Source organism: Coturnix japonica, chromosome 9, assembly GCF_001577835.2.
Source record: "Coturnix japonica isolate 7356 chromosome 9, Coturnix japonica 2.1, whole genome shotgun sequence".
In the NCBI taxonomy this organism is placed as follows: Eukaryota; Metazoa; Chordata; class Aves; order Galliformes; family Phasianidae; genus Coturnix; species Coturnix japonica.
In genome coordinates this window covers 3806895-3930941 of record NC_029524.1, presented here as the reverse complement: position 1 = coordinate 3930941, position 124047 = coordinate 3806895, and the positions used below count along the sequence as shown (strand labels likewise).

The following is a 124047-nucleotide window of genomic DNA, read 5'->3' as shown; positions in this document are numbered from 1 at the left end:
AGACCCTGCCAGCAGTATATTGAGTTGCTGTTTCCTTATCTTTGGCTTGGTGAAATGTCCTGTTTTCATGTTGTCTTAAGAAAATAATTGAACCGTGGCAAATTGAGGGCTATCAAAAATTACAAAATCTAGACGGACAGAAAAACAACATCAGTGAAGAAACGGAATCCAAGGAACCACATGTGGGTGAGAGGCATGTGAAGAAACTCTTGGCAAGGCCATCGGAACAACTCGGGGGCCTGATCTTCTCAGAAAGCCATCTGAGAGACTCGAGACCCGCTTCATCTTCAGCTTGATTGTACACAACATCCACATGCGGAGCTGCACACTAAAAGAAGAGTCATAGCAAGACTGAAAACGAGGAAGTTTGGTACTTCAATTTTGCAGGAAACCCTAACGTCACTCCCTATTGTTTTGTACTTCAGCATAAAACACTGATGTGAGCCTGATAAATTCAGGGCTTCACAGCTTGTTATCTTTCCATTTACAGGAGAAATGGCAGAGCAGGAGCACGTGATGTCAGCTGGGCAACTGTGAGACCACTTCAGTTCCTCCAGGCGCTTTGAAGAAAGTGAACCGAGTGCCAGTGTTTGGCCAGGGATCATGTAATTGAGACTGTGTCTCGAGCAATGTCAGCTCTAGGACACGATAAGCATTGCTCAAGTGCCTGTCGCTGGAACACCCCAGCCAAGATAGCTTTTCTACTTTCTACCATTCTGATAAAACAAATATTTCCATTGACTGAGTGCTGTTTTTCCACTGCGGCCCTTTCTCCCTCCTCCTGCTATTGTCTGGGCATCTCCCATGCCCCCCAGAACAACAGCCTAAGCCCATTTCAGTATGGCAGCAAAGCAGCAGCGCTTCATAGCACTTTATGTGTGCACAGGGAATGCAGGCTAGCCGGTGAGGGGCAGCCATGTTACCTGGATCTTCCTCTTCCAGCTCCCACAAATGGTGTCCTTTTCCTCAGCAGCTAAATAAATCCAACACAATTCCAAGATCTTTACCCATCACATAAAAGGAAGATGTTTACTGAGGCGATAAACAACCAACCCAATGCCTCCATCAGGTAGGACTGATCAGAAGGATAAGAAACCACAGAACCACAGGCTTGTTGAGATTGTCAAGGGCCTCTGGAAGTACTCTGAAATGCCTAAATATTACAACTAGAGCAGAACACAGCATAAATACCCAGCTAAAGCAGGCTTGAGATACTTAGAAATGCATGACAGCACAAACAGCTTGCTGTTTGTTTCGGTAGGAGAACTGGTGTCACTGTGGTTGTTGCACAGGGTGAGAAATCATACAGGAGCAGATGCAGATACACTCTTACAGCCCCCATATTTGGGCTGTTAGGAATATGGTTTAAGAGCCATCGTGGTTTAGGAGCTAGTAGCTCAGGGCTCCTCCAGCAGCATGCTGCATGGTTCTCCCACAAGGAGAGCCCACAGGACTCTTTGGAAGCACTTTCCTGGTTTAACAGACATGGGACGAGCAGCACGCTGAATCCAGTCTGCACGCTAGCAGATGGGAAGAGAAAGAAGCAAGCTGGAGAAGTCTGCCTGGGAGAGCATAAGCCCAGAGAATCAGCTGCTCCAGCCTCTCTGCACACCACTTGTCCAGCCATATATTGTGCATTCAGCTCTTAAAAACCACACACAGATATCACTGGGAATCCACATCGTCCACAGCACCCAGCACGTGATTGATGCTGCATTTTGCTGCAGGTGAAGGGCTGAGACCTGCCCGCAGGGATCCTCCTCAGCCCTTTGCTGTCTGCAGCTTCCAGATGGAATTGCTGTCTGCCTCGTGTGCAGCCCCTTCCCACCCACACACATTCCTTTCCAGCAATGCTGCTTTCTTTGGCTTATCATTCTTATCTTTTTCTCAAACTGACTTAATTGGTGCCTTTAACTCTTGATGTTACTTGCTGGTCCCTCTGATATCCCTCGTTTACTCCAAGAGCAGTCATAGCCTAAAGCATTACATTTCAAACTAGCATCCAAACTGAGGAAGGTCTTAGCAGTTGCAGTGTGATCCATAAGCTCACCCACACCCCATAACCCACAAAGCACGACAAGGTGGGCTGCACTTTACCAGCTGCAGAGCTGTCCAAGTCCAAGCAACACACAGCCAAGGTTCTTTCAGGAAGCACAAGTGTGGTCTTAATAAGCTTCTGTAAGACAAGGAAGCTGTATCCCCATAGCAGTCTGCTTCCACCCTCTGTGCTCTCAGCGTGGTTAGCTCAGCTCACCATGTACCCACTCTAGTTGTACAAAAGCAGCTCACCTGCCCCTGGAACAACCAGTTGTGACATGGCCACACCATGGTCCAAACCCCCGCACAAAGCAGGCGGGTGGTGCTTTTAACACATTAATATCTTCTACCAGGGGAAATGCTGGAGTATTTTTAGCATGGCTCCAGTGTTCATCTCTGCACTGTTTTGGCCTTTTTTGGAATTTTTTAACTCTGGAAACAAATACAGTCCCCTTTACAATAATGAAACAACACCTACTTTCTTTTATTGTTCAATACAAAGAGGACTATAGGCTGTACTCCTGAAGGCAATAAGGGAGAAATATCAAACAGTTGCTTCTGACACAGCTTTCCCCCTTTGTAACACCAGGCAGCTCACTTACTGCTTCCCTCAGCTCACCTGTCCCACTTACGCATTGTCTTCACTGCAAAGTTCCAACCTGAGTTGTCGCTCATCCCTTGTTTGATGTGATGCATGTGGGCTCAGTAAGAGGTCAGAGCAGCACCCTTGCTAACTGCATCCCATGCAGCTGCCCTGCACACACACCACAAAATGCATTTCCCAAGGCAGGTTGGAGGGGAAAAAATCATCTGATGATGGTACATTTGGTTTCACCCCATGCAAATCCCATCACAGCACGGTGCCCTCTGCCATGCTGTGCTGTGGGGAGAGCCCAACGACGCAGAGCCAGGGAGCAAGGAGGAGATGGAGTCTTAGCAAAACACAACAACAAGTGACACAAGGCAAGTCTGAAGACTGAAAGGGGATTGCATGCAGTGAGGGAGGGCTGCTCCCCCTCTCTTCTTTCCATTCCATTTCACGTTGTAGCTTCTTCCTCCTCTGGTCCCTGTGGGAAACAGGGCTCCTGGGACAGGAACAGTGAGTGGAAGAGGCTCCTGTGGCCATCAAAGGAGGAAGAAGTCCATCAGCTGCTACCAGCTAAGGGAGAGGAGAACAAGTTGTGTCTGTACCAGCAGTTCTTCTCTTCCTCCTCTTCAGAGCCCGTGGCCACTGCTTCTGGAGTGGGGGAGGAGATGGGGCACAGGGCAGCGGTGCTCATCTCTCAGGCAGCAGCACAAAGAAGATGGCCTTGAGGAAGTGCCCAAAGCTGCAGACGGCGGCCACGAGCCAGTGGGAGCGGAGACTGGGGTCGGTGCTCACCACGCACTTGGTGATGTCTGCCTGAGGAGGGGGAGCAGAGGTCAGCAGCCATGCCCAGACCCACCCAGCCACTGCGTACCTCAAAACAAGCCACTCCTGGGGAAAGGAATGCTACAGGAGGATCATCGAGATCAAGCATTTCTATTTTCAACAGCAAAATAAAAGAAACTTTCCTCCCTTTCCCAGGAGAAGCCTTGGCAACAACAGCCTTCCCATCCCTTTCTGCAAAGCACGATGCTTCCCTGAGGTTGTCCTGTTTAATATCAGCTCAAGTTGCTTGCACTTTTTCCTCTTGCCTTAATGTTTCATTTGGAACTCGTTCAAGGAAGTAAACCCATGATTTAAATCACCAGCAATGCAAGCTTTGTTTGTGGAAATGTGTCTGCTGGCTGCGGTGCTGCCTGGCACATGGGCCAGAGGTATGGAGTGCTGGGCTGTCAGGTATCGACAGGAATGGCAGCCAGCGATGAACAGAAATAACAATGCAGTGAATCCATGGAGACTTGATCTCGGCTGGGACTGGGAGGAGAGAGCGGAAAATATCTGGAGGGTAAAGCAAGTAGGACAGAAGTGGAGAGAAAATGGTATCTTCTGGGAGGGGTAAGCAAATATGCATTTGCTTACCTGCAATTTTGACTGCAGATTTGGTGCTCTGGTTAAACATCAGCCAAGCAACCAATAATTAGAAGAAAACAAGCGGGTGGACACAAGGGACAAAGTAGTGAGTGAATAAAGCTGCATTGACTGATGCCAAGATCACCTACAGGTGGAAGGTCTGATAACAGCAGCCCCATGAAGCCTGAAGGCTGGCATGCTGCTCTCGGGTCTCTGAGCTCATACACACCCAGTGAGCATAGATGGCATAGGTAGGGAGGAGTGGATGGCAGCAGAAAGCCAAATCAGTGCACAGGGAGCTCCTGGGGTGAACAGGAAGGTGTGGATACACTGCAACTGCAAACGTCTTGACACTCAGTGCCAGCAGAGCCCATGGCTCACTATGAACCACGTGGCTCCTGCCTTCAGAGCCCCATGGCAAACAGTGCTGGTTGCACGCACCTGGTGAGTGGCAGCTGCAGAGATGGATTCAGATGAGCATCACCTGCTCTGTGCTGATGTAAAGAGCTCTTTATGGCCAGCTGAGAGGAGCCGTGCTCAGCAGCACCTTGAGACTGGTACTGTGCTCTCTTAGATAAACACAACTGCTCAACTGTTTAATTGCCTTGGTTATTGTAATCCAAACAAAGCATGCCAGATAAGGCACTGAAACTGAAAATTTCAAAGCCGCTTAATTAAACAGGCCTTTGTGAGGCACTGATAAGCTGCTACAGTGACAGTTTGATCTTTGCCTGTTATGTATTCATTGAGCAAGTTCAGGTCTCGAGCTCTTCCTTGGAGCAAACATCCATAGCAGCTGCTAAAAAACCTTTCTAGTCCCCCACAAAGCCACTGCTGAGGCTGCAAACACCCCTCATGGAGAGATGGCACCCCCAAGAGTTAATTGGACCATATCAGTTAGAGACTTTCTCTACCCCATACAATATGGGACTGGGGGTCATAATAGACCATATGGGCCCCTACTGCCGAGCAGAGGCTCTCCCAGCACAGCCTGGAGCACAGAGGTTCCTCTTGGCAGCCCAAGCAGGTGTATGACGAGGCCATGTGCACAGACAAAAGGCCAGGCCAAGACAAACCAGCAGCAGTGAGGTCAGGCAGCAGATGAAAGGGGCTCCAGCACAGAGCCACTTCGTCTGGCCCTTCTGGGAACAGGGCAGGGAAATGTCACACTGCAGTGCGTAGATGAGAGGAACAGCATACAGGGAAACACAGCACAAAGGCACAGGGATAAGGAGACTTCCCCTCAGCTGAAGGAGCCGCTTGTTTCTGGAGGGAAGCTATCTCCATGGTGCAGCCCAGAGCTGCTGATAAGCGTGCTTACAACAGGAGGCAATCAGCAGCAGCCAGCAGCTTTCGCAGACCTCTTGTCTGATCAGGGGCTTCCCTTTCCTAGGGCCGGATCCTGAGAGCAAGCAGCATGGCTTCAGCAGCAGCAGGGCAAATGGAATGGCACACAAGTAGAAATGGCCACACCAGGAGCAGACAAGGACAGGGCTTCTCTTCTCCTCGGCTGCTGAGAGCCCATTCTGGGCAGGGGATGGGCTCTGTGGCTTGCTTGCTATGCAACAGCCTTTCCAAAAATATCCATTTGGAACTATCCAACTCTTTGTTTTGAAGTCTAACAACACACCACAAAAATTAAAACAAGATGTTAACTTATCTGAACAGACGTGGTTTACCAGAACAAGGAAGAAACTTAGTTGGGAAACTAGAATGGGACACATTCCTATGCAACATTCCCATTTTAAGGACACTTCTTTCCTCCCCCAAGGAAGAACTGTTTCAGAGAACACATTTCAACCAGCCCCACAGGTGCTCAGAGTAAACCTCACTGATGGGCTGAGGTGGGGATTTTAGGTACAGGGACGGTGCATCTTGTTGAGTTCTTTCCCAGGGCATCCTCTCCAGTACCTCAGCACAATTATTTGTGCAGAACATGAAACAAATTGGGGCATTCAATACAACAGTTACTCTTCAGCCCAGACAATCAGTCCACTGGCCCTAAGGTTTCAGCTCCATAAAGGACAAGGATGACCAAAGGTGGCAACGACACTTAAGTGGAAAGGGATCCAAAATCAGGACATTGCCACCTTTCCAGCTGCCCCCCATCATGCACATCACCCTGCTTCTGACCCTGCCATATCTCAGCCATCAGCTTGAGCTCCTTGGGAGGTCACTGGTGAGGTGTCTGGCTATTCCACAACACCTAAATAAAGCTCTAACTCCAAACTGTTCTCCACAGGAGCACTGTATTTCCCACAGGCTATAGAGGGAATCAAAGGAATCAGACACTGGGTGATGGCTCCTGTTTACAGTCTGTTACTAAACTGTCTGCCTGCTCCAGGGAAATTCAAGACAGGAACAGAAGAGGCACCAGGGGGTGAGGATTGAATCAATGCACAGGAAGCTGAGGACCAGAACAGCTGACACTGAGGACAGGGCGAAGAGATAGCAGCAGAGCTATGGGAGCCTAATGCAGGAACAATCACATTCAATGTTATTCCACATCAAGGTGCATTAACTGTGCTGTTTCCTGGTCTGCCATGGGGAAGCAAGCGAGACCAGCCAGCATCTCTTACCCAGCCTCCTCGCCGCTTCAGCCACGTCACCAAGGTCTTGCGAACAAACTCTCCCAGGCAGTCCACGATGGTGTGGACCATGGCTGGCTGTGCGTGCCGCACGCAGTCCACTGCCAGCCCTGCTGCCACAGCGTAGAGAGACACCACCTTGCCCCATGTTATGCCTGGGGAAAGAAGAGAGGGAGCTTACAGTTACATGGATCAAAAGGCAAAACCCTCCTCTAACACAGGTGCCCACCCTGTAAGCATCTAATCTCCCTAAAGCAGAGCTTCCTGTGCGGCTGGCCTGCCCACAGCAAGAGCTCCACGGATGCTGTCCCAGCAGCAGTCATCTCCCTGCAGTGCTGGCAATCCATGCCCGGGCTGTGCTCTGGGCACCAGCCAGCTCCTGGGTATCCCCATACTGAGCCAACAGCACAGGGTGTAAATCCTCCACACTCAGGCATCACAGCTGGCAATCTCTGATCAGGCTTTTAGCAGGAGCAGCGACCTGGGAATGCAACCCTCTGCATGCACACAGCACTGGAGTATGTGGATTTCCTTTGGCTATGCTGGAAAGATTGCTTTATAGAGAAACTATTCAAATATCAGCCACAGGAATGGTTTGTTAGTCTGACAAATATCCATCTGCTGTTCCAAAAAGGCAGTTTTTCCACTCATGACTGACGCAACATCAGAATCTACAAAAGATCATTTTGGTAGGCACTGTAGCAGCAATAATAACCCACAGCAGCGTCCTGTGATGCTCCGTTCTCCATAGGCACTGTCCCCAGGATCATAGGATGTTACTGATGAAGTGGCTGTTATTTTCCTGGAGGTGTTCAGAGCCATGGAGATGTGGCACTGAGGGACATGGTCAGTAGACATGGTGGGATGGGCTGGGGTTGGACTTGAGGATCTTAGAGATCTTTTCCAACCCCTGTGATTCTATCATTCTGCGGTCCTAAAACACACAGCAAAGCAGTTTGCCGTATGGATATGTTGGTCCAGCTCCAAGGAAGGATGGAGTGAAAGCTCCTTCAATTCTTGCCTTCTCTACTGATTGATGGTGCTTCTTGCAGGCTGTTGCATTTTAGACATTTCAGGGGGTAAAGCCCTCCCCAGCACAGGGACAGAGCTCTCCCCTTCATACACACAACACAAACAGGCAGCAATGCTTGTCGAAGTGATGGATGTGAAGGGCTCAGTGGTCACTTCCCATTCCTTCTTCTTTACAGAGGGCTCTACAAGGGTCAAATCAATTCCTGAGGCTGCTCTTCCTGCTCCTGGCAAACCTGAGCTGCAGAGATAGGGGAGTAGGAAATCCCCTCCCTCCCGATTCCTCCATGCCAAAGCTCCTATCACTGCTGCTGGAGGCAGGGTGGCAGCAGCTGAATGCATCTGCACCAGCTGGAAGTAATTGGTCCTGAAGAGCGATTAAAGCTGAAAATTCCTTACAGTTTCTGCCCATGGAGATGGAACAGAAGAAAATACAACAAGCCACTTAGAAGGTGATTTTAAAAGTAAAAAATACAAGTTGCAGCCTCAAGGCCAGCCTTGGAGCTGGAGGTATGTAAACACTGCGAGCCCAAGGGAAAAATGAATTAGCAGGAAAAAGCTGCTCTTGAATGCATTCCCACTGCATGTCAGCAAGCCCAGGGGAGTGTGTGGCTGCGCAGCCCCCAGCACTATGCTGCCCAAACACTCAAACTGCCCTCATCCCACTCAGCATCCGTCTGACCTGCCAGTCAGACCTCAGAGAAACATAATCTAGTGCTACATTTCAGCAGCTTGGAGGATGAGCCAGGCTCAGTGTGCTCTCCTCTGGTGGAGAAAAAGGTGCCAAAAGGGATGTGCTCAAGGCAGGGAGCTCATCAAGCCTGCAGGGTGAGGTGGCTGTGAGGTGCATTGCTAGCAACATTCCAGGTGCAAGGAGGTATGTTCTTTTGGTAACCTCATGCATCCCTAGTCCTTTTAGCACAGGGCTCACTGCAGCCCAAGCACTGTTAATTAAGAGCTTACCAGAACCCAAAACTATAAAACCAGGATAGTCACAGAACCATAGAATCACTGAGGTTGGAAAAGATCTCTAAGGTCATCTGGTCCAACCACCAACCCATCCCCATCATGCCCACTGACTATGTCCCTTGACACCCACAGTGGTTCCAAGCAGGGGGCCAACTGTCCTCTCCAGCAAGACAGGGTCAAACTCTCACATTCCATTGCTGGACAAGCACTGTGAGCGACTGATGGGCTCCTCAGATTGCCTTGGCACTGCAGTGTCAGTCTGGAGCTGTTTTCTCAATAAACTGGACAGTGAAAAACAGGGTCAGATGCTTTAGCCATTGGTAATTGGTTTGAAAATTCAGGCTGCATTCAAGCTCTCCTGTCTCCTTCACCCATTAAGAGCCTCCTTCCTCTGAACTATGCAAAAAAAATGAGGACTAAGCGTCTGGCTGTTACTGCCAGTGCTGGTCTGCTGGATTTAGCATTAAATGCTGAGTCTTGAGACTGCTGCTAGGATTCGGGAATGTTAAAATCAGCAACTCTTCCCCCTCTGCTACTTGCAGCCTTCTAGCAAGAGAAGATACAGTAGTGAATTGCTAAAAGGCACTGAAGCACTGCCTCACCTTACACCCACAGGCTGTCCTGCTGGTTGGAATGAGGCAGAGATGGGAAAGAAATCAGAGTACGCAGAGCAGCGTAAGGTTGGAACCCATGCCCGTGCACAACCATCTGCTGGAGGTTAATGCAGCACTGAGTCCCCAGCACTCACAGCAGAGCTTTAGTCTGGGCTCCTGCAACATCCCCACTGCCACCCTCAAAAGGCTGAGTCTGCAGCCTTATCACCTCAAAACCCCCAGGTTTGGGGCCAAGAGATACAACTTCCAGCTTTACTTTCAACAGCAAATAAAAGAAGACCACAACATTTAAGACCATTCAAGCTTCTCACTCGACTCCTGAGCTTGGAAGTGAAGAACAATGAGTGCATTTCTTGACAAATGCACAGTCAGTGCGTGAGCTGAGGCTCCCAGCAGCCAGCAGGGCTTTCTCCCAGCACACAGCATGCTGCTCTGCCTGGAGCCATCCAGCTTTCTGTTTAATTCCCCATGTCACTTGAGATGTGGGCTGGTTCAGATGCAGTCAGCTGTGCTTAGCTAAGAAGATAACCTACTTGCCTGTGCTGCAAATACCCACGCCTGCAAACCTGACCTCAGTTTTTCTGTAAGCCTCAGTGCAAATGAAGCTCAGCTCTGAAATGACAAGACTGTCCTTTGACATGGCCACACTCAGACATGCCTGCTATGTTACTAAGCTCAGAGGAGAGTGGTCCTGCCTCTGAGCACAAGGCAGCAGCTGGAAGCAGCAGGCTCCATTGCAGCCCTGGCTGTCGCTGGGGGAAAGGAAGCCAGGAAGAGGGAACTCCCTTGTGATGAGTTAGCTCTGGCTCCCAGCACCAGCAGCATGAGCTGGAACAAGGGAGGCTCCCGTGTAATGAACCTGCTCTGGTTGCCAGCGGTGAGCAAAGGAGCTTGGAATGAGCGACCTCCCTGTACGATGCAGTAACACCACCTCCTACAGAGGCCGGGCAGGAGATGGCTTCTAGAACCGGCGAGAAATGCCAGGAGGATGCACAGAATGAGGCACTTCCCTGCCAGAAGGACAGAGCACAAACCATTACAGAAGGGCATGCTGCCAAACTGCCCACGGCTCTTTCCGAAACCTGGCCCCACCTTGCAGCCATCCCATAACAGCGGCCCCATCCTGTTCCTGCCCGCCCAGCCCTGTCTGGGCGCGGTACCTGCAGTGAAGATCTGTGCAGCCACGGCCAGGAAAGCATCCGTCACCACCGTCTCCGAGTGCAGAGAGATGTTCAGCTGGCGAGCGATGTTGCGGTAGACGTTGGGGCGAATGTATTCCAACTCATCCCCTGCAAGCAAGAACTTGGGGTCAGCATGCTGGAATCACAGCTGGGGCCATCCCTCCACCTGGCTGCCTGGCTCCCCAGCAAAGCTCCTGGCACACAGGTTGTTCTTTCTCCTCCAGGTTGGTTTTTCCCCAGCTGGGACACAGCTGGAGGTGTCAGGTTAGCTTGAAGATCAAGATGGAAAGAGCACAGAGAGCATCCTTCTAGCAGGTTTGTGCTGGAGCATCAGCAGCACAGCTTTCCTCTGCAGTCTAACAAGCCATCCTGACCATTATAATCATTAACCACTATCTCTAATTGTTTTACCTCTCATGGATATTTAACAAGATGCTGTAGGAGCGTTACACAATGTGAGCATGGCATGGAATCAAAGCCTTGTGTGCACAGAGGTTCTCATTTGGCCATCTAGATGAACACTCATCCTTCTTCCTGCATAGGAGCACCCAGGGGAAGAGGAGAGCTGTCACAGCCCCTAGACATCCATAGGGTCACTTGAGCACCCTGACTTGAGTGAGATCCATAAGGACCATTGAGTCAATGTCACTGCAGGGCCGAGGTGGCTTGTCCCAATTACAGCACCCAGAGGATGGCATTAAATGGCAACTAGGAACAAAGGCATGATCCCATCAGGGGTTTATTAAGCAGCAGCTGCTTAACTTGTATTCATAAAACTACTCCCCAGCACTCAGCACAACATGAGCAGAGCCCAGCTTCACAGGAGGCCACAGACCAACTCTTCTGGCCCTTTGTGCCCAGGGCATTGTTCTACACAGGCCGACGAAAGAGGAAACCCTGAGCCTGCATGGCCAGGGCTGATAAGAGGCACCATTCCTTACATCCTCAACAGCTGCTCTGGCCCCACAGGGAGCACACAGCCTTGTCCCCAGCCCAGAGAGGTGGCTGGGACATGATTTGGGCTGGGCTCAATGCCTGCATCCTGTGGTTCAGATACACCAGACCTACACGGCATGTGGTAGGTTGGTCTGAGATCTCTTGGCCATATAATTGGGTTTTACCATCTCTGACTATCCTAATAGGAAGGACAGCTCCCCCTTCTTGCTGCATGGGAGCCAAGCAAACCATGGCTCTCTCCAAGCAGATTTGCTCAGAGAAGCACAGAGTTCCCACGACTGCCAGCCAAACCTCTCCATCTGGAGGAGAATCAGTGGTAGCAGAGTCACCCAGGAGACGCCTCCAGACACGGGCTGCCACCTGCTCACCCTTCAGTGTCCTCCTGGCCTCCCACAGAAGATCTGGCTCAACCTCAGCCCAGGAAAAAACTGGGGGAGACAGAGAGGCAGCCAGGCTGACAGATGGGCAAAAACAATAGAAGATTCAGCATAGGAGAAAAAACATGTAAAAGAAGAGGAATTTAATAAAAAACAGACAAAAGAAAACAACGTATGCCTTAAAAATAAATTTGGGATATCATCCAAAAGAACTAGAAAGAGGAGAAAGTGGGGGAACCAGTCTGGCCCTGAGTTGGTTGGGCTCAGTTAAAGGTTGCTTCACCAGACTTATTTGAACTTTGGTATAATTAAATCAGATGCAATTGCAAATGGTAGATTCCAAGCCAGATGCAAACCGATATTCCAACCTGCAGGCAAAGAGGGATGTTGGAAGCAGCCTTCTAGTACCAGAGTGCTGGGATCTAGAGATGAGTGCTTGATTTGAGCGTGCAGGTTGAAGCCTAAAGCAGAGGGCAGGCAATGGGCAGCAGCCAGAGCTGCTCCCACAGCCACATCAAGTGCACAGCTGAATGCTCTGCCAGGGCAGCTGCTGGATGTCCACAAGTGCCGTGATTTTAGAAGTCACCACCCACTCTGTGCTGCTGGGCACAGACAGCCATCCTTTTTGTCCTGCATCACAAGGCTTAGTTTGGTGCAGAGGTCCTTATATCAATGATTGGCCACACCTGTATCTCATGCCCAAGCATGGAAGACTCTACAGCTGCCCCAGTGACCCAAAGCAAGAAAAGGTCTTGCTAAATGATTAAGGTAGGCAAAGGTGAAGAGAGCACACAAACAAACTGCCACTGAGGAGCAGCTATTACAAAACCTGATACACACGTCTAAGCGATTACCCCTAATTAAACATCCCTGCAGCTGGGTGAGCAGCCACCTCTGTGAGCTGCTGATGAAGCCCAGGTGTGGAGCTGCCAAGATCCCAGCAGTGCCTGGAGAACCACCACAAGCCCTGTTCAAAATGCCAAGCTGAGAAAAACTATGGGGAGAAACAAAACTCTTATGAAGATGCAATTTTACACAGTTAAACCTCATTCGCTGTTAGGTCTCAGAACCATGGAGCTGAGCAATGACCTAAGGGATGGTGGACATGCAAACCAAGGAGCTGCCCGGGGGAGATTTCCAAGACCAGACAACATGCAGGGACTCACCCAGGCGCAGCAGGATGGCAGACACCTCAGCCAGCTTCCCACCAGGCACCGGGGTATTGTGCTCAGGTTTGCTCCAGCTGATGCCTGCACGGATCAGCCTCGAGTTGATGTAGTCCCTGCAGAGAGCCTTGGCTTGGGACACAAGCTCCTTGTCGGTGGGAGACCGGTCGAACACCTCCATCACCTCTGCAGCAAAGACGGAGGAGCGGCGCAGCACTTCCATCTTTGCAGCAAAGCCACCCAGCTCCTGGCTGAGCTGAGCCTTAGGGAAGCAGTGATCTGCAGGGCTCCGTCACAGCTCCCAGGAGCTGCTCTCCCAAGGACGGATTTTCATTTTACCTGTTGAATAAGAGCAACTCCAAGTTCTCCAGAACTCCAAACCAGAAGCCCGGGTATCACACCTTACAGTTACACTGATGGTGGTAGTATCATATTTGCAAGAGTGGCTGCATCCTCTATCCCCCAGCTGCTCTGACCCCACCAGCAGTACAGCCCACAGCAGTGCCATTCACATTCAGCAGCCCCAGAATCACACTGCAGACAGACTGGATGGTCAGACACGGAAACAATTAATAGGACGTGCAGACAACCTCATCTTGTTTCAATTAAACTGGAAAAAAAAAAACCCTGAATCTCAAATACCAGCTGCAACAACCTCAGCCAGACGCAGACATTCCAGCACAGTGGGGCATGGATCTGTGTGGATGAATGGCACTAATGGGCAGCACAGGAACAGAGGGGCAGGAGCATTTGAGATGTCCCACCAGCCCTTGGCTGTGGTGGAAGAACTGATCCTTATCATGTTCTCAGAACGGGTTTTGGTTCTGCAGCTTCTTCTGTTTTTATAGCAACATACGCACTGCTACTCAAAATGCTTCAGCAACAGCAAAAAAAAAAGGAAAGCAGATGCTAAAGAAAAGTTCCCAGGTGTGAATGTCTAAAGAGAAAACCCAGAACTTCTTCAGCCACCTGAGTTTATCTTAGTCTTTCTAACCCAGTGTTGCTTTGGGAAGCAGACTCAGACCTAAGGCTCTGCCCAGGTGTCAGCCAATGCATTTCTCAGTCCTCATAGTTGGACAGCTGCTTACATTAATGAATCTCAGACTAAACAAAGCCAGTTACTTTTGCTCTTCCCAATGAGAAATATATTTACCCATCATGTTGCGCTCTGGTCCCTCTCGGTGGCTCCTGAAGGGATGTTTGGGGCTCCTCCGGCAGAGCTGGGTCAATGCATGTAGGGTTCCACGGCCCCCCGCTGAGCCCCCATCCCCATCTCCCTCAGCCCCACATCCCGCTGACAGCCCTGGGGCTCACCGCGCTGCTTTTAAGGGACCCAGAGGCAGAGGAAGGCTTCTAGCTTTAGCCTTGTAAGGAAGATGAAATAACCAGGAGGTGGGGTTGCGGGAGCCGGAGAGCTGCGCTTCCTCCTCCCCTTTCTCTGCTCTTAAGGAGGTTCGCTGCAGTGCGATGCCGGGACCACAATGCTGGAGTGAGCAGGGAGTGCTGGAATGGGAGGGGGAGGTCATGTTGCAGCCATCCCCCATTCATGGATTCCTATAACAGAATCACTAAGGTTGGAGAAGACCCCTAACATGGAACCTCGTGCCACCGTGCCCACTGCTCTTATCTCTCAGCGCCACATCTCCACACCTCCAGGGATGGTGACCCCCACCTCCCTGTGCAGCTGTGCAGAGTCTCACTGCTCTGAGCAGACAGAAGAAGAATGTGTAGGTTAGTGAGTGAGCTGCATCCTTTCCAACAGGAGCTGCCCATCCCTCACCCATTCCTTCCCTGCAGAATGCAGTCTGTGGTCTCCCGAACAACCACATTTCTGCCTTTGCAATTCTAATGGCCAAACAATCATTAAAAATATTGCCTAAGCCACAGCAGCTGACAGCTTGGAACAGAAGTTCTATTTAAACCGCTCCTATTCAGTAGAGCTCTGAAACAAAGATGAGGGCTTAAATATCAGTATTGCTTAACTAATGATCGTGTTTGTCAGAATTCTGGCAGGCACGCAGGTGCCACAGATCCTCCCTGCTCTCCTGGGTGCCAATCCCACCCCACATGTTCCCTGCCCGCTGTCACACCAAAAGATGCCTCTCTAGGTGGTAGTACATGAAAGCTCAGCACACAGCACCGAGCCGGCCATGCAGGAACAATGCTGCAGCCCAAGGAGCTGCTGGTGTCTGCTGAGCTCCTTTTTCCACAGCACGTTTAGGCTACAACATTTAGAGGCTAAACCTATAGTGGGAAATCCCTTGTGGCTGCTCTGGTAGAGCACCAGCACCATAATGGACCTCAACCTTCCACCTGACCCTCCTACATCATCTCAGCCATTCCGCCTTTCCCCTCTGCCTTTCCTGCCCCATTTAGGCAGCAGTTCTTGGGTTGTGTTGGGAAGGGATCCCTTATTGCTGCAAGAGTGCCCACAGGGTCACACTATAGCTTCAGAACCAGGAGGATCAGCAAGATGAGAAGAAACAGCCCTTTTCATTCAGAAACATTGTGCCAGCTGCAACAGGAAAACAATACATGGAAGTAGCAACATAATGGCACCCACGCAGAACACAGAGGGTTTTTGAACTTTCCCCTCAATTCTGAAGCGCTCTGTTCAGAGCCTCATGGAACCCAGGCAGGTATTTGCATTACTCTGTGTAATGGATTGCCCTGAGCAGCATCTTGCAGTGCTGTGTGTCCTATAGCAGAACAAAGGGGCTGTGTCGTATGGAATGTTACCTTCCACAGCCTCCAGACGGTTCACCTTCAAAGACACAGGTCTGGTGGTTTACACTCATCAGGATTAGTAAGCAATCCACTACTTAGGGATCTGACAGCTTATCATTAACACCAATGTTCTCTTCTCTTAGCTGTCATGCTCATCACTGGTGTTTGTAGGCACAACTCTCCTGTTATAAATACGCCTATATACATACGTATTGATACATATATACAAAGATATGCTGTACTCCAGGAGTGGGGTACAACCCCACTGATGGGAAACTGGCATGAACTTCCTGCTACTAAGCAGTGCTATGAGCTGAATCCTCATCATCTCCCCCCTTATTCTCGAATCTGATTTCCTAAGATCACAACCATTGCCACTCAGGTATCAAGCCATAGCAAAAGAGCAGCTCCTAGCTGTGCTTCAAAAGACACAAACAACCTATTTACGTACTATACCACTAAAACAGAAAAAGCAGAAAGCACTGGATGAAGTCAACATCCCCAAGAGAGCAAAGCGGACTCTCCCCTCTCAGTCTCTAAGGTACAAGGGCAGAGGATGAGCCTTGGCCTCACTGCAGCGACCAGTCGCTGCCCAGGATGGGAAGCAGGTCCCACCTCCATGCAGGGATGCTCTCAAGTGCAGACAGGCAAAGGCAGGTGAGCGCCTCTGCCTGCACTGACCCTGATATCTCAGGAGCCCAGATGGGTGCCACAGTGGCTCAGCAGCATTTATGAGCTCTGACGCATTGATGTGCAGCCTGGAGACACGTGCTGGGGCACAGCCATGTCCTACACAGGCAAATGGATTGCTGGAGCTGGCAGCAAGGAGGGAGTCTGCTCTGCACGCATCTGCATGCCCTAAACATGCCCCAGAGTATTTCTGCACGCTCAAGACGCAGCTCTGCTTTTAACTTAAGCCCTTGCTGACTTTTGGAAAGACACAGCCTCTAAAGCTGGGCAGGGAAGCAGAAGGAAACCCTTTCAGCTTTGCCATCAGACAAGTGTCCATGAAGCTGCAGCCCTACTGTCGCCTCTGCATACACAAGTGCAGCTGCAGTGATTTGGAACTGCCCAGTGCATTGCACAAGGCAGATGGATGCTGCCAGGAGGTAATCACCAGAGCCTTGTGCAAGAACAGAGACAGCTCACCAAGTACAGCTTTCCCAGTGCTCCAATGATTACAGCTTTCACAAGTTGTGATGGGAGAGACTTAATGAACAAAAACAAAGAAAAGAGACTGTAAGAAACTTCTTGTACCTGAGACTGAGCCATCCTGATCAGCTTTGGAGAACAGCCAGGACAGTCACCCCTCCTTCTACCAGAAGGGCGAGTGCCCAAAGCAAGGTTAGCTTACATCTGTTGGCTTTGAACTCCAGCATTTTCCTTACTTGGACTTGGAAAGCTTTGAGCTGGAGCATTTACCTGATTCTGAAAGTCAAGGAGGGAAACTTGAAGATAATTTTGAGAGTCCCAGCACTACTTTCAGTGGCCTCCACAGCATGAAAGCAAGAGCTTCTGCTGTTCCTGAGCCACCCCCCTGAGTGCTGCCATGGATCAGCTCCCATCACTGTGTGTTGGAATGCCAGCAAACTGCTGGCCAGGTGCTCAGAGTCACTGCTAATGATGCTCAGGGTGGGCCCACTTCAGACAAAGCAATTGGAGTCAATTTTAATCGTATTTCAGAATCAGCAAGCAGGAAATCTCGTTTGAGGTCACTGATTTTAATCTGTTTTTGCATTCATTTCTCGGGCAGGGTGAGCCTCAGCAACTCGCAGGAATTAAGACCTGTTTGCTTGCAAGTAAGCACAGCTCAGTGCTACGTTTCCCCTCTTGGCTATACAAAGGAGGAAAATGATGTACTAAAGCAATTCTATAGCAGAAACAATTGAGAAATCTGAATGTATCATGGGTGCTAAGCATGCCATGTTCTGCTTAGGTTATTCATGCTTTGTGTCACTTGGTGTATCCCCACACCCCACCAAAGAGTGATCCAAATGCAATTAGAGATAAAGAGAAACAAATGATGTCTTGACGTGCTAAATTAAAAGAGCAAACATGAAAAGGCTGTTAGAATTCACGAAGCACCTGAGACAAAACAAAGCAAAGGAAAAAGAACACGTTTGATGCAGCTACTGAACTGAGTCAACTGCTGAAATGAATAAGCAGCTTCTGACACCAATGGCCTTTTCCATGGTCCCAGAACCACAGCCAGCTCAAACCTGAAGTCTGCAGTACACGAGGTCAATCAGTTAAACCAGAATTAGGGGAAGCATTTCCAAGGAATGAAGAAGAAATACGTAAAACTGCAGTTCTGGGGGAGGGAGGTACCTTGTTGATGTCACTGCTTTCTGCTAAAGTGAGCAGAGGGACCTTCAGGCCCCAAAATACTTCAGGATAGAACTATAGAATCACTAAGGTTGGAAAAGACCACCAAGATCACCAAGTCCCATCACCAACCCATCAGCCATGCCCAAGAAGCTGCAAGTGAATGGTTGTTTGTACTGCAGGAGGGGCAGTGTTGCTTAACATCATCCCTCATGGTGAAGAGGATTTGAAAGCAGCCAGGACAGTCAGGTCACACATTGAATTGTATCAGAGAGCAGCAAGCTGTGTGTACCTGCCCCAAGAGGGAGCACAGCCAGTTGCGTGGCTTCCCACTGCTCTCAGCGGCCGCCGCAGACAGGCTGACAGGCTCTGTGCAGCCCTGCATGCTTCCTGTTGAACATCTGTGGTTTAAGGGACAGAGGTGCCCCTCTACCAGCAGTGACAACACAGGGTTGATGTTCGGTGTGAGTCATTCAACAGGCAGAGCTTCTTGATTTTAAAGAAGTGGGAAATGTTTACCTTCAGTTTGGAGAGAGAAAACAGCTTCGTGCGGACCTGCACAGCATCCGTACAAGCTTCTCTTGCACGTTCCTAAGGCACCTCTATATCCAAGGTCTGGTTTCTTGTGTCCTGATAACCACAGAGCAGGACAGAACCAACACACTGCCACGTTTCTTGCCAGCACTGCCACATGCCCAGTGTTTTTAATAGGAGAAATATATGCTTGGGATTGAAGAATTTCATTTCTAGAAGGAGCAATGAGAGAGATCAGGCCACTGCAGTGTGAGACCTATTCACTAATTTGCCTGAATTATCACTTAGTCTTGCAGAAATTAATGTCATAGTGCTGCCAATGGTTCTTCTGGTCCAGCAAAGGACAGAGTTTCAACGTTGGCATCAAGCCCCACATCAGAAAGATGCATAAAGGAGTAAGTAGCTTTGCAGCTTCTTATCACACAAGACACAAAAGCCTTCCCCAAATCCTCATCTGAGAAACGATGTCCTGAAACGATTCATTCTGTGCATCTTTCTGTTTAAAAATGTGTCTGGATAAATACAAGAGGAATCTTTCCTTAACAAAGCATGGACTGCTGGGTTTCCCTTGCACAAAGGGTCTCGGATATGCACCACGAGAGCTCTTTTCTCAGAGTGTGTATCTCCAAGTAATCACTTCCACGTAGCGTGATATTTTAGTCTAATGGCATGAAAAGCATGAAGGTCTCACAGAGGAAACCCTGAACTCGGAAGAGGTCAGAAGCATCTCAGGAGAATGAGTGAGGCTGTCATCTGGACTGCAAAGATTTCTGAGTATAGTGTGGTTCAATCACAATTAGAGCTGAGCACTCTGCCCCTGGCTGGCCCATCTGCACAGCCAATGGCAGGCAATTATAGCACATTCCTTTCCTGATTCTGCATGTTGCCATCTCTTTCTTCTCATTTCCCGCAGTGAACAGCTCCAAATGGATTCCTCCACACCCTCCAGTTTAGATGCAGGTAGGGAGTGAAAGCAGGATGCCACGCTGTTGATTCCAGCAGAGCACTTTGTTCTATTTCAAAGACTAGACGTGCTAATTTCCATAGCTGTGCTGTGGCTCCAGACAAGGCTGTCTCTCTGAGTGCTCAGTGAGTGCCAGCTCTATCCCCAGGTGCTGGCTGATGTGCAGCTCACCCTCATCACCGGCTCCTGTCATTCACCCTGTTTAAGCAGGGGCACCCTGGGGTCTCCTGTTATCAGGGCAGTGAGAAGAGACCAGCTGGGAAGGCAAAGTATCCCTGCAGATCCATCAGCTGTATCCATTCCTGCCTAAGCAGAGCACAGACGTCTGCGAGGGTTTAAGATTCAGCTTCATCAGCTGTTTTCTGCTGCTGCACAGGAACATGGTTTGGAAGAACAAGCGCTCTGTGCTCTCAGCTTGGAAGGAGCCTGGCTTAATTTGAGGATTAGTCACTGGGAGGGAAAAGATGCTGAGCCAACCCAGGAGTCAGCTCCACACGGAGCTTCACAGCTGCAAGAGCCACTCCTGCTTATTCCACTTCAGCAGCAGAATTGGGAGATAAAGGCCCTTTTCTTTGCTGAACACTCAAAAGAGTCTTAAGAGCCATGATATCAGCAGGGAAAGAGAGTCTCGCAACACTGAGCCTTGTAGTTATAGTCTGCAGGCAGGAACAAGAGTGCTGGAGCTCTAGCAGCCTGATGCAGCTTCTATACACCTAAAGGCTCTGGAAGGGGAACCATAGGAGCAAATGGGCTTCTGCAGCACTCAGTGTGTTCTTTTTGGCAGGGACAGGTTCCCTTTAAAGCTGATCCTTGTAGGAGATGCAAGGACAAGGTTTAAGGCCCGGAGCAGCTTATGGCTGCCATCACACAGCGGTGACTTCATGCCTACCAGGTGGAGTGCAGCCCATCAGCCCAATGCCTTGCACCGAAGGGACGAGCACTTCGGTTTGGAGCTCTGTCTCCCACTACTGTGGGCAGCTCATCGCACGGCTGTGCTCAATGCTCCAGCTGCCATTGGGGCCGAGCTGTTACCGTGCATCCCCACGGGGCCGCGCGGGGCTCAGCGCTGCGATCCGCGGTTGCCACCTGGTGGCAGCGACAAAACAACCCAAAGCGGGTCCGTGTTCATAGACCCACCCGGCAGCCCTGACCGCTCCCGGAGGCGGCCATTAGCCGGGCAGGGCCGTTCATTATGGCTTACCCTAAAGGCAGCCGTCACAAGCACCGACCCCCATCACCGACCCCTATCGCCGCTCCCCGACACCCGCCGCACGTGGGAGCTGTAGCCCGCACCTCCCCTTCCCTCGGCCCCTCCTTCCGCCCCGCGCACAGCCCGCCGGGACATGCAGTCCGTAGGGGCGGCCCCATTGTATCTCTGGGCGGGGCTAGAACTACATCTCCCAGCAGGCATCGCGGCGCGGCCTCCCCTCCCGCTTCCTCCCGGCGGCGCGGCCGAGCTCGGTGTCCCGGGGCGGCTGTTGTCGGCATGGCGGCGCACGGCGCTGCGCGGGGGGAACCAGGGCCGTAGGTGGGGGCTGGGGGAAGGGGGGACAACAAGGGGCGGAGCGGGGATGGCGGGGCGAGACGGGACCGGGCAGAGCCGCCGTGTTGTCTCCCGCAGCTGAACGCCGAGGAGCGCGGCCCCACGGATCCAGCATGGCGCACCTGAGGGACTTCGGCAGCCAGGTAAGGGCCGCCCCGTGCACAGCTCCCATCTCCCCGCTGCACATCGATCCCCGCTTTGTTTGCTGCTGGCTGCTGCCCACGGCCTTCATATGGGGCCGCTCTGCTGCACGGCAAACCGCAATGGACACCGGGCTCTGTAGCCTCAGTGCTGCCGGTCGGTGTCACCGTCGTAAGGTCTCCTCCATCCCGTGTGATGCCGTGTGAGGCCTCAGGGGCTGTAGGTACATCCCGCTGTTGTGATGGCACGAGGTGATGTCATGACTCAGGGCTAAAAGCTGGAGCACAGAATGGTATCAGCTCGGATCGGCTTTCTTCTGGGCTTGGCTGTGGGTATGTGTGATGGTTGGCAGGTGTCAGTGCATTGTGCTGATCCCTAGGGAGAAATCTGGGTGCTTTTCTTTATATAGAGTCATAGAGGAGACACTTGATGGCCATCTGCTCTAACACCCTGCACCGAGCAGGGACACATACAGCTCCATCAGGTGCTCAGAGCCCCGTCCATCCTGACCTTGGGTGTTTGCAGACATGGGGCACCACCACCAATCTGGGCAACCTGTGCCAACGCTTCACCACCCCTACTGTAAAAAACTTCATTATCAATATCCAGCTTGAGTCTTTCCTCTTAGTTTGGGACCGCTTTCCCTCATCCTATCACAGCAGGCAGAGTCTGTGTCCTTCCTTCTTACAGCCCTGCTTCAGGTACTGAAAGGCCACTCTCAGGTCCCCCCAGAGCCATAGCATCACAGAATGGCCTGGGTTAAAAAGGACCATAATGATCATCCAGTTTCAACCTCCCTTCCACAGGCAGAGTCACCAACCACCAGACCAGGCTGACCAGAGTATTTTATGCTTCTAGGTGTACTTCAGTGGTTTGAGGTGATGCTTCCTCCAAACCTTTCCTGGTTTAAAATTGATTTGCAGTGCATCTTTGCTTTGCATGCTGCCTTTCACACACACCGTTTCCTCAAAGTACTGGTGGAATTGAATGCAAATTTAGTGCCTGAATGAGTCACGCTGCAGGGAGAGAAACGAAGGAATGAAGAAGGATACTGCCTGCTCAAGGCAGGGAGCTGAGCTCTGTTGGTGCAGTGTCTTGCTCTGAGTAGAGCTTTGTTTTTAGGCAGCATTCAATAATAGAAGCTATCAAAGTTCTGGTTATCTAATCTGTACATTAGGCAGATGTCAGGTGTTTTATCAGAGTTTGTCATACTGTGATAACTCCAGTGCTAAAATAGGAAAGCAGTATGTGTTATCTATCCCTTCCTTGAGTCTCTTCTGGAATCCTCGGTGGCACCTCATAATCTGTTTAATTGAGGCTTCTTGGAAGAGCAGCAGGAATTGGCCTGAAGTTCTGTGTAGCAATTAGATCGGTGCAATGGGAAAGGCATTACATCAAATGTGTGATGATGATGGAAGGGCTGGCACAACAGAGAGGTGCTACAAAGGAAAGAAAGAAGATTGCTCACCTGGATCAGAAGAGTCTCAGTTTGCAGAGGAAAGCTTCACCAAGGAGAGACCTCCAGAAAAAGATCCTTCCCCAGAGGCAGTCAGCCCTTAAATGGGGTCTAAGAGAGATGCAGCCAGGCTGTACCCCTTCTAGTCTCACTGCTGCATTGCCTTCACCTGTGCATCCAGGGCTGGCCAGGTCCTTTGCCCAGGTGCTCAATCAATGGTTCAGGCTGGGACTCGACAGTTTCCATACATTCTGTTAGCCAAGTTTTAAGCAGTGGTGAGGAGGTGCTGTAAAAATAAAGAGACATACGACTTGGATTGGAATGTAAGGGCCTTCACTTGTCTCTGGTTCCTTATCTATTGCCCATGTGCCGGATTACCTTAGGCAGATCCCTAAGCTGCTTTATCTCAGTGCCTCTGCCTAGGCCAGCTAGGTACTCTCTTCTCTTGGTTGACCTTTGCTGTGTACATACAGCACAGTGGGCCTTTGTTGGGTGCTCTACCCTCTCGATGATGTATTTGCACTGCAGTCTTTAAAGCTCTGAATCCAGCTGTGTTCCCAGTTCTGTTGTTCCTGTAGGCAGCCTTGTTCTTGTCATGGTCTGTCTCCTCTACCACCCTTGCCTGAGCTGCTTTGTTCCTCAGAAAGCATGATACAGCTACCTCAAAGTATAGACGCTTCTTCAGGAAGCTGCCTGTGATGACAGAGCCTGCAACACAAACTGCTGGCTGTCCCAAAAGCTGCCTGCAGCAGCCAGTGCTCTTCTGTTTGATGTCCCATTGGAGAGTTACATCCCCAATTCCTTGATGTGCTGCACAGGGCTGAGAAGGAAGCAGTAGCTCATACCTTGTCCTTTCTTTTCTCATAGAAAAATGATCCAGGTAGGAGGACAGGGGGGTTTCCTTGCAGGCTTGCTGCCCAGAGATGGTTCTTTTTCTCTCCTTAGTGGCTGTTGGGATGAGTGGTGTTTCTCCAGCACTGCAGGTGAGGCCTGGGCCACTTTGCTGCCCCATCCTGCTGAAGTGGCCAACAGGTGGGAACTGCATGTAGCCAGGCTGTTCATTCTGTACCACAGCTGTTGTTCTTGTGCTGGTTCCTGGCACTTCTCATGCTCAGATCTTCCTTCCCTTCACTCTCTCCAATCTGTGTTATGTATCTCCAGCTCATATCCTCACTGCCTATCCCCTCCAGTCTGTTCCCAGTGCATTTGTTCAAATACAGCCTGTTTGGGTGTTGCCATGGATGCAGAAGGATATTTGGTTATCTATCTGTATCTTGGACTGGATTGCACATGGAAATCCTGTTGAGTGAGCTGACTGTGAAGCTTACTCCCTACAGCAACATGCTGGGTGCAGAAGGCAGGCAACGTGTAATGACTGCTTGGTTAATCAGTAAGCAGCACCCAGGGATGCTGCTAAACCTGGTGTTAGATGCACAAACACCCTGCCTTGTGCTCAGATAAAATCTGCCCAGCTCAAGGTCCTCGCATGGGAGTGGTCCCTCTGGGTGACATGTGAGGTGAGACTGAGAAGTTCTGGGTGTGGAGAACTCCCTGTAACCACTGTTTGCTTCCTGTAGGTCAAGCTGTATTTTCCATATATATATATTTTTTTCTCTTTTGTTTAAACTAGACCTTATTTTTTAAGGTAGAAAAATGAATCACAAAGAGCCCTTTAATAGCATGAAGCAGAGCAGGCCCTCCTGGTGTGCAGCTGAACTGAATGAAAGAGCATCAGAGCATGATTCTTCCTCCTTCTCTTGTGCTTGTTGTTGTTGTTCCTCCCTCTGTTGCTCTGACCTTCTGAGAGATGCGAGGCTCCATCAGGGCTGGGTCTGCCTGAAATCCAGGCTACGGTAAAGGCAGCTGATGGCAATTGGTGTTTGCATTGCTGGAGTGTGTTGCCCTCCAAACAAGTAGGGAAGGTGAAAATCGGTTCAAATCAGTCAAATATTTGAATGTGAGAAGGGAAACATCTTTGTGAACTTCTGATTGCCTCTGACTTGTGCCCATTTTCTCATCCCAGCCTTCAGAGTCTGGTTGTGATACACCTCACCTTCCTTTCATTCAGGTATGGATGCATCCTTGCTCATGAAGCTCATTTGGCCCCAGTTTGGTGCCTGTAATTGAGCTGCATGCCACATCAGTCTGGTCCCAAAGGAGCTGCTGCCTTAGGAATGGATCCTGCTGACATTCTCCTTTCTGGCCTCTCTCTTGTTCCTCCCCAGCTGTGATCTGCAGGGGGCACAGACCCCATGTAAAAGTCTGCTTCAGCTCTTATCTTAGACATGTTCTGTGATACGTTTTTGAGCCCATGGAGACCATGGAGGGCCTGTGGGCTTCAGGTGAATTCAACAACACAGCAGATGTGTAGATAGAAGATGCAAGGCAAACAGTTCTGATATGCACGGTGCTCTGCAGGCTGCTGTGGGACTTGCTGACTTTTGCCTTATTTCCTTTCTCCTTTAGCACTCCAGGGTGGATCCTGAGGAACTGTTCACCAAGCTGGAGCGGATTGGCAAAGGATCATTCGGTGAAGTGTATAAAGGGATCGACAACCGCACCAAGGAGGTGGTTGCTATCAAGATTATTGATCTGGAGGAGGCTGAGGATGAAATCGAGGACATTCAGCAGGAGATTACGGTGCTCAGCCAGTGTGACAGTCCCTACATCACCCGGTATTATGGCTCCTACTTGAAGGTAGGACAAGGCCATGGTAATTCTCTTGCCAGCAGTTTGGGGACTGGGTTGGGCTTCTGCAGGACCCGCAGCTGGTGATGGCAAACAGCACTCAGGTCCCAGTCCACGGGCATCGAGTCAGTGTGGCAGCAGGAGCAGCAGTGGCTCTGCCCACTGTGTGTGTGTAGTTTTCATATGAGGCTGGTCTTCAAGACACTTGCATGTGGAAATGAGGTTCCTGGTGCGGCCCCAAGAGCAGGGTACTTGAGTGAAGAGCAAACTCCTCACTGAAAAGGCAGATCCCTCCTCTATCTGAGCATCCTCAAAAGGAAATTTGTGGAATGCTTTATGGAAATACCACAGTTCTAAGGTAGTAGCACTGAGGGCTTTATGTTTGTAGAAGGATCCAAGCTATCTCTGAAAAGAATAGGAGCCTGTCTTGATCTTGTGATTGTGATATTTCCACCGGAGCACTGGATGCTTCCAGTGGATGGCTTGAAACCTTCAAGCCTGTTTCATTTCCACTGCAAGCTAGCAGGCAGGTGTGGGGCAGCACTTACACATATCAAGGTCTGGAGCTTTCTTACCACACTCCCTACCTTATAAGGGAACAGGAGCAGGGAAGGAAGTACTGAAGGGTTGAAGAAATAATGAAAAGAACAGGGTCTGAGTCTTTGAAGGAGTGGTGCAGCAACGAGGTGATGTTGTTCCCCCTGAAAACAGGTTCAGGAACCCCCAGTAGAAGTTCCTAATGGTGATGGCAGCTGCTGGAGGCATGTTTAACACTGGCTGTATGGCACAGCAGTCCTTGAGCTCTTTGGATCCCGATTATTCCTTGCATATTTTTCACAGTCGATAATGCATTTTCTCAGCATTCTGCCAAAACCACCATGAAAGCTGTAGTTTTGTGGACCAGCTGTTTATCTCCTCAGTCTGGAAATATCTTCTCTAGGGAGAAAGTAAGTGCCTTGCTGACCATACCCTTCAAACTGGAATCCTGTTAGTGTGATCAAAGGCTGCAAAGCTCCCCTGTCATTGGCAAAATGTGCTAGATCTGTTGGAGTGATGCTGAATGGCTCCAGCCTGACAATATGCTTATCTCCCTGCAGTCTGGTGCCTGTAGTGTTACTAAGCTTGCTTAAGCAGAACTGAAGACAAAGAAATGCTGGGGGCAGGAGCAGGTCCTCTTTTGCCTCTTGAGAGCCACGGCAGGCAACATTCCTTGTGTTGTGTACAGGGGCTGTTTACCTCAAGTGTTCTGCTTGTCTGCCTGGTCTTAATGCTGTCTTTGCTCTTGGACTGTGCTGTTACTTGCAGGGCACCAAGCTGTGGATAATCATGGAGTACCTGGGAGGAGGTTCAGCCTTGGATTTGGTAAGTGTGTGGTAAGCTCTGGGCCCTGACATATCTTGGCTGAAGTTTTGATTTGTGAAATGCCCATAAGGCAGATGCTGGCTTGATGTGTGACGTCTTTTTGACAGCCCTGTGCCTGAAGGGTAGGCAGTGCAGGGCGGATGTGCTGGTTATGCATATCCCAGGACAGAGGAAATGTTTGCATGGAGCTCAGCTGTTGAAACAGAATTCTCCAGGGTGTTCTGCTGCTTTACAGTGGAAAAAAACAGTGAAATGAAATTTGACAGCAGTAAGTTGTTCTTGAGCAACATAAATCCACAGCTCACCTAACTGAAGTCTTGTGCCTGCCAGGAGTTTGTGGTTCAGTGCTTGCATGACATCAGGCTTGGCAGGGACCTGGCCTGGCCTACAGTTGGGATTTACAGGTGTGTTAATAATACTGATCGTGTCTAACAAGCTGCCTCAGACTTCAGGGGAACACTAATGATAGTAAACACACAAAAAAAGTTCTGCTGTGCTGTGTTCTTTCACAGGATTCTGTTTTTCTCTTTGGGACTATTAAGCCTGTTCTTCCAGAAGGAACGAAGGTCATATAGTGAAAACTGCTGAGCCTGCACTGAGTTGGAGGAAGGGTGCAGCAGGGGGACCTGTAATCAACAGCAGAAGGCAGGGCTTGTTTAGAGGAGAACTGATTAGAGGGAGCAAAGTTGTGATACAGTACCCTGGCACTCCACAGCCAGAAGGCAGAAGTTCTCACTGATGTTATGATGGCTGAAATTCAGCTCCTGCCTGCTGGCAAAGAGGCTTAATCCACAGAAGCAGATAAGGTGTTCTGTTCACCAGTGTATTTCCAAGTGAGAGCAAGAGATGAGTATCCTGCTGTTTGTCTGGGAAGCCTTTACTAGACTAACAGAAAAGCCTCCAAAGATTTTCCATGTCATGTAGCCAGGTGCAAAGTCTGGCATTCTGCTTATAGAATAAGATGTGCACCGGGCTGTGTGCAGGCAGTGCTTCCTGCTGAGTATGGTCTGCTTGACAAAGGTTTCCAAGTAACAGATGGAGAGGCTTGAAAATGCAAGCATCACTCACTCTTTAAGTTGTCTTCCTGCCCTTTTTCAGCTAAAGCCAGGGCCCTTGGAAGAGACGTACATAGCTACTATCCTGAGGGAAATCCTAAAGGGCTTGGATTACCTGCACTCTGAGAGGAAGATCCACAGGGACATCAAAGGTAGGAGCAATACTTCAAACGTAAATTCAGGAGGATGATGCAGAACAAATCTGAGAGGTTTCCAAGACTATTTCTTAGTGTTACATTTCTTGTTAGGTTGCTTGTTTCTGAATCTGGTACTTCTCATTTTATTGCAGCTGATGTTTTTGTTGTCTTCAGGGTGTAGTGCAACAGTAAGGATCTGTAGCTCTTGTCTGACACTTGTAGTTTGGATGGACACAGGGTATTAAAGTGAAGGAGTCAATGAATGGCGTGCTCAAATATCAGCTGGCTGATATTAGGTCTGGCTATTTGCTTTTCTGATGATGCCAAGGCATGTGCATGCTGGTTATCGTGATGAAGACTTACTGTGGTGGTGTCCTCAGGCAGGGTTCATAGCCTGGGAAAGTCAGGGCTGCATGTGTCCTATTGTCCTGATTGTTGTGGCTGCTGGCCCTGTGCAGTGCAGAGAGATCTGGCACCTGCCTCTCAAAGGAGAGTAACATCAGGAGCAGAGCATCAAAGGACAGAGAGAGGGCAATGCTGGATGCTCACTGCCTGACCCTCAGCGGGAGGGCATGTGAATGAGTGGAATGAGGAAACCTCATGCAGGGAGACACAGAAAGGATTTTGTTGTGTACGTGACACTGCAAGTTTCTCTAGCTGCTGGCTCTGCAGTCCTACAGCACACCTCCCTCTCCAGAGCCTGAGCAGTGCTGCTTTCTTAAAGCTGAGTGAGTGGGAAGTGGTACAAGGCCAGGATGAGTGAGCTGCTTTCAGGTATCTGCTGTTTAACTTGGACTGAATGCTGCTGAAGGGTGAGGGAAAAAAAGTAAAGTTCATTTGAGGTACCTTGGGCCAAGTGCCTCTCATTTGTGTGTCCAGGAATCACATGTAGTAATTGTGTGGCCCTTCACATCTACTCCTTGTTAATACCACAGAAGTATTCTGTGTTACCCAGCAGAGGTCTGAGCATGGGGATGAGGCTGATACCAGGAATCCAAACTGAGGTTTACATGGAGGCAAAGGATGGGGGAAGGGGGGGGGGGGAATGTTGTGGGACATCCCAGTGTTCAGTCCTGTGTGGGTTGCAGATGACTCAGGAAGTAGTGGACTTAATGCTTATTTGTGTCAACAGCTGCCAATGTGCTGCTTTCGGAACAAGGAGATGTGAAACTGGCTGACTTTGGAGTGGCTGGGCAACTGACAGATACACAAATCAAGAGGAACACCTTTGTAGGGACTCCGTTCTGGATGGCACCAGAGGTCATCAAACAGTCTGCTTATGACTTCAAGGTGAGCTACAGCAGGAGGATTACTTGATGCTGCTGCAGGTAGCGGTAGGGTTAATACAGGGACTGGAAACGCTGCTTGTAGTGTACTTTCCTGTCGTTCAGGGTCTGTAGAAGTTTGTCTGTTAGTTGTGAAGCACTCTGTGATCATACATGATGAGCCCTTCAGCTGCTCATCAGCCCTGCATGCTTCCGTGTTGCAGAATTGCTCCTTGCTGCTTTTTAGCCACTGATCTTTGCTCCTCTCTTAGGCAGACATATGGTCCCTTGGAATTACAGCCATTGAATTAGCAAAGGGAGAGCCTCCAAATTCTGACCTCCATCCTATGAGGGTTCTCTTCCTGATCCCCAAAAATAATCCTCCAACACTTGAAGGTCACCACAGCAAACCCTTCAAGGAGTTTGTGGAAGCCTGCCTCAATAAGGATCCTAGATTTGTGAGTATTGCTGTCCACCTCTGCCTTTGGGTAGAGTATCTGTAATGCCCTTGTAGGGCAATACTTGCTCTCTGCTGAAGAAAAAGCAGTACTGAGCTTGCAGACTGGCAAGCATTGAAGGTGGTAGGTACACTTGCATTTTTATTGTACAGACATGGTCAGATGCAGCTTGCCTTATTTATTCCAGAGGCCAACAGCTAAAGAGTTGCTAAAGCACAAATTCATCACACGCTACACCAAGAAAACCTCATTCCTAATGGAGTTGATTGACAGATTCAAGCGCTGGAAGTCAGAGGGCCATGGAGAAGATTCAAGTTCCGGTGATTCTGACATGTATGTACACATTGCACATGGAGGATGCCCCTCCTATGCCACACGTACCCCAGGTGCAGGCAACTGAGGTCCTTTTCCCCACCTGGGTTGGAGATCATATCATAGCCAGGCAAACATGTGAGCATCTGCTTTTGTGGGAGTGACTGCTGCCTGAACAAACAGGCTTGTACCTCCTCCTGCTTCAGTGGAGCCTGGTAGTCTAGTCTTATCCGTGGAACCTCTACACCTCCTGAGTGTAAGGAACCAAAAGTAGTAAGGAGAAACATCTGATGTAGTGAAACAAGGCTCTCGCCTTTATTTTATGTGCATTCAACTATATATCTACTTTCAAAGAGCTTCAGGCTTTATAACTGTGGCAATACTTGTATATTTGTGTTTGTGTGGGGGAGAGCTTGTGACTACAACAGTGCATAGATAAAACTGGAGCTGAAGCTTTGTGCTGACCTCCTCCCCCTTTTCGTTGGCAGTGATGGAGACACAGAGGATGGAGACCAGGGCCCAATCTGGACATTCCCACCAACTATTCGTCCCAACTCCTTGGGCAAGCTGCACAAAGGAATGGCACTTCACGGTTCCCAGAAGGTCTGGTTGCCATCTGTTCCTTTAGAAGCGAGCTAAGCTAACACCATCTCATGGGGCTTGGTGAAGCTGCCAATCATGCCAGTTCTGTCTATAGTTTGCTTTAGTCCAGTATCGAGGCTGGTGCCCCAGAGCTTTTCTCCATGGCCTTATGGTAACATAAGCTGTAGTTTTCCTGAGACCTGGTGAGGGGACTGCCATTGAGGTGCAGTGAAATTAACAAAAGCTTTGCAGCATGTGTATCTGGGGAGCCTCTGCCTGTGCTCGAATCTTTTTTCCTTGTTTTCTAGCCTTCTGAGCCCATCAAGAGACAGCCACGGTCACAGTGTCTCTCCACACTTGTCCACCCAGTCTTTGGGGAGGTGAGTAGGACCTTGGCTCTGCCAACTACTGGGCCATCTTCTGTTGCTAAGGTACCAAAGCTAAGGGGTGACCTACTGCATCGCCTGTCATAGACGGACAAGGAAAATGAGTTGGAAAGTTCACTATTTTGTTACCTTGTGTTCTGGGTGAGGATGTGGAGGTGCAGTAAAAGCTACAGTTATTGACGGGATAATGTCCGTAATTGGCTTTCTGAGTGGGTGATGTTTTAAGGGAAGGAAAGAGGAAGATGATCATAATGGAGCCCTCTGGCAGTGACCTTTAGCTGCTGTTCCCAGCAGGAGAGCAGAAATGGGGGGTTCTTAGTAAGAAATACCTTATATAGATGCTGTGTGCCGGGATCCAGGATGCCTTCTGTTGGGGAGCCAGTCACAGAGACCTTTTGCTGCTCCTGAGGACTTGCTCTTTTCTATATCCTGATGCTGTTCCAGGGCTCTGCTTTCTCAAAGATGGTCTCTGGACTTTGCACTAGACTTGGGAAAAGAGTTTTATGTGGAAAGAGGACTTACTGCTTTAGGACAAAAAGCAGAGGCTGTTCAGGAAAGCAGGCATTCCATCCTCGGGACAGCACTGCTTGGGAAACGGGGAGCTGACAGACTAGATCTCAGATGTCTGTTCCAATCCTAATGACTCTATGGATTGTGCTGACTGGCCTTTTCCATAGTCCACTGTGCCTGACTGCAGAAATCAGCACGTGAAGCAGAAGGTACTGCTTGTTGTGCAGCATATTGCTAACCATTTCTCAGTCCTGTCTGTTTAGCAGCCTTCTGGGAAGAGCTGTGAGCTCTTCAAACCACTGAGTGCACCTGTGGGCTTCTCTTTAGCAGCACCACTGTGCTGATATCAGATAGGAGGTGACGTCTTGGCCTTCCATTTCTGCTTTGGCTCCTTTGCCCCAGACTTGCTGCTCAGTATTCAGGCCTGGAGGGCCAAGCCAGAATAAGAGCCAGGCTGGATGGTGTAGTGCAGCACAGCTCTCTGCCACCTGCTAACCTTCAGAAAGCTGCTCTGCAGCACAGGGCGCTGATGTAACACAGCCCACACACACCAGCTGAAGGGCTGCAGCCGTGCGTCAGAGCGTGGCACTGGGTGGGCAGCTTCCCTGTGGGACAGCTTGTGTCTCCTCTTGCCTCCAAAGCAGGCAGTCTTTGATCAGGTAACGTCAAACCGTTTGTGCTGTCCTGCTTTCTGGGCCGGGGAGGAAAGGTGACCTCCAGCAGTCAGGAGGGCTGATAGTGCAACTGCAGGCAAAGAGCAATGGGGTTTATGTAAAGCTCCTTAATTGGCATAGCCTAATTGAGCCAGACAGGGGTTAGCTGGCAGGTACTTCTTGTTCTACAAACGGGGTTGATTTTTGCCTAGCACGCTGCATCCTGGTGTGTGCCACGGAAGGAGCTGCAGCGTGAGCTGCTTACATGGGTATGGTGGGAAACTTACAGAGAATGTGACCTTGCATTTCCAGTGGCAGACTGCTTCAGGCTCAGCATCAGCAGCGTGTCGAGGTTTCTGTGATGTAACTGAATGATGAAGGCGTAGCCATTTCAGATTAACAACTGGGATCTTCATCACTGCCTGTTCAGAAGCCTTTGGTGTTTGACTGGCTGCCAGGCTGTCCCCAGCAGCAAAGTGACTGTACCAGTTCAGATACACCAGTGTTTTTTCAGGGCTATCGATCCAGCACTAGTATCATTTAGGACATTTAGCTGCACATAAGAGCCTGTTCTGTAAGGAATTCAATTGCTGTTATTACCTGGAGAAAAGCCTGAAATCCAGACCTTGCATTCCCATCTTCCTGACCTACAAAAAAGGCTGTTTTGAAGGATGTGGGTGCCCTCCTGGAGTCTTCCTGCAAGGGACAGGGACTTGATGTCTGCACTGCTTGACAGGCGCTCCCTGCAGTGAGCTAAGGAGCTAACATGCTATTCCTGGGTTGCAGCTTAAAGATAAGCACAAGCAAACCGGAGGCAACGTGGGAGCTATGGAGGAGCTGGAGAACGCCTTCAGCCTGGCGGAGGAGTCATGCCCTGGCATCTCTGACAAACTGATAGCACACATGGTGGAGCGGGTACAGAGGTGAGTGAGGGTCCTCGGGGCAAAGGTGGGTGCCAGCAGGGCAGAGCTGGCAGCAAATTGCACTGCTGTTATGCTCTATAGCTACGGTCAGGTGTGGTGCTGAGCAGTCCAGACAGCAGAGGCAACAGGATGCTGTTAAGTAGGCAAAAATATGTAGCCTTGGATATGATGGACTGAGAACACTGGCTCTCCTTAAGGCCTTGTTGCCAAGTCATCACAGCTTTCAAGCAAGCATGCTGTGGGTCTGTTCATACAGACATCATCTAAAATCATGGCAGAAGAGCACTCTGGCTGCTGCACAGAGGTTACCAGATATGTCCTGGTGATGCTCTCAAAGGTTTTATCCCCCAGCTGAGTAGGGGGATGCTCACAAACATACCTTGGATGACAGGGTCAGCAAACAGAGGCAGCCTCACCACTGCCCACATGGTGCTGGTTGGGCTGTGCATGCCTCCTGCAGGTGAGGTTGTTATGTGGCAGCAGTGACCTGTTTCTCCACGTTCTTTCTTGAAGGTTTTCACACAGTCGGAACCACCTGACCTCTGCCCGCTGATGAATACATTCCCTGCTGCTGTTCTGAGAGGGGGAAGGATTTTTTCCAGCTTCATAAGAACTACATCTCTAATCCAGACCACTGTCTGCTGTTGGATATAACATTGTGTTACGGACTCCAGGACATTTCAGAGCCTCCACATTACACGTGTTTCCATGATGACCCAGGGTGAGGTTTGCAATGCAAGTACAATTTAGACCTTTTACAGAACCCTGGATGGGTGGTCTAATTGTTTTTACAATGTAATCAATGCGGTTTTTAATTGTTTCCCTATGGATGTATCCATTTTGGCTTGGTTTGATTCCCACTGGTAAATGGCTGCCTGCTGGAGAAGGGGGGGGACTCTCCTCTAATGGGCTGTGTGTGTTTCAAAGGTGAGCCTGATGGGTTCAGCCTCCCACCCTTCCTACAGAAGTGTTTGTGAGCTGTAATGTGTGAGTGCAGGTATGTTTGCAAGCTCTCTACGTGCACTACAGCCTCTGGGAAAGTTAGAACAGCTCCTTGGATGTTCCGGAGGATTTTTTCAACTCCTTCACACACTCGTAAAGAAAAGCTTTAGACTCCAGCAGCAGGCAAAGTAAAACAAGTAGGCTGCTGCTGCTCTTCCCTAGCTTGTTCCATGGGAGGATGGGTTTGCTGACTGCTGCTTTTTTGGCTCTGGGACATCGTTTTGCATTAGGCGTTGGTTCATGTGATGCAGGCAACAGCAGAACTTGCCTTGGGTCTCCAGGGGCTGGGAGGGGCCGGTGGTTATGTTTGGCATGCTGGGGTTTGGAGCAGCTGGGGTTTCTTTCCCTGGTGCTTTCCGCAGCTGAAGGTTTGGTGCTCAGCTTTGGGCAGGCCTCACCTCTGAGCTCAGTGGATGGCTGCACATGCCAAACCTCACAGAAGGATTAAAAAGAAGGGAGAGAGGAGAGGGAGCACAGCAGCCCATGGCCAATACTGAGGGCTTCAGTTCTTCCAAGGGCAGGTCAGCACTGAGCAGCAGATCCTGGGGCAAAATGCCTCTCCTCTGCAGAAAGGTGAAGGTGGGATGGCTGGCAGCTGTGGCATCCGTGTGCTGTGGGTGGGAGTTTCCAAAACCACTCTATGCCTCTTTCTCCATCTTCTTAATTGAACCTTCTGGCTCTTCTTTCTGCCTGAGCTGGGAATTGGCTGGAGCCAGGGCTCTGCTCTACCTGTCAGGCTGGGGTGGTGGTTGCTGGCAGAGACTGAAACATCCACGACTTCAGTGCCTGCTTAAAGGTGCTCTGGCAGGGCCATCCCAACGAGCTTTGCTTCCTGTATAGTACTAGTTTATAAAGCTACTTTTTAATTGAGGTTGATATAATCAATACTGTCGAGGTCTAGAAGAATAGACTTAGGATAATAACTTCTGATAGCCGGTTGCTTAGCAATCTGCTCACTAATTGTAAAGATATTCCCATTAAGTCAGCAAGACCTTAGATATCCAGATCTTTCTGTCTGAATGTTTGTGTGAATGATGTGGCTCACCCCAAAGCCACTGAGAACAAAAGCTGCGGCTGTTCAGCGTTTTTTAAAGGAGAGATAGATAGGCAGTGTTAGTGGTAAAGGTTGGGTTTTGGTACTTTGATTCAGAGCTGCAGGTTGTAAGTGCTGGGTTTAAAGGAGCTCAAAAGGAGCATTTGTTCCCCCATCCCCATGTGTGGTGTTCACTTTAGCTTATGTGGCTCCTTTCCTGTTCCTCTCTGATGGATAAATACGGGCTCAGCACACACTGATCTCATCTGGTAGAGAAAAGGTGCTGCTGCTTCATCGCGTTGGAGCTGCTGCAGGGCGGTGTTTCTCTGGGTGAGCAGCCTCGGAGCCCGTCCTTAAGAGGAACACAACAAACCCATTTTTCCCCATCAGGAGGAGGAGCTGTTAATGTACAGACACAAAAGTTACTGAGTTGAAGGCAGAGGCTGCAGTCCAGCAGAAAGGGCTCCTGCTGCTTTAAAATCGCTGTTCATGACAGTAGCGAGTTGTGTCAGTGAGGTACCTTGTGTTATTACTCAAATGCACTGCAGTGTAATGAGTAAAATTTTTAAAGGAAACAATCCCTACAGACTTTGTCCAGTATTCGAAGCAACAACTGTTTTAGTTTTTAAGAGCATTGAAAGGGATCTGCCACTTTCAATAAAGGAACAAAAGGAATGAGGTGGGGTGTCACTTCTTATTACCAGGTCAAAAGCATTTGTTCAAGCTGTGGTTTCTTTGCCTGGTGCTTGGTCCTTCCCTGCATCCTCCTGCCCTGTGCTGCTCCTAGCAGTGCCCAGCGAGCCAGGCTCCCCATTAAACCCTTCACAGCACACGTGCAGTGCTCCACTGCACCTGGCAGGAAGAAGAGGCTGAAATCATTTTACACCAAGATGCTGTTTACTTCCACGACATAACTCAACTGGTTATAACATACTCAGTCAATCCACACGTGTTCACCTACAACAGTTAATTGTTAAAAATGAAGACACTAATAAATTAAGTACATTTAAATTACACGGGACGAAGGTCATCGCAATGGTGACAGTGAAGAGGTGGATCTGCAGTCACCTGTCCTCTGCATAATGCAAATGCCACGTGAGCAGTCTGGGAAACCTCACTCAAAGCCCCCACCTGCCCCCAGCCCCCAAAGCACTGTAGCACATAACCTAAAGTCCTGGAGCACACACAGGTCAGCCTCTGTACTTCCCATGTTCCCCAGGGATCTCAGCAATCCTCTGTCCACACAACATGCAGCACTTCCCTTTTTCTTTCACTACACCAACTCATAGGCCCCTTTTTCTACTACCCAAGCACCAAAATAAAAGCAGGATACCTAGAGCCCCTCAAAAACCACATCCAGCAGCATTCGACAGCGTTTGCCTTATTTCAGTCCAGTGGAAGCAACCAACTGTGACAGCTTTGCAATAACAACAAACCGCAACTGTGCCAGCATTAATACAGAGATTTAATGGAGTCCTCGCACGCTAATGCTCCATCTGGGATCCAGTGACTTTCACACCTTCACAAGAAACAGAAGTTGGTTCCCACTCAATATTTAGAGGTAAGAAAAGGGATTCTCAAAAGTCTTTACATCACAAAGAAGCACAAGCAACAGTGACTTTCCAAGAAGCTTGTTCTCCTATATTGCTTTAAATGCCTTGAAAATATCATTCACACAAGGGTGAAGTGTTTGCCATCCCGTGCCTTAAGTAATGCCTACGATAGGATAAAGGAACTCTGGAGCTGTGATATGAGACTAGCAAGTGACCCTCTCAGCATGCACCATAGCAGAGTTCAGAGGGGAAACCACACACCTCACCTGCACCAACCCGCAGTGTGCTGACACTCAGCAGCACTTCACACTTCCCCTGGAAAATCGTTGCCTTGGCAGCCTCTGAGTAGCAGAACTGTTGTGCAAGAGCTGCTGTTTCTGTTCAAAATGCACTCGTTATGCCAATACATCTGCGGGACCCTGTTAGTCGAAGGTCTGCAAGCCAGCTGACATGGATAGCAGTGGGGTTGTGGCGGGAGCCAGCCATAAGCATCAGGGAAGGGAACCACTGGGATTCATCCAGCCTGCTGCCAGCAGCTGTGAACCACTCACATCCCAGCAGCTGCTGCTTTCCCCACATATATGCTGTCCATCCAGTAAAAACGTGAAAAAAAAGGTGGCATTTGCCACCTTCAGGGCAGGCAAGGGCATTACTGTACAGGTACAACTGGAGCAGTACACCTTCCACAACGTGTACACACCAAAGCTCTGCAGTTGTTAGGTTCTCTCTAAGTAGGTTCACCTGGAGCAGCCGTGACCCTCTCCCACACCATTTGGAGTGGGCTCGATCCCTGTCTGCAACTCCCAAGCTCTCCCGTTCCATACCAGGTAGAAATGAGCTTCCTGGTTCTCTGCTCTATCACCTCCCCAGACTCCTGCTTCCACCTGCCTCTTGGCGATGGTTATGGCAGAGATCCAGCTCTGCTCCCTTCAGTCCGTGTGCCGATCCTTCTCGTCCTTGGGAAGCAAAAGGCTCGACCTGGCTGGGGAGCTGGTGGCCCTCTTGATCACCTCCATCCACCTGGGAAAAGAGAAAGAACAGGGCAATGGGATTGCTCAGCCCCTCACTCACCAACACAAGCTCTTGCTTTTGTTATAGCTTGCATTACTTCCACCACACCTCACAAGACATCTGCTTTTTACCCTTCTTCCTTCTACAATTGTGTTTTAAAGGGAAATACTTCTGTTTCTAATAAATGAGCTGGTTCTTCAAATGAACACTTGAGTTGTGGCAAATATCCTGCAAACATGGAACAGCCCCACAATGCTCTGAGCTCCAGAGCTTAGTAGAGCACACTGTGTTCTCTCAGAACTGTACACTAAGTACTTATGCATGGAGGACAGGCTGGCAATACTTCCCTTAGTCACACAGATTGCTTTTCTTACAAGAACCAACTTGCTTATATGGAAAAAAAGCAACAATGAAGAAAGCAAGACAAACATCAACACTACGTTAGACTGAACTTGCTGCATGATTGCAGATTGAAGAGCACAACCCTGCTCTCTCAGGTAGCTGCTATTTGTGCTGCTTTCCCAAGGGAGGGACAGCAAATGGTGCCTTCCAAAAAACCAACCCTATAGTGCACAAAGCAAAGTGAGGGTTTTGAACCCCTGGGACAGAGCTGAGCCTCCTGCCCTGGGTATAATCACAGCCTTCCCCCATAAGGATGTTTCTGCATGTTGGGTGTTGTGTGCAGCCCCTCAGAGCAGGAGGCAGTGGAGAGCAAAGAGAGTGCTCTGCATTACAGCCAGTGAATTAACAGTGTGTTACATACTGAGGAATAAATAGTAAGAAAACATAAAATTACCTCTCAAAGGTGTATTTGCTCTCAGCCCTGAAGAAATACACGTGGGATTTGAACTGCAGCTTGAAGACATAATCCTTCTGAATGCCATCCGCCTCCACGGGGGAGCTGACCACGTAGCCAAGCAGCGGGAGGCTGGCCAGGGGATAATCATCCTGCAACAGCACAACAGCACAGCCTGAGCACCAGCCAGGCCATCATGACTGCCCTGCTGTCCTGTGCTGCTAAGGGCTTTGTGGTTTTGCTTAGGAAGGAATGGAGGAGGATCTGCCTTTCTCTCTCGCAAAGCATGCAGTGGATGCTGACATCTCCCCAGCTCCCTGCACCACATTCACAGAGTGCTGCTCCTGTCCCTGCTGCCCCCAGGGCTCCCTGCTGCCCCTCCTCACTGTGGCTGAAATTCCAAGCGTGACCCTACGTGAACATGAAAACATCGTTCCCTAAAGAAACACGCCCTCAAGAAACCTGAATAAAATACTCAGGTTTGGGGACTGATAAGATGAAGAGGCACACGTTGCACTGCACAGCTTGTCACAAAACCGGGTGCTGAGAGCACCACGGGCAGAGAAACTCCTGATGCCTGTGCAGCTGGTGACTGTGCTGCAGCCCCAGGTGAGACACAGACCAAAGGCTGCTCACTCACTGAGCTCCACTCATCAGGGTGTTATGACATCCTTGCCCTCAAATGCAGACAATAAGCACTATTAATAAATCCTGATTCAATCCTGCAAGAAGGGCCTGTGGCCCTACAGAGACCTGACTTCACTATGTTCTACCAACCATTCACCTGCTGCTCTCCTTCAGATTGCAAGGAGAGGCACCTGGAACTGAACGCAAAGAGTCTCCAGATTCAGCCCAGCCCTTAAACACCAATGTGCATCCACATGCTCACCTGGTGTGTTTTGTAGAAGAACAGGCAGAAGTTGGTGAAAACGACCCAGAGCTTCTGCCAGCCGTTGCTGTTCTTGAACTTCCTCAGCAGGTACCCAGAGAGCTGGTTCTAGCAAGAACAAACAGAATGCTGCCATGAAACCACTGACTGCTGTCCTTGAGAGAAAAGTCAGCTGCTGCAGTCAGAAACCCCCAGCCCTCTGATGTAACTGCTCTGCCTATAGCAACCCTTATACTCATGTTTTAAATGGCCTCCTGCACATTACCTCACTGGGGTACAGGCTGCCCAAGGAGGGAGGCCAGTCACCATCCCTGGAGGTGTTCAGAGCCATGGAGATGTGGCACTGAAGGACATGGGCAGTGGGCACGGTGGGGTGGGCTGGGGTTGGACCTGGGGGATCTCAGAGGTCTTTTCCAACCTTAGTGATTCTATGGTTACATATGGTGACATTCAGCTCTGAGGTTTAAGTGCCCACTAGCTCTCAGTATTCTGCCAGGCAGTGCACAGCAGTGCAACTCTGACTCATCTCTATGGCCAGCCCTGTCTTCTGCAGGCTGTAGCCAGGAAACAGTGACAGCCACAAGGGCATTCATCCCTTTATTCATCTTTTTTTCACTTCCCCCTCCCCCCAGCTTTATATATAAAAACCCCCAAAACAAGAGAAGGAGGAAAAAACAGAGAAGAAACAAAGATGACAAAAGCCAGAGCTGTGAACAGAACACAGCAGCTGTGCAAAGCCAAGCCCCAGAGGGAAGCAGGCTGCAGGTGAGGGCTACATGGTCACTGCTGCACCCCAGGTCGAGTCCCCAGCATCTGTGCGACGGGGCAAGGAACCCTATGGCACTGAATGAAGGCAAATGGATCATAACAGGAGAGAAAGGCAGCACACACACAGCAGTGTTACACAAAGAACCCTTCTGAGAAGCAGAGATAGGAGAAAATCCTGCATCAGCGAGGCAGCATCACAACTGCTGCTGGATGAACCTTGTGCTAACACAACACATGGGTTCACCAAAAGAAGTCAGCTTCACTTGGCATCCCACAGCTCCTCCCACCAGCACAGAACTTGAGAGGGTTTTACCTGGATCATGCACAGGTAATCAGAGAGGGACAGGCTCTGGTTCCGGTACCAACAAACATGGGTGATTGTGTTGGGCCGTTGGGCCTGACCCAGCAAATAGCGAGGAGGAAGCTCTGGAGAAACAGCAAGAGAGCAGAAAACTGAGCAGAGAAAAGGGGGAGAGAAAGAGAAAAACAGAACATTAGGATAAGAAAAGTGATGCCGCAGAAGTGTCTGTTAAAGGAAAATGGATTGTGAAAGAAGTGATGGTGTTAGAACATGGAATGGAGTGAGGAAAGAAGGTGCTGGAAGAACTCACACGTTAACTCCCAGAGCCTGTGGTGGGCAGGTTGCAATACAAGGACACAGAAGAGCAATGATATATATATAAGGTATATATATATATATATATACCTTCCCAGGTATACCATCATGGAAAGGAAGGCTTCTTCCCTCTGGTAGAAACCACTTTGCTGGCTGAGGTGTCCAACTTCCAGACCCTGAGCCAACATAACACTGTAGGACCTCCTTACTGACATGCGTGACGTACATTCTGAAAACCTAGAAGCTTCAGAGCCCAGCTGTAACACCTTCCATTGATGTGCTCTAACTGCAGGGCCAAGAAGGTACACGGGCATAGACGCAGCACCCTGACTCACTGCTGTTTGGCTAGCGAGGGACATTCCTTTTCTCTTTATGGCATTTAGGATATTTCCTACTTCTGGACATCTTCCAAGCACTCCAGGAAGGATCCTACCCAGCAGACCCTGCTAACTGCCACCTAAAGCATGCCTGAGGTACAGCTGCCAGCAGCACACTGAGCAGACATCTGCCTTATTAGATGCTGCAGGACCAGCACCAAAACGTGCCAGCAGTGCCACACGGAGCCACACTGAGGGCTGAGAGCCAGAAGACACAGACATGCATGAAGATGAGTGGACATGCAGCGGCCTTTCAGTCATCCGTGCTCTCCCACAGACAGCAGAAATGCAAAGTAGTGGAGGATGAGCAGAGGCTGAGGCAGCTGAGATGCACAGAGCGAGAGGCCGGAGCTGCGCCCCGCGGTACCTCGACAGCCACACTGTGGTCAGTCATGGAGACGCTGGTGTTGCGGTACCAGCACACGTGCATGGTTGTGTTGGCACGGTGGTGGCTCTGCCTGTCCAAGGAGCTACGGGAAGAGTGTATGTCATCTTCGGACTCCTGTTCTAGGGAGACCTCGTCAGAGGATCCTGGGGGAGGAGAATTCGGCAGTGGTTTAAGAAAACTGTGCAATAGAGAGCAAGAGAAGCAGGTGTTCCTTTGAGAAAGAGCAGTGTTTCGTTTTTTCTCCTTACAAGGGTCCAGTTTTAAAGTACAACAACTAGAATGTTGAGCTGCTTGTTTTGGCTTCCATTACTCAGCCGACTCCACAGTGTGGGGAGAATAAAGCCCAACACAACAAAACAAGCAACAAACAAGCCCTCCTTCCCCCTTTACACCCCCCCTTCCCCCTTCACACACGCTTCATCTTCAGTTGATCCTCAGCAAGGAACAGGAAAAATGCTCCAGGGGGGGACACCACAAATTTCAGCACATCCATAACAATGCCAGAGACAAGCACCAGAGTGCTGGGCTATAAAATAATGTGCTCATCTCCAAAGACACCACTGAATTTATGGACAGGAAAGAGACTGCTTGGTTAAATGGAGAATATACAAGAGATAAATAAGGAGCTTAAAAAAAATCAAGGATTCAAGCAGCTGGAGCATCTCTGCTGCATTTAAAGCCATCAGGAGCATCAGCCTAGGAAGACAAGCATATTAACTTGAACTAAAACACGACCAGAGCACAAGAGATCTCCATTACCGTAGGAATTATAAAATACTCCATTTGTGTCATCAAATTTACAAGGGGAGACACAAATGGGACTCAACACCTGACCATTTTCAAGAGCGTGGGAAACACCACTTACTGTTGGAGCGGTTGCATACGGAGTTGTCCAGAAGCATGTCAGATTTCTCAGTGGATTTTTTAGCCATTTCAATTGCCATGTTTAGGTCTTCCATCCACTTCCCCATCTCCAAGCGGGTGCTGCAAGACAAACAGTGTGAATGGTGACCAGCTCAGCCTGGAGCCTTCACCACTATCCACAGCCTTGGAACAAGTTTAAAAGAACCATTTTAAAATGTGGACTTCATGAGAAACTGAATGAGTAGACAGCCATAGGACTGATTACGTGGCTCATGTCATGAGTACAAGGTAAGAACTCTATAGCTCACACATCTATACCTATATTTGTCACTATGCAACAGAGTAAGGTCTTCATCTGGACATTGCCACAAGGTAGTGGAATTTCTTCTTTCCCTCCTGCTACATGCACAGTTGTTTTGCAAAGTGCTGTATATAGTCACACTCTTGGCTATTTGGTTGGGAGGCTGGGGCAAAACCAGAACAGCACTGAAGAATATCACTGTAATACAAACGTGTGCTGAACTAAAAAGGCAGCACAGACTCAGTCAAACATTTTGCATCCTTTCTCCTTGTCACGTTAATGAAAAGATCAACACAGTTCATACACTGGGGTACCAAAGGGAGTCACACCAGGCTCAGATGGATTTATTCAAGGTTAGTCAAAGCACTGCCTGATTAACAGCTGAATTAAAGCCTGTATGATTTGTGTTAGCGTACATATTCCATTGTGACCACGGGACACATAGAACAGCCCTGGAGGCTCTGCACCAAACAACTCCTTGGAGGTCTCTCTCAAATCCACATGCACAGGGGAAAATAAACGTTACCTTGCTGCCACTACTATGGTCTTCTGTGCTGAATAGATTGTGAAGCAGTGTGGGACGGCCCATTCATTCTCACTCTCCTCCACCTGCAGGAAAAAAATAACAAGCTTTTTCTCATCCCTGCTCAGTGAGCGATGAACACCAAAAGCCACTCGTCAGCTGGCCATGAATTTGAGCCTCAATATCATTACAACACAGTAGAAATAATTGCAAAACAGCCACTTTTATTTCTAAATGAATATTACCTACTTTTTGACTATTTTGGCTCTATGTTTAAAGGGACATGTGTGGTGTCTTTCTACTGATGTATCTCTTAGCTGCACAGCACAACACGTAGCAGGGTGAGAAAAAGGGGATCCTGAACAGGATTAGGCCTGTTACTTACCGGTGGGTCAAGCACTATCAGCTGCAAATCAAACACAAAAACAACAGTCCTGTTAGAATATGGGGGTGGGGACACAGGAGGGTTGATTTTATGCCTAGGCATCTACATTGCAAACAAAAAAAGCCCAGACAAATCCATGTTCCAGATCAGATTCTCACTGCACCATGAAAATGAATGGTCAAACATGCTCCAGCTGTTTTGCTAATGAGATGAAAGAGATAAGCTTATTGCCTGCAGACGAGTCTTTGTTTAGCATGTAGGCTGAGGCACGTGGAGGTCCCATCTATCTTTAGTAGGGCACAGCTGATCCCACGAGCCTGGAGCCGCTTCAGTCCTTCCATCCCTGCAGGAATGCCCCCAACCTGCCCGAAAGCACCACAGTGCATTAGGAAATGACTTTGCAGCTTGAAGCCACTTACCAGCATGCCATGCAGAGGAAGATGGCCGTGAATTTTGAACTGATTTGTCCCCGTCACCCCTTTGCTTGTGTAAAGTAACATATCTGAGAACTGAAAAACAGAAGAACACAATTGATTCTGAGGACTGCAGGCAGTACCAAGTATTTTTCACATCTGCTGTTTAAAGGCTACAGACATGCAAAAACAGCTTCTCCATCACTGTGGTGTGCTCTCCCTAAAACGTTTGTGAACATTTGCTTCCTTATTAAAAGTATTATTTACAAGAGAGAAAATTAAGTTTGTAATTCTGATGAGACTCTGGCACTGAGAACAGACAGCATCGTCACATCAACAACCATCACTTCACAATGAGTTTCCCATCGTAAGCACAGCAAAACACTTTCATGGTCCGCTTTATCTTGAAGGCCCTGAACACTGTAGGAAAGCAGAAGCAGCACCCACCAGAAAGAACATCCGCTGCTGTAAACCTTTCTTGGTGAGCTTGTACAAGCAGCCTTCCCGGATAAATTCCTGCCAAGGAAAAGAAACAGTGATGCAAAGCTTCGACTTCCCCAGCCACACAGAATTCCAATGGTTCTTTGTTCTCATCCCAGAGCATACAGATGTTGATTGGTGCCCAGCAATGATCCCCAAGAGATTTGATAAATGCCAAACAACATCTTTCCTTCTGTTTTGTCACATGAATCAGATCCTTGCTGCAACCAGCATTTAAATCAGTGAAGCAAGAGAAGGAAAAGGAGCAGAGTTTCTGTTGGGTTTCAGCAGTTCACCTGTTAGACTTACGTCCCACTGCAGTGACTGCCATCACATCCCAAAAGCATAAGCGATGCTCCTGTACTTATGCTCAGTACATCTAGCAAAAACAAACAAACAGAAAACCAAGCAGGAGCTAAAGAAACTCTTACAGAAACAGTCACCAAAAGCACTTTTATCCAGAGATGCACCTCTCACCACTATGACCACAAAGAGGTCACATCAGACATACATAAGCAGGGCTGCTAACGGGCTTTTGTTGAGTATGACATCCTGCTTCCCACTCTAACACAGCCCTGCACCCAGGTGGAACCAATTTCTGCCCCACTGACAACATGAAACTCTGGCTGGAGTTGAAGCAGAAGCATTTGTGATCTACTTCCCTACCACATTGCTGGGAGCTAAACATGACCTGCTATGAAAACAATTATTAACCACTCATCGCACAGAGGCAACCAAGGCAGTGGTGATGCACATTGAGCAATGCGTTGCAATGCAACACCTCGGTCATAAAAACAACAAAGGCTTCAAAAACCCAGCAGGGCTGCTTACCCGACCAGGTGCTGTGAGGTTGTCAATACCAATCAAGTCATGCTGCAGCTCTGTCAGCTTCTGGAAATTCTCCAAGCGGATAAGGCTGTGCTGGAGCTGGGAGGTCATCTCTGTGACTTCCTTCAGGGCATCTGTATGGGAAATGATGCCAATGGGATCAGAAGGAGGAGACAAACCCAGGTTATCCTTGCAAAGTTGATTCTGAAACTGACAGCTGGATTCATTCCTAAGAAACACTATATAGAGAGAGGCAAAACAGCGACTTCACAGGATCTTCACAAGTGACTTCAGAGTGTCTCCTACGCCTGTGGAGATTATGGTGGCACATCTAAGAAGTAACAACCACGCAGCCAAAAGTCAATTGCAAAGTAAGGAACAACTACTTTCTATTCAGTGCAGAGAACTTCAGAGCTCTGCACCAGAGCATGACAAGACACTGGTAAAACCTGGTACCGTAATGAAAAAACAAAATTCATATTTCAATACAGTTTAAGCACCTCTTGAACTAAGCCACCTCCTGACACTTTCCTGCTTTTCTACTTGATAGGCTGTAATTCCTTTCCTGGATATTTAATCAGAGAACACATCTGGCAGTTCTGCTTTCAGCAATCTAAACCAAAACCTCTGCATTTCTCATGGCTGCATGGGAGAATAAGAGGGGTCTCAAGAGGAGAAAAGGAGAACGTATGCTGATTGTGCAGCTGCAAAGCTTGCTGTCTCCTGCAGGGTACCTGCCATGCAATTTAAGACCCTGCCCACCATGTGTGTACAGCTGAGTGCTCACTCACTTCGGCAATCTGCAAAATCCCGGTGCTCTGCTGTGTAGTGCTTGCAAAGCCTCCCCAGGATCAGCTTGTAGTGCATCAACCTCTGGATTGGCTTGAGCAGAAACGTGTTGAGTGGCAGATAGCAAACTTTCTGCAGCTCAAACTCCTTATAAACCATTTCCAGTTTCTTCAGGCGTTTGGTTGCTTTCTCCAGTTCTGTCAGGACCTCGTCATGCTTCTGCAAGTAACTTGTAAACTCCTGTTGAATGGCACAGAAAAGGCCAAAGAGACTGCTACAGATTTTGCAACAATAAGAATCTGGCCACCACAGCACAAGCATATCTGCCCCACTAGGTCCTCAGCCCCAAACAAAGGTACCCCCATTTCAGAATGTACACAGTTAAGAATGTTTGGATTTTGATATTAATCAGCCTCATGAATCAGTGTCTCCATAGGGGTGAGCTGAAGTAGTGCACAGATAGGAACACAGAGAAACTACTTACATATTTCTCTTTTGTCTTCTGCTCAGTAACTAACACACAGCCTTTCCTCAAGTTAAACACAGGCAGAAAACAAGCAGCCCTACCATTGAGCCCTGCAGTAAATATTCTGTTTCGAACTTGTTTAGCAGCAGGAATCGTTTGCTTCAAATTAAAATCCTGGGGATTTAATCAATGGGGAATGGCTTTAAACTGTGACAGGGGAGGTTTAGGTTGGATATGAGAAGGAGTTTTTCACCCAGAGGGTGGTGACGCACTGGAACAGGTTGCCCAAGGAGGCTGTGGATGCCCCATCCCTGCAGGCATTCAAGGCCAGGCTGGATGTGGCTCTGGGCAGCCTGGGCTGCTGGTTGGTGACCCTGCACACAGCAGGGGATTGGAATGAGATGAGCATTGTGGTCCTTTTCAACCCAGGCCATTCTATGATTCCTGAATGTTGAACTACCACCTCTGTCAAAAGGAAGAATGGAACCAGCAGCCCTGGCCCTCCATGATCCAAATCCTTCAGCTACCTTCAGAGTGCGCATGTTCCTCAGCATGACATCTCCAATGCGTTGATAATCTCCTTTCACGTGAGCATTTGTTTTTCCTTCCCTGAAACACACACAGAAAGATTAAATAAGAAGGCAAAGTGGGGGAGAATGGAAGATGTTTCTGTTTCCTCCATCCAAACCCTTCTCTCTTAAGGGAAGCAGAACTAACGTTAATCCCACCTCTGTCCATTTCAGCTCCCCTTGTCTCAATGGAGGCTGCATAGAACAACAAAACCAAAAGCCTGGGGAACTGAGAAGGGAAAAGGATTTGCCTGAAAGTCTATTACAGATTTCAACCCTTCAGACTTTCTGAGTAAATGTCATTATTACAATCCTGCCCAAGTGTATGAATTTGTTTTTGCTCATGCTTCACTGATTGTATTTTTTCCATTTCCCTCACTTCAGATTCAGGTTGCTTTAATCTTACATGATGGCCTTGATGGTTCTTTCCAGAGCAGAAAGCTTTCTAAGTGAATTGGAACACTCAGGTACATACAGCAGATCGATTCACCAATGCAAAAAGAGAACAAAAATCATCTAATGTTTCATCATCACCAGGAGGAGGGAAAAGCATCTCCTTTTGAGTGGTAGTGAATATCTTCTTATGTTACATCCCAGGCCAGGAGAAAGCAATAGAAAGGTTCAAAACTGAACAATGTGCCCTTTAAAGTAAATAGTGCTGCAAGAATCTAATTTTAATTACAAAAAAGTGTTTCCCAGATTCTCAGCTGGAGGTTTATTAACTGGAAGGTATTGAAAAAATGCACACATTATCTTCCTGACCTTCTCTTTTCCAAGGCCAGACAAACAGCACCAAGTTGTGTTACAAAAACACTGGTCTGGGCATCCAGTCCAGGCAAATACAGCAGAGTGTGCGTAAGGCACTGCTTGAAAGATGCATTCAGCCACTGATTAAAATTCTGATTTATTAGAATACTTTTCTTCCATTCTCCTTACATTTGAATTGGTATTTCTGCTTATGAGTATGGCTTTAATGCGAGGACTCAGGAAAAGATGCCCATGCACTGCACTTCAGTACTTACCAGAGCGAAAGCCTCTGCTCAATCTCCTTCAGAAAGCCTCGGTGGAACTCATAAATTGGGTCTATGTTAGAGAAGAGTAACGTCATCAGGCCCTCTGGCATTGCACTCTCCTTGATAACAGCGCTGCGAAACCACTGCAGGAACAATCACAAATTACATCATTGTTGTTCCCACTTAAGAAATCTCAAGGAAACGAAAAGCATTAAAGAAAGCGAGGAGCCATTACCACTGTAATAACTTCCAGGTCCTTTAAATACGTCCGTTCTGTAGCAAGAATCTCCTTTGCAATGAAATACGCTTTGTCGGTTGGATAGCGCTGAAAGAGCACAAAATAATCAATAGGTAATACAACATAGGTGCTCTGTTACAAAGCAAAAGCTCAAATCTTACATACATTCTTCCTTGCTACGGGAAAAGAAGGTTTGGTTATAAACAAAGCGTTGTTAAAAATTGCTTGAAGGATGCAGCGTGGCCATTGACTCCATAAGGAACGGAGTTCAGATGACAAAGCCTTCCTTGCGCTGCAACAGAAGGCTCTGGGCTCTTCCTAAGGTACCAAGGAGACAACAGATCTGGCTGAGCACCCATACTCTGCAAGCAAGACAAGCTCTGTGCTTTTCAGTGAGTTCATTAAGTACATTCTCTGCAGCGCTGTGGTCTCACCTTACGTTTCGCCTCATCGTCCTCTTCTATCCTGGCACCACCAGCATCACTGAGGACAGGGCTCAGGAGAGGAGATGAACCCTGGGCAGCTGCGTTCAGGTTGACAGGGAATGCTGGGTTCAAACCCAAGGGACTCTTCAGCACAAGGGAGGAGAGCTGAGAATGGTCCACTGGGAGGCCTGGAGGGGAAGAGAAGCAGAAGATGGAGTGGAAACGAAGAGAAAAAATGCTTTGCATATCCTGTATCTAAGATAATTACCCACTGTTACTGTAAATCATAATTAGTATCTCACATAAAAAAGAAACCCACCCAAAGCAACATGCATCCAAACATTTCAGTGTGTCTCTCAGAGTGAATGGATTTCTTAGCACACCAGTCAAGTAACAGCTCACAACACAGGTCTATGCTGCAAGTAGCAAGAATGCCCCTTTTAGTTCATCCTCTTCTGAAATAAGGATTACTTCCTAGCACAGGGGAAAGTCAGAGCAAACCACTGCACTAATTTCAGCTCCACAACAAAAATCCAGCAGACAAAGCTAGCTGAAATACATGCAGAATTCAGGGGATCTCCAGAGTTGGACTGATGGGAAAGGTAGTAGTTCTGTGCAATCAGGGACTGTGCAATAGATTGTTTGCTGGCCCTTCTGCTTCGTACACCAGCAGAACACCCTGCTCTCAGGTAAGCACCCTGCAGCACAGTGGAAGACAAAGGTTTTCAGTGGGTGGTTACAGCCCTGTTGTACAGTAAAGCCCTTCTGAAGGAGGAGCAGCGTGGGCTGCTTTGCTCTGGACTGCTTATTTCTTTAGTCTGTCTGTGGGCTCTTTAAAGACTTCCAAATAGGTAAGGCACTAATGCAGTGCATCTAAAGCCCATCAGCAGCTCTGCCCCCTTCTGCAGCCCCCTGAGATGCAGCATGCAGACACCCCATGGGCCCTGCAGTGAGCATTGCTGCTCAAAAGCCACTTGGTATGACCAAGTTAAGAGAAACTCCGACTATTCACACTACAACCTTCCTAAAAAAAGCATTTTTCCTTCTGATCTTCCCTACGATAAACAGCCACGCTAGCAGCACTTCCCAGCACTATTTGCTTTGTATTCCAAGCAGAAAGTCAGAGGGGAGGACACCTGACCAAGGGTCCCTTCCCTATCACCGTTCCCATTCCAGATTCAACGTAGCACCACCTCTGCCTGTGAGCCCTGCGTTAACCCGCGCCACCCTTTCCCTATTGTCAGACTACTTCAAAAACCACCTAAAAAAGTCTTTTATTATTAAAAAAAAACAACACCAAGACCCATGCAGCCCCCGTGTGCCCCCTGCCTTCTTTTACACACGCGCTGGGGAGCGGTGGGTCCCTCCATTGGCAATGCAGGAGGCGGGTTGGGCTGGGGAGCAGCAGCCCCGCAGCGCGCAGTTGCGGCAGGACAGTGAGGAGGAAGCGAAGTGCGTAATTTCACATTGACAAATGCAGGAAGCTAAACAGTGCTGCACTCGGTCACCTGGAAGAGATTCAGCTGATGGAGGCTGCAGTTAACTGTTAACACTCTAGGCACGCCAAAGCACGCGCAGAGCCTCCAAATGCTGGCGCATTCCTTCACTCCAGCTACTCATAACAGCAAGGCAGGGGAACAAGCATCTGACATCTGTTTCACCTCCATGGGGAGGACCAGAAGGCCACTTTTGCACAGCAGGGATGGTGAAACGACAGCTCCACAGCCAACAAGGCAGCAGCATGATGGGGGAGGGCAAGGAGCTGCTTTAAATTCTTCCCTTCTTCCATCTATCTCTTACAACATTTATCCACTCCAGTTCTAGCGACTTTCAGTGCGTAAGGAGGGGAAGACTGAAGTTCAGATTTGAAAACAAGAGAAGCTGGGAGTATCACACAAAGCACAGCCATGGGGAGTTCATTATTGGGCTATTTTACGGCTGTTGGAAAAAGCACAAAGCAAAGCCAACTTGAAGCCAGCTGCTGGAACCATCCCCTTACCTTGTATTTCCTTCAAGAGCACATTAATTGTATCCCTCTCACTGACATTGTTAAAGATAATATGCATCTGGGTTACTCCTTGTTTATGTCTGTTCTAGCTTTGGGTTTATTTATATTTTAATGATGCCTATTTAAATTAGCAAAATAGCACCTATAGCCAAAATCCATTTGGAATAACCTGCTCACAGAATTACTGCAGGGCTCCTCTCTAACCTGTCACACTTCTCAGGGCAATTTTGGCAAATAAAGCTGTATTTAAATGCAAGGATTGACAAAAACAAAGCACAGATGCTGATTCTTACACTTGAATGCTTAAAACACTTCAAAGACAGACAACAAGGAGAGCACCCTACTAAAAATGATCATGATGGGATGGCCTAACAGCTATGCAAGGTTTAAATGTTAGCTGTAGGATCCCTTATCAGAAGGGCTGCCCCACTAAGTCCCTATGGGGTGATGCCCTTCAAAGGGAGCCAAGGGCAAATGGCTGCTGCCCTCCTCCATCACTCCCCTCGCACCCAGTTTACAAGACAGCGTATCCACAATCACATTCCACTCTAGGCATTATGTTTAACTTTCAGTCCCACTTCTATTCCCAAACAAAACGTCTACAGAAGATTGCAATCTGAACAATACACACCAATACTGGGTCATGCTCTACTCTCAACCAAGGTATGGAAGAGGGAGACTGCCTTGTGAAACCTGGTCATGAAACTCTAATGACACTGTAAGGTGCCTTGGCTAGGAGAACATTTATTCTATTTCAAACAGAAAAGTAACGAAAAATAAAGCTAAAAAGCCCACGATGTCATTTATATCAAAGTTTTCCTTATTTTATTGCATAAACAATTAGAATTATGAATTAGTACAAATCTGTAGGTCCATAACCAGCAATCTCAACAGACACAAAAGTATTATAAGAGTCCCAACATGTAATTCAATAAAACATTTATGGTATAAAAGATAAAAGTTCAAGAGATCAACCAAGGAATTCCAGCCTTCTTTGTTTCCTTAATGTAATCCTTTCCTGAAAGAATAGCACCTATTTCACTGGGGAGTCACTCTAATCAAGGCACGTGTACCTCTGTACATATTGAGAAGCAGGCATTTCTGGTTTCATCCCAAGCTGCTGAACAGCCCAACCTTGTGCTGCCATCCTGCACATGCAAGCAGCAGCAGGAGGATATTGTGATTGGAAAATACATAGCAGCACCTTCCCACACAGCAGGTTCAATGAACCGTGCCCCAAAGCTATGGCATGCTCTGTGGACTAAGCCTGTAAGAGCCCACCAGCATATAGCAAACTAAGTGGGTCTTCGGGACTGTGAACTCTCCCCACGTTCATACAGGGTGTATATGTATGCCCACACATACACATGGCATTTGTGACAGCTTCGCTGCAGGATCTACTAAAAACTACAGCTAAAAGTCTACAATGAGAACTGCAGTGTATATGCATTCACTCAGTCGATACCTGATAAGTTCAGCTTTGGATGTTATGCAAAATGACAATAATGGGAATGACTTACCAACAGGTTTGCACCAAACTGCACACAGAAATGACGTTTATTGGCACCTCCAGAAACTCTTACCCTCATTAAGGTTTGCAGCTGAACAGAAACTACCACCACCACAGGAAGAAACCACCAACCAAAAAGAGGAAAACCACCCTTATAGAAAACCACCTATGACCACAATACAAACATACACAGGAAAAAGGAGATCAGGAGTTGCCATTTATCCAGCAACGCAGAAACTCACTGGAAATTAAAGTGAAAGCTGAGAGCAAATCAACGTGTTGCCCCACTGAGACAAAATGCAATAACTCCTGGGAAATATACAGCACTTAATACTCGAATGATGAGTGCATATATTCAACTTACCAAGAACAGGCACAAGCAATAATAAAGGCTGGTAAGGCTTTAAAAGTTTAACCGGGTTGCTGAGTGGTCAAAGAATATCCTGTGACCAGAGGTCTGTGCAAATGATCAGCTCCACTAATGACATACACCAAGATGCAGGTGTATGTATATATTCTCCTGTAGTGCTTGACATTCACAAATGCACTGAAGTGTGAATGGTTGTAAATAGGCACATGCGGTAATACAGGTGCAGAGTACCTTACCCTTTGAAGACATTCATTCCTTAATGTCTTCTAGTCACACTGCAAGGCACATGTTGAGTACCACCAGAGAGCTGTAGCTATCAGCCTAACTCATTGGGGAACACCACTGATGTGGACATACCTTCTGCAGCTGCATGAATTTGGTAACACGGGTTGTATTTGTACAGGCAGCCTGGAACAGAAGAAAGTCCCAGTGGTTCTTGCTGCTGAAAAAACCACAGTGCTAAAAGCTGCACGTTGACAAGAGATCCATGTCTCTCAGACAGCGTTACACACATCCTCACCTCCCACAGCTGGGGGCAGAAAGCAAACAAGAACAAACGTACCAAAAAGTGACTGACACAGGGAGAGAAGATGCACATCCACCTGCCACAAACAAGCGAAGCTTCGCAGCCAGGTTTTCACCTGCCCCTACCACAACTCATCCAACTCCTCCTCAAGGTGAGCCAGCATTGTAAAAAGACAATGGAGCAAACTGCAAGGAGTAACATTGACAGCTTGACAGCAGAGCTGGTGTTCAGGACATAACACACTGAGGTTCACCCATTCCCTCAATGCTATTCAAAGACAAAGCACAGAGAAGGGAAAGCCCTTCCTTCCCTCACTCCCTGCTGCTGTATCAGCAGCAAGGACATAACCAGCAGGTGCTGGAGGCACAGACAGCAGTACTGAACTCCTATAGAAACAGCACTGCAGCAGTCTATCAGCCAGGAACGGGTTTTGGACCTCCTTGGAAGGATTCTGGTTGTATCTAAGCAGCACGTACCCTTGCTCCACTCTTCCACACTCCACATCTGGAAATGAGAAAGCAGCGGACTGTTTGCTGTACACCACAGCGTACACTCCTAGCAAAGGATACTGATTTTTAGGTGCTCACCAGTGCTGTCTCTATGTGAGCATCCCCAGCTCAGATATAAAGCAGAGCCAGAAGACAGGAAAGGTCAGCATTCATTTAACCAAAACCTTATTCTGATCAGTTCTGTACCTGGGTCAAGGCTCTCCTTCCCACACTCCTTACCCCAGCCCATCCTCTCCTGTGGTTCCACACACCTTGCTCTAAGCTAATCAGATCTCCAACTCCTTTGGGAAACAAACTGGGCATCACATTAAGGCTCTTACTACTTAGAAACACACACATCCCTGAGATTTAGAATTGCCAACTGCCAACAGAAGATCGGCATAGCTGCAAAGTATAAGGAGACGTACTAAAGACACCTTTTAGTACCAAGTGCTCTGCAAGAAAACATTCTTAGCAAGCCTTCTCTCGTGACTAACTGGTATGTTTGTTGAAAACACTCCCACAAGGTTTTCTCTTCTGAAGATCTTGGGAGCTTTTGAAATGCTACAGAATGTAGCAGGACTTACTCCCATACTGAGCATTTGTTACGATTTAGAGACAATGCTTGTGGTTTAGGCATGAAACATAAAGCAGAGGCAGACGTGGTTATATGCAAATAGCCCCATCTTGACTTTTTTACTTAAAAATGAAAGAAATTAAAGGCCACTTTTTAAATCTTACATTGATATTCATCCCTGACTCTGCTACCTGTAGGAGAGCCAGGAGATATAAGTCTGTTTTCTGTTTTTCAAGTGACATAATGTCATTGTGGGAAGGAAACCAGCCTGAAACACACATAAAGGTACCACCTGTGACACAGCTGAAGACCCCTTCTAAGTGCCTATTCACAAATCCATGAGATTATATCTCCACAGGTATGAATCAAGTCAAACAAAGAGCTAGAATGCACATTCAGTAGAAATACAAAACTAAACTTGTATTAAAAAGAAATAAGACCAATTATACAGCTGCACATTCCTCTAAGGCCAAGCTAGTGCTGTGTTCTAAATGTGCTTTGTTGTCCTGTGCCACTGGCAAAGGCAACCAGATTCTAATGAAACAACAGCAATTCCACTCAAACACAACTGCCACAGCACTTGTAAGTGCCATGGAAAATAATCCTGCCTCACTAAATACTGAACTAAAAGGAACAGGTGACCAAAGGATGTTTTACTTCCTCTCACTTTACCATGGAGAGGAATTCCCCTGAACTTTCAGTTAACAGAATTTTGTGAGACAATGGTATTTTTTTCATGCTTGACTAAGGAATGAAGGTCTTTTAACAGTATACTGAGCCCAAAGCTAAGAAAGTCAATATGAATGATACTGAGTATGAAATTACACTTATCACCATAAGCTGATTATTTTGAGGCACTGCTTGTGCTCGTACCGTACCTTCTCCTTTAATAAGAAAGGCCATATTTTAAAGAAAAATTAAAGCTTTCACCACATTTACCCCCACCTCTCTTCCCTAAATCAAGTGGATTCTCATGAGCTAATTCATAAGTACTTCAATGTAGCACAATAAAGGAAAGGTGAGACAAAAATGCAATGCAAACTAAGTGCTTTCATAGTCTATGTATGCATCTCCAAACTACTGCAAAGCAGAAGGGTGCTTTTGTTTGTTGCTGTACTACTGAAGGCACCTTATGGTCAGAAAATATGAGCGTCTTCGCAAGAAGCTTTGCTGGCTCTCATATTCACTTGATCACGTTGCATAGTTTTGCACCTTAAAAATCATCCTTCATAGCTGACTTGAAGACTGTCTCTTCTTTTTGATTATGGGGGAAAAAACCCAAACACAAAACACCAAGAACTCTCGCCAGCAAAAACGACTGCTGTAATCACAGACTGCATATTTATATCACTCCTTACAGACATGTTCAGAGCCAAAAAAAATCCTTCGATATACTGTAATTTGCAAACTGATGGTCCTTAACTTCTCTGAAATCAGTGTTTTTTGTCCCTCAATGTGGTGTTTTGCAAACATTGTGGCCTGTTCTGACACACTCTGGACGCAGTGTGTTGTACAAAGCACAGAACTGAAGCTGGTGTGCTTTAAGGGAACTGAAGACAGGAAAAAAAATGATCAGCTGTGGTATGTGATTTAAAATCCTGCCACTGGGTTAGAGTTCTCTTGTTTAAAGTGACTGACATCACTCCATTCTGACTTCTAAGTCTGAACAGCTGAGAGGAATCCACCACAAAAATGAAGAGTCAGTGATTGACGTGAGTCTTCTCCGTCCAGTCTTCTTGAGTCAGATTCTTTAAATTATTCTGAAAGTCAAAAGTTAAGTTCTCACCGGTTGCTTGAGCAAAAGGATTACTAAAGAAAAGGTTGACATCCAGAGGCGCAGCAGTTTCAGAGTCCCAGGAGTCTGTATCTGTACTGCTGGAGTCTTCAGTGGTGGTGGGAGGGTAGCTCAGCTGCTCCAGCTGGTCAATGATGTCAGTGAACTGAAAGGCTGAACTGGACTCGGAGCGCACTGAGTAGGCTGGGAAGTTCACCATGGAGCTCGCCTCAGAGTGGTTAGCAGAGCTGTACGTGTGCAGGGAGGACGTACCATTGAGTGGCAAATTGTTGAGGGAGCTGCTCTCGGATCGGTTGTTGATGAGTGAGCTCGTTTCAGAAGGGCTCAGGAGGCTCTGCATTCGGCTTGCTTGTGCCTTAACCTCAAACAGCTCCGAGGTGTTGGATGGTCTCTCATTGCCATTGAAGTCACTCCCTTCTTCAAATTCAAACTCGTCTTCCACATTCATATCTACTGCTTCTGTTGAGTACCTGTCAGGGCTTGACTGAGGAGAGACTGCATTTTGTTGAAGGGCATCCTTTGTTAAGCCTGGAGGCTCTGATGCGTGCTTAGAAAAATCAGAACCTTTTAAATCTAAACCGCTGTACACGTAAGAAAATGCCTCAGAGCCCCCTGCAAAAAAGGATATTTCTGCAGGGTCATCATCAATAAACTCTTCTGACACCTGTAACTGTGAATTTGTCAGTGTGAACAGAGGGGCACCCCTATCGCAGTGTTGATGCTCTTTTTCAGCAACAAAACCACCTGTGGTAAAGTCATCCTCATCATTGTCATTTTTACAAAGAGCAGCCCTATTCTCCTTGTTACTCTTCTCTACATCTAAATCTAAACCACAACCACTCTCAACAACAGGACAAGCAGGGTTACAGTTTCCTGCAACACTACCAAACCCAACACCTTGGAATGACTGGAACATGGGAGATCCAGGCTGCTGCACCAGTTTCCTCCCCGTTTCTTCTGCAGGCATCGGGGTGTTTTTGTCCGGAATCCTTGTGTACGATGCTCGGGGGTCCAAGGAGGAAGGGCTGCCTTCTGCAAAGATGGGCAGGATGGTAGGAGCAGCTGAGGAATGAACGGAGTGGAAGGAAACAGTCGCTGAGGCAGGAGACCCCGGGGTCCTCAAGCCCTCAGGGAACGCGATGCTCTGAGGGAGAGAAGTAAAAACACAAAGGGTAACAGCTCATCCTACCATATTCCTAGGCAGCCATCCTGGAAAGCTGACTGTCAGCTTCACTGACTGGACTACGTGGAGTCACACAGAACTAACCTGTTTTGGCACATCTGTGTTTGAAGTGTGAGTGGACACTCTGACTCTGCTGTGCCTCCTGCAGAAGAGAGAGCAACCTGTGAGTATCCAAGACAAGAGCCAGCCTCCTCCCTTTCCCTTTCATTCTAAGAGCCAATAAAAAGTCTCAAGATGCATTTCATTATTATCTTTTAACAATTAATTCAACTGTTTAGGTTGGATCACCAGGTTCATCCATCAACCTAACACAAGTTATGCTGTCATACAGGAAAGGTGCTCAGCTGAGCACCTCAAGACACTAAAACTACTCATGAATAGCAGATTACAGAAAGCCTTCCTATTAAAAATATTGCAAAATTTCATGACTTTAAAAGCAGTTCTAATTTAGGAAGTAAGAAGGCTGTGAAAGACTCAACCAAATGTCACCTGACAAAATAATCTGGATTTACCTTTCATATGGAGTTTTCTTCATCCCACTGTCTTTAATATAATCCACTAGCTGCTTCTGTGTTCGTCCACTGTGAATCCACAAAAGTAGCAAAGTTATGAAAAGCAGTAGATAGGAATTACAAATGGAGTTACTTGAGAATAATTTTCCCATTTGAGTTCATTTCCTAAGATAGAAGCAATTCAGCTTCAGCAAGCGTATGATGTTCCTCCATACCTGTATCTGAACGATGACCCTCTGGTGAAGAAGACTGCTTTAGCCTTTGGCTTTGGCTGATCAAAGAGCCTAAAAAATGTGTGGTATTCAACACAGATTTTCCAGAAGTTCTTACATTCATCCCTACTTCCCAAAAGAAACTCCAGTGTATCTTGGTATGGGCCCTGGGAAAAAAAACAAGAGCCAAGTGGAACATAAGATGGCAATGGAAGAGAAAAGGAAAAAACAGATCTCAGCAAAAAGGCTCAAAAGATGCGGTGTTCTGCTGAGTCCTTTCTCACATACATGAAAGCTATGAATATGATTTTCATGCAATCATTCATTTACTTTAAAACTACTTCTTACATAGAAAATGTAAAAGCACTTATCACACACTTGACTAAGGCTATTTAAGTGAAATGGTAGTGTTTTTCAAAGTACTTTTACTTCTTAAAAGCTCTGATGCTTTTCCCATGTCCTTTGATTTAGAACAGGCTGGACAATGGTGTGTGTGTGGCAGAACACAGTTATCACATGGCATTCCTGAGGGTCTCACTGTGAGATGCACGACTACACATGCAGTCAGTGCGTCCTGTTTCAGATTTCTGAGGTATACATCACTGTATTATGTTCAACCTTGGTTTTCCATTCTAAGGCAGCCTTGTGCTGAACACAATCCAGTCTTTAAGTGTGGAAACAACAAAGAAAGTGATGATAAATTTGATATTTGCTGTCAAAAATGTGTTGTAAATCATCCCAAGCATGAAAAATACCTTCTGCTATAAGGACATATTAGAAAAATCAGGCTATAGTAAGAATAATTGTATAGTTCTTAAAACTAAGCTCCAACAATGTAATCTCAGCCATTTAATGCTTCCTGAAACACGTCAGATTGCTTTACTATGGAATCAAGGGACTCTGTACCACAGTTTTCATTTAAGCAGCACATATTCAACAAGTTCCTGGATAAAACTGCCATATAAAGCAATCACTTCCGTATTAGCAGTGTACTGTAATGTTGTCTTAAGGAGCTACAGCCAAAAGCACTCCCTGCTGTGCCTTTATCTGAGCAACAAAGATTGACTATTTCAATGCTTAGGTTATCCTAGATCATGTTGGACTACAGTGGATCAAAGAGCTTAGATGACTCTTAACATCCATTTATATCCAAGACAAATAGGAAATACAACCTTTTCATAGTTAAAAATAAAAAGTTACTCTGAAACACCAGGTTCTTCATTTCTCTTCCTGTAGTATTTACAACATGCCCTTGCCTTTGTCAGAGATACATGAAGATGAAATCTATGGTGACAGGCATAAGGTGAGAAAGATTTTTACTTGAATGGTGAAATTGCCTGTTTCTCTGGCAATGTCTTATAAAGTCACAGATTGAAGAGTTTTTCCATATAAGTATATACATACAAATATATGTAATTTTTCCAACACTGACAAGGTAGTTACTGTGGCAAAACTTACACAGACCTCTGGGTGGAGTTTAATAAGAAAGCGTTTCCTCTTGAAGCTCAGTTTACGGACCTTGGACCAGTTAAAGGTATTGATTTTCGTATTACCCTGAATTAAAACAATAAAAAGTTTGCAAAAAAGTTTCAGAAGAATAGTAAAACTAATTCTTTTGCAAGCACAGAAATACATGAACGGGCACCCAACCCATTCCGCTCATAGGAAATAGGAATCTGTTTCTAGTAACAATATTAACTTAGGAAATCTTATCCTTTAACACAAAAGCCAACTACAACCTGTATGATGTCTGTGTATCTCTGAGCAGAAAACTGAAGGAAAACCTGGAGAACTGGGATGTAAAAACTATTTTCTATGTACTTCTATGTGTCAAGAACAATATTATCCTAGCAAAAATACACTGCAACACTAAAGCAAGGGAAAATGAACACATACACCGACATTACAGAACTGTTTTAGGGCTGTATGGAATAGATTGATTGTTATTTCTGAATGTGTATGTAAGTAACATTCAAATAGATGATATAAAACATTTTTATTTGGTGTCACTGTTAGTTCTGTTAGTTCTTTACACTCTTCCATCTCCACCTCCAAGGGCAAACTGCTACACACAGAGATTTGTGGGCCTAAGTGATACTCTACTGACCATAAAATACATCCTAGATTTTTACCATCAGACATGCTTGGGAGTAAGCCTTATTTTAATTTCAAGACAAACTAATGCAAAAACAGCTAGACATGCATGGTAGGCTTTGCCCACCTTACCTGGAATACTAGCACACCCATGTGTGAAACAGCGAGATTAATTTTTGTGCCCTCACGATCAGATGCAAGGTGAAACCTGATGCCGTACATCTCCAGTTTCCGAGCAATTTCAAGCACTTGGAAGTCTGATTCGGCAGGAGTTTGACCCCTGTAATAAGGAAGAAAAACAAACTTTTCAGTTCAATTGGATTGCACAACAATGCTGACGTGGCTAAAATACTCCACTTGTAATTCCGGCACTAAAAAGGAATTTTCTATCTAATTGAGTTTGACACGTTCAAGTTAAGCATTATATTGAAACTTCTGCACAATAGAAAAAACATTCAATAGCAGACAACCAGCCTAAAACACATCCCAGAGACAGAGGCCGTGAAACAATCATTAACTAGCCCAGCGATTCCAACTTAAGAACAGTAGAGTTCAACAGACCAGCATTTAATCTGCAGTGTCCTTCATTTTGCTTTGTAATATACATGTTAATATTAACCTGACACAAAGTGAAACCCTTCTGTAAGCAGCACGATGGAAACAAAGCAAACACTGTGAGCGTTCCAGGTTGGATCTCAGGACTGATTGCAGGGGGGCTGGAACTACATGATCCTTGAGGTCCCTTCCAACCCGGGTCATTCTGTGATTCTGTGACTGCACAACTATTACACCAATATGACTGGGAGCGAGGCATTCCCCTGCCTTTGACTGCTCAGTTTCCTCCTTGCCAAAGAATCATCAGAAATGATTTTAAAAATCATTTTTGAAGCATCATCTGCTGTTGAAATAACGTTGAAACCATGAGAGGGAGGTACCCAAATGGAGCATCTCCTGCTCCATACACAAGAGGTCCAAGCAAGCGGTACTGAGACACCACTCACATATGTGGTGCTTGTGAACAGCCAACACTTTATTTCCCTGAAGCAGAGGCTTGTACTTTCTTCCCTCCCTGTTTTTCACCACGAGGGGGAGAGTTCAGTGGATTAACACTGTTTTTTCCTGTTTGCTGAGGCAGGAGCTGGTGGGAAGCTGAATCCTCCTCCAGCACCAATAGAACAGACACGTGGGGAGCTGCCTGGGCACTGCCAGCCTACAGGCACCTCCCTGCTGAAATAAGGGCTACCTTGCTTCCAAGCAAGAGCTGTGCGAGGCATGGGCAGAGCTGTAGCACTGGAAACACTTGTGCTGCCTGCCATTCAGCCAGGACAGGCATGATGGGGACACAGGAGAGGAAAGTGCCCTCTGCTTAGGGCCAATGAGCACTGAAACCAGCTGAGATTTCTGCACACACACACAACAGTCACACACAGATGTCAGAAGCCCTGTTTCCAAGGAACATTTCTCAAGCAGAGGAGAAGTTGTTTATCACAGGATCTATTTTGGTGTACGATGCGGTGCCAGCACCATCAGCACTGCATCACTCCTCCTGGCTTGCCTTTGTAGGCATCCTCCCCCTGCCCATCTCCAGTCATGTTTTAAGTTAAACAACTTCGGACTCTATGTGCATTTCCCTTAGATACAAATGAAGAACACTGAAGTAAGCAGCTACATTTAAACATAACAGAAGAGGAAAGAGGATTTTCTACCTTTTTCCCAACTGGAGAAAGCAAAGATTCCCTGAATTTCCTGACTTTGCAAATTCTAGCCTTGTTGCAATGTCAGTGTAACAGGGCGTGTAAGTACAATGCAAGTGTATGAAGCACAGAGGGAACAAAAATCTGTTCTCAAACAGAAAAAGAAATGCCAGCCAAGCTGCATGAAGAGCAATGGGGCTGCACCACCAGCAGTGTAACAACCACACATGTTAGTTATGGCTGGGAGCTCAAACTGCTAAAGCAGATTTCCCTGTCTCTGACTAAAATGAGGAACGCTGGAATAAGCATTTTTATTACAGCTTGAAGCATCACTAGCATTTCTTCCACAGATTCCTTAACTGTGTCAAAATAGTTGAAGCACCGTGACTTCTGTTTGTTAAACACATCCAAGACCAAAGAAAAAAGTCAGATCATCAATATTAATTTTGGCCACAGCTCCTTGAGTCGCACTCTAAGAGCGCTGTGTGGAGCTGCCACCCACACCAATTCCTGGTATAATTCTTCTCAATAGAAGTGCACGAAGAATGAATGAGGTGCTTTGTCCTTTGAGAGGATGCTAAGGTTGCCGGAGGATGGGAACTGCTGCTGGAGGGGAACACAAACAAAAATTAGGACAAAATAGCAACCAGAAAATGGGAAATTCTCGATGAACAGCACAGCATAAACTGATGCAGAACCACCAGCATTGCACGTTCTGACCCACCAGATACAAGCAGAAGCCCAGCGCGGCTCAAGAACAATAAGGAAATTTTTTAAGAGTGTCCTCATAGACAAAACCTGCTCACACCTACCAAAGAAGGAAGAGGCTGCGGCAGGGAAAGCCAGGAGCGGTGCCAAGCAGCTCACACTGCACAACAAACATTTACAAATGAGATGCAGTTTCAGAGTAATTACCCTCAGATGTTTGCTGGAGACTAAGCTGCACAGACCAGCCTGAAAACAATCTGGTCTAATTTTGTTCATCCATTAAGCAGATAAATCTACTTACTCTTCCCCAGGTCAATGGACAACAGGCTATCTTTCACAAGTGTTTTCCTGCAAAAACTGCTGTCAGCACAACAGATTTAGAGGTAAATTCTGCTTACATACCTTCATTTAGACAGATATTTGTGAAGGGTTACAGTATTCACATGGCAGTTGGGGCAATGGCTTCAAAGCATACACTGCTAAAAGCTCTGCAATCAGCACAGCTTGTCAAAGCAGCAACACAATGTTTTAAAGCACACGCAGTCGAGGTGCTGCAGTTTTACATATTGTTAGAACACGCAGCAATCAAAAATACAGCTTTTTCCTTATTTATAAATGTTGTACACAGCATCCTATTTATTTATTAATTGTAATCCTGGACAGGCTGTGAAAGCACCTGAGGGACAACAGTAAATGGAGATAGGTATAAATGCAACAAATCTTCCTGACTTACACAAATACACAAACACACCAAAAACTCACCAGTCATTTGAAGGCGTGCAAATTGTGTTAAACAAATCCATCAAGCAAAACAGAGTCAAAGATCTTCTTCAGGCATCCACGGTAATGCTTAACTCTGATCTACAGCCCCCCATTCTCCCCCCATCAAGCGCTCCACTTGCATTACTTGCAGGTAGGCAGAAAGCATCATATTCAGAGTGTTTGGAGCACTCAGATGTAACCACACAACAGCAGCTTCAAAATACAAAGGTAGCACAGAAGCAAAGAGCTCTAGTGAACCCAGGCTCTCACTGTAGCAAATAACCAACCTGCTGTTCCAAAAATACAGCCCCTCTTATTTACTGTTCCTGCATTTGCAAAGTTAAATATAAAACCCGTGTTTCTATATTTGTGAGTATAAATATTTGTAAAAGGAAGAAAACAGGCGTGTTTAATAGGAAATAAGCTTGCAGTCTCATCCTTCTGAATACAACTTTTTGCTCTTGTTCTGATACAGAGGGGTTACACAGATCCTGCTTTCCCCCCTCTCCTACCAGCTCTAATAGCTCAGCTGAAGCTACACAACACCCAAGCGCAGCCTTCTAACATAAAGACACCAGAGATGAAACACCCCTGAGGGCCACGCGTGCTCCTGCCCAGCAACTCACGTGTGGTGCCAGAAGGAATCCTGCTGCCACCCCAGGCTGAGAAAGGCAGATCGAAGTGCCCTGCTTGGTGCTGCAGAGAAATGGACAGCACACTGCTACACCAGCGAGCGTGGTGAAAGCAAAGCGAGGGCTGCAGAGCACGGGGTCAGAAAGAGAAAGGATGATGCAGCAGTGAGCTGGAGAGGAGCCACCCCCTCAGCAATGGGTTCCCTTTTTGGAGGCTGCGCTGGCAGCTGAAGGAAGGAGCAGACTGTTAAAGATAGGGAGGGGGGTAAGGAGGTGAAAGGAAGGAAATAGAAAAAGAAAACCCCAAAATAAAGCTATGAAGCAAAAGTACGGTAAGAGAAAAGTGAAATAATTTGCTCATTTAGCAGCATGGCATCGGCAGGAAGGAGGCAGACAGGGTCTGTGCTTCCACTTGCTCCTTGCAATAGAAACGTGGAAAAAAGGGTGCAAACACTGAGAAAATGCAGGACCTTCACCAGTCTTACTAAAAATGGAAAAGGGTGCCCAGTACTCACTGGGTAAGGACGCAGAGAAGAGACGAGTAAGGAAGTGCCAGCTATTTTTAGGGTTGCAGCGCTTCCAAAAGTACATCTATGCAAGAGAAATTTTCCAAAGAAGAAAGGAGGTGTAAAATATCTTCAGTCGACTCAGGTAGTGCTGGCAATTGCTTTAAAGGAGATCTCAAATAATTATGTTAGATGCAATTACCATTAAACTAATGACAAGTAAACCCATGAAGCACGGAATCCTTTCCCACTTAACTTTCCTCCTTTCTTCCAGGTAAAAATACAGAGTTCCGTAGTGCATGGAATTATTAAAAGGAGCTTTCTGAAAAAATAAAAGCTCAAGGCTGACAGAATTACGAGTCCTTGGCTCTGTATTCAAAGTAGTTCCATATTTGTGGCACACAGCTCCTTGGTCTCTGATCAATTCATTGTTATTTCAAAGATACGCGAACTATAGAAGCAGTTATTGCATCAATTCTGATCCAAGTTATTTCTCTCCTTCTAACTCCCAACTCTCGTCTTCACCCTAAAACGAGTACAATGTAATTTATTCCTATTCATGCAAAAGCAACACCTATAGACTTTGCAAACCTGAAATTCTGGGGAACGATTCTGCTTCAAGCCATTATTACAAGCTCACGACAGGTTTCTGTGCTGCATTATTAAGAGTACACTGGAATATTACGTGAGGAAAAACTATTGCTCAACAGCTTTGTCCTCTTCTGTTTCACTCACTCTCTCAATTACCACACTAGAATTAATTTAACCAGCATTACAAAAAACATTCATTATTATTGTCTCCTGTCCTCTTATAAATACCTGCTGTCCTACTGCAGTCCACTGCATTTGCAGAAGTGCAGACATTTAAACAAATTTCTTACTATGCTTTCCTTTTGCCACCAGTGTTTAATTCAAGCCACATGTATATACAGAAAGTCAGCACACACAAACCTGTAAGCTGCCCCCAGACAAAACTGCCTTGTTCTCAGAGTTTAAATAGCTGCACTGCCATATTCAGATGTAAAACGTGTATTAAACTGTGTTAAAACTCCTAATTAAAAAGTCTCGACAATAGCTATTGATAAGTTCAATCGTTCTCATCAGACACAGCATGTGTGCAGCAAATACAACCTGTCACCATCCCATCATACCATGCACTCACCTCTATGGAGCCAGCCCTCCTGCTCCCCAACCCCAGGTCCCATCAGTGGAGCACCACCACCCTCACTTACACATGTTTCCTGTGGAACTCCAGGATCTTCCCTTGGATTCTTTCCTGGTTTGGCAAATATCGATTTACTTTCAGGTGCTCTCGATCTTCCGATTCATCAAAATCCCCTATTTCAGCTATTAGAGGAAAAAAATGTGTAAGAATAGAAAGAAACAATGGAGCAGGAATGATAACAGAAAATGCTTGGTAAGGAACTGGGGGGGAAGACCCCAGAGTATTTTCCTTTCACTGTTTGAAATGTTTGTTTTATGCTTTGTACCCAAATTCACTTTAGAAAACATTCACACTTACCCCAGGCAGATTTCCTGGGGCTTACAGCAGCACATATCTACACCTTTCAGAGATGATGCTTAAGAAGAGATTTATACATGAAGTGTGGATCAATCGTGTAAAAGAGTTTCTATCTGATAAAACATGAGGCCAGAAGCCTTTGGTTTGGAGGAGAAAATCATAACGCACACAGAACCCACAGCAGATGTATATAAAGTTACGAGGAGAATGGAAAAAATATACATTATGAAACCCTTTCTTTTCCTTTCTTGCACAAGCCAAAAAATTAAGCTGTGAAGCTCATTTTCATTGAAGAATGCCAAAATAAAGAAGCCAATTGAGAAAAGAATCTGACAAATATGAGGAAGTAAAGCTCAAGGGCAACTAAATGAAGAGTTAAGGAATCAATCCGACTTAGAAGGGCCACATGCAAAGATGATTGGATGGCTGCAGTAACGGAAGTATCACCATATGCTTGCTCTGTTTCTCACGTCTTCCCCATAGCATCTGCTACCAACTACTGTCAGAGAAAGGAGAGCGGACTAAACAAACTAATAACCTCATCCAAGACAGATGTTCTTCAACAGAGCATAGCAATATCCTGTTTAAATTCAAGCCAGCGTACAAAACAACATGAGAAAGACTGGAAGGCACTTTTGTAAAATAATTTGATGTGAAGAAGAATCATTCTTTCTCGCTTCTACTTTTTGAGTACAATAAAAGCAAGATGGGTAAAGGGCAGACACTGAGGTTTGCTCAGCAGCTCCACACTGCCCTGGAATCATTGCCAAAACTTACGCAAAGCTGTGACAAACTGTTAGCAAATTTTAGTTGTGCAACTCCCTGGCTGCACACACAGGACACATCTCCTTCTGTGTGACGTAACTGTAACTAATATTATTATAGTTATAATGATCTAATGAGAGGCAGCGAACTAACAACTATTTAGTAGTGCACATGTGAAGAGGCATCACTTCAAGGCTTTTGCTTCACGTTAGTAAGGAGGCACAAACCCCTATTTCTGCAGCTCACATTATAGGTTTGGCTGCTGCTTGAGAGGGCAGGCTAAGCTGAACCCATCTGGTTTTGAAACCAATCAGTCTCTGAACCCGCTTGACTTAAATGCCACATTTTAGCTCTTTAGCTGCTTACTGGCTGAGACAGCAGAAGCATGGAGAGCTCCCAAATCAATCGCTTCCAATTTCCATTTCCACTCCCTCCAAGAAGGGAAGTTGCTGACAACCCGCCTGTTAAACTTGTTCTCACACATTTCTAGTTTTATTTCCCAAACTTCAGCCCAGTCTCTATCACCTTCCAACCACGGGCAAACTTAGAAACTAACATAAAGAAGCAGTGAGGCTGGCTGAGAGCTGAGGAGTGATGGCGACCCAGTTTGCAAAGCCAGAGCAAGGAGGCAACACACAAGTGTTTTGGTTTTTCATGATCTTCACATAGCCAGTGCTACCTTACACATAAATACATGCTGTTCTCCATAACATTGGGAACCTTCTAGCCCTGATTATAATCCCACTGGTCAAACACACTTGGTAACTAGCACTGAAAAGAAACACTGCAGGACAAAATGCTTCTGGCCACCAGAATGCGTAGAAAAAAAATCCTTCATGCTGTTTAATGCAATGGCAATGCCACCGGGTCACTACAGAGGTAATACTAACATTGCAGGAGATGAGAGACAAGAAGAGCTGCCGTGTTGTCACTGCAGGTTAGTCGCTCCTCTGCCAGGTCTCTTTTGATTTGCAAAGCAAACAGGTACCTGAAAAGTGAGAGTAAGAAGTACAATCTTAACAGGTTGTGAGAACTTAAAAACAGCTAAACGGCGTTTCATATGCATCAACATCCCTGAGTCTTCCTCTTCCCAAAACCAACATAAAACAGAAGACCTGCTATTGCAGGCAGCCAAATAAAACTAAGCACACAAGTAATCCACTTGTACAGTACAACTCATCAGTGTAAATGAACACGGAAAAACAAAGAAGCAGAAGGAAAACCACACTCATCAACAAGCTTGAGCTGTGAAGTAACAGCAGCTGTATTTTTTAGATGGAAAGGAACCAAGGAAGACTTCGACTGAGAGGAGGGAACATTACTGATGCTAGCATCTCATTAGGAAACATAATTTCTGCTAGCACTTATTTAATTCACTCAGTGGTTGCATTTACCAGGACTATGATGTTAGCAGGCTACAAAGACAGCAAGAAATTAAATGTACTTTTCTTAATCACAATATTAGTTCTCCGAAGTATTTCCCAATGAAGCAGCTAAAGGAATATCATTAGTCATAAAGTGCCTGAAGAAAATACAAGGGAAGAAGAGAAACATGGCAAGACTGAAAGTGCAGTGATAAGGACTGACTTTGTAACCCAAGCTAATATTAATATGTTTTCAGGAATACAATGTTGGAAAGGATTTGTGCTTTCCTTTTTACTTTAAAGAAAGTACAGTAAACAGGCAACAGTAAACACATGGCGTCTAGTTATTATAAACCTCTGAACTGGTGATAACTATGAGCAGTAAAGCATGTAAAGAAATGTTCTGTTTATAAATAGACGAGTTTCCTCTATATGCTGCCTCTTTCAATGCTGTGATGGCTGGCAAGCCCTTACCTGCACCATTTTCTGCTTTGAAACATATTTTTTCCCATAGCATTAATCTACCAACATGTGTCTTCTCAAAATGTGACACAACCCAGAAGTGCTGCTTCAATATCTTCACTATAAGACTTGTTTGGAAGTAAATACAACACACTCCTATTTTCACCTTTGTTTCAGTGGGCAGTGCAAACCAAGTTCTTCCAGAAATGCTTTACCTTGTATATTCCTCTTGCAGCTGGCCTGGGTCTGGAGGGAAGAACTTCACAGCTAGACGAAGCATTGTAGTCTTTGGTCCTATAAGAAAAGTTAGGCATGTCACAAGAATTCCTAGTAAACACAGCTCACTAGAGTCTAGACAACCTTCAGCTCACTACAGTGGGCCTATGGGGTATAGATGACGCATGTCAAACAGACAAAGCAAGGTTTCTTTTAAAACTCTATCTGTAATACTCCCAGGGTGTAGAACGTAGTGAAGTAACTTCATGCAACAGAATGTTGTCTCCTTACTGGGAGAACTTTCAGACCATCAGAGCCGTGATGATGATGCATCACACCCCCAGCAACAGGAAGGTATTGCTGTGGGAGTAATTTTGACTGTCTTCTGCACCTGACTGATGTTTAGGGACAATAAACAAAGACAGAACTGCATTTTTTCTTTTATAATACTTCTGCACCACAGCCCATACAAACTTATAGTCCTCACAGATGGCACCCAAATTTTATCTATGTATTGCGTGCCTATTAGGAAGCCAAAAGTCTGAACGTACACTCAGTGACTAAGGAAAGCCCTGTTACAACCAAATGCCATAGATGTGAAACCCATTCCCTGCAACATTGCTTTTCTCAGCAAAAACAAACATGCATAACCATTAACATTTAGATCAATGTATGGAAACACTCTTCTAATTTCAAACCCTTTGTGGTCTGACTAGGGGCATAGTAACTGCAGCATTAAAAATGGGCTCCATGGAGATGTTCCTGAAACATCAAACCTGCACAGACACACACAACTGCTCCTGTTAGCCCACAAACCACAGCACCATATCGGGCTATGGTAAAACTGACTACATTCCTTCTGAAGCTAATCAAGAACAAAATGCACATCGTACAAAGCAAAGTTTTCTATATTCCCAAATAGGTGATTACCTATGATGGATCTGAATGGAAACGTTGATCATCTCCATTGTTTGTTCTTATTTTTAGAAGACCTGTATAAGATTCAGACCTTGGCTAGAAGTAGTGGACACCCTACTGTGGGTGGAGCAGGAGTGGGACCAGGTGGACCCAGAGGCACCTCAAAACTCAGCCCTTCTGTGATTGAAACTTCACAACCGCACTGAAGCTGCAGCCACTCACACAGTGATAGCACACAGTGATAGCACTGTGTGAGTGAGTGTCAACCAGTTCTGAGCTTTGCCTGGCAAACCAGAACACTGGAGAAGGCAATGCAGTTCCTGCAGTCTTTTTGAAAGGCAATCAGCTCTCAGAAAGGATCCCGATTGCAGGTATTACCCCCTCCTTGCTCACAACATCCCTTCCCATTTTAAGACAACACAACTGAGAAAAGCTCACAAGCAGCAAACAGCACGTTTCACAAACTCACCACCAGCTGATCCAACCTATCCAGATATTTATCACAGAGAGAAAAAAAATAATCATACGCTCAGTAATTTTCCATCCCACCCACCACATACTCCATAATAAAAACAACAGGTTTGCATGCCCAAACAGGAGTCATTATCACCACCACCAAATACAATTTTCAGGGAAGCATAACCAGTAAATCAAGTAGTAATTATGCAAGCAGCCCACATAAAGTAAATGCAAATTAAGGAAAACTTCCTTTTTTTAAAACTACTTACTCCGTACTTGTTTAACAACAGGTTTCATTGGTTCCAGCCAAATCTGAAAGGGAAGGGAAAGAAAAATGACAAACTGGCATTCACACCTGAATCCGATGGGAAAACATCAATGGTAAATTCACACTAAGCAGTTCACGCACACGCATTTTGCCCTCGCTGTAGCAATTCCTTTATTTAACTTTAGTAGCTGTCCTTGTTCTGATGAGTGAAGTAGGAGCAGCAACCAGAGACAGCCCTATAAAGGACTCCTGCAGGACTGGAACCTTCAGCAGCCTTTTTAGTGTAACAAATTAGTTGGGGGATTATACGTACCCAGTAGGACTGGATGTTCTGGAACTCAATTCCAAAGTAGTCCGATTCAATTAAATTCAGGTGCTTGTAAACTTCTGTCAGTAACGCCTGGCCGTAATATTTTGACTGAACGGGACAGCAAACAAGAAAAAGATGAATAAATAAAATACGGCATCTTAGGAAACTTTAGGAAAGAATCTCAAAGATTTTTCACATCAGCATTGACACCTTTGTTTCTTTAACATTGTAAATAACCAATATGCAGACATAGCTCAAAACAGACAAGCTTCATAGGATCACAGGGACTGAAGCTGGAAGGGCCCCTGGAGGTCAGCTATTTGTAAGCCATTTGCAGTGCCCTCTGCCACCACATCTGTAATGCAGCCCCCCCATTGCCTTTGTACAGCTGGGTACGATGCCACAAAACCAACACTGTGATAATGTGGGAGAAAAGGGGAAACTTCCACACCCCAAATACAGCAGCACCTCAGCACCTATTGCCACATGGTTGCAGCAGCTGCTGCAAGGACAGTGCTGCTTGTGAAGACACACATCAGAGCATCTAGATTGTACAGACAAGGGTTCAAAGAGTTCTCACACCCCTTGTTAACTGTTCCAGCAATGCACAAAAGGTGCCAGGAAGGAGAGAAAGCATGAACTCATCCCGAATGTACGTGCCGGCAGGATGAGACCTAACAGCCAGTAGCACAGTGCTGGCCTGGCACATACTGGATATTGAGGCTGGATCAGGCCCTGGGCAGCCTGATGGAGCTGTGCGTGTCCCTGCTCACTGCAGGGGAGCTGGACAAGGACTTTTAAAGGTCCCTTCCAACCCTAAGGATTCTATGATTCTATAGCACAGACCCTCACAAACTGCCAGTGGAAATTCACCACCCTCTTTCTCTCTCTCTCTCTCTCCCCATAGGACTGTGAACAAATCATTTCCCCTCTCTGCCTTGTTTTCATTAGCACACATTTGCCAGCAAAACACACCTAGGTATTCACACCACTCAGACCTCATTTATTTGGAAAAGTCAGAGCTCCAGAGCACACCATGGTTTTCCCATTGCAACAGACACGAACAGTTCTGTAACTGACTCTCAGCTCAGAACAGTACATCTTTTTAAAGGGACAGATGCTGTAACACATTAGCAATGTAATAATATGATCAAATGCACAACCTGTGCCTCCATGACTCTATATAAGCTTTGTGCCTCACGATGGTCCACTTGTCTTCATACTCCAGTCCTTAGAAAGGGCGCTCATATCATAGACACATCACAGTGGCAGCTCTTTAATTGGACTGCTGAGGTGCACTCCATTTAAGACGAGGCCAGGAAGAACACGCTCCAGGTAAAGAAAATGAGAAGTTGAGGTGACAGATCTAATAACTGCCTACAGCTGTTTGAAGGGCAGTCACAGTGGTGACTGAGCTAAACTCTTCTTGGAACAGGTGTCACTTACAGCAACAGGTTAAAAAACTCAACCCAAACTGAACTGAATCCCATCGTATATTTCCTAAGCACAAAGCAACTTTTGTGGCCCATTTTAAAAGACTTTTTTCAAATAGAAATTAGTTACGAAGCTTGAGATGGAACACAGCCTTTTATTCTATCCCAAATGTAATGGAAAAACTCCCCTTATAGCTATTTAGTTCCTCAAGCTGCCTGTTATGTTCAAGTTCCTATGCTGCGATACAACCAACCATCCCTTCTGAGCCGCTTCATGCGACTTCAAAGCTCACAAGAATGACAGTGTAGCTCAGACAGCTCCACATCCTTGTTCAGTCTGCATGGAAGCAGCAGAAAGCCAAATCTTCCAAGGAATTACTTAATTACTGTCGCTTTGACGTCAGGGCAAGAAGCTGCATGAATGCCTCTCAGAAAGGGCCCATTTTCAGTATGGGCTCACAACACGGCATACTTTCCATTCCACAGTTCTCAATTACTCTTTATATGCTGCCAGAATGACAACTAATGGTATTACTGAACTACTAAATTATTCCACACAAAATAGAAGCAAACCCCAAACAGTGCACAAAATTCAACATGCAGCTAACAAAAGCTTCCCCCAGCAGCCTTAGCCCTAACTTAACTACAGGCTCTTAAGTCCTCATGAGAAGGCAGGTCAGTGCATCAGAATTTCTTCTAATAAACTTGCACGTTCAGCTCAGAACTCCTTAAAACCATGCAAGCGTGGTACCCTGACAGCAATACTGCAGATGGTGATGGCACTGATCCAACTAACCCAACTCATGGGATGGTTTCATGTACGTATAAATTCACTGCTGCACACGTTCAGTTTCTCCTCCATCTCCTACCAGGATACGGGGATGCCATTAAAGCTGACACAAAGGTCACAGTGATCCCACTTTCATGTCAGTGCTGTGTACTGGTTTGCAAGGGAAGATCCTCCCTTTGCTGCACATGCACTCAGCAAGAGAGCAGAACAAGCGAGGCACACGCAGCATCTATTTTCTGCAGACCACAGTTCAGTACCATCAAAAGCAACCTCCCAAATCTGTCCCTCTAGAACATCTTCACTTTCTACTTCCATGTATTTTAACATTCAAACAACCCCCCTCCAAAAAAACCCACTGTATATATATATATGTATATATATATATATAAAATATATTCCTCTCATTTTCCAGGGCAGACAAACTGCCCTCGCTCAGGCTTTCCAAAACCAAAATACAACTTGGCAGCAGATAGGCTGGAAAAGTTTCAGTCCTAATGCCAAGAGTTGGGATAAACGGAGAGTTATAAACCAGAGGTATAGAATGGAAACTTCTATGCAAGCCAGAGCTGCAGGAACCACTGGCTGCCAGCTGCAGCAAACAGCAGCTGACCTGGGAGTCTGCAACTGTTTTGCAGACCAAACCCCCCAATAAGCAGCATATGCATGGGAGGAAGCAGTCTGTATTTTACACCGCTGCTGGGGCAGAGCACCCAAAGTCTGATGATGACAAATCCACTTAAAGACTCCCTCGTTTAAATGCAATGGGCTTTCCCCCCTCACCCCCCCCTCCATGCACTTCAGTGGCCTTCCCAATGAAAAAGTGACCTCTCCTTTTTTGGCAGATTGAAAACCAGCGATTGATGATTCCATGCAGTAGTTACACTGAACTTGTTATTTCCTTTCTTAACCAGAAATATACAAACAAGTCAGTGGTCGCAGAGCTCTGTTTATCTATATTCCTTCTAAAGTCTGTTAGATCTCTGTCCAAACGTAGCTTGAAATATCAAAAACACTTCAGAAGTTCCCTAATACTAAATATCACACATGTTAGGTATAAACAAAAATGGCATTTATGAATACAGACTATGCACAAACCACATTTATTATAAAGAAGGAAATAATACGAGAATACCATTCATTAAGTAGCAACTTTCACAGCTAAAATGTGGGGATATTAAAGCTCCACATCAAGTTTTTAATCCAGAGGTTGGAAAAGTAAAGATAATCATTCTTCTTTTTTAGTACTTCTGAAGTTTCCTCTATTTTGATTGGAACAAATAACTCGGATGGAATCAGTCCCTACCTCCAAACACAGACACAGAGACCTGCTGAAGGGCTCTCAGCCCACATCTGGGCAGTGCATCTCAGTGCAGAGCTGACTGCACAGGAGCACTGCTGCTATGCACCCACCCCATAGCTAAAATAGCTGCTCCTTCCGATAGCCGGACACTTAGCTACCACAGGCACAAGTTAAACACACAGTTTGCTCTCCATCTTTCTTCTTTAGCATCCCACAGATTGTTTTAAGCACCATTTATCATTGACCTGCAACTATGGCAAACTTAAATTAGCACGCCCTACGTGAAGCATGAAATTATACACATGGAAACAGAAGAGTGAGGCACAGCTCCCATCCCCACACGGGTTCCATCTGTGCCGAGGCAGCAAGGCCCATCACATGTGGTCCTGCTTCCAAGCTCAGGCTCCGTGTGATTTTAGGAGCAAGCTTTCAGCAGTGAGCCTCTGGCTCACTAATTAAGGTTAGCTTTCAAGTATGTGATCACTTAAAAGTTCACAAAGCGCTAAAGCAGCTCACTGCCAACTGAACCAGCTCTACCCAACAAACATGCTCCTCCAGAGCAGCTAGACCTGCTGGGTGCCCCAAAGTAGGAGAACAGTCATTCACTGACATGGGAAAAGATCCCCAAGAGGGAGGGAATTATGTGAACCAAACTGGGAAATGTATATTGCAGCAAGTAGCACGCGGAGACAAAGTGGTCCCAAGTTCCAACAGAGCCCTAGAGCTGGAATATGCAGAGCATCCACCAGGAGATGAGCAAAATTCTCAGTTATTTTCCATACTGGAAGAGAAGAGAGCCCATGTCAGCATGCTCAATTAGGTAAGTTCACTGTGTCAAGCTTTAAACAACTTGGAGGCTGAAACCAAGAAGAGATGAGTGTCTAGTTATAAAAGTGCCCCCTTTTGTCTGGACCAGGATGCCCTCCTCCAAAATAAGCCGTGTGCCACATCAAGAAACCAGGGCTCCTAACAGAACATCTCAGCAACCATTTGGCTCACACAGGCTGTAGAACAGTTTAACCCAGGCTGAGACACTACATGATGCCACTCCATGGCGTGTAAACTATATGTACTCCAGGAAATTGCATGGTGTCATTTCACACCTATTTATACACACATACACATGTTAAAGACAGAGTGTGTTATTTTAAATACAATTCCTTGCCTCCCTTTGTTCACAGATTATAAACCACAAGCCTTTGTCCAGCAATTACACTTAAATGTCAGAACTACCAGCCAAGCTGGCATCAACAAGGCCGGACGTGGGCTTTCACCAGGAGGCACAAAGGCACTACACGTTTCATTTGGCATTTCTATGTTCATCCCAAGCCCAGCCATGAACACACACCACACACTCAAGGCACCAGCAACTGAGGTTTAGCTCTGGCCATGCTAATACCCACACCCCACAAGGCTCACAAGGACCCAACAGAGCTGACAGCCCCATGCTATTCATAAATACAGCAGCTTGCTATAGACTACACAGGCAAGGTTACTTTCCCATAATACTCCCCATGCATCTCGAATGAAGAGGATCAACCTCAGGGAAAATTATACACTTGTTTTATGTGTAAACTTCCACACCGAGTGCCAAAAAAAGACTGGCACATAGCTGTGAGAAGCCTACCTGAGGGAAGTATGTTAAAACATTAAGGAAATAAGAGAGTCATAAAAGATCCCCCACACAAATCGGGCCTTTTATTTCATAGGGAAGATCAGAAGTATCTTTTTATAAGCTTTCGTGCCTAATTCAGCCTTTCTCTATCTCACGTAACCTATTAGCTGTCCTGACATCACTCCCCGCTGTACTTTGGACACAGCTTTGATACCACAGCACAGTTAATAAATACCAGTAGGCCGGATGAGTTAAGGCTGGAGCTCTGCTGGTTTTCCCACTTCCAGCAGCCTTCCCTATGTCTTCAGCTTTGGGCTGGCTCCCCCAGCCTGCCAGGGAAGCAGACAAATAGGCCCAACTCTGCTAAACCAGGCTGATTTCAGATACACAGGACAGCTCTAACGAGGAGTTTCCATAAAGCAGGTTTTCTTGTTTTGTTATCGTTTAAGCTAATGAACATTTTACCACTTCCATTTTGCATTAAGGCTCCAGCAAGGGCTGAGCATGAGCATTCTGCCAGAGGAGGCAGAAGAAAAGCAGCCCAGAGAGCAGGGAAGTCAAGCATGTAAACCCAGACCTTGGGACTGGGAAAGTACACCTGCACACCAGCATCTCTCAGCTGCCAAGTACCTGCTTGGCTTTCTGAACCCCTTCTGGAACCTTCACCTCTCACAGCTTGATGTAAGCAGGCGCTAATAGTTCAAATTCTTCATCCTACATTCATCCATCTCAAGTCTGGGTAGAAACAGCTTCTGATATTAACAGAACAAGACATCAGGTGCGTCCCTAAACTTGCAACACAAACCCCCAACATCACAGTCCTTAAAACCCAAAACCTCTCACACTAGGTGTCACCATCCCAGCACAGCTTTTGAAATGTTCATTTTATATCATCACCTTCTTACACAAACAGGCACATTGAAGCCCTTGCCAACAGTGCGTCCTGTTACAAGGAGAAACAGATGGCACAAAGGCATGCTTTTGCAACCCTGTTTATTGAAATGAATGTTCCCAAGGTTGTGCTATCACAAACTCCTCGCTCAATGCCAAGTCCCTTTTCCAGGAGGTACCAACTGAAAGCTTCTCAGACCTGCCTCTGTATCTCTATGGCCGGTGCTGCATTTTCCTCACATGTTCCTAATGCTTTAAATAAAACACATGAAATTAGATTGAGTGTCAGCTACTTTGGAAGATATTTGAAAGGAATTCAATACAGGGGTTGAACCAATCCACATACATGAGAGTATTAAGCCATGCATGGGTTCACCTTACTTGATCTCTTCCAGACAGAACAATTCCAAGCAGGAAGCTCTCAGCATGCTCCCACTATGTTAAAGGAAGCTTAAGAAGAGGTCAGCTTCACTGTGTTAAGCTGAGCAATACAGCTCTCCTGCATTTATCATTACCTTTATATTACAGTTGTGTTTCATGGACTGTGCAAGTAATAAATTGTTCCTGTAATACAAAGAAAGTGTGTATCTCCCCTTAGAAGAAGCCTGCCTATGAAAGCTATGGCTTTACCTTTCCCCACCCAATACCACACTGCTCCATAGCATCAGAACAGTCAGGTCCCCAAACACAAAATAACAGGTTTATAAAGCCCACGGCAGAACCAGACAGCCCCAAAGTTGCAAAGCTTCAATTACTTTTATTTAAAACCCTACAATAACTCCAAACGTTACGCGGTGAATTACTAACTTCTGCTGCTGAGGTCAGACAAAAATAAGCCCTAAGGCTGCTGATTTGCCATATTTAGGATGGCCAAAGCGGAGCAATGACAAACATCTGGTGTGATTCTTTCTGGAATTTCGACTATTTCTTCCCAGTTGGAGAAGCAGAGCACAGAGTTTACTAAGACAGCGCCTCGATTCTTTCGGTACAGAGCTTAATAGGATTCAAGCAGCCTGTCCTCCCTCCTCCCACATATTTAAGCTGTTAATACTTCTGCAGCAGAGGGGAAAAGCCTTCATGGAACAAAGAGCTGAGCATGCAGGGAGCAGACACGGGGAAGCCTGTGCCACATCAGGACAGGTAGGGTACATGGGAAAGGAAACACAGCTACAGAGCAAGGAAAGCTGCTGCTGTAGCACAACACCAAGTGTTTCTCACTGCCAAATTCTGAAGTAGGAAAAGAGATGCACAGCAAGAAGAAAAATGCTAAGTTCTACTCCAAAACTATTTGGTCAACTTTAAGTATTACAGCCTCAGCCAGTGGCTCAGAATGCTCACATGGAGCACTGAGCACAACTCCCATGAGGAAGCAGCATTTCCTATGTAACAACACACTTAATTCCACATCATAGCAGCAATTCCATTCAATGCCCTGCAAGCCAATGCACAGAAGAAGCTGAGCCAGAGTGAGCAGACAGCAAAAGTCCCCATATAAATGCATTACCTCAGAGGAAACAGGTGAAAGAAATGGGAATTGTGATCTCTGTAACCTACACCAGCTATTTCACTCACCTGGATATTAGGACAGCATCAGACCTGTCTGCCATCAATATCTCCCAGCAATGCCATGGAAGCAGACCCACTGCTCCCTCTAATGCAGATGTATGTGCTGTGCTCAGACAGACCAAACAGACACAGATGTAATACCTTCCACGTGCAGCTCTACTGCAGCCGAATGCAAAAGCATTCAATAGCTATAAAAACACAGCTTCCTCCACCTGCAAATACCTGCAGCACTGCAGCTCACGTTGCTGCTTTTCAGGATCCTCACCAGCTAAGAGGACAAAATGAACCCAGCTCACACTGATCCACTTACAAGGGCCTGCCTGACTTTTATGCTGATCCAAGGCCTCCAAGAAAAAGGGAAAGCTGGCAGAGCTTCTATTGTAAGACCCCACTTACTTTGAAGTAAATTGAGTTTTTCAGCCATTTATCCCATAGTTTGCAAAAGCACCCATTGGGGCAGATCTAGCTTAGAGAGAAGGAGATAGGTGTCCCTTGGTACAGCACATGGAAGATCTGAGTGAAATAGGCTGCATAAACAGGAGAAAAGATTATAAAAATGAAGTGAGTTTGGAAGCAAAAACAGAAAATCTACAGCTTAAGCTGAAATTCATATGAAAGCATTTAAGTATTTCTCCAAGTCCTTGCATTCAGGGGACAGCCCTCAGAAAGAAGTTCTGCCTCAGTGTGCTTTAAACACCAGCTCCCTTAAATAGACTAAAGTAACTCACAATTAACAACTTACAATGCAGAGCAGAGACACTGGATCTTAGACAGAAGACAGCGGATTCCAGCTATACTGAACCTTTAACTCACTGTTCTAGATTACAACATAACATGAAGGAAAGCCTCCCTTTCCCATTTATACCCCATATTCTATCAGTCGTGCCATTTTGTCAGTCCCCTTTTTGCTCTCTGGTGAGTTAAAAAAGAAAACTTGGTTGAGCTACCAAAGGAAGGTATCCACCAGCATCTGCCACAACACAGGCAGGTATTTTAAATGGGTGCTGGATAAAGGAGAGAATAAGAAGTCCATAAGGATTAGACCATTATGGCAGCAATTTATCTGCTTCAATGTAAACTGCTGTGTGGATCATTTTAGGCTGCCTTCTAAGAGACACAAAATATTAAGCTCCTACTTCAGCTTCCTCACAGCTCTGCAGAGAAAGAGCTCCTCTGCAGAAGACAACTACTGTACCAATAAGCATCTTCTGAGGACAAAGCTCTTCTCTGTAATCCTTAAAGGCAGCAGAGAGAGCATCTTCTGCCATGATATGCATCTCCCTTTGATGGCACAATCAAAAGAAAGGCTTTTATATTTATTCTTCAGTTCTGCTCCTCTTTAAGACTTCACCACCTCCATTAACTTCAGAGTTTTAAAAAAAACAGATGATAAAAACCATGAATGGTTCTCTCTAGTCTATGTAAGCAAGGTCCATGTTTAACCAGTAAGACAGCACGACTTCCTTGGGAGCACCACATCATTTTCAGATTAACTGCCCACACTTGAGACACTTGTGCCTCCTTGGGAGGCTCAGACAAGCTGCAAAGCACATTCCACCTTTACACACTGTGCCCCAATGATACTGATCTTCAGGAAGAGTGACAAGGAGCAAAAACTCTCTAGCATCAACGAGTCCACTTGAGGATACAAGATTATAAATGAAAAGTAGCCATTAAAGAAGCCTTTCTGCTCTCCCAGCTGCCAAAGCCATGGAGATGTGTGTGGCTCAGGAAGGCAAGAAGTTTGGCCTAGGCCATTTGGTGCTCCCCCAAAGCAAATAACAGTTAAGATTTCTTGTGAAAGTATGTGCTTCTATTTCAATAAACGTCTGGTAAAACCACAAACATCTGTTAGACTACAAGATTTTAAAAAGCAAGAGGTCCTACTCATTTAGCTACTCGTAAGCAGGTAAAATCCCTGCAGGAATCTTTTGTCTCATATTGCCTTAAAATGTCCCAGCTCTGTTTTGCAGCACATCCCATCAGCTTTACAGCTAAGTGTACCTGAAATCAGGTTCAAACTTCTCTTACCTCAATGTCAAGTACTTCCACCGTGTTGTCCAACATCTTTATCTTGACCTGCAGGTCCCTCTCATGTGTTTTGGCAGGCGATGATGCCATGGCTGTAGAGAGATTCTGCCCCGGCTCCAAAGTGCTCACCCCGCTATTCTTCTGGACGCCCAAACGAGAGCCAGGAGTCTGCAGGACCCTGTACGTTCCCTCTATCTCTCCCATTTCTCAACACCAAGCAAAGTCCAAACGAAACCTAGAACAGAGAATTACAGCATCCCACGTGAAAACACCATCAACACGTAGCCCTTATTGAACGCTCTTCATCCCATCATCAAAACAAGGGCTAAATGTGAAATACTAGTCAAAAAACCCAGCTGCTGAGGAGAAGGGCAACCATTCCACAGGACAGTTAACAAACAGGACATTCAGACTTCTGCCCTCCCCACTCCTTAAGCGCTGACATCTTAATTTCCGCCCAATTAATTTTTCTGCTGATTTTGCTCCCTAAACCAGGTCACCACAACCAGCAACCACTGCTGACGGCACAAGAAAAGCCACCAGGAACAGCCAAGGGGAGCGTAAGGCTCCTCCTGCAGCGGTACCAAACCGCCCCACTGGCTCTGCTACAAAGTCAGGACGCACCCCGAGATAACAGGAGCAATTAACTTTCTTCATCCCTTAAAGTGATGACTCATATAAAACTGTAACCATTTCAACCAATGCTGGCTGCTCAGAGCTGTCATAATGCAGATTTCTGTGGCAGATAACTGGATCTTACTAGCAAGCCTGCACTGTACACTGGCTAAATCAATGGGCAGAAATCTCGGTTACAGAGCTCTACTGCAGCTCAAGCAGGACAACCTCTACAGCATCCTTGTTTTCATGGTGTGGCAGCAGTTGTTGCAAGCAGAACAGATGTTTAATTTGACGCAGAGGGGAAAAAAACAACACAACAAAAGCCCTCAGAGCTGTTGTTTGTGTTCCCAACGCAGTTTAGAGGCCCAAACATTTGGTGCCATGTGCTATGCGAGGACAGGAACACAGAGGAGGGGAGCAAGATGCTCAGCAGCTTCCAGGCCTGCAGCCTGCTCCAAGGGAACAGCAGATGGGGGCAGCTGGTGTGTTCTGGACCTTGTACAGCCCTACCTGGACAAACTTACCTGAGTATCACACCTATCCCTGCTAAGGGCCTGGGCTGGCTCTGTCTTTCAGAGACCACCCCAGCAGCACAGCTGGAAACCACCACGGGGAGGCAGCCCCAGCCCTTCTGCTGATGACGTTCACAACCAGAAAGCATGAGAAGGATGAGCTCAACATGAAAAGTATGCACGTACTGCCCATTGGCTGACCTACCAGTTCCAGTTATGATAAGTTAGAAGGAAGTTTCTTTCTCAGGCTGTTTTATTTCACCATACTCTCCTGATTGTGCGGCCACTCATCCACTGCCAAGGCCTAAAACCTTTAGATCACCAGATTGGAAACCAACACGGCAGCAGAAATCTGCAGACATTTGCACAGGTAACACCTCTACCAACACAAAGAGAAACCAGAGCTGGCTGCCACAGCATCACTTTGATACAGAATCCCCTACAACTTGAAAGCACAGAAAGATTTTGCTACTGTTATCCAGCCCAAGTTACTCAGAATTAATTATACACGTCACCATTAGGTTATTTAGCAGCGAACCACTCTGTAAACACATTCTTCCTGCTCTAAGTTAACAGCCACTACAAGGGACAGGCATTGCTGGGGGTGCTTAACAATTACAACCTTCCAGCTGCCTTCAACTCAGCTGCAGCCAGATGGTACGCGGAGGTATGGAACACAGGCGGCCAAACTAAAGATCAACCAGGAGATCCTGGGTTTTTACTGGCTTTGGTGATAAGGCAGGAGAGAGCAAAGCCATGACAAACAAGCTGCAAGTGGCAAAGTCCTTCCTCACAGGTGTTAAGAGCAAAAGTGAATGCCAGCGGGCTGCCTCACATCTTGCTGATAGCACATTGCTAACAACGTTTACCACTGCACTGAAGCAGTCCCCAGCAAGCATCTATGCAGAAATCTAGGGCCTAACCAGAATTCCTGCTTTACGTGGGCAGCAAACTAACTGCATATGACATTCATTAACAAGAAATGCTGGCTCACAAAGCATTCCAGTTAAAGGAACTGTCTGAAGGAAAGAATCGAGGCTGAGACAAACTGGAAGCACTGGGAAGAAGGAGGCTGTATTAGTGAGAGTAGCTCCGGCCCCAGCAAGCCAAGGCATTTACCTCTTCATCAATGCAAACCCAAATGCCTTTACCACAGAATCACATCTCCCTTACGCTCACTCAGCCCATGCTTCTTTGCCTCGGGTGCTCACCCTGATCATCATCTCCTTATAAACAGACACCAGACATCAAAAAGAAGCAAGATGGTGCTTTTCAGCTAGCAGTAAAGCTGGAAAGGAAGCTCCAGGCAGCCCTGCGAGCACAGCATCTTCTGGTCACTGACAGTCAGTGCAGCGCTCCATCCCCAGCCTGCACGCAGAAGCAGCAGGGTACCTCATGCTCCCACACATAGAGGGCTATGGGAGCCCTGCGAGGATCCTTGCAGACAGCTCTGCAAACAAGCTCCAGCTCCCCATGTACAAGCCTGCAGGTGTTACTGCTGCCACTGCTACGCGGTGCCACCGCATCGGCACCGGCTGATGCACCAGAAATCCAACAAAAGCACTGAAAAGAGCAGACGGCCACGAGCCCTGAGCTGCACCAGGACTGCTGGTGTGTGTGCTGGTGTGTGTGTGTGTGTGTGCGTGCCTGTCCCTGCAGCCCACGCTCCATCTCCCTGTGGTGCAGACCACGAGCAGCCCGGCACGGCAGCCGCCGTCCCACTGAGCCGCACACACACAGCACAGGGCACACACACACACACACACACACACACACACACACAGGCCGTCTGGGTGCATTCGCCGCCGCATACACCCAAACCCCACATTCCTTCCACAAATCCTGCCCCGTTGCCCCATCGAAGCTCCATTACGACAAAGCGGCCGTAGCCAGCAGCGGGAGGACGCGGATCAGGAGCAGCCGGCACGCGGACACCGCCGACCCGGCCCCGGACTCACGCACCGGCCGGAACTCGCGGTTCCCGGGCGGGCTCCCTGCGTTCCCCCGGCGGCTGCAGCCCGCACCCGAGGCCGCGGCCCAGCTCCAGGCGTTGTGCTCAGGCCGCTCGTCCCGCCCGGCTCCAGCAGCGCCGCCCTGCACTACGTTCTGCCCCGCTCCCGTCCCGCTCGGTGCGGCCCGCTCTGCTCGCTCGGTCCCGCTCCTCACCTCGCGGTGCCGCCCGCCGTCCCGCCGCACCGCAGCCGCCGCCGCGTCCCCGGCCCCGCCGAGCCCGCCCCACCCCGCCCAGCCATTGGGCGGCCCGCCCGGGGCCGGGCCCTGAGCAGCCCCGCGGCCTCGGCTCTGCGGCCGGGCACGGCCAACAAAAAGGGCTCTGTGTGCCACGGCAGCTCCGTGTGCAGGAAGAAAGCGGCCGGGGAAGCGAGGCCTCCAGCCGTGCCCACTCCGGGCTCCGGAATGCCGCCCAGGACGGCAGCCATCAGCCCCAGCCCGTCAGCCCCAGCTCTGCGCTTCGTGCCGCTCCTCCAGCCCGCAGGAAGCGCTTTACCCTTGAACCGGGGGCTCCGCACAGCTGCCCCTCGTGCCTGCCCCCAACACAGAACCGCTGCGGATCACATTCACATGCGTACAGGGCAGCAGCCACGTGCTGGGCGGGACCGGCACTAACACGAGGGACAGCCGTGACCCTGAAGACATCAGAACCTCTTCCCAAGGCAGCACAGCCCACCCCAAAGCAGTCATTACAGGCTGAAGTTGCTCCAACAGACCCCTGTTTTCCCAGCTGAAGCAGCAAGCAGAGCATCACTCCCCAAAAGGGGCCACCATCAACTCATCGCCCCACTCTGCCTCATCAGAGCCTGTTTTTCTAGATAAGAAGTAGGAAAAAGGAGAGAAACGCAGTGGTTTCTCCAGGGAAGGGGAGGTGGCCAATAACACGACATGCAAAGAGCCGCCCTGTATGTGAGAACTTGGCCTTTTCACAACCATTTGAAAAGCAAAGCAGCAGATGACTTTTACATTAACATTACATTAACAAAGCACACAAATCGTGTAGAACAGCCCTTTCATCCCGGAGCAGCTCCACCGCTCTCACCCACAGCCAGAAGGAGCTCACAAATGCAATGGGTAAATCCTGATGAGCGACATTCTCCTTTAAAAAGGGAAAGTAACAGGGTTTTAAAGAGTGCGTTGTTATCCACTTTCCTTAAACTGACATGGAGCCAATCAACCTCCTTCATGGAGAGAGGAGTATGGAGAGCTGCAGGAATATACATTTTAGATAACTGCATCCATTATAATAATGGCAGTTCCAGTAAATGGAAGGCTTTCCTTAACCAAAATGGATGCTCCAATACCTTGCTTTGCCTGCTGTTTGCATTGTGCTCCCATGGAGCAGCCAGCTTGATTTGCATTCTTTACAGCAGAGACGCTTCAAAGTCATTTCAGAACTTAAAGAAAAGGAGGGATTGAAAAGAACACCAAAGATTTCCTTGTGCATAAAAAACAACGTAGCTCTTGGAAAATGGAGAACAAATCTGATGTGATCCCTTTAAATGCTTTTTAACTGGCTGCTGGAACTCACTAAACTTGCCTGAGACATGGTGGTGATGAATGGACTCGAGGCCTGAGAGAGGAAATGGATGCTATTATCATGAGTCAGCAATACATGCTTCACAGCTGTCTGCATAGAAAACAGAAACACAAAGACTCGTGAGTTTTCTTAACCTCTATAAAGGCAAACTTCCTGATCAAGCAGGCAGTCCATTGGAATCATTTAAATGACAAGGAAGCTAAGAGAGGAATAACTTCATTACGAGAGTCAGCTGCTGATATTGGAAGGATGCAACACAAGGACTAAGTAAAAGAGATACAAGACAGATTGAAAACAATATTGATCTTTTCATGGCACCTTTTTCAGTTACATGTTATAAGTTCTGTTTCTTAGAAGCTGATAAAACAACTTCAGTTTTGTCTCCCTTTCTATACACACAGCAGAAGATAAGGTTGAGCTTGGACACAAAACAATGTAAGCAATGTATATATGATGTATTCTATACTTTAACTGGGCTGCACATCACTAGTTCCCTTCTCCAGCATGCTTTTCTTACACTCTATGACAACGTGCATAGGCATGTCGATGCTGGAGAGGTGAAGATGGATGGGTACAGATTTCAGGGCAGCTGGAGCATCAGGATCCCTGGAACGGGTGGGGTGTTCACAGAGCTTTGGATACCACAGATCAGTGCTGCTCTATCCTACTTTGATTCCAACTGGTGCACGTACTCTGCCCTGTTCTACAGTCCTGCCATCAGTTACTACCTGGAGACACTCAGCAGTTTGCTGTGCACATCATTACCTGCCTAAGCATAGCATTAGCTAGGGCTGAAAGCAAGGCTGATAGCATTGCCATGGGACAACTGCCCTTCTTTCTCCTGACCTCTTAGGACCTGCTGTCACAGTACCAGCTGCAAAGCATCTGGGAAGGAAAAAATCTTTCTATAAATACATTCAGAACTTAAACTGTATGTCATGAAAATTAGTGACTTCCCTGACCATATTCATCATCTGAAAATGTTTAGTCCCAGAAGGACTCACTAAAGTACTCTGCGCTTTGTGATGGACTGTGCCAGAACCAGACCTAAGTCTAGTTCCCCTGTCTGCCAGGCCCGTCCCATGGTCCGCCTTCCACATCAACACTGACATCTCAGCAGAGACTGGGCTGTGTTGATGGGTGAATCATTCCTCAACCTGTCTCATCCACGATAAACAGATTCTCTGCCTAACAGCTCAGAGTTGCATCAGACCACTTCCCAGTAGGAAAACCAAGCCAGTTTCAGCTGTTAGTCAGGCGTTGTTCTTTACCCACAAGCCACTTGTACTCTAGAAGATAGAAAAACACGAGAGAGAAGAGTGAAATTCTATAATTCAATTCATACACTTGACTTTCACAAGCAAAGGATAAAAGCATCATGCCAAAGTGAGCAGGGATAGCTGGATAGCAGTTTAGAGCTGCATTGTGAACACAAAGAATGGATGGTGAAGGTGAACCAATGTCTATTGTTTCCTGGAATCACTCTCTTACACTACATTTACTGTTAATAAACACCTGGAGGGATTGGAGAGATGCTATTTGTCAACATTAATGAAGATACTTTGCAAAGTGGCAGAGATCAACATGAAACCATCATAATTAGCAGCATCTTGCCGTAGTGCTAGAGCACTTATCACAAGGGTAATCCTTTTTCCTTTGGGCTTTTCAGACTGCTCCCCTATGGGGCATTCCTCAGGAGCCCTTCCACACACACCATACCTATCAGTTTACCTTTACAAAGCGTGAAGTCCAAGAGTCTCAGGTATTGTCCAATTCTTTTAAACAGGCATAAGCGCTTAAAGGGAAAAAACAAACACCAACATAAGTCTGCTAACAGAAAAATTAGTGGATGCGATCCTTTTCTGTAATCACCCACTTCGACTTCCATAATTGCATTTTAAGTTGCTCTCATGGTGAAAGTGGCAATTACAGGAGACAAATTAAGCACAACGTATGTTCATACCTGTGTGTGAGCACACACACACACACACACACACACACACACACACGCAGGTACTTGCTCTGCAACTCCTGTCGGGCTGACTGCTGTGCTTGTCTAAGCATATTCCTCCCAGCCAGAAGGTTCAGTCTGCAGCCAGCAGCAGTTATGAATCAACACTATGAAAGCCCGAAGCACACACAAGCTACAGGCTGCACAGAAACATGGGACTGCTCAGCCACACGAGCTGGAACAAAAGTCCATGCACAAACCACAAACCGTACCACCTATTTCCTCCCTGTATCGATGACAGGCAAAGTCCAATGGCGTGTTGCCCCCACGTGGCGAACCCATCCTACTGCAGAAGAGCGTAAATACCCCTAAAATTCCCCTCAATTCGCTTCAAGCTGTTGTAAGCATTTCAACTGACGTCAACTCTTTGATTGTAGCAGCCTAAATGTTAAGCTGACGGATCAGCGAAACCATCTTATCGGCAAGAACACAATTTACTTCTCTTTTGCACTTAGAACTTACATGGGTAATCTCAGACTGTGTGTCCGAAACAGCAAGGCCTTAAGAATAATGTATATTAAAGAACCAAACCACCAAAACAAAGCAGAGGAAGCCCTCCTCCCTCCTCCCCTTCCCCCCCAAGTTCATCTTCTTTCCTTGTCCATCAAACCAGGCCAGTATCTGTAGCATTCATTACCTCACAGGAGCTGCTCAAGGTTCACTCCAGTCACAACTTGTACCAGGCTGCTAAGATCGACATCAAGAAGCTTTCGGGGGGAAAAACAAGACACCGTCAACCAGAAGCCATAATTCTTCCCACATATGACATCCTAAAAGAGAGGTCGTGTCTCTTTTTCACATCCCTGTTAAATGCTGAAGCCTTCAGACAGTACAGCTACATGAAAGCACAGTCATACAGATGTCAGTTGCAAAACCACTGCAGATCCAGCCTGTGTGTTATGGGGAAAAAAAAGCCTGTGCGTTGAGAAAGTCACTACTACAGGAAGAGTGTGACCTGAATTTTGGGCTCTGCATTATGGAAAAGTTCCTTAAAAGTAGAAGTGAATCAAAACCATCAAAACAACGGTGGAATTGCAAATTACAGAGAGCAGGAACAGGCATGTTCTGAACAAAGCATTTTTACTGTCAGGGCTTTTCCTTCTTTTAATAAACACCCTGTTGAAGGAGCACAGTATCTGTTTCAGTAAGTGTTTTGCATTAGCTCTCGGGGTGTGTTTATTTACTCATTCTACACTGAGTTATATTCACACAACATTGGACCTCCTCTGTTTCCTACCTGGGAATTTTCCCAGGTATTTTTGGCTTCTGCTTCTAAAAATGAGGCGATTCCTTCTCTTCGCCCCACCAGCCTCTATTTGTTTATTAATGAAAAACAGGAGAACAGCCAGCTTAAGTAAGACAGCTTAACGCAGTAAGCTGCTAATGGCTGCCATGTCTTTTAATTCAGGTATCTTGACCTTTTGCAACTACCTCCTTCCACGTGACTCCTATGATAGAGCAGGATCCAAGGAGGGCTGAGAGCAGAGCACAACTACCTGCACCAGTCCTACAATAACCATTTACACCGAGTTTCATGGTACTTGCTCCTTGCAACTTCATGCAGGACAGCCAGAGGTAGTTTGTGAGCAGCACATTGTTCTCTGTCAGTGATAGCCGGACACCTCCTTTGTCTTGCTAGACTTACAGGAACTCATTCCTGTGGGTGGAAATGAGCTCCATTTTGCATTTCAAGTACCGAAACCTGCAAACTTAAAGCTACATCAGATGCTCTGGCCTTTCTAAACACAGTAGAAGCTCCCCAGCGCACCTGAAACTCCGACACACCTGTCAGTGGCTGGGAGCCAGACCCACACATCCCATCACCTCCAGACCATTCTGTCAACAGAGCTGGCCATCAAACCAGCCCTTAGACAAACCTTCTCTTCCTCTTCGTGCTCTCCCTGGGACTGACCCAGAACTACACCAGGCTGACCTCACAGCACATGCACTTACCTCGTGTGAACAGGCTGGTTTCTGCACCATTCCAGTCTTATCATCAAAAGAACACAAGCAGGCAATAGCACCACTCTGTCACTAATTAGCAGCCATAGTAGCTCTCAATTCCATACCGCATGCAGCATTTCAGGATCTGCAATTCCTTTAGAACAACATGAGAGCTATGCTTTATAAAGCCAGTTTAAAATTAAACCTGCTTCAACACTTATGTACTTAAGTTAAACAATATTGCCTACAAAAATGGATCAGTGTAACATTCCTCTTAGCACCATCAACAGTAACTAATGCACGAAGGCCTTGGAGGTGGGACAGTTAGCTGTATTTTGCAGGTTGTGATTTTAATACTTAGACCACAATAGCGTCATTCACATCTTCAGAAATCCCAATTCTTACTCTGGATGAAAAGCTTCCAATGTGTTTGCCCAACTTTATGAGGTGCTTTACAAGTCAGTTTTACCTTTCTATTTCAGTCCTCATCCACAATGATCCTTTTCTTCGCATGCACAGAACACATCCAGAAGACTTATAATGCTTTTCAGGTATTTCATTGTGCAGCTCTTAGTGTAATTCTTTTTGGTGCTTCTTCCCAGAGGTGGGTTTGTATCCTGCAGGATAAGTCCTCTACAACTGACAAAAAGGATCTGCTCTGAAAATCCCAGATACAATCAAAGCAATACACAAAGAGTCACAACACCCGTAAGTCTTTTTGTGTCATGGTCTCACAGCATAACGTGCACCTTCCAGCAACACAAAGCAATCCAAGACAGCAGTCTGAAGTGAGCTCAACAGATCAGGGCATGTACAAGAGCGACACACTTCAAACTGAACAAGAATGGACGTCTCTGATATCAAGTTAGTTCAGGAATCTGAAAATGAGGTGCTATGAGCCTGTAACAGCAACAACCCTTGCACTTAAAACAACACCTACAAACAGCTTCATTGCGTGTTAACTTAATAACTAAGGGGCACATACTTGGTGAGAGCTGCTGAAGAAGCAAAGTCCTGTAGTCAGAACTCTGGGAACACCCACTGGGAAATGCACTATACCAATAAACTCTGAACACACACAACATTTAATGGTCATAACAAATGCAGGTTCATCACTGCGTCCTCTTTACACCATGCCTGAATGACTCCTTTATAATTAAAACACATCACCACAAATAAACATTGCCAGGGTCGATTATAATAAGGAATCAAAACAAAAGAAAACGTATTCTTTTATTTTAGCATTTTTATTATAGCCTTGGCTAATGACAGTACATAAAACAGAATATAACAGTAAGATTCCTGTACCAAGAACAAGTCATTTTTGCTACCAAATATAAAGCTCTGCAAATTCAAAAGTACTTTTACTTCTAAAATAGGAACTCCAACAATGCTGTACCAGAAAACAAACCGTGGCCAGTTGAGCACAACAAACATCAACCTTTTGTCCCCATACTTTTCTTCTACCAGTAGCTGATTGATTTCTTTTTAGACAAGCTTCAATCTGAGAATGGTGGTCTCACTTATGTCTCACCACACATCCCTGACATCAAGGCCATCACAGGAAACGTGAAGGAGAAAGAGACCCTTCATTGATATCAGGCACCACTGGCAGATCAGATCACCCCCAAGGGACTCAAGAAGCTGTTTTAACTGAAAGACAGATGACTACAAGTGCCATAAACTTATTTTTCCAATGAAAAAATATACATGAAAGTATTTATTGCCTAAGAATCATCCACAATGCTTAGCCCTGATGAAATATCTCAATAGATACATGTTATTGCCAAGAATAAGACATAGCCTGAAGTAATTCCACAGGTAGTGACCAAACAGCACTAAAAGCACAAACAATTTGCCTTTGTTCCCATGATAAAGAACAAACACAAAGTAAAACCAACACACACACAGAGTTATATGTATAACCAGGGTCTGGTTCAAACACATTTGAGGTTTCACAGTTCAAGTACTGGTTCATATTGCTATTGCAGATTACCTTACCCTACTAAGCTTATATGTGAAAATAATATTACACAGCTTGCTCTCCTTGGCAAAGTGAACAGTACCTGAAGCATACTTTGCTCAGAGCATTTAGAGATACTAAACTGGTAGCTTAAAAGTAGGAAAGCGCTGCAGAATCAGAACAAAGCACATTTGTGGCGACTGAAGAATAGGATGGGAGTTCACAAACTATTTAGTGATAGGAGTGTATAATAAGTTGTTCTGGAATATCTGGAGTCACAGAAATGTATATGGTGGAAGTGACCTTTAAAGAGCACCTGCCCTGCAAAGAACAGGGGTACCTACAGCAGATATGTTGCTTAGTGGCCCCTCCAGCCTGACAACTCATTCACAGAAACGTACCAAAAGGTTTAGAAATAAGGTGCTGTGGATTATTGTTTGTTTCTTCCCAGTAACACTGCCACCTTATTTCTGTATGTTGTCTAGAAAAAGCAAGACAAGAACTCTGGAGTGTGTGCTTTTGCATTCAAGCTTTATACAGACTTATTTGACAAAATAGGACTTTGTGCTTCTGTGCATCTAAATATATAAAAGGTTGCCATTATTCACATCAGTGGTGATTAGGGAAGACTGCACGAGTCATGGAACACTGAGAATTGCTTTTGCAAAGCAAACTGGAGCTTCCTAGAAAAGGCAACGATGGAAGATTTTACTTCACATTTTTAGAAAGATTCAAATACAAAACAATTCATAAACAGCAGCTGCAGGCAGGTAGAAATTTCAGCTGCTTGGCTAGATTAAATATCAGTCTGCTATTTAAGTACCACTGAAATCATACGTTAGCTGTAGAAATCTTACCACTTCTTTTCAAATAAAAGTTTAAAAACTCTAAAAATCATTGCTACACCTGAGCTCAGAAGAGAGGAAAAGCTGGAGTTTTATCTACTCATTAGCTGCTCAGATAACAACTATTCACATTAGTAAACCCAATTGCTGGCTTTATCAGAAGTACTCAAAAAGCCAAGCACAGCACATGGCTGCTTATCCTTATCAGCCAGCACATATGGAGCTGCACACTACAGCTGCTACTATGGACCGCAAACTATACCTGCCATGATATGCAGTCAAGCTCAAAACACAGTTCCCTTTCCTGGCAGTGTTAAGGAAAGTGACCTTGGCCTTTAAAAAAAGATTAAAAACAGCATAGCATATTGGAGCCACCTCAGAAGTAATACTCCATCTTGGAGCAGAACCTTAAAATACAGTTTGCACTGATCCTGTCAGGCACAGATCACTTTGAAGTAGAAAGAGAAGTGTGTAGTATGTTTTTTATTACAATTAAGTTTGCAATGCCCTAGAAATAGTATGAAAATACTCTTCAGTAACTATACAGTTTCATATATTTGGATATGGAAACACACTCGTGCATAGAAAACTACTCTTTGGGGTTTATCTCATTTAATGTATCAGCATCGTTTAAGATTATGTGGCTACAGCAATGCCAGGAAACAGCAGGACTGATTTGTGCTGATCTACAGGAAACTCTTAAAAATTATCTGCAATATAGAGGAAGAGATTTTAGGCAAGCAATAAAAGAACATATATCCTTCAGCATTAAATCTGAAGGACACGATGCCTGTCATATAAAATGGAGTTTGCCCTTATGGAAGTACTGCCTCTTAGTTCTTTTGTTAAGACAAGGCATGCCTGGAGTTTAATTAGATACTTACAGAGACCAAGGAAATCAGCACTGAGCAGAGACAGAGGAAGGGCTAAGGTCTCACAGACACACCTGAAAACACTGCAAAAATATAAAACCAGCCTTGCAGGACTCCCTAATTAGTGACTATTAGACACTACTGAACAGGATACCACAACAGATGCTTAATCCTAAACATAACACAAAATTAAAAACAGGGAGTTCATATTAAAGAAAGTCACCTGACATCATGTCAGGCAAGAGAAGTATTGATGACTACTTTGTAACCCTATTACAATGGGAAACTGAAAATAAGCTTAATATAAGAACTACTAAACAAAAGCAACGTCAAAGGTATATAATATATAGAATACTGACTACGTGTTATGAAATACGTATCACAAGAGTTACCACAATGCATTTCCATGTTAAACTCCAAAATAATCTCCAAGTCACACGTTGAGCACAAGGCATTCCTTCCGGCATAATGCCACCACAATTCAACTCCACAGTGACTCCTTTAAGCCAGGGTAAAAGGGAAACTGCAAACAAGTCAAAAATACACATTTTAAGATCTGCTATCTTCATATATATGGAAAACAAAGTAGTAGACATTTTCCTATTCACAATGAAACAATGAGTTCACCATGAGATTGAGAACCACCTGCTTATACAACCTGCGAGACTCCTTCCAAGATTGACCTGTGTAGTATTTCTGGGGAAAAAAATGAATATATACACACACACTTATAAAAATCACACTGCTGTGTAGTTTGGGCCCCTTCACAAACACCAGCTAAGCTATAAAATGAAAACGAATACTGAAACCTATGCAAACCCAACTTGTAAGTATTTTTTCCAAAGCTTCTCAGTACCATCCATATCTAAAAAGAGATCTCTTTAAATCTTTATGGCTATTTGAACATCTTACCAAAAGCTTTATACATTGTGTCCTTGAACTGCACTGTCTCCTTCTCCACCTTGCATTTGCATCTGCATCTGCGCCTGCATTCTTGCAATCATCTCTTGCATGCGACGAAGCTGGAAATATAGCATAAGTGAAGTTTTAGCCTTATCTCAATTCAGAATATGATTCTTTGCTGTCACCACACTATTAATGATTATTATTAAAGACAGAATACACATCAGCATTGGCCTGATCTGACGAGTTGCTATCTTAGGTTAAAGACTGCTTTTCTACCACTCATATTCCAACCAGTAAGAGGCTGGAAATTCACTGACTGAAACCAATAAACCTCCTTATTGTAACTTGGGACATTCAAGCATCCCTAAAGTGAAGTCTTTTCTTACCCCAAAGCTCAATAAGTCAGACTGGCGCTGCTGAAATGCCAAAATCACTTACTAAAGCTCTTACATTTGTTTCTAAAGCAACTAGAGCTACAAATTATGGATTTATCACAGTGGCAGAATGAGAATTTCCACATTGTCCTTCATTCCGGGCAGTTCCTACCACTGTTTCCTCCACTGCTGCAGAGTTGAATTGATCTTTTAGCCTCAGTTTGAAACTACTAAGTGTAGAACCTTTATTATATGAGGATGGCTCTCCCTTCCCACACAACATGCAGAACATCCATTATTGACCAGTACAGTGAAATCTGACATTGCTCTTGTTCCAGTAAGTCAGTACTCAGAGAACCCCTACACCTCTCCATGTTCTGGTTTTACTGTACCTTGCATAGTTTGATATTAGAACATTACATCTTTCCCATCACAAATTATCAAGATTATATAAAATCGCTTATCCCAAAACAAAGATAAAACTCCTGCATCCAAATAACAGAGACTTTTCATCTTACTTCAGCTTCTTTTTCAAGCAGAATCTGGTCTTTATTTACTTCTTCATCCTCTATTTTCCTAAGATAAAAAAAAATATTGTTCAATAACATCTTTGTAGACATCAGTGAAAACCACTTTGGAACATTACTCAAGTAGAGCATCATGTTAATTTAATTGACTACAACTGGAGTACCACACAACTCAAATCTGAGTACACTGTGCTCAATTATTTTTCATTGGTGCAATAAAATCAATACAGCCAAATCAAAACAAGTTCAAGACAACGCTGGACAAGATATTTTACATGTTACTTCCATATTTTTTGTTAATATCTAGGAACCTTGAAACCTCGTTACCCCCAGGTGGAACCTCCTTTTGACAGATCTCTCATCTCTAATGTCTAAACCACATTTGCTATCAAACATCTGGAAGGCACGTATCAAACTATGCTTCTTCCCCATAAAGCTTTTAGTAAATAAAAAGCTGAAACCAAGAGATAGCAAGACCCTCATCCTGTTTTCAGTACAGCAGCATTGTGCTTAAAGTGAATGCCATTCAATAAGTAAGTACACTTATCTTTGAGTAAACTTGCTAGGATATATCTGCACACATTTCTAAGCTACTCATAATCAAAGCCACAAAAGCAGCAAACCACTGCACAGATCTGCCATCCTTCCATCCTTTATCCTTTTCTCCACTTAAGAGTTTGAAGTTGGGTTATTTTTATAGTACTGTCACCTTTTTTGCTCTTCCCCAACTCCAAAGATTCCTTGGGTGTAACATGTGAAAGTAAAATCCAAACACTGATTGCTTCTGTCAAAGTCCAGTAAACACCTCCATCTGTATCTAAGGAAACTGCTGCTTAATGAGAACATCCCAGTTTTACACTGAGAAACTGAACATAAGACTATTTGCACATGCTGTATTTTCAACATTTCATACCACCTTGCAAGTACATTTTTTTTCCCAAGCTGCAATGTGGAAGATCTGCTAACAGACCTCTTAATCAGCAAAAGTGCAAATCAGACAAAAACTCCCATTTCTGAAAGCAGACTGGGCATGTGACAAAATCTATTTCAACAGCAGAATGAAAACACTTTGAAAAATATATCAAACCCACTGACATGTGCAATTATGAAACCCTCTAGTGGCTGAAATAGGACAAGCAACATTTAAGTTAGGAAACACCCTGTCTTCATAAAGAACTCACAAAACTCAGAGACTGCTATTTTGTTTAGGAACAGGGTGTTCTACCTGCCTCTTTTACCACAGCCCAAAAGAGGACTGAAAGACATTATCCTGACTGCTCTTCAAAGAGAACTATATATTCATACCATGTTAAATAAAGCACTACAGGAGGACTTTCTTTCCTTAAAGCCGCTTTCTTAAAGTCCAGATATACAAGTCTAAGAAACGATTCATTTTAATGTATCAGCACTTATCTAACTTGCATGTATTTGGAAGGTATTTATCATACATTTTCCCTATGGATTTGCCTTGAATACACCCTTCAAACCGTGTTCAAACCTTAAAGCAGAGATTTAACTGTGCTTCTTTTAAGGACACAACTGACTCATATTAACATCATGCTTTTTCTTACAGTGAACGTAAACCGATTGAATTATTGTTAACTGTCCCTAGAGAGCTGCAGTTAAATGGTGGGAGGACAGAGAGAAGACCAAGAAATGAACTCAGATGAAGACATGGCTTGTAGCAATAAGATGACAACCTGCCGCCTCGTTTGAGCCGCTCAGAACGGAAGTTCTCATAGTGAAGATCTTGGGTCACCTCCTGAAGATCTTGCATATGGGTGCTAGAGGAATGAGAAAAGTGAAGAGATAAGACATACCTGTGTTACCTCAGCTTGGTTAAGCAACTCTCACATTCAGCACTGCATTGTGGCAATGTGTTCAGCACATGGATTCATTTAACATGACAATTTCAGAGCTGACTGAAGTTAAATCAGTGCTACAAAAAACAAACAGGCAGCACCCAAGTCTCTGAGACAGCTCATACATAAGCCATGCGACACAGCAACGTTGGGTAGGGAAAGCGGAGTAACAAAGCCTGAAAAAACTTAACTGGAACAGGCTGCCCAAAGAGGCTGTGGATGCCCCCTCCCTGCAGGCATTCAAGGCCAGGCTGGATGTGGCTCTGGGCAGCCTGGGCTGCTGGTTGGTGACCCTGCACATAGCAGGGGCTTGAAACTAGATTATAATCATGGTCCTCTTCAACCCAGGTCATTCTATGATGCTAACAAGCAGAGTTTTGAAGTCTAATACTTTGCAGACACCTTTATATAGACAGATAACTGAGAAATAGATATCTTTCAACAAGCACAAGGTAAAAAGCAACCTGCTTTTATTTTCTTGGGCATATGTTCAACAGAAGATTTAGACACAGGATTATTTTCACAGAATCATTAAGTTATCCATATTGGAAAGGATCTGTGGAGGGTGTTGGGTCCAATCCCTACATAGGCCAACTAGATCAAACTTGCTCACAGCTTTCTGCAGACAAATTCCACATCTTAAAGGATTCTATTATCTTCCCAACCCCCCCCCCCCAAGCCCAACTTCCGGTGTCTGAGAATCTTCCTGACTATTTTTTTTCAGTTAAACTATTATTTAATTGGAACTTTTTCAACTTACATTAACATGGTCCTCAATTTCAGGAAGTCATTATGTTCTGGATTCTCCACTTCAACAACACCCCATGGGTACAGACGACCTCGAACTTTTTTACCTTTGGCTTCAATGAGTTGATTAGATCCCACTACACAAAATGGAATGCTGGCCTGAAAATCCAAAATTCAAAGACTACTATCAATGAACCAGGACAAACAACACCTTCCCAATAGAGAAGCCTGAGCACACAACCATAGTGACTCATTCAGGGTCTCAAAGGTCACTTATGTATTTTGATTAAATGCCACTGGAGCAGTCTGAAAAGATACAGTATATTCATACCTTCAGCAGTCTGGTCTGCTCTTTAAAATCTTCATCCTCATCAGATTCAGCATCAGGCAGGTGATAAATCTTGATGCCATGCTCTTCAATTTCATCCAGAATCTGAGATTTTGATATAAGAAATTGAGATTATATACACAAAGTGAGCGCTTTTAAAGCTTCAGGTAAACCAATAAGCTATACACAATCTCTTAAGAACTTGGGCCTATCTTACTAAATCAAAGTACTTGCCAACTATGTGTTTTTAAAGAACATTTCTTCATGATTTCCAAAGACTGCTTCCCACACTCGCAGACAACCAGTGGTACATTTCCTCCCTACTGCTTTATCTAACACACCAAAATTTCCACTACTTAAAAACCACATTTGCAATTAAATCAGCTTCAGTTATGAAAATTAGTGCCTCTAATAGAATTATGTACCCAGTAGCACTGTTTTTCCTATAGAAATAAGACCTGCAATTGAGCCTCACAGCATTTTGTTGTTGTCATTTTATTACAGCTAGAATTACACGCATTACCAGCCATGAAATTTAATTTTAAACAAAGCTACAGAAACAATGGAAACAATTTGCTCTTCCAATTTATCCTGTTTCACCTTAGCTCTAACTGACAAAACTGAAGCACGGCATTCCTTGCTTAGGGAAGGCTACTAGATTCTAGTTTTACTTGAGAACAAAGTTTCTGCAGATTATAGATGCCTTGTCTCTGCCTTGGAGCTGATCAAACAGGTGAGGGAGCAACAACCACTACCAAACACATTCAAATGTAGCTTCCAGGTTTCCAAATTGACTCGGTGTAGCTGTACATGTAACCAATCTGCCATTTCACAGGCAACATTTGAAGGGCAAGTTCTCAGTTAAATACCCAACGTTAAGATCTTTAAAGATATAAAAACACATATTAAATAAAGTTAATTAAATACAGATTGCATAAGAGATTATATTTTCCTTGTAGACGGCAAAATAAGGTTGAAAGAGACTCATCTTGAGTGACCACACTGCTATAGCCAAAACATTTCTCCTGCAAGCTAGAAAAATACTTACCCTTTTCTTTAGTCTTTCTCGTTCTTTCAGTGAAAGTGTGTCAGCTTTTGCAATTACTGGTACAATATTTACTTTGTTGTGGATTGCCTTCATAAATTCAACATCCAAAGGCTTAAGGCTAAGAATAAAACATGGGAAAAGTTTAATTTACTTTTAACATAAAGGATCAACATTAATCAGGTCTGAGGTAAACACTGGATTGATACTTGATGGTCAGTTTTTATTATTAATGATGTATCTTAGGCTGCCTGGCCCTCTGAGCTGGAGAAGCACGACTGGGGGCCACTGAAGTTCTAAGGATAAGTTGTATCAGCTGAACATTCCTAAATCCACAGGGTGTGGCAGGTCTCACCCCAGGGAACTGAGTGGGTTAGTGGATGCTATATCAGGACTCCTCTCAACAGTTACCAAATGTCTTAAGAATCAGGTCTGTGCTGACTGGAAGCTATTTGATGTTACAGCCATCTACAAGAAGGGCACAAGACCAAGGAAACTACAGACCTCTTAATCTAACCTCAGTCTGGAAAAGTTATGGAGAAGATTACCCTGCACACTACTGAAAGGCATTTAAGAGCTATTATCAGGCAGAGTCAACACAGGTTTATGAAGGGAAGGTTCCACCTTAGTAATTTGTTCTCCTATGATAAGGTAAGGTGATGAGCTGGCTGAATGGCAAAGCTCAAAGGGTTGTAGTGAATGGGACTACATCTGGCTGGCAGCCAGTCACTAGCAGTATTCTCCAGGGCTCAGTTCTAGGGCCTACTCCATTCAATGCTTTTAATAATGATCCAGACACGGGAATTGAATCCAGAAGTTCCTTCTGAATTCATTAAGTTTGCTGACCTTACTAAACTGGGAGGTGACGTTGACTCTCCAAAAGGAGAAGAGGCCTTCCAGAGTGATCTAGATATAATGAAGCACTCGACAATCAGCAATTGAATGAAACGCAACAAGGGAAAATGCCAGATTCTGCACCTGGGATGAAGCAATGCCAGACAAGCCTGAGAGATGAGTGACTGGATAGGAACTCAGCAGAAAAGGATCTGAGGGTGCTGGCTGACAGCAGACTCAGCATGAGCAGGCAGTGTGTCCACATGGCCAAGAGAGAGAACTGCACTTTAGGGTACAGCAAACACAGCATATCCAGTCAGTGTACATTCAGCATCAGTGCAACTTCATCTTGAATACCGTGTGCAGCTCTGGGCTTAATGATGTAAAAAGGAGATACTAGTGACCAGAGGATGACAACAAAGCTGACAAAAGGGCTGGATAGCATGTCCTATGAGAGGCCAAGAACATGCTGTCTGGTCTGAAATAAAGGAGGCTAAGAAGCAAGCTCGCTGCTGCCAACAATTTAGAGAAGGGGAAACTGTGGTGCCGATCTCATCACTCTGGTCACCAATGACAGGCCAGATGGGAACAGCACAAAGCTGCACCAGGGGATGTCCATATTAGGCATTAGGAAATATGTCTACTGTGGGGGTGATGAAACATTAGAACAGGCTTTCTAGAGGGGTGGTTGACACACTGTGCCTGCTAGTGTCCAAGAGGTACTTGGATGATGCCCTCACTAATAAGCTTTAACTTCTGGTTAGACCTAAGATGGTCAGGCAGTTGGACATAATGATTTTTCTCAATTCCTTCCAACTATTCTAATTCTCTATGTAAAGATACAGACTTAACAGGAACACACACATTAATTTCAGCAGTTCTACTCCTGCTTTAAGGAATGATTCTAAAGATCTACATCAGCAGGCACCAGAACAATTCACTGCAGTAAAATCATTTCAAAAATAAAATGACAGAAATACTTACCCATGACCAAATGGTGAAATGAAATAAAAGCAGCAATGAACACGGTTATCTATGATGTGCCTTCTGTTCAGACCACTCTCATCGTGCAGATAACGTTCAAACTGCTCATCGATGTAGGAGATTATGGTCTTAAAACTGTAAAGCAAACAGAGACTTAAACTGTGCTCACTGCTAAATGGCCAGTAATTTTAGTGATCTTTCACAGGTAACATTAAAAGACAACCAGCTGACAAAACAGCCTGTTGATGAGCAAAAGTAATTTACTGGTGCTGGCAGACTATATCTTAAGTGCGTATCTGAGCATTCCAATTGAACTGCAAAATAACAAGCAATTGTTACTGCTATGCATAACACAATACATATGCACAGTGCATATATATTAAGATCAAATATGCATACATTACACATAGTAGTACATTTCTTCTAAGCAAATTGCTCTTGAGTTAGCATTCACCTTGTGACTAAGCATTAATAACACATACTGAAGATAACCTAACTTTCTTATTACAAATTGATTTAAAACATTAAATTGTTGATGCTGATGCAAGAGCCGAGACAGTCAGCAGCTGCAACAGATGCAAAAATGCAGCAATCTTCCATCACTATTGCTCTGAGTTGCATCTCCCTGAACCAATTCACCTTACACACATCTGTTTAGTTTGAGATAACAGCTATACTCCTTCATGGGCTAAGCATGCAGGAATACCAGTTCACTGCTGAATGGAAGAATAAATAAAACATTTCTCTTGCATGAGACATTCTGATTCCCAGTCAAGGTGGAGAATCAACATAAGCAGAGATCCCAAATAAGTCTTTACTAATGGAGCAAAGGGGAGCAGAAAGTAAGGGCAGTATGATACTGTAGTGAGAATGGCTGAGATGGACAAGCAAGTTCTTGACAGAAGGCAGGCAGCAGAGGCTACAACTGAATGCCATTCATCTCGTTATTGCTCAGTACTTATTAGAACACTAACTTTTTAGAAATGTCAAAACCCTGCAGCGCTGATTCAGTACTTAACCCATCAAAAAAGGGTGAAGTAGGTAGTTATTTTCACTACCACCCCTCCATGCAAACACAAAGCGGATTTATACTGATCTGCGTGTGATGGCTGACGTTCTATGTACATACCAATCCCTGCAGTTGATAGCATCCCCATATCCAGGTGTATCTACGACTGTCAGACGTAGCTTCACACCCCTCTCTTCTATTTCAACTGTGGAGGCTTCAATCTGCACAGTGCGTTCAATCTTCTCTAAAAGATAAGAAGTTTGGTGTTTCAGAATAGAATCGATAAGAGCAGCCTATTCTGAGCTAAGATCAGAAGATTAAATAGCAGGTTAGAAAACTGAGATGGCTTACTTAGCTCAAGTCTTATATAGAAACCAAGTGAAAAGTGTTTGACTGAGAAAAACAGAAGTACTCAGTAATTTGGAAAGCAACACCAGGCTACACATAACAGTTCTTTTTCCCTTAAGGTTGAAATATAATAACGTGGCTATTTATGAACACCCAAAGATAAAAGAATTCACTTCAAAACTGTCAGAAGAGATGAACTAGAAGAGTGTGTTTACCAGCAGCTCCTGGGATTATCCGTTCTGGGTAGAGGTCTGTCAAGAAGAGGCTGTTTATTAATGTAGATTTTCCCAGTCCAGATTCACCTGCGATTCAATGTACAGATAGACTCAATATATTTGAATAATTAATCTCAACTGTAACCAGAAAGCAATATCCAACTATATGTGTTTTTTTTTTTCACCACATCTAGTATAAGTCTTTTAGTTGTCATTCAAAGACTTACAGCTTATAACTTCAGGCAAGCTTTTGTGCTATCATCCCAGAACATAGAAGCTCATACACACTGAGAAGCAATAGAGAAAAAACTGAGAGCAATGTGATATGCCTGCTGAGTGTGCACACAAAGCAAACCTTCACTGCTGAACCTGGGGATTACCAAAGTGAACCACAAAAAGGCTTTTCTCCTACAGCTACTGACAGAGCCATTGGAAGTGATGGAAAGCCAACTAAGCTGCTAAAGATGTTCACAGCATTAATTAAAAGAACACCAGCAACTTAAATGGCTCAGTACTGGAATTCAATGTAAGAGTTATTTTTTGAGGTTGTTTTAAATGAAGTAAAAATGATACCAGCAGCCTGACAAAGATATCTGAACAAAACAAATGACATGGAATTATTTTTAAGTCAAGATCTGAGCAGGAGCTGCTATTCTTGGACAGAACACCTCTCTGAAAATCAGATTTTCCCAATGCAGCCTCTAGCAGCGAAAGAGACATGCAGACAGAGTTATTTAACGCTTACATGGCATCAGTTCAGCAAAACCAAGACAGCTTTGACTTTAACCTGCAGCACACTGCCTGCTTTCAGGCTGGGTAAACAGTGTATCTAAAACAAATCAGTTTCCTTGTCTCTGTCAAGGAGAAGCAGCAGCTTTTTCTGACTCTGAGTATTAATAAATTAAAGTCCTGATCAGAAGGTAAGAAATGTGGCAGGTTACTGAAGAGTTACAGCTCAATACAGACATTGTGATATAGGCCATGTGGAACATGCTTAAATCCCATGCATATTTCAAGAGGGAAAAAAATTAACATTCCAAACTATTGAAGTAATCAACAATTTAAAGCACAGCTTATCTTCATTTCCATCAGCTCCTCCCTCTGCCAGTTTATCTTACAGCATCACTCAAAACCTCCAGCAAAGTTCCTTTTTTTGCAAGTTCTCTTGCTGTAGTCTCCATTTACCCCTTTGAATAGTGGCAGGCAACATTACAGTCAGATGAGGCACAGGGGGCTAATTGCTCTGTTACCCTGCTACCATGCCATTCCTCCACTGCCTTCTATCTCAGCAGGCAGCAGAAATAACCACTTAGTCTGGATAATTTTGTATGGCTTCCTACCAGAACTATTTTAGGTAGCACTATTTGCCATTTACCTGAGAGATCTGGATATTAAGCACATCCCTGTTTCTCACGCATAGGACCAAAAAACAGCAAATGCCGAAGAATCACAGCAGACACCACAACTTGGAACATCTAAAGATTGGCTCTACCCTTAGGTTTTGTAAGGTATCCATTATGGTATTATCCTAAGCAAATCCAATGAAGTGAAAATTAAATGACTCCTAACAATTATAAGGTACTTAGCATGCCGTATAACCTTATTAACCCATGTCCCTGCTCTCTTCTACTTCTCCACCCCAAGTAACAGGAACCAACCACCATCAAGTTCTTAGAAGCCAAAAATAAGGACCAGTGCAGTCCAGCACCGTGCTGCTGAAGACAGAAATGGGTCAAAAGCAAAACAAGGGCTGCCATTTGGCAAAGCTAATGACAGGCTAAAGGATAAATGCTGCCTGTAACTACTGGGATCCCAAACAATCAGCAGCTCTCACTATCAGGTTCTGTCCCACCTTCTCCTTTGAAAGATGTAGCCCATGCAGATTCTTTTGAACTACAGAAGCATAACAAGTAGTTTAATACTATTATCTTAATGAAAAGAAGCCAGCAGAGCCTGTATTCATACGTTAGAACAATTTTAAGTTAAACCTTGAGTAGAAGACTCCAACCCTGTGAGACAGAAGGAAGGAAGTAACCATCACTGGAGCACAAGACAGAGTTCTTTCACTTCAGCAACAAAATGATTATCATACACGGTTTGTGATACAGAGAGAACTCACTGTGAGCAATACAACAAAATGCTTCCTTACCAACCACCATAAGAGTGAATTCAAACCCCTTTTTCACAGACTTCCGATGGACCTGATTGGGGAGGTTTGCAAAGCCAACATAGCCAGGGGTTTCTGGATTGGTAAACTGAGCAGGCTGTTGCTGAAATAAAATAAGACAATAATAAGCAACCATTCAAGACATACTTGTTTGGGTGATTGTTTTCCTTAGACGTTTCTAATAAGATAAACTAGAACCACAAAAAAAGCATAGAAAATAAGATCAGAAATCTCATAAATTATTTGGCTTCCCAAAGCTCAGCCCACTGCCCTTCTCTCCAGAAGGTCTCGGGAACCAAAAAATAGAGTGCAAACATAATATGGAGCCTCCTGTGTGCAACTCCATCCTTCTGGGAGCATCAGTTCACTACAGAGGTTTAAGTCAGTCATTCACTATCATCTTCTAAACGGGAATTCACTCATGCTTGTGAACTGCAAGTTTAGCACACACAGCCCCACCAAAGATGAGGTAACGTGGTGTGTGAAGATGAAACTCATAAAACAAAAGGGCCATCTTAGAATGTTCAGTTTGAGGGCACAAATCTTATTCTTACCTTGGACATTTTAATGGAAGCTCAGGTGCAAATCTGAAAGCACAAAAAACGATTCCCACGTTATTAAAAATAGCATGAGAATTATAATAATAATAGTAATAATAATCCCTAACAAATCACTATTTGCTTTAAGTGCTAACTTAGAACAGGAACATACAGGTAGCTTTCCATTGAGGACCAGTAGCTGGATCTCCAGCGTTAACAAGGCGCAGAATTCCCAGCATCCATTTTATTCCTATTATAACATCAGTGTGCAATGAACTCAAGCAACACGAACACTGAACGCTAAAGGCACTGGATGTACAACAAACCATACTGCAGCCTGAAAAAGAGAAGTTCACATCCGTTCCAGAAACTAACCAAACCCCAACACGCCGCTAAGAGGCATCTATTCAGAGGAAATGGCTTTTTTCAAAGCTCAATAAACCAACCCAAACACTCTTTTCTTTTTAAACCTCCTCCCCTCGATGTTTCCTTTCATGTCTGAGTGCTCTGTGGGGCTTCAAAAGGAAACATTTCCTCCTTCTCTTTGGTCAGGACAAGCTCAACCATCCACTTTAACTGCTGCAGCCAAGATTGTCACACACAGCTGCTTCACTCTGAAATGGGAAAAGCAAAATCTGACACCTCTATAAGAAAGCCTCCAAATAGACAGAGACCTGCCAACACAAGAGGGTTGTGTTGGTTGTATCAGGCTTACTCGCATGATTTCAAGGAACCATACTCTGACAATATAAGAACATCAGCATGAGTTGATGCATGTTCTGAGTCCCCTTTCCAGTTCCTCCTCTGGCCTGCCCTCTCTAACCAACAAGGTATCTGTTCCCACTCACAGCAGCCACAGATCAGAGCTGTCCCTCTAGCAGACTTCTACTTTGTCAGTAGGAAATTACTCTGGCTCTTTCTATATGCCAGCCCTGCTTGCTCTTCCCACCCTTCCAGGTCAGTTCCTATCTGACCCTGGGCAGTTTGCTCGGACAACAAGATGGCCAACTAAAAGCACCACACATCGAAGCCATTTGCTGAACTCACAAAGATCTGTCGTCCTGATTACAGAATATACAGAATAAAAACCAGGCAGCTTGTTTCTGCAGTGAGAATGCATTCTAAAAACCAAATCTGCCATCTGCAACGGCAGCGTTTCCATCAGTCGGCTGATCTGGGAGCGATGGAGCATTCGGCTGCTGGAGATGCTCCTCGGGAGGCTCCGATAAGAAGCGTTTCCTGCCGGGTGATGTCATCCAGCCCCACTTCTCCATTCTCCATGAGGAATTCCGAACGCCAACCCAAACCGGATGGTGCCGGAGCATCCTCCCTGAGGCTCGCCTTTCCACCCAGCCATTTCTCACTTTCCCACAGCCAGCAGGACACGAAGCAGAGCTCTATATAGCATTGCTCTATATGCAGACACACGGGCTGTGAGCAGTGCTGTCTCTCTGCTCTCCCAGTCTCACAGCTCCAGGGCAGCGGCCGGCCGCTCCCACAGACACACACCGTCTGTGTGCAGCTGGCAGCGGAGCAGCCCGGCGTGTTCCGTACCCTCCAGCTCAGCACAGCACAGCCCAGCCCGGCCCGGCCCAACGCGTTTTCTCCCCCTTATCACCTCAGCTCTCCCCATTCCCACACAGTAAAACCACATCCCCGACCCCCATCCTCCACCCCACCACGGGGATTTCGAGCTCTCACACGGCCATGCGCACTAACGGGCTCCCAACCGGGCGGATGCAGACGGGATATCACCAGCCCCACAACCCACGGCCCGCTCCCACCACCGGAGCCCTCATCCCTCATCCCTGAGCATCCCATAAACCTACACGGCCGCCCCAACCTCCATCCCCGGCTGAGGGGAGGCTGCAGGCCGCCCCTAATGAAGGGAGGAGGTTCCCATGTCCCCTCACCTGACGCGCTGCCGCCGCTCCCGCTCTCACTCACTCTGAGGGAAATGGGGGGGGCGCCTCGTCCCGCTCTCTCTCAGGCCCCGCCCCCTCACCCTCAGGCCCCGCCCCCTCGCTCCCAGTCCCGCCCTCAGGGAGGCTCCGCGCTGGCTCGCACTGCGCATGCTCCCGCCCGTTTCCCGTAGCAACCCGGCGGGCAGGGGCCGGGGGGCGGGCCCGGCGCTGTGCGGGTAGGTCACGCGAGTCCCTCTTCTTCACCAAGATGGCGGCCGGCCTTTCGGCCTCGTACCCAGCATAGGCTTCGCTGCGGGCCTACTAGAGGTAAAGCTGTCGGTGATACCCGGCGGTACCGGCCTGAGCGGGAGGGTGGCGGGGGTGAGGGGGCGCCGCGGGTGAGCGGGGAGAGGCGGCGGGGTCCGACACCGCGGCCGGGCGGCCTCCGCGCCTCCGACAAGATGGCGGCAGCAGAGAGACGGGCGCCGAGGGGGGACTGTCTAGCCGGCGCCTCGCTCCGCTCTATGGTGTCGGCCTCTCCCATTGGCAGGGGGTGCGCCACGTGCCGTCGGCCTCCCACCCCCCACGAACCATCGAGACGGGGCCGCCCCCCCCCCCCGTGAGCGGCCGCCCCCGCCGCGCTCCGGGTCGGCGGACAAAAGCCATGAGTCATGGCCGCCCGCGGGCAGAGGGGCTGCATGGCGCTGTGTGGGACACGGCTGTGGGCGGCTCCACCGTGTGCGGCTCCCTCCTGTCCGGAGCCTCGTCTCGGTGCGCCTTTAGGTGGCCTAAAGTGCTGCCCTTATACTGTGGCGTGGTGAAAGCGTGAGGCTGCAGGCCGCGGGTTGGTACCTGACGGAGAGCTGAGCCTTGTAATGTGCTGGGGGATAGGCCTGCACTGCTCTGCCTTCGTGTAAGGATTTATGGCTGGCTGATATGGACAAGGGAGGGCTAAGTGCATTGAGTTCATGGGCCTTGGCCTGCACTAAGATGGCTCAGCTTGTGGTAACAGCTCATCCCACACGGCCTTCCCCAGCAGCAGCAGGAGGCAGCGTGCTGTGCTGTGCAGTGCAGTGCTGTGCAGTGCAGTGCTGTGCTGTGCAGTGCTGTGCTGTGCAGTGCTGTGCAGTGCTGTGCAGTGCTGTGTTGTTGCAGTGCTTGTGCAGTGCTGGACAGATTAGCTGTTGTGCAGTGCTGTGCAGTGCTGTGCTGTGCTGTGCAGTGCTGTGCTGTGCAGTGCTGTGCTGTGCTGGGATCTCATTGCTCAGGGCTGCTGGGATGAGCGATCCCCTTCATTTCCAGCACCTGCACACACCGCTCTGTGGCTGGGAAGTGAAAACTGGAGCTGGTCACATGGATTTTAAGGGAATTGTTTTCTATTGCTGTGCTGTTGTGTAACGAGAGATAAAGATCTGCATGTTATTATGAGCTGTATTGCTTGAGTGTACATTTTCTTTTTAGTAAGGTGAGTGAAGCCATAGCCAGATGCATTCAAGTCTCCCATTTCCCATGCTGTTCCTATCTGAGTGCTACAAAGGTTGTGTCAGTTCAAAAACAAAACCACAATTTCCCAGGTAATATAGTTGCATAATTGCTTTTTCTTTTCCAATCCAGGGTGAAAACTTGTGGTCCAAGCAAGGTTTCATAGGCGAACTGAATATTTCTCCCTCTTGTACAAGAATATATATAGAATAGAATCATTAAGGTTGGAAAAGACTAAGATCAAGTGTGACTGTCAGCCCATCACTACCAAACCTACTAAATCATTTCCTTGGACCTCTTCTTTAGAAGAAGAGCAGAAAAAGAAACACTCTATAGCTGTCAAAACCTGGCATCTCCAGTCCTTTGTTCAGACTGAAGCTGTTAGAGGCAGCAGTCTTCCTGTTTGTAATGGATTCTCATGCAGTGTGGCCTGTAATGTGGGCAGGGCCACCCACTTGCTCAAGGTACAAAAAAGCCTTTTCCTTTCAAAACAACCCACAGCGCTATGACTTTTCTCAGAGCCAAATTATAGGTACAGGAACAGACACGGAGGTAACGATACCTGGAGGCCTGTAAAGGTAGGGCTGGGAGAGGCATCACCCCTGTCTGCTGTGAGCTTTGCTGCCGCAGAAACATTCAGTAATCCAAGGTCATTCATTCTCAGAAGGCACTTTACTGAACATTTTCTAAGAAGGAAGATTTCTCCATGTTTGTTTTACACCAGTGATTGCAGTGTTTGGCTCCTGACGAAGGGACGTGGCTTCCTGTCTCATTTGTTGCAAGTTAAGCTCGTTTCTTTTTGCCTTCTTCCCTTGCTCCAGTTCTGCCTCAAGCGGTGAAGATATAATGGTGCTATTTCTTACAGGTTAAATGTTATGTTCTCCATTTTTTTTTTCCATTGGTCTTCTCTAGAACAGGCTGCTGGAGCAGTTGGTGAGGGAAAGAAACTGCCTCTCGATCTGGTATCTGAATGAGTTTATGTAGGATAATGGTAACAAGAGCAGCTTATTTTCGGTGGGAAAAGGGCAGTTCTTCAACAAGTAGCTGGTCTCTTATGGTGTTATCTGGCAGGAGAGAGCTGTACCCATTGGTTTCTTGGCTCTTGTTGGTGTGGGAGCTGTCTCAAGGCTTTTACAAGGTAAATTATGATAGTGTACCTGTGACAGCATTCCAGCTGATACGGCCTTTCCCAAAATGAACTCTCTTGAACCCAGAAGCATGTCGAACTGGAACAGATGCAATCAGAAAGAGAAGTTAAATCTCATAGCAGGAGCCGACAAATGAGGTAATGTCATCAGGAGAAAAGCCTTTGAGTGCCCTATAGATCCTGCACAAGAACAGACCGCTGCCCTTATGGAAATGCTGTCAAAGTGTTGGTGAAGACCTGCACCACCAGAGAAGTTGCAACAGGGGTTTTAAAGTGGGCTGAGAAAGGCATGTTCACCCAGGATGTAACAAGTCTGACTTGTCCAAGAGCAAGTTACCCAGAAGCCAAGAGCCTGTAAAACTTTTGCAATGGGCATATGCAAGAACAAAGGAGGTGTTAATGGTATGAAAGTACCAAAACAGATAAGAAGATAGGAAAGAAAAACCCAGCTGCAGCGTTGGGTCCTCTTCTTAATTACCTTCGCCTTGAAAGAAGAGAGGGGTTAGGTTGCTTTGTGCAGTGTGGTGGTCGTAGTTGGTGGCTTCTTGTTTGGCTTGTGAGGTTTTGGTCTAGAAGCTATTCCAGCAGAACCTGTGCTACTATTTATTGTGGGCAGTGTGAGGCCAGGTGTCCTGGCTGGCAGGGCCCATTGGGTTCAATTGTGGAGGAGCAGGGGTGGCACCCGGAGCCATTTTCCTGACCTTGAGACTCATGCCAGGCTGGTAGTTGATGTACTGGTGTAATGTCCTGGGTTCAGGTTTAGTTTCAAGAGCCCTTTTCATGTTAGAAATCCATTGTTTGAGAAGAGTAATTTTGGGTTACAGCCTTATCCCGGGTTGGTCTTCGGCTTGATGGAATTCAGCTTGTGGCTTTATTTAGCTATCTCTTTTTTTTGCTTTAAAAGGACTGTTTACATCCTAAAAGTGCTGTTAAAATCTCGTGAGTTACACTGCCATCTTAAAAGGAAGAATCCTGTGTGCTTCAGAATTTTAATGACCTTTCCCCACTGCCACCCCCCAGTCTTCTTTCTGTGAGCTGACATTGCCTCGAATGGGGTGACTTCAGTGGAAGAGAATCTTGCATTAAAAAGGGAGTCAGGTTGAAGAGAGATGTATATTTTGCAAGTAATTTAATGGATATATTGGCATTGCTGTGCTCATTTCTCCACTTCAGCTGACTAAAAACATCTGGTTTAGTCTTTGCGGACCAAATCTGCTTTGTGCCTTTGTGTTTTGGAAGGGGTTAGGCAAGTAGCTTTGCGCAGAAGGCAGGGGCTGTGCACTTAGGTATGTCTTTGTGTATGAGAAAACCAGCTGGGTTTCTTCCTACTGCTTTAAGTCATGTGAAGGGGTAGAGGGGTTCAGATGAAGGGAGGCAGAGAACGTGTCATCAGGCTGCTGGGGACTGGCTGCAGGACCTCTTGTGTTCAGCAGACAATGAACTGCTTGTTTGTGATCTACCACAGCCTGCAGAAGAGCTGTCTGACCCATGCACAGAGCAGGTGATAAGGTTACCTATCAGGACTCGGGTTTTAAAGGAAGGCCACCGCTATCCTTATCTTGTTCCTGTGAAGCAGATGTGTCTAGTTTCTGTACGGCCAACCTCTGACTTATTTTTCATCAGGGACTGGATGAAGACTTAGCACCGTTCAGACATCAGGCTTCATTTAGGGCATTGATCTGTAACAAGGGCATCACTCCTCTGTCCCTTACCCCATATCAGCTGGGTTTGGTTGGCTGCTTATTCAAATATTTTGAGGTGGTTTGTCTGAAAAATCCCCAAAGGCCTCTTTGAGTGGAGCATGTAACACCTCGATCTGCTCTGCTTTATGTCACCACGTGCTGGTTTTCTTCCCTGTTGCTTCTGGGACTGGAATTGTGTGTGTCCCTGCATTTCTGGTTCTGTCAATGGGGCAGGACAGGATGTTTGCCAAAGGTGGCTGACAAACACAGCTTAGGCCAGGCCATGGGATGGGAACAGGTACATAGGATGGATACGCAGGAAAAAAGGAAGAGAATAAGGGACTGCACTGATGCAAGGAAGGTGCCCCTCTGGAAGGTGCAGGGGATGCCAGAGAGAAGCCCCAGTGTTAGGCTGGGGGTAGTGGAACGGCCCAGCTACAGCCCTGGTGGGCACTGGGCAGTCTGTATGTCCCCTGCAGGTGCTGTGGGCTGTCTGGCTGTCCTCCCCTGCCCTCCCCCAGTGCCAGCCAGGCCCCAGCTGTTTCCATTGCACTGCAGAAAGCAAATTTGCCTTTATCTCCATTCAGGTGATAAGGGGAACGAAAAGCTGTGTCTGAGCAGTTGCAAGGAGAGCCGAGGAGAACAAGTCAGAGAGCAAGCAGGGTGAGAGGAGGGACGGGGTGTGTTATGGTTGGCATGTTACCTGCGCTTGTGTTCTCGAAATTAATACCTTAGTGCTTCCTGCAGCCTGTTGGGAATCAGGTGCCTGGTGCGATGGGGACCCTGGGAATCTCCGGAGAGCAGCTGGTTTGTAAATACGTGGCTGCTGCTTAAAAGAAGGGCTCATTAAGGAGCACTGTGGAAACTTTGTAAAGTTCCATACCTGCCTCTTATAAATAGCTTGGTGAAATGAGAATACTGAATGGGCAGCACTGTGTGGGGCAGAGCTGTGGCTATAAAGGGGAGCAAACAGGCAGTTAGAGGAGTTTGGAAGTTCTTGGAAATTGAAGATGTTTTAAACCCTCTATTTTTATTTGCAGATTTGAATGCTTTGCTCAACCAAGAGATGCAATAGCAACGTGTGGGTGGAGGGCCTGACAGCATGAAGTATTAGAGCAAAAAAGACCGTACTGAAAGCAGCATATGCATCCTCCCAGCTCCAGCCCAAGCCCAAAGAAGAGTAGGGTTGGGTTATCAAAAGACATATGAAGTGTAGAATAATATTTGCAACAATGAGTGGAACAGGCTTCACTCAGAGCCGCTGCTGCCTCTTCTTTCATAGCAGGCTTAGGGTGGCCCTGCAGATTTGGAAGGGAAGAGTGGCTGTTTTTTTCACTGTCAGTTTGGATCACCATGATGTAATTCTCTCTAACACACCAAGAGCCTTTTGCTTGGCCTGGTAGAGATTAGGAATTAGTGCTTGCCTGTGGATATGCTGAGCCCCTGTTGCGTGCGCTATGAATAGGACAAAGGGAAGTTGTGCTTAAATAGCTGGGGTCCTCTGATGGCTTTTAGAAGTGCTGGTTGGAGTCAGGTATTTACTTTATTGCCTCTTCGCAGCAATTGCTGCCAAAGCGGAGCTTTCTTTTTTGGTAATTGAGAATTATCCCTCCTCCCGCAAACAAATAACTGGCTTCTCTGCAAGTTTGTTTGATTTTTATGAGCTCTTTGAGGTTTTTGCTCGTCACAATGATGCTGGCTTTTATGGGTTGCTCTTTCAGGCTATTTATTGTAACCCGAGGATGGGAGGAAAGAAACGTCTGCAAAGTAGGAGTGCCTGGTGCAGCGATGTGATGTGGGGAGCAGAGCATACCAGAGAGCATAGAGAGTTTATAAAAATGGAGCTTCAGCATTCCCTTTAGCCTTCGTTATCCAATAAACATTGGGAACTGAGGAATCTTCAGAATCCTTCAAGGGGCCGCAGATCTTGCTTGGCTTTTTCTGTCCGCTATCAGGAATCAAAGCAGCAGAGCAAGATGGAAAAAGAAATAAAATTACATCTCATTTAGTTTGCTGTCTTTCTGACTGATTTTTTTGTTCCTTTTGCTTTGTCTCCTTACCTAATGGAGTGCAAACAAGTGGCTGTTGTCTTTGTAAGACAGCGGGTCCTCCTGTTCTGGCCTGCAAAAGAGCAGCCAGACATACCTGTAGGAGTGTGTGGGAGAGCACAGCAGCACGTCTAAGCTGAGGGGCATTGAATTATCAGTGGCAGGTAATGCAATAAAAGGGCGAGCTCAGGCCTCGCAAGTCCCTTGCCCTTCCGTGCTATGTGATATGAGAGCTGCTGGCCATATCTCTTTGGAAGGGGGGGGGTTGGGGGGGGAAGAAGTTGCCACGTGTTCACTTTGCATTGTGATTGCCAAGGGAAAGAGAGCAGGGACACTGCAAAGGTAAACAAAGGAGCTCATGGTCGAGTAAAGTAAAAGTTTCCTTTTGAAGAATAGGAAGGAAATAGTGCCTGCTTTGTTCTGCAGGATCTCTGCCATCCCCGCGTCTTGGCTAACCCTGATATTTGACCACAAGTGTCCAAACAGGCTTTGGGAGGTGGCTCTGGGTAATTATTGGTGGAAGCTTTTATTTCTTGTTTCTTAGTGCAGGGATAGCGCTGCAGCACCGCTCCAAAGGCACCTGTGGAAGGTGAGCACACACTGTGGTCATTCTGTATGTGAAAAAACACATTCAGATCAGCCTAAACAGGCTTTGCCTATAGACATCACATCTCTGAAGTGTGGGTGAGAAGCTCAGTGGGCTGGTGCAGGTGTGTTATCCCTTTGTGAAATAGCACAAGTGGGAGCACTGCCTCTGACCTTTGCTTTGCTGGTGCATTGATTTGATTCAGCTGCCCATCGACTTTCTTCCTCATCTCTGAAAGGGCGTTTGCTTCGTGATAGCACCTGGCATCCAAACAACCCGACATGGAATATCGAGTCCACAGAGCAGACCAGACCTTGTGTGCACACAGCCAGGGCAGCCGAGAGAATTGCACCAATCAATGCAGTAAATGGCAGCAGGACCTACTTGTTTGTGTTACAACTCCATTGCCTCCATTAAGTTGCTCCTGTTCTTAGGCACTTTGCTTGCTCCCTATGCCCCGTGACAGCCTCAGAAGGGCAGTGTCTGTGTTGTTTGCTCACTGATGATTGCGTCACTTTGTTGTCAGAATGCCCAGGAAATAAATTTGTCTTTTGAACCAGGTTTTTGGCCTGAGAGGCCTGCAGAGGTTAATCACCTTGCTTCACTATCTGCTCAACTCTTCTGCTTGTGCAACAGGAGACCTGCCCTCTATAAACAAGGCACGTACCAGGAGAAAGGCAAATGGTGCCGTGCTCCCCTGGGACACTGTATTTATAGCACCTGGGTTAGCAGAGGCACAACACCTGGCTGCACGGCTTCCTGCCACCTCCCTCCCCATCATGGTACTACTGATTGCAGCTGGGGTCACCAGTGAGCTCAGATGGGCCGCAGTTTCCCTATTGGATGTTCACAGCGTTCTGGAGGTGGTGAGATGGCACCAGGTGCAGCTGTTTGTGCTGGTGGATGAGTGAGGAGGGGGGGAGGTGGGTTTGGGGGCCTTTAGAAGTTGCAATAAGAGAATCTGGTCTGAAAGCCAGTGGGATGCACACAGCGTGGTCTCACACAACACCAGGTAGTTCTTAGCATGTTGGTTGATGTATGTGCTTAGTAGAGGTGTGAGAAACACTGAAGGATCTCCATCATTTGATCCTTAACTTCAAGTTTTCCTGCTGGGAGATGGCGCGGCAGGTTGTAGCGATGGCTCCAGAACAGCATCTCCTGCTCTGTTTGGATGGGCACCCAGACGTGCTCTGCTATTCGAGTGCCCCGTGCCCTGGATCCTCCCTTACTGCGCTTTTTAATGAGGCAACGCGCTTCTTTATCCCACTCGTGCCGTGCTGCTGCCGAGGGCTGTGGGTGTTTGGGGCGGTCCTTCGCCGTGTGGGGTGAGTACCCAGAGCACAACTGGGCGCTGATGTGTACGGCAGACAGGAAACCGAGCGTCGGCACGGGGGGAGCGCGCCCGGGGTGCTTTCCAGAGAAGTTTGTGGCTCGGCACACAGGGCTGTCCGTGTAGAGCAGCGCACGGGAAGAGGCCGCGAGGAATCCCCGCCGAGCCGTGGTGCGGCCGGGGGCAGCCGGTCCCGGCGACGTGCTGCCGAGAGCTGCCGCTGCCCCGCCGGGAAGGGGCACGTCCCGCTGACGTGCGGCGCGGGGATTGGCAGCGGCCCGCCCTATATAGTGCCGCCGGACGGCTCGCGCCGCTCTCCCAGGAGCGCTCCCGGTTCTCCAGCACGGCGGGCGAGCGGCCGCGGGCCGGAGTGAGTCGCGGCTCCGCGGGAGGGCGGGGGGAGCGGAGCGGGGGGGGCTGGGGTCCGCAAGGGGAAGCTCTGTCGGCCCGAGCGGTGAGCGGGGCTGGCGGCGGGGGGAGCGGGGAGCGGGGCGAGGAGGGCGCGGGGGGCGCCGGGAGGAGCGGAGCGGAGCGGAGGGACCCGCGGGACGGCGCTCGGGACGGCGAGGAGCCCGCGCTGGGTGACACGGCCCGGCATGGAGCCGCCCCGCCCCCGGTGCCGGCTGTGCTGAGCTGGCGCTGGCGGCGCCGCCCGGCCTGGGCCCGCAGCCTCCACGACGCGCACGGAACGAGGAGCCGCGGGGCCTCGCGGGCCGGGGAGGAAAGGGGCCGGGAAGGAAGGGGCCCCGCACCGAGCTGGGCCTCCCTATGGGCGAGAGAACGGAGCGCGGGGCGGCCGGGCACAAAGTGAGCGCTGTGCGAGCACAGGAAACCGAGGTAGGGGAGGTGGCGGCGAGCGGGTTAGGAGGAGACAGAGCGCACAGAGCTCGGATTGAAGGCTGGCCGCGGCCAGCAGGCGCCGGTCACGTTGCGCGCTGCCGCAGGAAGCGGTGCGAGGGCTCCATCCTGCCACGCAGCAGCTGCGGGAGCCGGCCGAGCACAGCCGGGAAGCACGGACCTGCACACGGAACGGAGAGCTGCCCCACCTCGATGGGCACCAGCAGCGGGTGGGCGCGGGCACAGGACGGCAGCTGGGTCGGCTGCATGAAGCTTCAGCTGCGTCCGGCTGTAGGCACCGTAACACAAAATGCGGGTACTTCAGTCAAATATCGCCCGGCTGTTTGTGTCCACTAACGTTGGTTGTGCTGGCAGCACAGTGCAAGACTTTGCTTTTGTTTCCCTTTGTACAAGCATTTCCGTATGGTCAGGGCTGGCCCTTGCTAGGAGCTATCCTCGGGATGATTTTGTTCATATTTAAGTGTGCTCCAAACATTTGAAGCCTTCTTCTGTTTGGACCCTGGTGACCCAGCCAGCCGTGTGCCATCCTGCCATCGCCATAAGCTTAGTTCCAAAGCCTGCAGTGGGATGGTGAGGAGGTGTGTGCTGCTAACGCTGTGTTTAAAATACCATTCTGATGGCCACCTCCAATTTTGGCCAGAGATGAATCCCTGAGGCCCACAGTACACCAGATGTTTGGGGTTACTGGAGATGGAAAACATTTGTTCTTAGCTTGCCGTATGGGTGACAAAGCAGAAATTCACGCGGGTAAGTGCTGCCCTTAGATTTCTCTTTGAATACCCAGCTCTGCTCTGAGGTCTTGCCTGCAAGAACTCCACAGCTGACGTGGACACAGTGAAACTAGCAGCTGTGCCTTGAGGTTGCGCTTCTAGGTTATGCCTCATAGGCTGCCACTGTTTCGGGTGTAGTTTCACCTCATCCTCCTCCCCCTCCAAGGAGCAGAACCAGGTGATGGTTCCCCAAGAGATGAGAATTATAACCACATCCATGCCATTACCAAGGCTCTAACCAGAGCCTGGCAGCTGCTCGTGGCATATGGGGTGGCTCCTGCCCTTGGTCGTGCTGGCACCTTTCCCCATTGGGCTGAATGCGGTGGGGCAGCCCTGTTTGCATGGTGACGTGGTGCTCAGCGGACCCACAGACAGCGAGCAGAGCAGACAACCAGCCGCCCTTCCCTGCATGCCCGCCTTGCGGAGCCTCTGTGTGCTGCAGAAGCTGCAGGCAGAGCGGCTGGGAGCTGTCACCTGGCAGCAGCAGGTCGCTGGAGCATTGGCTGTAACGTTAGCTCCTTTGCTCAGGTGCTGGTGAATTAGGTGGAAATTCCCTGCGTGGCTTTCACCAAAGCGCAGATCAGGTCCCTGCGGCCCCGGTGCATTGCTGCTCTGCTCTCCTCCTGCCCGTGTCACCTCTTGTGTCGCCACATCAGCGTGATGCAAGATGCCACGTCATGGCTCAGTTCTTTGAGGCTTTTCTGGCACATTGGGAGGCCAGAAATGGTGAAGATCGGTTTCCTGACGAGTGCTGGAGCTCGCTGTTAGAAGCAGCACCGCGGGCTTTGTGCAGGAGAGGGACCTGTCGTGCCACCAGCACTTGGAGGCACCGCAGTTCAGGAGGCTGCAAGGCCTGCAGGAGCACACGTGTGCAGCTGGGGGGTGTGGAGGAACCCTTTTACAGTGCGTAACATACCAGCTTTGGTTTTCTTATTTATACTCCTGATCACTGCTGCAGATGCAGGAGATGTAGAGCTCCCACCAATGCCTATTTATTGCAGGGTGCCTTCTAAACAGTCCACGTAAATCACTGTGGGATTTGTTTCTTCTGAATGACAGACTTGGAGCCAGAGCTCAGTGCTCGTACCATCACACTGCAATAAAAAACAGAGGTGGACTGGCCAGCAGCTGCATGTGGACAGTCCCGAGCACTCGCTTAAGTTTGTGAAGATGTCTGTGTTGATTCACCCAAGCTCCACCACATTCCTAACTTGTGAGCGATGGCAGCGCTGCTGGCAGATGTGCAGGTTGTCAGTCTCCTCTGACTAGATGTCAATGCTCCTGCTGCAACCCTGAGATTTCACATCTACCTTGTACATTTGGTGCTAATTGACTGTATTTTGGCCCATGCTGCATGGCTGCTAGTGCAGCCAGTGTGATGGAAGGGCTGCTACCCCAGGCTTCGTGCTGTCTGCAGCTCTAGTAAAGTATGACAGGTAAAGCGTGGTGAGATGTGACTCAGTAGGAGAACATGTTGGATAGGATGCGAGTTTGAAACGCAGTACAGCGATGCTCTCTTGTGAGTTACAGTAACGCGGGTGTCATGTTTTCCTGTTGTCTTGGAGCAACCGCATAAATATTTTTCTTTTCTTTTTCTCTAAAGCAAAAGCTGGCAGGCTGACAAACGGGCAGCTTACAGGACGGACTCTCTGGCTACTGACCATTTAGCTGGTAAGTTCCTATTTTGGGAGTGCCAAAGATGTTGCTGTTGCTAAGTGTGCTTATCGGAGTGGCTTTCTGAGCGTATCCCCAAATCGACAGGAGTTCAGAGGCTTAACTAAGTCGTCTTCAGGAAGAGGCAGAATCCTGGGCCTCTTTCATTTCCTCTCCAGGATTGCACTACGGTCTTGGACTCACCATCCAGACTTTTGGCACGCCTTTAATAATGGATAGATTAATTAGAGTATCCTTTAGCACCTTCTGTTGCCTCCCCTTTCCAGTAACATCCTTAAGTTGTGCATCCTCTCCCTTCTTAATGAAGAACCCTGCTTTTTGTTGTCCAGTGTTCTGTGAGTTCCCATCTGGTCCAATAAGAGCAGCTGAGTGGCACTGTAGGTGGCTGATTTCAGGAGGCTGAATGAGAGCACTTAGTGATGCGTGCTTTGCCTTCCTTGGGTAATTTTGTGCCCCAGGAATGGTGTTGGTAAGAGTGCCACCACCACCTCTATCTATCTCTCTCTTTCTCTCTCTCCCTCCAGTGGCATACCCGGATTGTGTGTGGGTGGGAAGTCGACAATGAGCTCCGTGGCAGTTTTGACCCAGGAGAGCTTCGCTGAACACCGCAGCGGCCTGACTCAGCAGCAGGTGAAAGGTGAGAAAACAGCCGAGTTCCTGCGCTGTGCCTATAAATGCAGACAGGGTTCCTTGCTAGTACACTGCATCTCATTCCCTGCAAGTGTGTAGAAGTTCCCTTCTCCATTCCTGTATGGGTGGCTCACCACACTCTGGCTTTCCACTAGTGGCAGCACCATGCAGAGCCTGGAGGAAGCAAGCCTCAGATCTTCATGCAGCTCAGACTAGCCGTTCTATTGACTGTGAGACAGGAGACACGCAAGAGTGGGGCACTGGGCTGCAATGGGGCCTCAGTGGATCAGTGTGCTGGACTCAGTCATTTCCTTCCTTTGCTCAGCCAGGTGCTGGGTAAAATAAGTGTAACTGGCTGGCTCACTGGTGTGTTTCTGCACCCATCGTCCAGCTGCCAGCTGGCCCACTTGGCACAGTGCAGCACAGCACTGAATTGAGCATAATGTCCTCATACAGACTTTCCCTGGAGTCTGCCCTAACTGTAACACTTCTCCCTGCCTTCCCCTTGGGTGTGTGTTTGTCTCACACCTTCTGGCCCTCAGCCTTTCTCTGTTCCTTTACATTCTTTCTGCTCAGCCCGTTGTCCCCTCATTAAGCTCCTCTTTACAAAGCGTGCAGCAATGTGCTGTTTTCTGCCACCATTCACCTGCACGTTCCCTTTCTGTGTTTAACAAGGTGAGTTGGTCATGGCATCTACTGCAGTCTGTTGTACTGAGTTCAATTGTGCTCCAGATTTGGCTGCTCCACAAGCATAACTGTAATAGGATTAACAGTAGTGAACAAGTCACTTGCTTTCCCTTGTTAGTGTATAAATGTGCTTGCACTGCCTGGAGAGCATCTCTTTATCCTGTTTGCTTCACTTCAGTTACAGCTTTAAACTCTGAAGAAGAGAATGATCCTCCAACCTACAAGGAAGCCTTCCCTCCGCTCCCTGAGAAAGCACCATGTTTGGAAGCTGCCCAGGAACCATCTGGTCCCTGGAGCAAGATCCGACCGATAAAGGCTTCTGTCATCACTCAGGTTGGTGGGAGCAGGCACCCTATCTCCTGCCCTTCTCCTTTCTTCCAGAAAACAGGTGAAACAAAGCTTTCCTCAGGGCATGAAATCCCTTTGTGTGTGTCAGATTGGCAGCCTCTTTGCCTCTCAGGGCATGAGGAGAATTGCACCTAAGACCTAGGACCACTCTGGGAGGAGAAGAAAACTGCTGGAAAGCTGTTCGGAGAATGGTTTCAGTCCCTATTGCAGAAATAGCTAGAGCAGGCCTGAAGGGAGGATTGCAGAAGTCAAGCAGTGAGCGCTACTGTTTAAGTACTCCTGCTGTTAACTTAGCGCTTCTACCTGCCTGACATGCTTTGGGAAGACTCTCAGTGTGGGACAGTCTGGCTGCTGCAGCACTTTTGCACTGTCACAGCTCACAGCCTGTGTCCGCAGTGGAAGCAGCCATGGGTTACCCAAACCTGGGAACTTAGTTTATCAGCAAAGTCAAGATGGCAATCACAGAGGGGGGCACTGGCAATCAAAAGCATACTCACTGTTTGCTGTGCCTTTTCTCTTATTTGTCCTGTGCCTGAGCAGGTGTTTCATGTGCCACTGGAAGAGAGAAAATACAAGGACATGAATCAGTTTGGAGAAGGCGAGCAGGCCAAGATCTGCCTTGACATCATGCAGAAGACAGGAGCTCACCTGGAGCTGTCTCTCGCAAAGGACCAGGGCCTTTCTATCATGGTCTCTGGTAAGCTGGAAGCAGTCATGAAGGCTCGAAAGGAGATTGTTGCTCGGCTGCAGACACAGGTAGGGGCATCTAACTGTTTCTTACTTCATCCTTGCTCTTCCCAAAGGCTTAGAAATATCTTGAGACCCCTGTGTGTGTCTGCTTATAAGCTGAGAAGGTGTTATTAGATGACTAATTCAGCTTTGCCATATATTTTCAAAGCACACCGTTGGCGATTTGGAATGGAGATGATGCTTAAAATAGGGTTCAGTGTTAATTACAGGCCATGGTGTTGCATTGAGGGTGGAGTCTACAATCTCTGAACACTTGGACTGCAAACAACTTCATGTTGAGGTGCCAAACCTGGAGGGGATGCGGACCCTTCACACTAGAGTGTGAGAATGGGACCGTTCCACCTACGTCCTTCATGAAGGGATGAGAGAATGAGAACTCCTGCCAAAAGCGCACTGCTTCAGGTCAGGGCTCTGGGTGCTGTAATTAAAGCTGCACTAGTAAGGAGCCACAGCTCCGTTGTTTCAAATGCTTCTTTCAGTCCTGTAGGTTTTGATTCATCACCTTCAGATTTTTGAGTTCGTAGTCAGGATGGTGGTACTTGTTAGGCTGTATTGCAGCCAGATCTTGCAGCGTGTATTCATGCGAAATGTCAAAGGCAGTTAATACAGTAGTTAATATTATGTTTACTTCAGTGCTATTCAGCCCATGTGTCATATCCTGCCAGAGGGAAGAGAAAGGGACAAACCCTAAATAATGTGCACCTGAAAAATTAGTTCAGGTTGTATTATACCTGACCCCAAATGTACCTCCTACTGCTCTGGCCCCAGACAAAGGTGTGTCTGGATTCTCAGCTGCTCCCAGGCTTGGCTGCCTCCATTGTAAGAACACAGGGTCGAAGATCAAATGATCTTTTTCATTTTTTCCAGTGTAGTTTGAATGCTGTGTGTCTAATTACTGTTAGTAGTTAAATATTCACAGGAGTCACGAGCATGGTAGCAACTGCAACCTAGCAGACAAGTAAAAACTCAGTGAGAAGGGAAGAAGTCAGGAATCTCTGTTACAAACCACCTCTTTAAAAGTAGATCGAGGGAAGTTCTTAGGACCCTTTTTCCAAGAGAGACCTTCTACAGGTAGTCCTGGCAGCAGTATGTGTTATACTGACGACCAGTGAGTAGCAGTATCTCATAGCTGTCTGCCTGCTGGAGTAGGTTTCTGGTGTTAAATTTCTGTTTCCTAGGAGTCAGCCTGTGTGTCTTGTTCTCTGTAGCCTTAGCAGCAGATGTCAGAGTTCAGATAAACCCCTGTGCCATCGTTTCAGTTGCTGTCTGGTACTGCATCTGTTTGTTACACTGAAAGAGGCATCTCCTCATCTGTGCCCAAAGGCCTTTGCAAATTCTGGGCAAACAGAAGGGCTTTGAGGAAAAGATGAAGTTTAAACTCCTTGTCTGTAGGCACTGTAGATTAACTGCTGTGGCACAGAATCAGTGCTTAGGCAGGATATGCTGGGAAGGCATTGCATTTCCTCTTTAGTGGCACTACTCAGCAGCATCTAACTTGCTTTCCCCAGGTCTGTTTCCATGGGTCTGCAAGGCAGGCAAAGGTTCTTACACTTGTTTGGCTCCTGTGTTTCAGGCTTCAGCGACAGTTGCCATCCCCAAGGAGCACCACCGCTTTGTCATTGGAAAGAACGGTGAGAAACTGCAGGACCTGGAGCTCAAAACTGCAACCAAAATCCAGATCCCCCGCCCAGATGACCCCAGCAACCAGATCAAGATCACCGGCACTAAAGAAGGGATTGAGAAAGCCCGGCATGAGATCCTGCTCATCTCTGCTGAGCAGGTACTGCAGGGATGGGATTCTGCCATTTTGCTTCTCTGCTGAATATTGATGTTAGTAGCTACTGTGGCCATGCTTGGTGGCTGGTATGTTAGTGAGCATGGACACATGTACCGTGCAGACTGTGCAAGCACCTGCATCAGCTTCTTCAACTTCTTGATCTCCATTTTGTCTGTTTCTCAATTCAGATGAGTTTGTTTCATGTTTGAAGTGGGCCATAATCAGGTGCCGGCTTAGCCAAGGCAAGGTGCTGGAATGGTGAATATCATAAAACATGAGCAGCAATAGTAGGATTTGTAGACAGAAGAGAAAGATTTACATGGGCCAGAGTGTCAACTAGGGCAGCACTGGGAACTTGTACCCATGTCTGTTAGAGATTGTATTACAGAGGGCAGTTCTCACCAAGCCTTGTTCCTCCAGGATAAGCGTGCTGTAGAGAGGCTGGATGTGGAGAAGGTGTATCACCCCTTCATTGCTGGCCCTTACAACAAGCTGGTGAGTGAGCTCATGCAGGACACGGGGACGCGCATCAACATTCCTCCACCCAGCGTCAACAAGACAGAGATAGTCTTCACTGGAGAAAAGGAGCAGCTGGCCCAGGCTGTCGCTCGTGTTAAGAAGATCTATGAGGAGAAGGTACGGATGGTCCCTAAAAGATCCCCATCTTCCTCTTGACCTGTTCATAGTCCCTCTTCTCTTCTTGCACTTCTCTCTGTTACGTCCTCCTTGTGTCAGATTTGACTGTGCAGTCCTTGCAGTACATAGCCCTTGATCTTACCATTTCCTTACTCAGCAGAGTGAAACTTGGGGTGATGTTGCCAGGGAGGTGGCAGATGTCTTGTTTTCCTGTGTTGTGGGACTCAGCAGACCATGTAGAGCTCCCTTAGTTTGCACGGGTGATTCTGAGGAGGGAAGTGTAAAGTCTGCAGTGGTGGCCAGCTGACAGTAAAAAGCTGCTACATAAATAGGAGTTCCTAACGAGTGAATTTCACTCCAGTTTATTCTCCACTCCACAGATACATTGTGAGTATCCTTGCTGTGGGTTGTTGGGGAGTTTTTTTCTCATGGTTAGGTTTGTATTTGTCTGGATTTCAACAGAGATAATCAGCTTATAGCCGAGTAACCTACATGGTATTGCGTTACACTGCTGCCTTGAGGACAGCTGAGTGTTGAGCCCTGTTGTGCAAGGCCGTGTGCGTAGTCTCCTCCATGAAGTGTTCTAGGAAGCTTGCCACAGAATGCTGGTTTTGTACTTTGACTATGAGTCTGCGAGCATAAGGCTTTCTATATGGAGAGGGCCCCAATAGGTGCTGGGGTGCCACAGGACCAACGTGCTCAGCTTTGCTTTGCTCTTCACTTGGTGCAGAGATTCACTGCATCTGCTGCCTCTTCCTTCCACTCAAGAGTGTGTCCCTTCTCTGTCCTTCCTGTAATTGATGCCCCAGTGCCTCTCCCCTCACAGAAAAAGAAGACTACTACCATTGCGGTGGAGGTGAAGAAGTCCCAGCACAAGTATGTCATCGGCCCCAAGGGGAATTCCCTGCAGGAGATCTTGGAGAAAACTGGAGTCTCTGTCGAGATCCCACCCACTGACAGCAGCTCGGAGACGGTGATACTGCGAGGCGAGCCCGAAAAGCTTGGGCAGGCATTGACTGAAGTCTATGCAAAGGTACTGATGAGATGGGCTGGGTCTTCTTAGAAACTCACATTAGGGTGTATCTGGGAGCAGCATGGACAGGTGGAGGAGGAGCGGTCTTTGTTGGGCTGTTAGAAATGCTGCTTAGATTAACTCAATACTGAGGATACAACACAGAAATCAGACCTGAATTTTTGTGAAGACTTGTCTTGGTCTGCCCATCAAACAGCTTCTTAAATTTTCTGTCTTTCAGGCCAACAGTTTTACCGTCTCCTCGGTCTCTGCCCCCTCTTGGCTTCATCGTTTCATTATTGGAAAGAAAGGACAAAACCTGGCCAAAATAACTCAGCAAATGCCAAAGGTATGGGTGAGCTGGTTGGCTTTAACAC

At 46.7% G+C, this 124047-nt stretch overlaps 5 protein-coding genes across 15 annotated transcripts in view; 2 read left to right on the top strand and 3 right to left on the bottom strand.

Annotated features, from left to right (window-relative positions):
• Positions 1 to 2490: 2490 nt before the first annotated feature.
• Positions 2491 to 14296, bottom strand: BOK (BCL2 family apoptosis regulator BOK). 2 transcript variants are annotated; one of them, XM_015871051.2, is made up of 5 exons: positions 14068 to 14296; positions 12915 to 13253; positions 10394 to 10522; positions 6613 to 6776; positions 2491 to 3439 (listed from the first exon to the last, which is right to left on the bottom strand). In XM_015871051.2, exons 2-5 carry the CDS (start codon positions 13135 to 13137, stop codon positions 3314 to 3316), a joined length of 642 nt encoding a protein of 213 aa, XP_015726537.1. In that variant the 5' UTR covers positions 13138 to 13253; positions 14068 to 14296; the 3' UTR covers positions 2491 to 3313. The 2 variants fall into 2 exon arrangements, with proteins under 2 accessions (XP_015726537.1, XP_015726538.1); XM_015871052.2 differs by having other exon boundaries at positions 2491 to 3435.
• A 6566-nt stretch (positions 14297 to 20862) lies between these two features.
• STK25 (serine/threonine kinase 25) lies at positions 20863 to 35648 on the top strand. Its single transcript, XM_015871078.2, has 12 exons — positions 20863 to 20992; positions 21086 to 21150; positions 25071 to 25301; positions 26598 to 26654; positions 27753 to 27861; positions 28979 to 29136; positions 29384 to 29569; positions 29757 to 29902; positions 30370 to 30484; positions 30772 to 30843; positions 32799 to 32935; positions 33449 to 35648. The coding sequence occupies exons 2-12, from the start codon at positions 21121 to 21123 to the stop codon at positions 33486 to 33488; spliced, it is 1281 nt and encodes a 426-aa protein (XP_015726564.1). The 5' UTR covers positions 20863 to 20992; positions 21086 to 21120; the 3' UTR covers positions 33489 to 35648.
• Positions 35649 to 36414: 766 nt separating this feature from the next.
• Positions 36415 to 83496, bottom strand: FARP2 (FERM, ARH/RhoGEF and pleckstrin domain protein 2). 9 transcript variants are annotated; one of them, XR_001557071.2, is made up of 29 exons: positions 83446 to 83496; positions 80150 to 80384; positions 70527 to 70631; positions 70215 to 70257; positions 68568 to 68646; positions 67417 to 67514; positions 65472 to 65586; positions 60070 to 60217; positions 59302 to 59397; positions 57847 to 58010; positions 57632 to 57700; positions 57204 to 57261; positions 56834 to 57080; positions 48672 to 48850; positions 48235 to 48324; positions 48009 to 48142; positions 46945 to 47026; positions 45954 to 46191; positions 45166 to 45296; positions 44302 to 44370; positions 43861 to 43950; positions 43442 to 43462; positions 43060 to 43142; positions 42234 to 42352; positions 41348 to 41511; positions 40301 to 40413; positions 39220 to 39327; positions 38331 to 38482; positions 36415 to 37543 (listed from the first exon to the last, which is right to left on the bottom strand). XR_001557071.2 is itself a non-coding variant. In XM_015871067.2 (28 exons), exons 2-28 carry the CDS (start codon positions 80351 to 80353, stop codon positions 37453 to 37455), a joined length of 3177 nt encoding a protein of 1058 aa, XP_015726553.1. In that variant the 5' UTR covers positions 80354 to 80384; positions 83446 to 83496; the 3' UTR covers positions 36415 to 37452. The 9 variants fall into 9 exon arrangements, 7 of the variants coding, with proteins under 7 accessions (XP_015726553.1, XP_015726556.1, XP_015726555.1 ...); XM_015871067.2 differs by lacking the exon at positions 40301 to 40413; XM_015871070.2 differs by lacking the exon at positions 40301 to 40413 and having other exon boundaries at positions 59308 to 59397.
• Positions 83497 to 89999: 6503 nt separating this feature from the next.
• SEPTIN2 (septin 2) lies at positions 90000 to 106370 on the bottom strand. The gene is made up of 13 exons (XM_015871080.2): positions 106263 to 106370; positions 104365 to 104397; positions 103793 to 103913; positions 101644 to 101730; positions 101201 to 101324; positions 100072 to 100206; positions 98257 to 98374; positions 97212 to 97313; positions 96894 to 97039; positions 95972 to 96055; positions 94263 to 94320; positions 93377 to 93486; positions 90000 to 92987 (listed from the first exon to the last, which is right to left on the bottom strand). The coding sequence occupies exons 2-12, from the start codon at positions 104371 to 104373 to the stop codon at positions 93385 to 93387; spliced, it is 1086 nt and encodes a 361-aa protein (XP_015726566.1). The 5' UTR covers positions 104374 to 104397; positions 106263 to 106370; the 3' UTR covers positions 90000 to 92987; positions 93377 to 93384.
• Positions 106371 to 106420: 50 nt separating this feature from the next.
• The window catches only part of HDLBP (high density lipoprotein binding protein), a 32269-nt gene continuing 14642 nt past the window's right edge, over positions 106421 to 124047 (top strand). The window contains exons 1-9 of one of the 2 annotated variants that reach the window (XM_015871066.1): positions 106421 to 106580; positions 117760 to 117827; positions 118355 to 118467; positions 119326 to 119480; positions 120036 to 120251; positions 121819 to 122025; positions 122443 to 122658; positions 123485 to 123691; positions 123912 to 124019. In XM_015871066.1, the coding sequence (XP_015726552.1) occupies positions 118392 to 118467; positions 119326 to 119480; positions 120036 to 120251; positions 121819 to 122025; positions 122443 to 122658; positions 123485 to 123691; positions 123912 to 124019 (1185 nt within the window). In that variant the 5' untranslated portion in view covers positions 106421 to 106580; positions 117760 to 117827; positions 118355 to 118391. Of the gene's footprint in view, positions 106581 to 114570; positions 114899 to 117759; positions 117828 to 118354; positions 118468 to 119325; positions 119481 to 120035; positions 120252 to 121818; positions 122026 to 122442; positions 122659 to 123484; positions 123692 to 123911; positions 124020 to 124047 lie in introns of those variants that run through there. The other variant, XM_015871065.1, reaches the window with a different exon arrangement.

Bases quoted from the DNA above. Each gene is read 5' to 3' on its own strand.
- SEPTIN2 (XM_015871080.2), bottom strand. The intron at 101,731-103,792 runs GTAAGGAAGCAT...ATTGAATCGCAG, and splicing joins ATTCACTCTTATGGTGGTTG to GTGAATCTGGACTGGGAAAA. The intron at 100,207-101,200 runs GTATGTACATAG...TTTGCTTTACAG, and splicing joins GCTATCAACTGCAGGGATTG to TTTTAAGACCATAATCTCCT.
- BOK (XM_015871051.2), bottom strand. From the start codon at position 13,137: ATGGAAGTGCTGCGCCGCTCCTCCGTCTTTGCTGCAGAGGTGATGGAG. The intron at 6,777-10,393 runs GTACCGCGCCCA...TTCTTTCCCCAG, and splicing joins TGCACAGATCTTCACTGCAG to GCATAACATGGGGCAAGGTG. The intron at 3,440-6,612 runs GTAAGAGATGCT...CCCCCTCCTCAG, and splicing joins TGAAGCGGCGAGGAGGCTGG to GCAGACATCACCAAGTGCGT.
- FARP2 (XM_015871067.2), bottom strand. From the start codon at position 80,353: ATGGGAGAGATAGAGGGAACGTACAGGGTCCTGCAGACTCCTGGCTCT. The intron at 46,192-46,944 runs GTAGCTGAAGGA...GCCATTCAACAG, and splicing joins GGAACATGCGCACTCTGAAG to GAGTTTACAAGTTACTTGCA. The intron at 38,483-39,219 runs GTGAGCATGTGG...GTGCTGTTGCAG, and splicing joins TCTTCTACAAAACACACCAG to GATGATTATCCCCTGGCCAG.
- STK25 (XM_015871078.2), top strand. From the start codon at position 21,121: ATGGCGCACCTGAGGGACTTCGGCAGCCAG. The intron at 27,862-28,978 runs GTAGGAGCAATA...TTGTGTCAACAG, and splicing joins GATCCACAGGGACATCAAAG to CTGCCAATGTGCTGCTTTCG. The intron at 29,903-30,369 runs GTATGTACACAT...TTTCGTTGGCAG, and splicing joins AGTTCCGGTGATTCTGACAT to TGATGGAGACACAGAGGATG.